This window comes from Lepidothrix coronata, unplaced genomic scaffold (assembly GCF_001604755.1).
Source record: "Lepidothrix coronata isolate B3197 unplaced genomic scaffold, Lepidothrix_coronata-1.0 Scaffold104, whole genome shotgun sequence".
Taxonomy (NCBI): domain Eukaryota; kingdom Metazoa; phylum Chordata; class Aves; order Passeriformes; family Pipridae; genus Lepidothrix; species Lepidothrix coronata.
The window spans coordinates 2,352,104-2,459,675 of NW_016690284.1; the positions used below are offsets into that span (position 1 = coordinate 2,352,104).

General features: G+C 41.8%; 2 protein-coding genes across 9 annotated transcripts in view; both read right to left on the reverse strand.

Annotated features, from left to right (window-relative positions):
* Positions 1–14,250: 14,250 nt before the first annotated feature.
* PLCXD3 (phosphatidylinositol specific phospholipase C X domain containing 3) lies at positions 14,251–90,593 on the reverse strand. 4 transcript variants are annotated; one of them, XM_017823596.1, is made up of 6 exons: positions 59,537–59,568; positions 57,354–57,444; positions 56,506–56,556; positions 48,277–48,397; positions 40,050–40,758; positions 15,192–15,371 (listed from the first exon to the last, which is right to left on the reverse strand). In XM_017823596.1, exons 4-6 carry the CDS (start codon positions 48,341–48,343, stop codon positions 15,215–15,217), a joined length of 933 nt encoding a protein of 310 aa, XP_017679085.1. In that variant the 5' UTR covers positions 48,344–48,397; positions 56,506–56,556; positions 57,354–57,444; positions 59,537–59,568; the 3' UTR covers positions 15,192–15,214. The 4 variants fall into 4 exon arrangements, with proteins under 4 accessions (XP_017679084.1, XP_017679085.1, XP_017679086.1 ...); XM_017823597.1 differs by lacking the exon at positions 57,354–57,444 and having other exon boundaries at positions 59,537–59,573; XM_017823598.1 differs by lacking the exons at positions 57,354–57,444; positions 59,537–59,568 and adding an exon at positions 59,370–59,528.
* A 13,754-nt stretch (positions 90,594–104,347) lies between these two features.
* Positions 104,348–107,572, reverse strand: part of LOC108501612 (probable splicing factor, arginine/serine-rich 7) — a 4,263-nt gene continuing 1,038 nt past the window's right edge. For 2 of the 5 annotated variants that reach the window (XM_017823699.1, XM_017823696.1), the window contains exon 2: positions 106,596–107,441. In XM_017823699.1, the coding sequence (XP_017679188.1) occupies positions 106,710–107,435 (726 nt within the window). In that variant the 5' untranslated portion in view covers positions 107,436–107,441 and the 3' untranslated portion in view covers positions 106,596–106,709. Of the gene's footprint in view, positions 105,764–105,988; positions 106,269–106,595; positions 107,442–107,572 lie in introns of those variants that run through there. The other 3 variants (XM_017823700.1, XM_017823697.1, XM_017823695.1) reach the window with 3 other exon arrangements.

A 107,572-nucleotide genomic window follows, 5' to 3' on the forward strand; every position in this document is an offset into this window, starting at 1 on the left:
TGTTCTCAAAGGAGACAGCTGCGTTATAGATGGCGTGTCTCCAGGCCTCCCGATTTGAGGCCAGAGTAGACCAGTGAAGGAGATCAATATGGCTGAGGCTGAGATGTTGTTTCAGGGAGTCCTTGTATCTTTTTCTTGGGGGCTTGTTTCTTTGGGGCTCCTCTCATGCGGCAGCCAGTGGCAAGTTCACCACAAAGCAAGATCTTAGGGAGGCGGTGATCCTTCATCCTGGAGACGTGTCCTGCCCAACGCAGCTGTGTTCTCATCAACATGGCCTCTATACTTGTGACTGCTGCTTGCTCTAGAACAGATGTATTGGTCACAAAATCTGACCAGTGGATGTTTAGGATTGTACGGAGGCAGCATTGATGGAAGCGTTCTAGGAGATGCAGGTGGTGGCGGTAGATGACCCATAATTCGGAACCATACAGGAGAGTAGACAGCACTATGGCTCTGTAAACACTGATCTTTGTGCTTTTCTTCAAGTGTTTATTACGCCATACTCTTTTGTGGAGTTTTCCAAAAGCACTATATGGCTTTGCTAACCTGTTGTCTATCTCTCCATCGATCTTACCATCTGAGGAGATGAGGCTCCCTAGGTAATTAAACTGCTGGACTGATTTGAGCTCTGATTGGCCAATGGTGATGTGGGGATGATGGGGGACTTCCTGAGGTGCAGGTTGATGGAGGACCTCTGTCTTCTTTAAGCTGACTTCCAGCCCAAAAAGCTCAGCAGCATCTGCAAAGCAGGATATTAAACACTGCAGGGCTGCTTCTGCGTGGGCAACAAGGGCGGCGTCATCAGCATAAAGCAGCTCCCGGACAAGATGGTGTAAGGTCTTGGTGTGGGCCTTCAGTTGCCTTAGATTGAATAGACTTCCATCAGTACGGTATTGAATGTAGACATCGTCCTGATCATCAAGGTCTGCCGCGGCTCTTTGGAGCATCATGCTGAAAAAGACTGTGAATAGGGTAGGAGTGAGAACACAGCCTTGTTTCACACCATTCTTAATTAGAAAGGGCTCAGAAAGTGCATTGCCATATCTGACTTGGCCGTGCTGATCCTCATGGATGAGATGATCATTTTAAGGAACTTATGGGGACAACCTAATCGTTCCAAAATCTGCCACAGACCTTTTCTGCTCACAGTATCAAAAGCCTTGGTGAGGTTGACAAAGGTTACATAAAGACGTTTGTTCTGTTCCTTACACTTCTCTTGCAGTTGCCTGAGAACAAATACCATGTCTGTGGTACTCCTGTTGGCTCTGAAACCACACTGACTTTCAGGTAGGATTCCTTCTGCAATAGCGGGTATTAGTCTGTTCAAGAGTATTCTTGCCAGGATTTTGCCAGCAATGGAGAGCAGAGTAATACCACAGTAGTTTGAGCAATCTGATCTAATTCCTTTCTTCTTATACAAGGTGATGATGACTGCATCACGAAGGTCTGATGGTAGTTCACCGAGTTCGCAACAGCGCACCACAAACTCGTGAAATTTGGTGTGGAGTGCAAGGCCCTCATGTTTCCAGACTTCGGGTGGAATTCCATCAACCCCAGCTGCCTTGCCAGTTTTCACCTGCTGTATGGCCTTGAGGGTTTCTTCTAAAGTGGGGGCAGTATCCAATTCATACTTTATTGGTTGTTGTGTGATGGACTGAATTGCTGAGTCTTGGACTACACAGTTGGTACTGAAAAGAGTCTGAAAGTGTTCAGACCATCGATTCAGAATGGAGGTTTTATCTGTTAGAAGCGTTTGACCATCAGCGCTGAGTTGAGGGCTTTGGACCTGGTATGTAGGCCCGTATGCTGTTTTCAAGGCCTCATAGAAACCTTTGTGATCACCTATATCCGCACATAATTGAGTTTTTTCAGCTAGATCGACCCACCACTTGTTCTGGATGTCATGGAGTTTCTGTTGGAGCTTGCTGCATCCGAGACGAAAGGCTGTTTTTCTTGCGTGACAGGATGGCAGTGCAAGGTGTGCTTGGTGGGCGGTTCTCTTCTTCCTCAACAAGTCCTGGATTTCTTGATTGTTTTCGTCAAACCAGTCCTTGTTCTTCTTGAGGGAGAACCCTAAGGATTCTTCGGAGGATTACAGGATGCTGGTTTTAATATGGTGCCAAATTGTTTCAGGAGAGGAATCTGCAGAGTCTGTGGAGTGGTTTTCAAGCCTAGTTTGAAGGTTTGCCTGGAATCTCTCTCTTACTGTGGCTGATTGGAGATTGTTAACTTGGAGTCTTCTCCTTGGGATATTGCCCCTTTTAGGTTTGAATTTGAGATTGAAATTGAGTTTACAGCACACGAGCCGATGGTCTGTTTGACATTCTGTGCTGGGCATCACGCAAGTGTGGTAGACATAGCGGACATCTCTCCGTCGCACCAAGACATAATCGATGAGGTGCCAATGCTTAGATCGGGGGTGCATCCAGGTTGTCTTCAGACTATCTTTCTGCTGAAAGATAGTATTAGTGACGGTGAGTTGTTGCTCTGCACAGAATTCTAGCAGAAGTCGACCATTATCATTGCAGTTTCCAACACCATGCTTGCCTAATACTCCTTTCCAGGCTTCAAAATTCTTACCTATTCTGGCATTGAAATCACCAAGGATGATGATCTTATCATCTGCAGGCACCATTTGGGTAAGGCAGCTCAGGTCAGTGTAAAATTTATCTTTTTCAGCAGGGGCAGCTTGGAGAGTTGGGGCATATATACTAAAGATGACAACATGTTGTTTGTTGTGGAGTGGAAGGCATAGGGAGATAATGCGGTCAGAGTGACCTGTTGGCAGATTTTCGAGTTTTGGAACAATGGAGTTTTTGATCATGAAGCCGACTCCTGAGAGATGTTTTTCTGTTCTGGGCTTACCTGACCAAAAGAGTGTGTAACCAGCACCATGTTCTCTGAGGCTTCCTTCCTCATGGAGACGGACTTCACTGAGAGCAGCTATATCGATGTTAAGATGAGCCAGTTCATGGGCAATTTGGGGCAGAACGACGCTCAGGACGTCCGCTATCTGCAGAATCGAGCATGGTTCTGATATTCCAACATGCTAGAGTTAATTTAGGTACACCTTTGGAGGCAGGTGCGTGCCTTTGTCTTTTGATCTTTGTGCAACCGCGTTGGAAGAAGATGCCCATTGGCCTGCGGTTGACCAACCGGGTGAAGGTGGAGATGAGCTTTGTTTAGGCCACCTTTTCTAGGCCCCTCTCCGAGTGGAGCAAGCAGTGCTGTCCTTGAAAAGGCTACTTGGTCGTTCAGGGTGCTGCCCCAAGAGACTGTCATCTCTGGTCAGTCTCAAATGACCGATATCCTGAACCGCCTGCATGCAGCGTTGGGTCTGTGGCTTCCAGTGCACCTTTCACCTGCCATTTTGACCCTCGCCCGTCGCTACAGGGATTTTTGCATGTGGGTAAAGCCTTCAAGCCTGCGCAATGGATTTTTTAGGTGAGATGCAGTATGTGCGGAACTGAACCCACCCTTTAATCCTGAGGTTCATCTGCCAGGGCTGAGCGAGCTTGGACGGTGGCAGTGAGGTCCTCAGGACGTAGGTTTAATTAGAATGACCTTCTCTTAGATGGATGGCCTTACAGGGCTAAGCGAGCTCCATCTGCCCAGGTTTGGGATTAGAGTTGTCCTTCTCCTAGGATGACTGCCAGAAGGCTAACGAGCTCATCCTGCCCACAGATGTACTGTATCTGGCCCTACGGTTTTGACCTGTCTGGCATGGGTGACCCTACTGAAGGCATGTACCATCGCTAGCATAGCTCGCAACCCCATAGGATTACACAGGCTACGTTCCTGTTAGAACAGTTTGGGCAAGTTTTACATTTTCTACTTATTATTATCACCTAATTATATACAGTCATAAGGAGATACCCAGGAACAACCCTTTGTCCTGCCCACCCTGCCGAACCTGGGCAGTAGCTGCAGGTGAGCCAAAACCAAACAGACAAACAAACCGACCAACCGTTCTGGCCCCTGTACACATCCAAGGCTGGGGTGCCTTTCAAGGTCCCAGCTTGGCAGGAACCCCCATGACTGTAAAGGAACCCCACTATTCACCCTGATCATATCCTTCCTCCACTGTGTTAGCACGTATCTTAAGGCGCATTGCTCACCTGTGACAATTCATACAGGAGTGGCCCGCTCTCCCTCCCGCCAATCAGAGGACCCCCATGGCCCACTCGATACCCCTCCCCTCTCTTCCACCACCCCCACTCCCCTGTACCCCTCCTCCCATCCCCTGTACCCCCCTCCCCCTTCCCCCCTGAACCTGGAACGGCAAACCTCAGTGTGCTCCGAAGCTGCTCTCTCCTCCTCCACGGGCGTGCAGCAATTGCTGGTGAGGCTCCCCCACTCTCTCTCTCACCTCTCCTGTTGCGGCTGCACCTGGGGCCTGATCTGCGCGCGCAGAGCATGCGTGGGGCCAGGGGGGGACTCCCAGCCAGCCCAGGACCCAATGGGCTTTTGAACTCCAAGGTAAAATATATTCTGGCTGTTTCATCCATGTGGTACCTGACGTATCTAACCTACATCCTAGCTCAGGCCCTCCAATTCTTCCTTGAAAACTATACAAGTTTCAGAAATGTGATGGCTACCCAGGGAATGGAAGTGGTTTGCTCAGTGGTTTTGCTAATGAGGATGATGCTTCCTCACCCATTGTGGTGGTTTGAAAAACCTTTTCTCTGAGGTAGTAATGAAGAATGGTTTGCCCCACTGATAATACTGGACCAATCAATAGTCCACGTGCGCCCTACGGAAATTACATGCCCACAGAAACGGAAGAGAAGGTGGTGAAGATAGTGTAGAAGGTAGGTAGCCATGATCTGAGCCACAAGGACGCAGGGGACCAGTGAGCCCCTCTGGGGGCCAAGGGGCCCTTCTGGGGCCCCCAGACCCCAGCTGAGGTCATGGGAGACCCGGTATAGGGTCAAAGCTGGACCGGGTCCCTTAATCAAGAGCTGGAAAAGTTTCCTTACTGTGAGCAGCAGCAGAAGACATTGAAAGTGGCAGCAGAGCAGTCCTGAACAGAGACAGCGATGGCTAAAAGCCAAAAGATAGCCAGTAGCAATGAGATAACGTGAAGCCAGCTGAAAGACACAGAGATGGCAACAAAACAGAGGTAAACTCAACAGAGCTGGTTTGGGGTAAGACTGTATTATTTTCCCAAAACCAGAGACTCTCTGAAGAGGAGGGGTGGACTTCCAAACCCTTAGGGAGTCCCGAAATGCAGCAGCAGCTAGAGAGAGAGAGAGAAAGGAGCTGAAAACCCGGAGTTTGTCGTGAGAGCTGAGCCAGGACGGAATGTGGAGGAGGTGGTCGTGCCCTCTGCTGCTGCTGTTGCTGTTTCTATCAAGCTGTTGAGCTGGGACAGAGCAAAAGAGCATTGGTGAGACTGAACTGAAAGCTGCTTTCAATGTTCTAACCGAAGAGGAGTGAAGATCTACAAGGAAATCCCCCAAAGGCTCAGGCTCGGGGTTGAAATTTCCGCAGAGTAAGAACAAAAATCCTGACTGCCATACATAAATCTGCTGCCTCAGGAAAATGAAGGACACTAACCAGTGCCACAAAAAACTGAAATGAAGGAACTGTGGCCTGAGAGGTGATAGACTTTTCTCTTTTCTTCTTGGACTTTTATTAAAGAAGAGGAGAAATTTAATTTAATGTAAATATATATATGTGGGTGTAAATAAACCTTTGTAAATATTTTCCCCTTCCCCCAATAACGAATGGTTGTGTTTTGTCTGAAAACTCTCCACATGGGGTGAAAAAGATATCAAGTCCATACCATCACTAAACGCTCTCACAGGGGCAAAGTGGGAGGGGGGGGCTTGAACTTAAAAATTAGATTCTTGGGCGTTTCAAACCACCACACCCATGCAAACTACAGAGGAACCAGAAAGAGAAGGTATCTGCATAGATGGAAAGGCTTAATGAGAAAGGACAGTGTGCATCATGTAAATCAAGCAGGAGTCTTTTAAAGCTCTCTTCCTTTTAGTTAGAATACTGTGAGGGAGCAATGGCTCTCCAGAAGCCCTGCAAATTCCTACCTGCCTGCAGATCATTGTTTTCTAGTCTTCAAGTTTTTCTATTTCTGTGGCTTCACCTGGCTCAGATATTCTTATTTGGAGGTACAGGTGCTCATGTATGTCTTTCAGACCATATTTTCAGGCTGGCCTGAATCTGTGTGACTGTGGTAGAGGCGAAAGATAGTCATATCTTCAAGTGTATCCTCCCCTCCCCCAACATACTCCCTCTCCCTTCCCAATATCTCTCATGTTCAACGTGTTTTGTCTAAGATAGAAACACCAGGGGGGTATTGCAGGAGGAACTGACTGGATGATTGCACAGTTAATTTATTCCAGAGATGGGGAAGTTGTTTGCATTGACGTTGGTGCACATTGGCCTGTAAAAGGCTATGAAATGCCGATGGAGACTGGAACAACTGGGTCTCCCAAGATTGCAGGAAGCTTCTGTGTGCATATCTTCCTGCTGACCTCCCCCTATCCCTTCCTGCCCCTTCCCGCCTGAACACTCAGTTTTGGATGCATGAGTAAATTCAGCCCCGTGTTTGGGTACCTTGCAGCTGATCAGCTCCTGCTGCAATTTGTGCCACCCCCGACATGCTCCATTTCACCAGCACTAGAGTTAAATTCTCCCCCTCTCCCAAGAGCTGCAGATTTTATTCCAGCTGCCCTCCTTTCTGGGCAGGTTTGCTAGCTATTACTGACTATATGACGATTTGGTATGACTTCCAACATTTTAAAGGAGAGATGGAAGCTTTGTTGATTGATACTGATCCAAACTAAAGATTACATTTACTGCTCAGTAACCACTTAGCAACGATGTAAATTCATGCTGTGTACAGAGCAGGTCACACGCTCCTGTTGGTAAGTACCTGTGGGGTAGGAAGAAGTGGGGAGGCATTTCAAGAGATGGCAAATTTAATTCATGGGTTTCTGCAGGGAGCCATTGAGACTCTTGCTCTTCTTTCGTGGCATCTTCTACAACCCTGGCAGCCTGTGCCTGGCTCCTTGGCTTCACCTGGGCCAAGTGAGAGGCCACAGAGTGTAGGAAGGCAGTGCACTTGGGCCAGATTTGCCATGATGCTGTAGGAGAGGTGAGCAAAAGAGGTCTGTCCTGGAAAACAACATTTACGGCCTCACTAGGAAGATAAAGCAATACAAACCTTAAACTTTGAGTTGTTGCCATTCAGAAAGGCTTTTAGTTTGTAACATACCACAGTTCACCTTGCTGGCCATGCTCCTGGGTGCAGAGCACTCTTGGTGGGTAGTTGCCTGTGTCGCCCTCTGAGGGAAGTCCCTGAACCCGCAGGAGACACCAGGGAGATGTTGGGAGGGACTCACTTACTCGCTGGCATGTCCTTGATCCAGACTTGGGGCAGCAGGCAGTCTCCACCTGCACCTGCAGGCAAGCAGGTTTTGTTTTGCTTCAGTGGTGGTCAGTGCTCACTGTGCCTACACTGGCTGCAGGCGGCAGTGCTGGGAGAGCCCAGGGGAACAACAGCACAGACTGGCACTTCAGAGGTACAATCCCTGTGTTCTGTCTCCTTCCTTCTCACAAGATCCCAGCAATGGCAGGAGTCAGCAGCCTGGGTTCGAGCAGGCTACACAGCTGGGTCCCTTGGTGCTTGAGGCAAATTGAGGCTGGAGAACCCCACTGGGGAAAGAGGCAGCCAAGAGCCTGCTGTGTCCTGGGCAGTGTGAACAGCACATTACGATCCTGTGGTATGGAAGGGTCCCACAGAAACCAAGGAGAAACGACACTCTCACTGCAATGCCCTCATGGGGCAGTTCATGCACACCCCTAACATAAGAGCACAGCCTAACATACGACTCCACCCCATAACCCAAAATTGTGCTTAAAAAGCCTCCTGCATATAAAGTCTTAAATGAAGCAATGAAAAAAAACAAGAATACAAAAAAACCCAAGAATACAGGTACCAGAGCTTTATTAGATGTTTCACTGTGTACAAAGAAACTGGATTTCATATTACTTTTTTTTAACTCTAAATACACATTCTTGTCATAAAAATTCACATTTGCTATAGAGAACTGTAGGCATTTTTTACACAACATTTATTAAAGTACCATTGAACAGATCCTAAAACGAGAAGGTGCAGCTCTGTGAACCTTTGTGGGCACAACACACAGGGAGCTCCATGTCCTCAGTGTTACTCAATCATCTTTCCCACCAAAACGGAGAAGAGTCATTCAAATGCATTAATGCTCATTGGGAATAATAAGGCTTCTGTACAGAGACCCTGAACAGTGTCAGGAGGCAGTGTGGCAATAACATCCTAATAATCATCACCCAGATGATCCTAAAGCTACTGCTGACTGAGGCAGTCAAAAACTTAACAACTGTCCTGGCAAGCCCAAATAACTTTTATTTTTCTTCTTAAAACTGTGGTTTTAACCACAGATTTTTATTTTCAGTAATAGTTATTACACATAACCTTAGGATTCTGCTTTAAGGTTCTCAGCTTCACAGCAAAACTAATCGCAGCTACTCAAGGAATCTCTCTCAGTCAAACTGACATTTTTAGGACCCAGGGCTGAGGGAAGAAGCTAGTACTTGCCATCTCACTGCAGAAAAAAACCCCATAAGTGTACCTCCATCTTAGGAGATATGCATTGGCCAAGCTGAGGCCCATCTAAGACGATGCATGTGCCCAACTTATAGTGTGGAGATAAATTATCCTGGGACATCAGATGAGGTCCACTGCCATCTTTTAGCCCCACACTTAGCATCTTATAAGAGCATGTGGACTGCTACAGGGTACTGAGGTTGACAAATTTCTAATATTCACAGCTGGCAGGTAGAGGGATGTGTATGCAGAAGTTCAGATAAGGAGCATGAGAAGAGGCAAAGGAGAGAAGTGGAAAGATGCTGCATTTTAACTAGACAAAGATAACAGAAGAGGGTCTGAAATCAGACTTCTGCTTTCCCTCAGTAACTGTTCACGTGGGTCTGACTGAAGCTGATTTCACATCAAATGTGCTGCTGTAGGGCAAGCACCCTTTGCCTACTCTGACCAGCCAGGCACAAGGTGGACCCTCTGTGTGTTTAGTTAGTACAACTTTCATAATTACCCTTGGCTTCATGCAGAGGCATCTTAGAAAGAAATCATGAAGCGACAGCTAGACCTGGTTGTGGGAATGGTAGAGGAGTCATACCTGTAGGCAATTCCTAAGTAGGTCCTGCCAGCCACAGGGAAATTATTATAGCTTGTTTTTTTTTAAAGCTGCCATGACTCCTGAAAGCTGAATGCTGTATATGGGCAGGCCAGGCTGATCAGGCTATCACACTTATAATTTTCACATAAGGATTTTTACAGTCCAACCTACACTGGAGCAGTGTTCAAAGCTCTTCCTGCAAATTTAAAGCTATGTTCCAACACAGGACATGAGCAGTATTGCATAGCATCCAGGCACTTCCTTAAAGCCAGGATATCCCCATCCTCCTGTCATGACTGTATTCCAGAAGATGAATTTTAGGCCACTCAATTACATGATTACAATTCCCACTGACTTCAGCAGGAGTTGTGTGTGCGCAGAAGTGATTTAATCTGTAACACACTGGAAACCATGTCTTTGCCACCTTGTACAATCAAGGTAGTTGATCAGGCAAACATCCTATTCTTAGTGTACAAATATGTAAGTGAGCTCCAAGTTACTTCAAGTTTAACTCCTTAGTGCCAAAAAGTGAGGGAGTCAGCTCTATGGACAACCCTTGGTAACATCTGAAACAGAACTGATAATTATGAGATTTAACAATATTATACTAATGCATTAAGGCAGGTTACATAACTGCCCTTTTCCTTTAGGATTAATTATTATTTCCTTGTACACTGTAGACAATTCATAATCCCATACACACATATACCTACGAAACAGCAGCACAGTAAAAACTAAATAGACCACTGAACTCCAACATACTTGTAATCAATACATTGCACATACTATACAGCATATTTTAAACCTCATCATTGGGTAAACATATACAATTCAGAACAACATTGACTGTATGTAACACAGAAGCTACCACTGAGATATGGCAAATACATTATACACTATTAGCTTTTACTTCACTGAAAAAGAGTTTAGAACTTTAAAATGGTGTTACCTGACCTCTTGAAATCACCAAATAGCCTAATCAGTTGCTAATAAGTAGTGCTTCATATACTAAATTCAGGATAGACAGCACTGGAACTGTGTTTTCAGGGCACTCTGCCTTTTTTATTTTGTGGAATGAACCTCCACAATTTTAAATTTCCTTTGCAACACAGCATATACTTACTACACACTGACTATCTGCTCCCTCTCATCTCAGGGTAAAGGCTTAATAGCTACTTTGAAGTTAGCAGAAATGGTCTAGATTTGTATCAGTAATGACTTAGCCTAGCATACAGGATCATTCCCTCTCATGCATGTATGCATATACATTTATATATACATACATGTGTACGTTTAAAAGAATGGTTTGTAGATTTGAAACCTACAAAACCAGTAAAGTATCCAACAGCCAAAAAAAATGCAAATAACCCACTAATTTTAAAACCAAGCTCCTGTGGTCTCATTCTGATTTACCCCTCACCAAACCAGGCAGGAACTGGACTCCAGGAATCACCTCCTGTTTGGTCCAGATTGCTGCAGGTTAGATCAGTACTGAACAAAGATGTCTCAGCATGTGTAAACTGAAAAATGGAGCCAGGTGGGTCTACACCAGCTGAGACACTCTGTGTGTGTAGCACAGTCGCCATTTTTCATGTGTGGCTGAAAAGAAAGGATCAAGTAATCACATAAAAATGTCAGAAAACAACAGTACTTGATGTATATATCATGACCATAGCAGGGGGAAAATGAGCATAGGAAGCAAAAAAATGTTCTGGCAGTCAACGACGTGACAGTTTGAGTAAATAGATGCTTATGCAGATGAATAGTATAGACAGGTCTTTCTCCTTGATGGGCTGATTACAGTCATCTCATTGCCCATGCAAGATTCCTCATAATACATATGAAGAAACCTTCCACATTAATAAGGTCAGAATAACACATCTGACCCAGCCCAGCAAGCACGTTTCTGGTTGAAATCAAAGAGAGCTTTAGCTGCATATGGGTGGCAAAACTGGGCTCTTGAGTGGTCCAGTTGTGCTGCATAGTACTTTCTGGCTTGTTCTTTTTTGGCAAGATCCCCAAACAATATCAACAGGGAGTGCATCTCTATCAGGACTTAGAGTTTTGGGCCCTCACAGATGAAATCTTCAGAAGAGCATGGATAGCATATCCCCAAATGCACTTTTTTCTTTTAGTAATTAAGGCAAGATTGTTTACCTGTTCCTACCATAAAGTGCTGTGCTTCTCCAATAGAAAGATCGACAGCTAAACAAAAACATACTTTTCTGACCAGAATTTAACATTTTGCTAGTATTTTCCCCCATTAATGGAGAAACTATATGATTTGTCTATTACTGGTTTTTTTCAGAGGATTTTTTTTTGCTTTGCTTTTTCTTTTTCATTTATTTCCAAATGACAATTAGAATAAAACTGACACTAAGCAAATATTTCATAACAACGCTAACAAACTCTAGATAGCTCTATACTTATTCATATATACAGGCACACACACATACACACTTTATTAAAATACAGCAGAGCATTTGCCTTGAGTACACCTCTTTGTAAGCGAAAAGCCTAGTGTAGCTGGTGTGTGATGCCCTGATTTGAGCAGGGGGTACCAGCAGGAACCTGGTGTTGATGCTCTCAGATGCAACAGAATTTCAACTAGAATCCAAAAAAAGAAACCTAATTTTTACTCCACCCAAAGATTCAGATCACTTTACTATGTTAGAAGGATAGATTAACTCTTTTGACTATATTTAAGCAGCTGAAGGCTCACAGGAAGAGTGTCAAAGCAACTAAATCCAGCTAAACGGAAAATTGAAAAAAGCATTTCACACCACACTGCCAATAAATAAGCAAAGATTTTCACATTTCTGTATAGGACACCCACACAGGTGTGGGTTCAAAAATATATTTTCATGTTTCATTTTATGCGTCTGTTACATAAATTTTACTAGGAGAGCTTGTGGAAACCCAAAACAAAGTGTATCAACCACCCCACATCTTGCTTAGTTGTGCGTGAAAGTCCTATCCCTTGTTCCAATGAAAAGATAAACTGGGACTCTTAGGTAAATTTTTGGGGCAGTCTGGATAAAGTTCAAATGCTGTAAAAAACCTAACTGGCTTCGATCACAGATTTCACTGAGGATGACTCTTACAGTCCTAACATACACAGAAGAAAACGCTATTGAAGGAGGCATCATGACTTTATAACAGCTATATGGTTTTTTTCAAACAAATTTATAATACTCCTGTCCGGAACCACCAATATCATTATGCAAGTGTGCACGGATGTCTTTGTGTCACATACATACATTTAAAGTGTCATTATACTACACACTTAACATTTTTCCTTACAGTACACACATACGTGCACACACATTTTTCCAAGGCATCCTCTCTGCATAAAATATCAGCAAGTGTCCTTTTTATTCCACTTCCTAAACTAAAACCAACAAAAATTCTATAACACCCCTGTAGCCCAACTGTTCAATAAGACCATTTTGGATTTTCTAAACTCTGATGGGAGATGGTAGCCATTATCATCTGACAGAAAATAGCAAAGGATTGTATCATGCCATTCTCCTCACTCAACCAAAAGTTCTAGTAATATCAATGTAAACTTGACCTTAGTTCTAGCCCATAAATCCCTGCAATATCTCAAAGAGCGTTTTCCTTGTAAGATGTAATAGCATCTGTTGTTTTGCACAAATGAAATGTTTTGCTTTCCAAAGTTGTGTACCTATGTATTGATGTGTGTGGGAGATATGACTGATTGCGTTTTATCCAGTTAGGTGTCATACAGTTGCAATGCTCTCAGTTTATAAATCACTAAGTTTTTAATATATTTTTTATATGTGTTTCATTAAAAGTAGGATGATCAGTGATTCTGTTGCTAGAACAGTGCCATTCAGTAGACTTTCAATCTTGCGTTATGCAGTATTATATCTGACAACTTAAAGACTATAAAGTACTGCTATTTGGTAGAATTGAACTACTACATTCTTTACCACAGAAGTTTTTCACTGATGAAACTGGCACTGATTTTTTGTAATCAGTGAAGTGTTCTGTTCATAGCTGCCTTAAAGAGAGGCTTAGACTGTACCTATCTTTTTTTAACTGCAGTTTCAGTCCTGCAGAAATGAGGTTTCCACTATGGGACAAAATACGGCACATCTTATAGGGCACACAACTTACCGATCTTATGATCAATCCATACTAAACACAGGACATTTTCCTATTAAATTCAGTGGATACTGGATCAAGCTGTTACATAATATTAATCCTGGGAAGAAGTGGTGCTCCAAGCTGGCTTAAGTGTGTTCCTGCTAGAACCAGGGAAAATATGCACCAGCAGGTGTCCCTCTGGGGTCTATATTATGACTAGTGTTATTCATTTATCTTCATTAATGATATAGATGAAGGGATTGAGTTGCACCCTCAGCAAGTCTGCAGATGACACCAAGCTGAGTGGTGTTGTTGACACACCTAAAGGACAGGACGTCATTCAGAGTGACCTGGACAAGCTCGAGAAGGGGCCCATGGGAACCTCATGAGGTTCAACAAGACCAAGTGCAAAGTGCTGTACCTGGGTCGGGGCAACACCCGGTATCAACACAGGCTGGGGCATGAGCAGATCAAGAGCAGTCCTGCTGAGAAGGACTTGGGGATGCTGATGGATGAGAGGCTGGATATGAACTGCCATGTGCACTCACAGCCCAGAAAGCCAAATGTGTCCTGGGCTGCATCCAAAGCAGTGTGGGCAGCAGGTCGGGAGAAGTGATTCTGCCCCTCTATTCTGCTCTGCTGAGACCCCACCTGGAGCACTGTATCCAGCTCTGGAGTCCCCAGCACAGGAGGAACATCGACCTGTTGGAGCAAGTCCAGAAGAGGCCACCAAGCTGATCAGAGGGATGGAGAATCTCTCCTATAATGAAAGGCTGAGAGAGGTGGGTTTGTTTAGCCTGGAGAAGAGAAGGATTAAGCGTGACCTAATGGCGGCCTTCCAGTACCTGAAGGGAGCCTACAAGAAAGATGGAGAGGGACTTTTTACAAGAGCATGTAGGGACAGGACAAGGGGGTTTCAAACTGACAGCAGGTTTAGATTAGATATTAGGAAAAAATTCTTTACTGTGAGGGTGATGAGGCACGGGAACGTGTCGCTGAGAGAAGCTGTGGATGCCCCATTTCTGAAGTGTTTAAAGCCATGCTGGAGGGTGCTCTGAGCCCTGGTCTAGTGAAAATTGTCCTGCTCATGGCAGGGGTGTTGGAACTAGATGATCTTTAAGGTCCATTCCAACTCAGGCCATTCTATGATTCTGTGATTACAGAGTTAGGCCAGTATCACATTATCTGCTGGCTTGACCTGAGGCAGAAACATTGGAAAACCCTATTTTAAGAATGAAAAGCAAGCAGGATTTAGTCTGTGCTCTGTGCAAGCTACACAGTACATCATGTTTACTGTCCACTTATTATGGTACATAACACACCATGTTTACTGTCCACTGATTATGGTATGTAACACATCATGTTTACTGTCCACTGATTATGTGTGTGTTAAAGCATGACCTTGGATTCACATCACAAAGGCATTTAAACCTGTAGCTCATTGATAAATACGATCGGTTAAACCACCTAAGAGATGAAATGTAGCAGCTTAAAATTTTCATGCCAGATATACTGCCCTCAGTCTCCCAGTGTAACGCTCACACCGCTGGGAATCCTGCTGTGAGCAGGAAGAGGACAATATACATCCCTTTGCAACAAGTTTCTTGGCACTGTTCATAACCACAGAAGACACATGAATCACATTTGGTACCTCATGGAGAACCTGTAAATGGCCTTCTTTCATCAAACACTGTAAACATGTTTAGTTTTGCTCTTCACATGAAACACAAATGTGATAAATGATCATAAATGATGAAAACATTTTCCTTATGCTTTCCACTAAAGCCCTAAACACCTCAGAGTGTTACAAGAAGATGAGTGTTTTACAATATAAGTCTTTTAGAATACAATCTTTTTTTTTTAATGCAAAATAATGCAACAACACATATATCACAGTACTATCAGGTAGTGTCATCTTCACCTTCACCCAGGGCGTAGTTGAGCTTTATGACTGTGCTGATAAAGTCACCAAGTTCTACAAAATCTGCAGTGATAATATTCACACCACTTTCTCCTGCCTTCTGAGTTCGGACCCACTCCATCATCGCAGGAAGCGCCCTAAGGAGAAAAGAGGAACAATAATTAGTCATAAATCAACGAGACAAATGCATTGAGGCAGGATTTACCAACAGTGACTCCCATCGATCTTACTTGGTTTCTAAGTTTTCTCTGCTACCATGTGAGAAAGGACTCAGGCTTTTTGAAAACTCTTTTTTTTTTTTTTTTTTGTAATTTTCATTCTCTGTGGAAATAATATGTTGATCATATTTCAACTTCTCAATAGAAAAGAATGGAAGGAAGATCATATAGGCTCAGAGTAATTACTGATTTTGCCCAGGGACAAGGGAATGGACCAGATACCTTTTTGTTATCATCTGGCCACATGACTCCATGAGAATTGTTTACAGAAAAAGAAATAACAGAGCACTCAAGCCATTTAAAGCATGTTTGACACATTGAAGGAAATGGTGAAAATAATATTTTGAGAGACACTGGAGCAACCATGACTTCTACAGTGTAAGTACAGCATATACCACAATACCTTTTCTTCCACAGTATTGACATCTCAGCCATGAATTATATTTAATCCTACCAATTCTTTTCTAAGATGTCATATTTTTATTATGTCAGATTATTTTATTATTATCCAGATCCCCAGGAATACTGGGATGCAAAAGATGCCTGCCTAACTGGGTTTGTGAATGTACAGAAATTTTTCTGATCTGTGAAAATACAAAATAACAATCACAAAAAATATCTATGGGAAAATAAAAGGCTCCTTAGGCCTGCTGAGGAAGTCAAACAGCAAAATCCAGTTTTCATAAGAAAGAAGTTAAGAGAATTCAAAAAAAACCAAGGTACAGATTTTTTCAGAGAAAGGGCATTTTTCAGAGAAAGGGTAATTGACCACTGGAGCAAAATCCCAATGACTGTGACAAACTCTGCAGCACTTTAAGTCCTTAAATCAAGCCTTGATATTGTTCCAAAATTATACTCTTGGTCAACCTCAAGCTGCTGAGTTAAATAAAAGAACCTAAGGTCTGGGCAGGGCTGCAGTGAGTTTAGATGAACATTGTGTTCTCCCTTTGCTCCAAGGTCTATAAGTATGTGATTGCCCCTCAGTCAGCATGTTGTGCAGCCTTTTTCACAGGGGCAAGGTACATGTAAAATTTTGGCCTGACAATAATTTAAATCAAGCTGAACATGCTGAACCTAAATCTGCTTTCAAAAGCTTTAGATCTAAAGAAAAGAGAACTATTGGCAGACACAGATTGTACTTGTCAGTGGCTACTAGAATCAGTTAGTGTTTAAAACAGAAAAAAACCCCAAGCAGTTATAATTATATGCCTCTGATTTTACAGGAGAAAGCACAACACTAACATTTTGCTTCATCAAGATGTACTTGAATCCACCATAAGATTCACATCTAAGGCCAGCAAAATATTTTATTTCAGTCATTGATTCAGTATGATTGAATGCACACCACCTCATAAAACTGAACTGAAGCACTCTGCTGTTTATGAACCCAGTCAGCACCTTTAGATTTAAGTCTATGCAATCCTGGGGAGCTGCACTCTGCGGAACTGTAACAGGCACAGGTTAGGTGTTAAATACCCAGCAATGCTGGGCTGCTTGAAAAGATCTGCAAGCAACAAGAACCAGGACAGATCTCAGCAGAAAAGCATAGACCACCAAGGCCATAAAAGGCGGCTCAGAGCATCTGTAAACTCCACTTCATCTTCACATGTGAGATGTACTGCTGAACTCTGGACAAAGACACAAGGTTGAACTTAAAAGATGGCAGTGTGTTGCCTTTGTATTTAATACCATCCTATTTAAGCCCAAAGAGTTTGGGGTTTAAAAGTGAACTGATTGATTGTAGGCAGGCACAGATTTTTCCTTCCTTCCCTCTGTATAAGTTGATGACCTTGATATTTTACACCCCCTTGAGGCAGAGTTAACTTCTTTTGGTGTCTTTCATTTGTTCTGGAGCTATTTCTGATGTAATTCTGCCTTCAAACCATAGAGTTTGCTGTCCATACACCTACCCATACTGATCAAAATACCGTTTTCCTTTTCCTAATGTATTCTTATTAAGCCAGCCTTCAACAAAGTCATGCCCCCTTTTGATTAGTGCCTTATCTTAAACTCAGTCTGCCCTGACATTTCTTCTGCAGTCAGGCTTGACAGTTGAATGGGTTATTTCTCTTTTATTGATATTTTACACAGGACACAGTTGCATGATCCCTTGCTCATATGCATATTGTTAGATAAAGTAATGGAAATCTTTCGTTCATGAGATTAGAGAGCATTTAAAGATAAGTCAGAAATGAATCACATTATCAAACAAAAAGCTTATTTGCACAGCAAAGCCAAATAACACAATCTTGTACAAAAAGACAACTGAAGAAAAGTTTTCACTGACCTGAAAGATTTGATCTAGGCTACGTGACTCTATTTATGATAGAAATTAATACAAAAACCCATACAGGTCATCTTTCTCCTATAGTGCCATCTTGAAAGTGGATTACACCAATCACTGTAAGAAACCACATTGTTCAGTTTCAGTACAAATATCTCACATGCTCACAATAATTATTAGAATAAGCCTGACTTAACATTCCTCAGGGTGGTAGCAGTAAAAACCTTGTTCACCCCTTACTTTTCATTTCCAAATTGTGCCTCAAACTAGTGATTGCTCTCACCGAGGGTTTTAGTCAGGTGAACAAACCACCTACGTGACTGTGCTCATAGAAACCCAGCATGTGCCATGGTCTTCATAGATGTTCTTGTGCTGCGCTCTGTCAGACACAGGGGAAGCTTCTAGAAACTTCTCACAGAAGCCACCCCTGCAGCACCCCCCGCTACCAAAACCTTGCCATGCAAACCCAATCCATCATGCAATGTTGATAAGAAATTATTTTACACATGAGCATATATGCCCAAGCCCCTGAGTCTGCCAACCCTGACAGCATTACTGCCTCTGTGTTAGGCAGATCCCAGCTCTCCTGCAGAGGATGTCCATGCTTTAGGATCTCACTGCAGCTCCGGCAACAATGTGGCACCAGTCTGGGTTCAGATCCAAGCTTGCAAGGACTGAGGAGAACCCAGCCATGTGAGCACAGACTACACTTTTAGATGCTCAAGGTTTGTAATCTCTGCTGTTACCCCAATAACTACAGAGGCATAGTCATACATTCAAAGTCCATTGTGTTAGTGTAATGATTTTTCCTAAAAAAACAGAGTCATGCTTGTAATAGTGACAGCAATGCCACCATTGAAGTTGCATGCAGGACAGGCTCTGGCTCCCCTGAGGACAACCTCAAGCCTTTCAGTCCTCCAGTGACTCAGCTGCTCTGCTGTAAATTATACAGAGGAAGCTGGATGAGTTGATCAGGAGTCCTGTTATGGGGTGTCAGCATCTTGAGTAAACACTCTGAAGGCCACAGAAGATGAACAGTCTTACCTTAACATGCTACAAACTAAGAGCCAGGCAGCAGGAAAAACTGACAGATGCAGAATACCTGCAGCCCTTTAAACTTACTGAGTCTGCTGCCTTCCACAGCTGGTCCAGTCCAGCCCTTATGCCCACAGTCCCAGTTCTCAAAAGGAATAATTTCTAATTCCTAAGGGTTTCAAAGCCATGTGTAACCCCGAGGCACAGGCACAGAAGAGAGCTGCTTGTCTTAGCCTAGAGCCAGGGTGGAGGTAGTAGGGGTGCTCCTTAGCAAGACCTGTCCCAGGAGAAAGAGAGGAGTCTTTTCCTCTCACCCTACTACCTGGGGCACTGTTTTCATCCTGCTGCAGCTCCACTGTCCTGGGTTCCAGTTGGCCAGATCTGACCCTGCCAGGCAGTGCAGCACTGCCCCACAAACCAGCATCTGAAATCAACTCCCTTTTCCACATCCCTGGCAGAAGTGGAGGAGCTAGTGGCACTAGTAGTGCAGGAAGGAGAAAGATACAGGACTGGTGGGCTTTAGCTGTGGCACGGGAGGATGAGAATGGCATGTTACCTGGGTTTGACAATAGATTGAGATCAGGAATCTTGGTGATAAATTTTCTGTCCTGAAGGAATATGTAGACTATCTCATTTTCTTGCACTGACTGGAAACCAGGAGGTACCAGACTGCTGTCCCTCCCTCCCTCCCAGAGTGATGGGAGGAAAGTGATGTGACTGATCTGATGTGGAAGAACCTCATAGAAAGGGTCTGGTCCAGCCTCAGCCACCACCACCACACCTCAGCATCAGCAGCCAGATCCATCCCACCACTCACGCTGCCCAGCAGATTTCTGGAGTGACCTTTGCACCTGCCAAAAAGACTGCATGAGAAGGGAAAGACTGGAGGAGATCTGCATAGTAGGGACCTACTGATGCTGAACAATGCAATGTCATGCAGAGGTACTTAATGTAGCTGTATTCCTTCTGAGACCAAAGCATTTATCTCTAGGTAGCACCTCAATAGGTCAGTCAGAGGTACTCATAATTTGGACATGACCTGGGTATCATGATGGCTTACATCATGATTGCAAACATACCTACATCATTTTCAGCCTTTTTTTTAAGGAGCTGTATACTTTCCCATATAGCACTGCTATAGCAATTTTCATTTACAACCCAGTAAAATCTAGGCTCAGCTTTGACACTTATTTTATTACTTCTATTTTCCTTGTTCTGCCTGCTTGCTCGCATAAGCAGAAATATGCACAGGTTTATTTTTAAATTTTTCTCCTCTTTCAGCAACAATTTTCTGATGCATTAAAGGAACTCAGCTGAGAAATGCTGACCTAAATCTAAACAAAATAGGCATAGACCTTTTCAAAACTACTGAATATTCAAGGCCTCTCTTTTCTTTAAATCTATCAAAGCTCTCAAGTGGACTTCAATGACATTGAATTTTGTTTAAAAAATAGTAATTAAACATTCAAGTAACTTCAAGCAGCGAAACTGTAAGCTCCATTAAAAGCTTTCAGAAAAAAAAAATTACCTAATTACTTGTATTAAAATCTGCTTTAAAAAAGCTGTTCATAGGTATTTTAGTTCAGAAAGAGGGTTGATCATTTGGGTTTTTTTATGTCTGAGTCATCAAAGGCTGACAATGTGACAGAAGACTAATGACAGCAGCACTCTAAGACAGGACCTCCCGTGGTGAAACAGCCATTCCTCTCTGCAGAGCTTTCAGGGAAAAGGAGGAGAAAAAGCAACTTTGCAAACACAAAACAAAAGAGCTGTTTGCTGTTTAGAGTTTGATCACTAAAAGCAGAGAACAGGTTTTCTTTGGGAGTGCAAGGAGTCACTAAGAGAAATTAGTCTCATTCACTAATGCTGACTAGCATTAAGTCCCCATTACCAATAACACCAGTGAGAACTGCAGCAGGTCCCTTTGATCAGGGCAAAGTGACATGTGGCATTTCTTCCCCCTCCAGCGAAGCACACACCCTCCCTCCCTGTAGCCTTTCTAGCAAGTTGGTGTTACTGTTCAACAAAAAACAGAACCCCTCTGCATGAGGACGTACTCACACAAGCCTGAATAGGAATCCCTATAGTCCTTAACTTTCCCCTGCTCCATCCAATTTTACCAACCTTTGCAAGAACACTGAATTCTGGAGCCGTAACTCAGCACATGCTGACTTTGGCTTTTCAAGGATGCTGAGATTCATCGCTCCAGTGGGAGCAGTGAATGTCTTGTGTGTCACTGAATCATAAAAATCACGAATGGAAAGAACTTTGAAAAGTCATTCAAGTTCATCCAGCCCACCTTGAGCAGGATCAGCTACATGAAGATGAGTGATACAAATCACTCCTGGAAAATGTTCAATTTAATCGGTACTTACAAACTTTCTCTATATTCAGAATATCCCTATATAAAAAACCTTATACACCCTCATTACCTCCAACTGGACTAACCACAAATGAATGCCACCAAAATGACAGCATTAAGGCATGCTGCTCAAGAGTGTTCACCATGTCCTCACTCTGCTCCTGCTAAAGATTTACTCTTCATCAGTAAATAAGTTTCCCTGTAGAGGATGAACCTTAGGTACCATTCCACACTATATAATTCTACCATAATTTTATCTGTGATAAAACTAGTTTAAAAGGTCCTCTTTTATATGCCAGCTGTTTATTTCTGCTCCCTGATCAAAATTTACAATTCTCTCAGTTGTGCTAATAGATCTGTAGAGGTAAAATAAAAATAGCACATGGAAATGGTCTGGATTAAGAGAAACACAACAAATATTTTTGCTCCCTCTCTGTCCCTAATTCACTGACAAGATTTGATTTATAACAGGTCAGGTCCTCCCAAATTGCTGAATTGAGACAAACAAGGAACAAACGAACTGAAGCACAGAGATTTACATGAGCTCCACACAAACAGGCTGGGAAGGAATTCCACAAATGCGCTTCCATACCCCTCAGATCCTCTCTAGGCAGCAGTAGCATTGTCATAAATTTGGCACTACCAAGGTCAGGATGAATAGAACTAGAAAATTTGGACAACACTGGGTAGGAATTTCTTTCCCTGGATCCTCAATGAACGTTCAGCTGACATGTTATAAGAACTACCTACATTAACCTCCAGCAACACTGAATTTATTCTTCTGAAAAAATTGTCTGCAATTCAGTCATCTCCAATTGCTGTATACAGTTTGGAAACACATCTAATCAGATGACACAAACAACTGTGCTGGGGTCAGATGAATCTTTTAATGTAACTGATCTTAGCAGCATACTCTTCAGAGTCACCAGGAGCCAGATGTCTTCTCTCCCTGATTGAGCTATTGTTGACTTTCTGGGTTTCATTTTTAAAGAGAGGCAGAAATAAGCTCAAAATGCTTAGTCCTACTCTCCCTTCAAAGAACATTTCAGCTAAATGTATTGAATCTACATGTCTATCCTTGTACAAAAATGAAATGGGATATTTAGTAGCAGCAAATGGTAGTTTCTGGAGGTGATTAATGTTCAATATTCTATTTTTCCCTGATTCCATGTTTTAAACTGTTTCACCTAGAGCATTAACTAACAGCATTAGGAATGCAGACAGCAGGAAAAGGATTCAGTGGATGCTGTAGTACAAAAGATCTCACTAAGGAGACAACTGTAGTATTTTGGTTATTTTGATTAATGTAGTAAGGAACTACACTGGCAATGCTAGAGATAAAAGCTTGAGCTGCTACCACACGTAAGTGTGGCATTTAGCTTTTACATCAAGACTGAATAAGGCCTTGTAAAACAAGACTTAGGCTAGTATGGAAAATGCATAATAGTCTATGGATTAACAGGAAAAATACTACCTACTGTGAGGATGCCTCTGTTCAAAGGCTGTTTTTATTCAGTAATCCAGCAGATCAAGTTAGACAAGCTCATCAACTGCTCCTCTGATCTGGAGTTGTGCAAAGTCTTTGACACAGTCATGACATCTTTGTCTCTAAACTGAGGCAACATTAAATTGGTGGATGGACCACTCAGTGGATAAGGAATTGGCTGAATGGTCACACTCTGAGAGCTGGGGTCAATGGCTCAATATCCAGGTGGAAAGCTGTGACAAGTGGCATTCCTCAGGGGTTGGTATTGGGACTGGCACTTTTTAACATCTTTGTTGGTGGCATGGACAGTGGAATCAAGTGCACCCTAAGCAAGTTTGCAGATGACACCAAGTTGTGTGGTGCAGTGGACATGCTGGAGGGAAGGGATGACATCCAGAGGGACTTGGACGGACTTGAGAGATGGGCCTGTGTGAACCTCACGAGGTTCAACAAGGCCAAATGCAAGGTCCTGCAATGGGTCAGGGCAACATCCCGTATCAACACATGCTGGGGGCTGATGGGATTGAAAGAAGCCTGGAGGAGAAGGACATGGGGATGCTGATGGATGAGAGGCTGGACATGAACTGTCAATGTGCACTCACAGCCCACTCACAGCCAAATGTGTCCTGGGCTGCATCCAAAGCAGTGTGGGCAGCAGGTTGAGGGAGGGGATTCTGCCCCTCTACTCACCTGGAGCTCTGCACCCAGGTTTGGGTTTCCAGCAGAGAAAGGATATGGACCTGTTGGAATGAGTTCAGAGGAGTCCATGAAGATGATAGCTGAAGCAGAAGGCTGTAACACCTCTCCTATGAAGACAGACTGAGGGACTTGGGATTGTTCAGCATGAAGAAGAAAAGGCTTTGGGGAGACCATATTGCACCTTCCAGTACCTAAAAGGGGCCTATAGGAAAGCTGAGGAGGGACTTTTTACAAAAGCATGTAGTGATAGAGCATAGAGGAATGGCTTTAAACTGAAAGAGGCAGGTTTTATTAGGAAGAAATTCTTTACTGTGAGGGTGGTGAGACACTGGAACAGGTTGCCCAGAGAAGCTGTGGATGCCCCATCCCTGGAAGTGTCCAAGGCCAGGATGGAGCTTTGAGCAACTTGCTCTACTGGAAAGTGTCCCTGCCCATGGCGGGGAGGCTGGAACGAGGTGACCTTTAAAAGGTCCCTTACAACCCAAACCATTCTATGATTCCACGTTAATTGGTTATGTCTTTGGAGATCACACAGTGGTGATCAGGGAGACCAGAGTGGATTTTTTTCAGATTAATAGTGTAGCTTGCAAAACTGTTTTCTTCCTGCCTTGAAATGAAACTGAATCTCACCAATACTGGAATTCTTTGCTATTGAATACGGAGACAACTAAAAGGTATGAAACTGCAGGCAGCTATTTGCCATAGTACCTTGTTCATTATATTCCAAAATACATTATTCAGACAGACAGATGTAGAATAATTCATATGGAAGGCAATGTTGAAAAATGCAAGGAAAATAACTATATTCAAATAAGAGAAAGTTGGAGTAAAAAGATATATCTTGCAGGAGTTTTATAATTTCTTATTGTTTAAAGGTTTACAATGAAGCAATCAACCTAACAAAGTTCAAGTGGTAAATTATGACAGAAATAATTACCTGTGGAAAAAAAAGCTACAGGAAAATAGCAGTTTTTCACTCTTGCTGCTATCTATACAGCAAGAAGCAAAGGATATAGTAAAGGCTTCAGATAACACATTCAAATAACAGAAATTGGCCATAATTACAGATGATGAATGATGTTGTGATTAAAACAAGTCAGAAAATTAGATGGTTGAGACAAAATTATATAGGAACATACAGTTTTTCAGTTAATTAAAAAAAATATTAAATGTCTAGATGATCTTCAATGTAGTCAATTAAACATTCTTTTCTCACTCTTTGGTGTCTTAAAGTTTAAAATTTTAAATTAGATGTCTTTTTTTAAAAAAAGCTATTTTGAAACTGTCAAAATACTTCAGTATTTCTAAAACATTAAGGTAGAAAATATCAACCTTAACCGTTGTCTTACGTATTTTCCTCAAATATAACTAGTCTTCAAATTTGACCCCATTTCACAAATTGAATCAACAGTGTTCACAATTCTGTTTTCCCAGCACATTTCTGTTTAGCATCAAAATTCCTCCCTGCTGTACCTCTCTCCATCTGAGGCACCACTTCTTCTGCTTCCTGCTGTCTATTCTTTTCTTCACCAAGCCTTCTTCTGCATAGCTGGTTTTACAATTTCCCTGGCAAGGTGTGTACCAAAGGGATACATAGGGTCAAGGGTCCTTATTGCACCACTGTCATGGCCACCCAGGGTTTTGGCACCCAGCACCCCAGGCTGGTGCCTAGACCATAGGCTAAAGGGGTCTAGGGATGTCACACACCTGCTAGCTTCTCCACAAAAACGGCTTCCTCTCACCACAGAGGAGGACTAGGCTGCTTATTATAATTTATACATTTTCTGGCTTCTAGCTCTGGCCTCCCACAGCTAAACCAGCTTTGTTAATCAGTTGGATCCCAGAGGCACTATCCTTCTAAATAGCATCCTGGGCATTGCTGTGAATCATTTACCAGGAGCAGCCTTCCCTGAGCTATTCCTCTTTCCTTCTACTTACTTTCCTCACAACCCAGAATTAAAAAGCCCAGAGCATTCACATGATAAACCCTTTACTATGCCAATGATAATTACCCCAAATACAGTACCCAGGAGATATTACAAAATAGTCACTGCTCTTTTACAGTGAGAAATGTTTGTTCTGGATACAGCTGGGGCCGAGAAGACCACTGGGTTATCTTCCTGTCAAGCTCATCCCAGGTCAGGAGAAACTGTCCCTCTAAGACAGACTTCTTTGACTCCTCAGTAACCATGAATGAATACTGCAAAAGCACCTGTTTCCTCATCCCCAGGTGGGGGTCCCCATCCCATGTGTCTCAAGACCAGAGAACTCCTGGGGCAAGCAGACCAGCAGGGAACAGAACACTGTGAGGTCCTGTCTTCCCATCTCCAGTCATAAGGCAAGTGCCACGGACAAACCTGAGCAGAGCTGCCTTTGGAAAGCCAGGTTAGCAGCCATGATGTTCTCCTGTAGAAGAGGGCCTGGGAGGAACCTGCTAATTAATGATCTCTGTTCCTCCTTCAAAAGCTGGCAGAGCTCATCTTAAAAGCAGTTAGCTTTCTCACTTCCACTTTTCCAACTGTAAGACTGCTGGAAAACTTCACCATAGGGAGCCCTCCTATCACTTCCAGCCTGAATTTATTTATTCAGTGTATACATCTTGCTCTTGTTGAGAACACCAGCCTTTAGCCTAAGCTGCTGTTCTCCCTCCCTGGTATTTATTCCCCTGTGATATTTACAGACAGTAGGCAATCACACAGCGTCTCGGGCTTCACTGTGCTAGGATTAACAAGACAAGTTCTCTCAATATCTTCAGCAATTCACATCCTGTTTATCCTAGTCAGTAGTCCCTCTCTGCATCTGTGCCAATTTTATCTACTCCCCAGAACATGGATGATCAGAACTGCACTGAACATCCAAGAAAGATATCCTACCCACACCTCAGATAGTAGTATCACCACCTTTCTGCACATGCTGGAAATGTCTAGGTGTGTATCAAGAGGATATCACCCTTTATTCCAGATTCTTCCTATTGAGGGCTCAGCTTTAGCCAACCAGGGGTGACACTCCAGCATCTGCCTTGCCTGCTATTCCCAACTGATGAGATCTCACCTTACCAGACTGTGCTCCCATCACTATGACCTTGCACGTTTTACCACTGAATGTCATCTTATCTCTAAGTACTGAGGTATCCAGGTCTTGCTGTATGTTTCCCCTCAGCTTTCCTTTGTTACAATGTAGCCTCTTCATGTTACCAGCAAACTCCACTAGCAGTTCCCTACAGCTGACTTCAAGTTCCTTCATGGAAAAACTAGACATGACCCAGCTCTTTGAGGACCCTTCAGCGAGTCCAACTTTTGGGTTTCCAAACTCCATTTCAGTTGATAACATCCTACTTAACACTTTATCAGCTGCATTATACATTATTCACCAGCTGCACCTGGCCATACCAGGTGTGACCTCGAGGGAGGTGATTCTGCCCCTCTGCCCTCATGAGAACCCACCTGTAGACCTGCATTCAGCTCTGGGGTCCTCAGCACAGGAAAGACATGGACCTGCTGGAGTGGGTCCAGAGCAGGATACAAAGATGATCAGAGAGGTGATGCACCTCTCCTACAAATACAGGATGAGAGAGCTGGAGTTGTTCAGCCTGGAGAAGAGAAGGCTTCAGGGAGACCTTATAGCAGCCTTCCAGTACTTAAAGGGGTTTATAAAAAAGAGGGAGGATAACTTTTTACATGGTCAGATAGTAATAGGACAAGGAGGAAGAGTTTTAAACTAAACAAGGAGAGATTTAGATTAGATTTAGGAAAAAAAATTTCACTGTGAGGGTGGTGATGCACTGGAAAAGGTTGCTCAGAGAAGCTGTGAATGCCCCATCCCTGGAAGTGTTGAAGGCCAGGTTCGATGGGGCTTTGAGCAACCTGGTCTAGCGGAAGGTATCCCTGGCCATGGTGGGAGGGTTGCAACGAGATGATTTAAAAGGTCTTTTCCAAACCAAGCCATTCTATGATTCTTTGATTACTGATATCCCAAAATTTTCCTGTGAAATTGCCATAGAACAGATTACAAAACCAAATGCATAATGACACTATCTACCTTTGGCAAAACCTCATCAACACTTATCCTGCTTTCCATTAACCTCTGTATCTTCAATTATCATTTTTTTCCGTCTAAACTCTTCACTCTTGTGAACAGTGGAGGCAGCTCAGACCATTCCCCTGCCATTTTTAGATTAGGTCATTAATTTTTGCTGCTCTCCACTCTAAACCACTGTTTTCAGAGGTCTGCTTTAACATGTGCAATGCTCATGCTAGTCTTCTAGCTTTTCTGCTATGGAGATTAGACAGATTACTCTGCTCTCTGCTTGAACATATTCACTTCTTACAGCTATTATGAAATATCTTCCCCAATGATACTGAGAGTGGCAAAAGAAGTCTCCAGATGGAATCCTGACAATTCAAACACTGCTTGGTAAACTAACTTCCAAACTCCCCAAACTGGACATGAAGATATGTGGGATTAATAACAGTTATTTTAACCAACTCACAAGGACCTATCACTAAGGTAGTAATGGTACAGTTCACTGTACAAAGGAATCCACTGGAGGAAATATAATCTGCTTCTTTCACTCTGGTAGATAGTTCTGGTGACCTCTAAGACATCCTTTTTAACATTCATTACTGGTAGATTCTCAAATCAAATACAAATAGTCATCTTTACTCTTAATTCAACCTTATTGCCAACAGTCTTGAGAAGTCTAGATGATACTATCAATGGCAGCATAACACGACTGACAGTGAAGTTCAGATCAGTTAAAAAGCTGAGTCAGACTCTTCCACATTGCATAGTCACAAATCACTACCTCGACTACAGCTGCCAACATGCTGTCTGTCTTGACTTCAAATAATTTTAAAATTTTAGAGAAGGCAGTTGGGCCATTTAACTTCTAGACAAAACAATGAGGTTGAACTTTCTCAGGGAAAAATTAAGAACAGATTCTGACTTATTTCTCCTGTAAAAAAAAAGTAGAAGACCCTGAAATATGCCACAGTATTACTTGGACAATAGTGTCTCCCTGAAGAACTCTGCCCTTCTACAGTGCTTATTACCACGCGCTCCAGGTTAATTAATACTGTTAATAATAATTCTACTTTTCTTGGCTGGTGGTATTCACCCTATAGATAGTAGATAAAACTGTAGGTTCTAATAGCCATAAGCAAAATTAAAATAGACTTTAGGAATGAGACAAAAAGTATACTATCTGGAGACTGTCACTTGATCAATATCAAGGGGCAGGCAAAGGTTGGATACTCCAGTGCTAGATATCTGTTGTGGTACTAAATAGATCTGAAACCAACATATCAAAACCAACAACTGCTGTTAAAACTCTAGCATTTAAAAATGTGGGGCCTCTGGTGGTCTAGTGGTTAAGGTGCAGGACTCTCACCGCTGCGACCCGGGTTCGATTCCCAGCCCCCCGGGCAGATGGAGCTCGTCAGCCCTGTAAGGCAATCCATCTAAGAGAAGGTCACTCTAAACAAACCTACGTCCTGGGGACCTCACTGCCACTGTCCAAGCGTGCTTGGCCCCGGCAGGTGAACCTCAGGATTAAAGGGTGGGCTCAGTTCAGCGCACACGCTGTGTCTTACCTAAAAAATCCACTGCGCAGGCTCGAAGGGTTAATGACCTTTCCCAAATCTTCGCTCGCGAAGACTGGCCATTATTATTATTATTATTATTTAAAAATGTGATTTTGTTTCAAATTAGAACGCAAACCCAAAATCTTGGCCTCTCCCATCAAAAAAAGTTCAAGACCTATTTCTGACTACAAAAATGAAAAGCTGTGAATATAGAAACAGCACTAAATATTGCAATTAACACTGTAACATAAATCTAATGACAAGACAGAATTAATAGAAGTGAAAATGGAAATGTTTTCACATAAAATATTTTGTTAAAATAGACTTCTCCCTGGGGAAAAACTCCAAAAGCAGCATTCCTGGAAAAAGAGTAGACTTTAAGACACCTGCAGTTTTCAATAAAAAGCTGCATTGATGGGAAAAAGAACAAATGGATTGAAACAATTTACATAAACATGCACTTGATGCCATATCTAACAAAACCAGTAACTGTAGACCAAACTCTTAACAAAGGAAATAAAGTATTAACCAATATACCACTGACGTGAGCTCAAATTAGCTTTAAAAACAAAAATGTTGTAGTGCTCTTACTGGTTCTGATTAGCACTAAATATAAGCACATATTTTGAGAAGTCTCATGTTTTCAGTAATACTGGTAAATTCTGGATTGATCTCATATTTTATTTAATGAGAACTCCACATCAATGAACCATGGCTGCTAACCATCAGGGAAAAGGTAGACTAAAAAATACACTATATAGCTTGTAAAAATTTAGTAGGGGACTGCAGAGGATGCATCAACAACACACTAAAATTCCCCTGGAGAAAAGCCAGGATAGACACTTTGTTGAGAAACACTATAATAAAGAGGTCATGGAATAACTGATTGGTTTGGGTTAAAATAGACCTTTAAAGGTTATCCAAGGGACACCACTTGTCACTGATGTCCATCAGGACTCTCAGCTGTTGACCACTACCCTCTGGATGTGACTATCCAGGCAATTCCTTATTCACCAAGCAGTCTTTCATCATCAAGGTCATATCTCCAATTTAGAGAGAAGGATGCTGTGCAGGACCATGTCAAAGGCTCTATAGCTCACACAGATGACATCCCCTGTCCACTGATGCATCACTGGTTTGGTCAGGCAGGACTTGCCCTTGTTGAAGCCGTGCTAACTGTCCCAAATCACCTCCCTGTTCTCCATGTACCTGAGCATAACTTTTATGAGGATCTGTTTCATTATCTTCCCAGGCACAGAGGTGAGGCTGACAGGTCAGTAGCTCCCAGGGTCTTCTTTTCTACCCTTCTTAAAAAAGGGTACAATGTTTCTCTTTTTACAGGCACCTGTGACTTCACCTGATTTCCATGACTTTTCAAATACGATAGAGAGCAGCCTGGCAACTCCATCAGCCAATTCCCTCAGGACTTCAGGATGCATCTTATCAAATCCTATGGACTTATATACTGTCAGTGTGACCCAATGCACTGGTATATTGTGCATCAACAGAGATGCTATTTAAGAGATGACATGGATTCACAAACATAAGTCTGGAGAAAATACAAACCACTTACAAAAATCACAACAAGCAGATGTGAGTCTGTCTTTCAGAAGAAATGTACCCTGAGAAGAGCTGTGCAGCTGGTACAGTGAATGCTGGCTGTTAGCAGAATAGGAAGGTTACTGAGAGGGAATTACAGAAACCAACCGTTGTTGTCAGTCCATCCAGTGCATTATTTCATAGAATCACAGAACATCCTGATTTGGAAGGGACCCATAAAATGGTTGAAGTCTAACGCCTGGCCCTGCACAGGACAACCCCAAGAATCACACCAAGTGCCTAAGAGCATTGTCCAAATATTTCTCAAAGTCTGGCAGGGTTGGTGCTGTGACCACTTCCCTGGGGAGCCTGTTCCAGCATCCAAACACCCTCTGGGTGAAGAATCTTCTCCTAATACCCAATCTAAACCTCCCCTGACACAGCTTCATGCCATTCTCTCAAGACCTGTCACTAGAAAGAAGAGATTAGCACCTTCCTCTCCTCTTCTCCTCGTGAGGAAGCTGCAGACAGTTTATCAGGTCTCCCCTCAGTTTCCTCTTCTCCAGGCTGGACAAGCCTAGTGACCTCAGACACTCCCCATATGGTATCTCCTCTAGATCCTTCAGCATCTTTGTAGCTATCCTTTGGATGCTTATGTTTCAGTTATAATGGCCAGTCTTCACGAGCGAAGATTTGGGAAGGGTCATTAACCCTTCGAGCCTGCGCAGTGGATTTTTTTAGGTGAGACACAGCGTGCGCTGAACTGAGCCCACCCTTTAATCCTGAGGTTCACCTGCCGGGGCCGAGCAAACTTGGACAGTGGCAGTGAGGGACTCAGGACATAGGTTTGTTTAGAGTGACCTTCTCTTAGATGGATTGCCTTACAGGGCTGACGAGCTCCATCTGCCCGGGGGGCTGGGAATCGAACCCGGGTCGCAGCGGTGAGAGTCCTGCACCCTAACCACTAGACCACCAGAGGCCCCTTGTTTCAGTTACTAGAGAACAAAGCAACGTCCTTCCTGAGCTGAAAAGTATTTTTCAAGCAACAGCCCCCCATCTGTCTTATAAGAAATAACTCAGAAGAAAAAAAAATTCCAGATGTTTATAATGGAGGATTAATGCCTCCAAAAATGTCCCTCAGACTGGAGAGCTCAGAGGAGAGAGGTTTCCATCAAAACAAAACCATTCAACTAGATTTATGTCTCTCCTGTTCTAGCATAGCCAAACAGTAACAGCAGTGAAATGCTATCCAATCGAGAGAGGGAGCCAGCAGCAAACACCACTAGGCATATCATTATCAGCCAAATGTTCTGCGCTGAGATTCGCAAAAGGCTCAGAAGAACTCACTGTGCCTAGTGTGAAAATAGGGCAAGAGCACACTCTCATTTCCAGTGCCACGGTGATGACCTTACCCCTCTCAGCTGAGCCCTGTCCTTTACCTTTGGCAGAAGGATGCTTAACAGATGGATCAGACTGGGCTCTCGTCACGCCACAAGCTCCTACTTTTCTCAGAAACAGTGCCAGTACCTTGGACAACACACAAATACCTTGATGACATTCCAGCAATGAGCTTTAGGACCACCTGCCTAGCACCTGACAATAGCGTGAAACAGGGTCCCTGGTATGGAACATTTTTTCCTAAATCTTTACCATTTTTAAAGGCTGATGGTAATACTCTAGTTTCAGATTTATATTTTCACCTTAACTGCCCAAACCCTTACCATCACCTCACATGCAGCTGAAGTGGAAACGAAACTTGCTGGGCTGACTGATTGCAGTAGCTTAGAGAAGCAAGCAAAACAAAGTAAAAAGAGCATGTGTGGGAGGAGTGAGATGGAGAAAGGTGGCTAAGGAAAGGATGTGACAACAGTAGTCCTTGCACAGAGGCAGATCCTCTTCTTGATGCAGGGAGGGCGGCATGACCCCCACACAGCTGACAGCTCACTTGAGACAGCCCCTCAGTATGGGAAAGACATTGAGATGCTGGAATGAGCCCAGAGAAGGGCAATAGAGCTGGGGAAGGGTCTACAGATTAAGTCATATAAGAAGCAGCTGAAGGAGCTGGGGTTGTTTCACCTCCAGAAAAAGAGGTTCGGGGCGTCCTCATTGCCCTCTACAACGTTGTACAGGTTTTAACAAGGTGGAGGTTGACCTTCTTTCCCAGGACATGAGGAAATGGTGTCAAGCTGCATCAAGGGAAGTTTGGATTGGAGATCAGGAAGAATTTCTTCACTGAAACTGTGGTTAGGCATTGGAACAAGCTGCCCATGGAGGAGGTGGAAACACCATCCCTGGAAATGTTCAAGAAACTACTGGATGTGACACTTAGTGCTACAGTTTAGTTGGCATGACAGTGTTCAGTCAAAGGTTGGATTCAAGGATCTTGAAGATCTCTTCCAACATTAGTGATTTTTTGATTCTAAATCCAAATAGGAAGGGAATAAAGATCCATGGCTGTCCCTCTTTGCTGTCCAGCAGCAAAATTAAGGTGTCCATTACCCAAGATCTGATATCATACTTGATTTACTACACAACAGTGCATGCTGGAAGAACTGAGAGTTCCAGAATGCTGTTTGAAAGATAAAATTAGGCAGGTTTCAATACCCCACCATGAAACAAATGATGGCAAGGTTCATCTTTTTTGCTATAGCTTAGAAAACAAAAATGTTCAATGGGAAAGTGCCTACATCTCACCACAGCTCCTTTTCCACTCTAACCACTTACTCTCGTTCATATCTTAATACTCTTTTATGATATAATACATTCTGGATGACAGTTGCTTAGTTACAAAAACCCTCAGATCAACAGCTACAGTATTAAAATATTGCCAAAGGTCAAATCCCACTGTATGATCATTCAACATCTTAAAGACATGTCTTTTATTATTTTTCTTAGTGTCTGAAATAAATACTAAAAAACATTTTAATATAACAAGCTGTGCTCTGTTGAAGCAACTGTACAGCCAGGGTCAATACATGCAATTATATCATTATAATTATAGACAAACTATTATTATTATCTTTGACTACATCAATTTTATATCTTAGCCCTTCCCCTACTCCCCCCCCCCAAAAAAAAAAATCAATTCTGGAGGAAATTAGAATTATGAAACATTTGGCTAGAAGTAAAATTGTAAAGAAAAGATCAGTAAAAGAAGGTTAAATATTTCCAGGCTTTATATTGCATGAAACCTGCATCTTTCACAACAGTAGTGGCTCCTTAAGAAAGAATTGCATCGTATCCCACAGACATTACTGTTTTAACAGAAGAAAAGCATGAGTATTTTTACAGCTTATGCAAGTTCTGCATCATATAGAAGGTGGTACATCCCCAAGATATTCGGCCTGACTGCTTTCCCTATTTTCAAATCCTTTTCCATCCCCCTCTTCCAGTATCTCTTTTTCACCAATGTGGCACCAGGGCGTCAGAATTCCTGCTTCTTCTGCATGCTTTACCCCAACAGAACTCTGGCTGTAGCCTGCATGCCCAACTGCTCATTCAGTCCACAGAGGCTACTTGTTTGTAAGCATTTAATGAAATTAATTGCAGGCTTGGTGTACCTTCTGACAATGGATCTAAGGGGGTTCTGTAGCTAAGGTTTCCTTAACACCCTTTCCTATCTTACACCTTTCCTACCATCCAAATGGAGGTAGACAGAAGTCAGGGATAGACAGCTGACTTCTCATGAGACAGTGCAGATACATTCTCCCTAGATTGCATTTGAAAGCTGTCTAAGGCTTTAGAGGAGGCTGAGAATTGCTCAAGTCTGTCAGGAATGATACAGCATGTTCAAACATATAGCAAACATGTTAGTTAGTCCAGAACTGTCCAGTTCTCTGCTTAAAATTCGACAAGGATGTGTCTACAGATCTACTTATTCATATAGTCCTGAAGGCAATGGTTTGCAGCTTGCAGGTGCTAACACAACAGAGAGACATGGATGTCCCAATACCTACTGAGTTTGTATTTGTTTGAGTTTGTATTACATATCATTGTATTACAGAAAATTATTACCAGCTTGAAAATCACCTTGTGAATACATCTGGAAGAGCTTGTTTGTGTAAATCTGTGTTCATTTTGTACCTTATAAATGAAGAGCAGAAGGATCAATCCATCAAGGAATCAATCCCTTCACAATGAGGTAAAAGTAGGTACATAGACCCAGGCCCAACATCAGCAAATGCATTTTCCCTGGGGTCAGCAATTGTTAGCATCTATTAGCTGTTGAGTTTCCTTAGTGATCTGAGTAATGCAGAAAGATCAAAGAAAACCCAACTGACTTAGTGAGACAGTTGCAATTTCACTACAGCAGCCATAGAGACTGAAGCATGAAATCTTTGAGACAAGTAGATGTTAGTGACAGCTTACAGCAGTGGGGCTGAGTGAATGAATGAACATTTCCTGTTTGTGATGGAAAACACTTGCTGCTTTCTGTACATGAAGGGTCACACTGTGCTCAGAGTGTGGTGACAGGATCACATAAAATATATTTACAAGTAGTCACACAGCATATACTGTAACACAGTATATATAACTCACACAGCAAGCAGGTGTTTCGGTGCCTAACATGATAAAGCTCACAAGCAGACAAAATAGAGGGAAAGACTGTGAGACACCCCCACCCACCACAAAAAAACACCAAGACAACTACCCCAAACAAACACCCAAAAAACAAGACACTGATAATGCTGGTGGTTAGAGCTGGTGATCACCATGACAGTCTCCTTTCTGGACAAAATCCCACAGGATACTAGTAGGTATGTAGATAAATGCTTTAATGAAGTTATTAAAAATCCTCTGCTCCTGTTATTTTGTGGCAATTTAATACTATTCCAGGTTCATGACCAAAGCCTTCAGACACAACCACCCAGCCCTTCCTATGGGAATGCTGTATTAAAATTCTCATGCAGACAGATGCTCTGACGAAATGTCACTACACATACACAGTCAACTTGGGATTTTACTGTGCAGGCCTGTTGACATGGTAGATAGATTCTTCAAATGAAACCAAGGTCTCCCTGTGCTGTTCTATGTGCAAACACAGAGACTGCTTCTTGTGTGGAAAGACTGGAAAAGTAATTAAGGATAGTTTGAGGAAGAATACAAATACTAAAGATTTGTCTGGATTGGCCAGAGTACTTTTGAATTCCCTACCAACATACCAGAATGCCATTTTGTGCCTTCTAGGGTTGGGAGGCGGGGGGGAAGAGACAAAAAAAGACAACCACCTCCAAAGGCAAGCATGGTCCAGTCAAGCAAGTATGTTATACCACACACATTACTGAGGGACAGAGCCCCTGATCGCCTGTCGGCAGTTAAAGAGCTGACTCATCAGCTTGTCGAGTTCTGAAATCCAAACCAGCTCACTGGAGCCTGCTGCTCTTGCTCTCCTGCAGTCCATCACAGAGACAGATATCAAGGTTACGATCAAGAAGGATACACAGACAGTTAGGAAAATACAGCTGTCACAATCACCTTTCTGTTGTTTTGCTCTTTCACATAAAATAGTTTGAGTATGGCATCAGTCAGTACCAAGGATCAAAGTATGATCAATTCCCACTCTTCCTGCCATGCAGAAACTCAAAAATTCAGCTGACCGAGATATGGCACCATCAGTAACCGACTCAAAAAAATCCCACTTCTTGCAACTTCAGGGATCATTTTTCATACAATATCCACCTATTTCTAGCTAAATCTGACTCTGCTTAGTTCATGACTGTACCAAGAGATGCCTTTTCTCCTGACAGCTTCTGTGGCCTACTTACCACCCCTGCTGTTAATAGTGTGGATTGGATGCTTTGCCTCCACTTCCAAAGGTTCATTCTTATGTGCAGGATTTTTTTTTTTTTTAATTTGGTTTGGTTGATAAGGAGGAAGCTTTAGCATGGTAGGCAAGGATTTAGTCATATGTGAGCCACAGGGAACATTATCCTTAGAGATTAATTTGGAAATTAAGTGACAATTGGCAGGGGATGCGTTTTATTTTCTATTTTTTTGAAAGCTTTAAAAGTACCAAAGTTTTTTTGAATCGTCTGAAGGAGATCTAGTCTTCTTCTATACTACTAAACCTCAGAGACAACAAAGAGAATATCATGCTTGTCTCAAGTGTCAGAGATAAAATTAGTAATTTCACTGCAAATCAGAAAACAAACTAGATTATTAGGAAGAACAGCTCTACACTAATCAAAAGGGTGTCTCAAAACCACCTTTTAGATGTACTAAAGGCAGCTGCCTCACTGTGAATTTAATTCAATGAACACACAGAACATAATTTATTCGGCACATACTGTTTGCTAATCAAAGAGTATTTCTTGGCATCTAAACTGTGTGAGTGACAGAATGTTAAACCTGAAAACATACTGATAGTCCTCAAAGTTTTTCATCAAATCCAAGAAACATAATGTGCATACATGCAAGCAATTCTTCTCATTCAAGTAATGAAGATGAAATCTGTGTTATTAAGTTTTGTTACACTGAACTGTGGTCCTAGGGAGACCTTACAAGAAATGGCTTTTTCCTCTCATATTTGTGCAGGACAGAAGGCTTCATGACTTTATAATTTCTCCTTCTTTCTAATTACTGTACCACAGAACACTACCTGTGATGACGACAAAGCCTGTGAGCAAACCTTATCAGCAGAAAACAGTCTTGGTATATTTTCACTCAATTCAGACTTAGAAGCATGAAATTGGTTTTTTGGTTGATTTTTTTTTTTTTTAATCAAGGTTACTGTGGGCCTCCCATCTTGCATATCTGTGGTGTGGGGAACAGGTTAAGGAATAACTTCTCTTTTCCTTCTGAAATGTATTGCCTTGAGAGACTGCTCTACTGCAGTGTGAATGTGTGGACCTCCACCACCACAGGCAGTCATGATGAAAAGCCATTAAACCAACCATGTTGGCTACAGAGGAATATTTCACTATGCTCTTTCACAACATAAGCTAAAAAACAGCAGAAAGGAGCATGGATTGCTGCTCAGTGTCTGCTCACAGTTTTTCTAGTCTGACAGATGTTGTGACTGAGGAAAACCAGGTTCTCCCTCTAAGATAGCCATTGCTCTTCAAATCATAAATAATCTCAGGACTAATAAACAACTGCAGAGATCAAAACCTGGTATGTTTTATTGAATTTGAAAGGATCTGAATTTTGCTCTATTATCCATATATAAAAGGCTTCTGTACAGACGGAGGAAAAAACAGAAGAAATTACTACAAGTTTTATTTGAAAATGCCAAAGAAATATTTCTCAAATGTAATGCCTAGTTTAGGAAAAAAAACCAAAAAACAAACAAAACCCCACACCAGGATTATTTGAAAAATTCAACCTTTTTCCACATTTGCATTCAGATCTTTTAAAATTTAATGTGCGGGAAAAACCCCATCTAAGTACGGTCACAAAAGTGCTGCCAAACGCAATCTTAACATAAAGCTCTTCACCAGCATTTCTTAATAAGGAGAAAACAGTATAATATGTATAAGTCTATTTAGTAACTGGTAAAAAGAGTCCATATGTTATCTACCTAGACACGGTGATGAGATTTGACCTGTATATTTATTCTGAAAAGGACAGAATAATCTTATTAAAACTAATTAAGAGATGGTTCAAAGTAGCAAACACAGCACAGCTGGACCATATATCTTGGCTCTTTTCATACGGATTACATACTTTTAAGTTACCAAAACTTTAAGGTAGTGAGGTTGAAGAGGACTGTGCAAGTTCTACTAATTACATTTCATCTTCTAATTGCTCGCCTATTTAACAGGATCATCATAAAATGAGGAGCAGTTCTGAATATACTTGATGTTTACTTTTAGAGCAGTTAACTCAACATACAAGCTCAGTTTTTCTCTACATTATCACACATTCCAACCCTGGAGATAATTTTAAAGGTCCATTTTTTTTTATAGTGGCTATAAGAGTTATGCAAAGAAAGAATCAAGTACCCATGAAGCAGATGTGATTACATATTTGAGGCTCATGTGAAAAATCTTAGTTGAAATTTGGAAAAACAGTATTTCCAGGTTTTTCAGCCCAATTATTTACTGACATTTCAGGTTAGTCACAATCTCAAAATTTCCTGTGGAGAAAGACATACTATCAGTTCAAAGGCTCAGGACATTCAGAGCTAAGTCATATTCAGCATCTTTTTGAAGCCTTTATTTTTCCAAGCAGCTTCAAGACAGTACATTATGAGCTAGAGAAGAAGAAAATGGATTTTAATGGCTATTTTATTGATGCAGCAAGCTTTAAGAACAACCTGTTAGTTTCCTGATTGTGCTACTTCATGGTCAAAACAACAAACAAAAAGATGTTTATTGGTAAAACTCATCAACAAAGTAGTATATCAGCATAGAGAAGTGCTCTTCAGACTCGGCAGAAAGGGAGATTCTCCAGTCCAATGGAGCCTATAAAACATAGATGAAGGATATACCAACAGCTGCAAGTGCAGTCACACAAGAACTTCTGAATCGCATTCCACTGCTCATAAAACCTTCTTTGTCAATGTTTTACCATTTCACGTAAAATTTTTGCCTAATTTTTTAAGTAAACAGTTGCTTGGAAAGCTCCCATAAAAATGGCTCAGCATTTCGCAAAGATAAGGCATGTTTTCTTTGCAGGCGCTGCGTCATTCATCTCATAGAATGGGATAGTATTTGCAACAGACCTTCCTGGCACAAGCACATTTGTGCAGAGAGCAGAATACTAACAGGCCAGTGACCCCCACTGTAAATTTTTTTTTACACTCTGCAGCTCTTTATTTTTAAGGAGAAAAAACCCCAAAACCAACAGCTTTCACGTGTTGGCATTAAATTCCAGGTTTCCTACCAAGTTGTCAAGAACATAGTGCGCATATATGCCTTTAAGCTGAAAATTGGCCATGATTTAATAAAGTTAGAAAGGTATAAATAATGCAGGTCTTTCACAGGCAGCTTTTTTTGTAATTTAACAACTAATAGCCTTTCAAAAAAGTATTCCATGTACAGAACCTATACAATGGTCTGCAGTCTCTTCCCTGTACGATAAATGAGAGACTGTCAGGAGTCGAATTCACTCTAATGTTGTCCTGCTAGCTTCGATATGATGTGTGATTGTATGGAGACAGAGAAACTACGCAGCTTTAAGGTGTGTAAATGTAGTTAAGGATGCTAAGTCTGCAGCATCAGGCTTTGCTGATGAGCCAGGATGAACAAATTATTTATCCAATAACTGATGCATAAATAAAACCTCAAATTATCTAGATCATGTAGATAGATTTGTCCACATTCAGTAGGGAAATCCCAGGTAAGATAGTCATGGTGAGAAATCAAATCTGAAAAACAGAACAAATTAGCAAAACCTGTGTTCACAAAAAAAAAAGAGAAAGTAAAAATTAAGCCAATCCCATAATATCTCACTAGGCTTTAAGCGGCAGATTTTCTTTCAGGACATAAAAGCTTGTCCTTGAATGTGTTTCTCTTTAAGATTTTAGAATTGTGCCCAAGTTCTGATTAGCCCACAGTACCATGGGAGAAATGCCTCTACTGGGGTTTCTTTAAAAGGAATTAGAAAAACAGCACTACCAACACACACACTTGGCACAGTCAGCACACCTTACCAGCCATAAACTTACCTTTCTGTGATTGTTTCTCTGAGACCACTAGCAACCCCTTTCACCACTGTACTAGCCTTTGGTGTCAGCACTACTTGAGATATAAAAAAGGAGCCCTTCTTTCTTCTTTCAGTGATTGATGCCTGGAGGAACTGAATCAGTTTTTCTGGATCCGTTGTGTTTGCCCAAGGAGCTGGCATCATCTGGCCTGGCCAAAGAAATGCTACCTCGACAGCCACTGGACTGTGGTAGAACACCAGCACTTGGTGTTCCTTCTCCCACAGGTACTGGAGGGTGACTTCATGGGCAAATATAGCAGGACACATTTTGTTTCCATACGTATCTTTGAGCATCTGGACAAGCTTTTCATGATGGTACTTCTGCATCCCATAGAAGTGATTGAAGTCCAAGAAGACCACTTCTTTTGGGTGCTCAGTGAGAAATGCATTGATCTCCTCCAGACCCTCCTTGACTTTGGCACTGAATAAACCATGAGCGAAGTAGAGCTCATTGTCTGGGTCTCTGGGCTTGGTGGAAATTCTAAGATCAAAATACCGTATACCTGCCCCCAGCTGGCTGGTGAAGTTCATGGTCTGTGTAGCCAACCACTTCCTCATCAGCTTCTTAGCCACAGTCCCAAAAACTGACACAAAATTCTGGACTGTTTCCGGCTGTTCAGGCCCAACTGGAGAGGCTTCATCGATGTAGAAGCTAAAAGAGTCATGAGACCCTAAAAACACAACAGAGGAAAAGTATCAGCATTGTATTTGTAGATTAAAAGTAATTAGTGATTTTTTTCCTTAATAAACATAATTTTCTGACCTGTACCACACTCATCAACCACCTCTCCTGCCCTTTCCCTCAGTAACAGTACATTTGTCTGGCAGCATTTCCCCACCAGCACTTTGCAGGAACTTGAAAGAAAGGTAATGCCTGTTTCACTGCTTGTCTGATGCTTGGTCACTCCCTTCCAGCTCTTACTTATGCCTTTAAGCTCAATGAAGCCAGTAGGTTCTCAACATTGAAGCAGTTCTGGTAGCAAAGATAGTCATATAATAAATCCCTCGAGCCAACAGGGAGAGTCTGGCCCTGCACACTGAATCATGCACTGTCTAATTTGCAGAATCAAAGGAAACAAAACAAACCAATATCATTCCACACACACCTTTATAGCCAGCTAAAATAGGAGTTGAAAAAATGCCAAGGACACGTAATCTTTCTGACCTTTATTTCAAGTCTTGTCTGCTCATCCACAAGGTTACTGAATCCTGTTTTCCTTCTTAAATTTACCTCTAAAATTCTTTCCTTTACTTTGCTAAATAAGTACAATAGATAGAAACAAGGACAGTACTGCATTCCACTGATAAAATTCAGAAACTCCACTGCATGCTCTTGACAAGAATGGAGTATACTTCTTAACATGTCTATGTACAGGAGTTATTATTTTCTACAATATAGTTGAATACAAATAGGTATGGCACTTTGCTATGCAAAATTCTCTGCCTTAAGGTATGTCCATTTAAAAAAAAAAAAACACACCAAAACCCAAAACAACCAAAAAACCCCAACTAAACCATCAAAAACCTAGAAGCCCCAAAAACAAACAAACAAAACCTCCCAAAACAAAACAAAAAAAACAACCAACCAACCAAACAAACAAACAAAAAAAACCCCCAACCAACCAATCAAAAAAAAAAAGCAGTAGTTAATTTTGTTCAGCATTTAGACATCCACATGAAAGCAGGTGATAAATCTAAGGACATCTGTGAGTGATCTGCATGATCATTCCCCTGCAAGGGGCTTCATCTTGCTTTATGGAGAGATAAGCTGACCAGAGGAGATGTTTATCACCTTTGTCTACCCTCAGCCTGCTGAATACCTGGTGGTAAGACCTGGCAGTTTCCACAAAAACACTGTCCATCTGCTGGCACAGCCACACTCTCACTATTCCAGCCAAAGAAGATGTTTCTGGTCAGATTCATGGCAGCAAGCAGATTTGCTCCTCTGCCTCAGACACACTGCTTGCAAACCTCCTTCAAGGTCAGCAGGACTTGAAATGGACTGCAGCACTAGGCCCTCAGACATCCAAATCCTACATCAAAATGAGTTCAGAGCACAAGTCTTGCCTGTCACCAATGCTTTTGTAGGTGCTTTTCAAAATTACTTTCCAAAGCATGCATGCTGTAGCAAATAAGTATCATATTAATGAAATCCTGCCAGTCAGTCATTTCTGAGAGCGATGCTATTTCACTTGAACTGGAATAAACCCTATAAACCGAGGCAACAGCTATAACATTTTCTCCTTTAGCAGTAATTGGAGTCACAACAAATCACCTTAGACTCTGGCTTGGATTTGGCTTTGTTTAATCTGAGAAATGTCTTTAAATTTTGTATACCTCTGCTTTTCATGGTTGTCTCTTTGAACTGCATTTTCCTTTAAATATTAGATAAATTTTCCATTTTGATGAAGCTTTCTGCTGCTAAGTGTTGAAGTGATAACATATTTCTTGCAGAACCTGATTAGATCATGCAGTATCTGGTTACACACTGATATCCTCAGGGACTAGATCTGCATACAGAATTCTAATGGTAAAACAAATGATTAGAGCAGTGACTTGTGTATCAACAGTATTACAGGCAAAATCAATGAGATACATTAAATGTTCTGCTCAATGTAATCTGCACTAATGCAGAAATCAAAGTAAATCCAGTCTTGTTTAAAACAAGGCATAGCTACTGATATTAGCAAGGGATGGATTTGGCAAACCCTCTCTTTGTCCATTGAAGTCCCTTTTATTTTTGTAGGGTTTTATGTCAGAATAAGTACATGTGTAAACATGATCAACTGATTAGAGCAGCAGGCTCAAAATGGTATTAAGATTAATTGAACCACTCGTACTTTATTTTCTGATGTACAGACACTAGCAACCTGAAGTTGCAGAAGAAGGAGTAGATAAACTTGACCAGCACTGCCAGTATACACATATTGGCTTAAACTACTACTTAAAACTACTTAAGTCAGGAGAGGTAGTGCAATTATTACAGTAGAAAACTAAGATGAAAAACTTGTCAGCAGGTAGCTACTGGTAATGCAAGACACTAAGAAGAAAGTGGGCTTGGGGAAACACCACAGTTAGAAACACCTGGACATTACAAGCAGGGTAGTTTAGAAAAATATATTTTCTTAATTAAGGTCTTCGTGCACACACTTGAGCCTAAAAACAGGTATTTCTATGTGGAAGGTATAGAGAAAAGTGCACAGTGCAGTGAGAATCTCCATGTTTCGTAACCCAAACAAGGAAGCCCCACAGCATAATACAAAAAGGAAACAAGGCTTGACTTAACTTGGTTGACACTGAATGAAGCAAATGTCAGCTGTTCAGGAGTATGTAAAGATTCCTCTTGACTGAAAAATACAGATGTTTTGTCTTTCCACATGTATGAGTAATTTGAACAGGTCATTTAAATATTTATTTCTACCATGCACTCACCTTTTGCCTTAATCCTACTATGCAGTACTAGACAGCTTACTCATGTAGTTCACAGAAATTCAAAATCCTTACACAGAGCAAATTAGAGTATGATTTTTTCCACATGCCCAAAATCATTTTGTTCCTGGTAATGAGAGAATGCTGTACAGACATACACATTGTTTTTAGCAACCATGCTTCCTTGAAAACCTTGCTTTTGTGCATGGGGACATTCCCATCCTACTTTTACACTGGGCAGTCATCTTGAATGTTCTCTGTATCACCAAATCTCAGCTTCCATGAAGAGAGGATGCAAACTACATTTAGGAACATTAATGCAATGATGCCTGCAATCTCTGGAAGGTAGCAGTGCTTGCACATCACCTATCTTCATTATAGTCGGTCTACTACCACAGAGACTTAACAGATTGAGCAAAAGATGGGAAATTACTCATCCCAAGTCATGCAGGGAGCAAAAGGTAATATTCCTCTTCTGTGCAAACATATTTTCTCACCAGTTTACTTAGTGTCTAGTACTTTCTTAAAATATTGCACGCTGTTTTCCCACTGTTTCAACAGCCCAACATATCACTGACCCAGGAAGCCAAGGCTGGAGGTTTGCAAGGGTTTGCATATGTGTGTGTGTGCACATGGTACAGAGTGCCCAGTCAAGAAGAAAAAGCTGACAAAGTCTTTAAACAATTGAAAGAATCTCCAGTATTAGATGTCTTCATGCAGAAACTTTGAGGCATCTGCTGGAAGATCAGAACAGCAGAGCACAGGCAATCTGGAGAGAATCAAAGACTTTTTTATTGCAGGTACTCTAACTAGCAAAGGCACACTGCTCAATCTTGTATCAATTAAGGAAGGAATGGCTAAGGACATAAGGCTGATGATAGCCTTAGATTGAGTGACTGTGAGGTGTAGTAAGACTTTAAAATACTCAGGAAAGCAATGAAGGCAAAAAGCGCAATAAAGATCCTGCATTTCAGAGCAGCACTCTTGGCTTGTTCAGGAAATTGGTAAGTGGTAGCCTGTAAAAGCTAAATTACCTTAAATGGCAAGAGACTCAGGAGAAAGGGCTGAACTTGAAAGGCAACCTCTCTAAAGCATGTGTACAGAGTGTGAGGAAACAGGGAGGTAACGCAGGAGGCAAGTTTGGCTGAATGGGTAACTCTGGAGTGACCTCAAACCTTGGAAAGCCATTGCAGAAAGTGTAAACAGGGACAGGGTGCCTGGGAGAAACAGAGGAGGATGGTAGGGAGGGAGTTACAAAGGGCACAGTTCGCAAGGGAAACCTGCAAGGGATGGGAAAGGCAAGAGATTGCTCCTGCAGATCCGTAAGCAGCAAAAGGAAGAAAGGAGAATGCTGTTCCAGTACAAAACAGGGCAAGAGACCTCCTGAAAGGTGGGATGCCATTCAGAGGACCTGGAGAAGCTCGAGGACTGGGCCCATGGGAACATCATGAGGTTTAACAAGGTCAAGTGCAAGGTGCTGCACCTGGGTCAGGGCAACACCTGGTATCAACACAAGCTGGGGGATGAGCAGATCAAGAGCAGTCCTGGAGAGCAGGACTTGGGGGTGCTGGTGGATGAGAGGCTGGACACAAACTGGCAATGTGCGTTCATAGCCCAGAAAGCCAAGTATGTCCTGGGCTGCATCCAATGCAGCATGGCCAGCAAGTTGAGGGAGATGATTCTGCCCCTCTGCTCTGCTCCCATCTGGAGCTCTGCATCCAGCTCTGGTGCCCCCAGCACAGAAGGGAAGTCGACTTGTTGGAGCCAGTGCAAAGGAGGGCCATGAAGATGATCAGAGGGCTCAAGAACCTTTCCTCTGAGAACAGGTTGAGAAAGCTGAGGTTGCTAAGCTTTGAGAAGGGAAGGCTGGTCAACACCAGCCTTCTAGTACCTAAAGGGTACACATAAATAAGAAGGAGAGCAACTTCTCGCATGGACAGTCACAGGACAAGGAAGAACAGTTTTAAACTCAAAGAGGAGAGATTTAGATTAGATGTCAGGAAGAAATTATTTACTATAAGGGTGGTGAGGCACTGGAACAGGTTGCCTAAGGAAGTTGTGGATGCTCCATCCCTAAAGTGTTCAAGGAAAGGTTGGATGGGGCTTTGTAATCTGATCCAGTTGAAGATATCCCTGCCTATGGTAGGGGGGTTGGAACTAGATGATCTTCAAGATCCCTTCCAATCCAAACCATTCTATTATTCTATAAGTAATCATCAAGAGACACTTAAAAAGTCCACACCAGCGGTGATTCAAAAAACAGAAGTGGTCAGTTTCAACCACTGAGACATTAAATTTAAATAAACTTAGATGTGGCCAAACACTATCTAGATATTCAAGAGTAAATGAAGCAGTATCCCTTACATTGCTAGAAAATAGCTGCTAGTACTTTTATTAGGGAGAACTGTCTCCTATTTTCTTTGCTGAATTCCTGTAATAGGACAATCGGGAATATTTAACCCACTACAGCTCAGTTATGGACACATTTACAGCTTCCCTGGAGGGCTAAACCCCACATTTAAAAAATAATTGGACTCAGTGCTGCAAGAAGTCCCTTAGGGAGAATGCACTGTAGTTCAGAATCATTTCTTCAGTCTCTTGGAGGTTTACACAGAGGCATGGCAGAACTATTCTTTTTGGTGGCTAAGCTTAAATATATCATTCACAAAGCCAGCAAGTGTAGCTGAACTTTGCTGTGGCTTGCCCTTGCTTCCTTGTACATCCCTTGTAAAAACAGCCTGGTAAATAGCACCTAAAATTTAATGGCACTGACCAATATGCTCCCAACAGCAGCAATCACACCCTGAAGATTCACAGGTATCAGAAAAACCACAAGAGATAGAAGCAAAGTTTCACAATTTTTAGCCTGTTTTACTCTCTTGCCCTTTTCCCACAGATCTCAAGCTCCTCTTGTCTCTGTGCTGGGAGTTATCCAACAGCTGTTGGAAGTGGAGTCTTTTACTGCTGCTTTGGATGTCACTAAAAGCTTTACCTTCTGTTTTCATTCTGTATTTAGGAGATGTCATCCCTTGGTGACTGTTGCTGAAATGTCACACGCAATGCCACCAAACTTCTCATCCTTATCACTGAAGGCTCTATAGTGACTGATAGCAGACCACAACATGTGTCTTGGATAGCCAGGACAAAGTCCATGACCTCCCATACACAGGAGAACAATGCAGATGTTCTTGCAATCTCATTTGGTTTGTTCTCACTGTCTTTTTTGGCCTTAAAAATCAATCAAACAAGGGAAAAGTCCTGTGAATCTTCAGCTAGTCATACTGCCATTTCAAGGAACAGCAAAACCTACTCATGAACAATAGAATCAGTGCACCTCAATATTACATTTAACCTTCTTTTTAAGATGTCTGAGCATTGTTGCCTTCCTCAAAGCAACAGAAAATCTTGAGAAGTCAAGGGGTGCTGGCAAGAGCAATGTAATTCAGACTTCACAATCCAGTTCCCTCTAGCACGCAAACTGCTTGGGTGATACAAGCTTTGTTTGACAAAAACATTATCCAGGAGAGTAAAGCCAAAACAACTAGGAAAAAAAAAAAAAAGGAGATTTTAAATTGCCCAGTGTCACCATAGGAAACTGCCTCACTTTCCAGTTGCTCTTAAAGTGTTCATGGCTGGTTGTGAGCCCCTAAGCCCAAGTGAAGGTCACAGGGCTTAGTCACCTATACACACTCAGCAGTCTATGGTCTAAAGGCATGGGAAGAGAGGTAGACACTATCTCAGGTAATGCAGAATTCCAGATAATGAACAAGTCCTGAGAACAGGAATACTTGCATGACCTTACAAAACCAACATATATATACATGTATACATTATATACCTACTGATACACTCAAAAAACCAAAAATTCTACTCTTCTACTTGTATCTCATTCTGCCTTGAAGACCTTGGTTACAATGTAGGAAAAGAAAAGGGAAGGAAACGGAAATTCTACTCTTCTACTTGTATCTCATTCTGCCTTGAAGACCTTGGTTACAATGTAGGAAAAGAAAAGGGAAGGAAACGTCTGCTTCCTTTCTGTACCATTACTTCCCAGAACCAACAGCCTCAGCTTCCATCCCCACCCTCCTCCTGCAGGAGATAAAGTTGCATTTTCTCTCCACCACCAGGTGAGTTCTGGACTAGTCATCCCAACTGCACACAACTGTAACTCAGACCTTGGTCCTGTGCCTGGGAACACAGCACCAGGAGTCTGCCCTGTGCTGCCTTGTTGGGACTGTTATTGCAGGCAAAGTTGCATGTCGAAGGTACAATCTCAGAAACCAGACAAGTGCACAGTAACTACCATGCAAACATTCTAACATGATTTGCTTGCAAGGGCAAACAGAACTCCTTTGTATCACAAACCACTTGAAAGTTACATCTTGTCAACCTCTGCCAGGGTTTCTAATGATATTTCTACCATGGATGGAACTCTGCATTTACCCGGCAAAACATCTCAGCTGAAGCCTCTTAATCCACAACAAATTTCTCAACACAACTACAACAGACTTACCAGTTACTGGATCGATGGACACAGCCTAGAGCTGTGCATGGCAAAGTACAAAACACACAAAACCCAACACAAAGCAACCGCTCTTTGACTAATGTAATACAGAACAAAGACTTTATCCTTCAGATATTCACAGAATAGCTGAGTTCAGAAGAGACCTCGAGATCATCCAGTCCAACCCTCCCTTCTCCTGAGTGAAAGAAAAAAAATGTATGCATATAACAAACCATTGAAGACTAATCAAAAACACCTGTCTGAATCAGCTTCTTAGGTAGGAAGAAAGAAGAACTGGTAGTCCATCCGTCTGGAGATGGCATTCCATATCTAGTGACCAACTTTCAGACTGGAATGACTCCATGTTTTTGTCCTCCCTATAAACACATAAAATTTTCATGCAACAAGAAAGGATTTTAAGCAATTACTTACTCTTGCTCTTCTTACATCTCCTTATCACCATTTTGTTTTGTACTTTTGAACATGGCTATAATTGCCTCCAAGGGGAGCCCACAACCATTGACGTTGCCAGTAACTTCCATGACCATGACAAACCGCTCTTAGGCCAAAGCTGTTACCATTTAAGTTGCTCTTCAAAAAAACAGCTTGTGGAATATGGCAGTGCCTGCATCGGGAAGTGTTTCCGATCACTGTATTGAGCCAAGACCAGTGCCTCCCCTAAGCACTGCTTCTTTTCCATAAAGAACTCACGTCTAAAAAATCAAATGGCTTGGAAGGTGGGGAAGCATCCACTTAGTATTAAGGCCCAAGGTAGCTGGTAATTATCACAGTATGACAGGCAAGCTTGGCTATAAATCTGATCAGGTTACTCATTATTCAATTCCTACTAATACGTTTGTTGTATAGAAAAGTACCCACATGCAGCCTCTTACAGTTCCCTCCTGCAAACACAAAGACCAGCTCCTGTTCCTTTCAAAAGATTACACAGTTAATTCCACATTTCAAATTCTCAATACTTCTGTTGAAAAGTAAAGAAATAAGAAAAACCAAGCTATAATTATATTTCTAGCTTTCCAAACAGTGCAAGCACATTCACAACTATGGCCATCACAAAGTCAATTTTTCTAAAGAAACTGGTCTTTAAAACAGAAGTTTAGCACATGCTGCCATCCTGAGAGCATGTTTCCCTTCTTACTTGATAACTTCCTTACTGTCCTGTAATTGTTTGTGTAGCATGAGGTGAAGTTGATTTTTTTGAGAGGCTGCTAAGTGTAGATAAGCCTCCCACCTCTCCCAGTTAAACCACCTCCAGACAGATTTCCTTGCAGACTTCACGCAGGCAGCACTCAGAAGGCAGCATGGTGCAGCAGCATGTGGATGGCAGGGGCCTTCCAAGAGCCACAGATTACTGTATTCTAAAAGTTCACCATTAAGTGAATTACTAGTTAACCAAATGTAGGTTCTAAAGAAGACAGACTTTATACAGATAAATGTGAGACTGACACCACTGGAAAAGTGCGGCAAGGTGAGGACACAGTGCAGGGCGGAGCAGGCTCATTCTCATGATTGCTCAGCTCAGCAGAATCCTTGCCCAGCACTGCAGTGGGGCAGGCTTGGGGCAGCAGCACTGCTCACTATCTCATCCCATCCCCACCAGCCCCAGAGCCACATCCTGCTGCTCACCAAGCCCAAGCCAGGACATCAGAACTCCTGCGGACATGCAAAGACAAACAGCATGGGGAACATTTCTGCATTATAGATGTAAAAGTCGAAATGATCATGCTGAGGACTGAATCAGTTGGAGTGCCTTCTCCACTATTTTTTTCCAAATGTGATCTAAACCTCTCATCTGCACACAGAAGAAAAGTTGAAGGAGGAAGGCACCAATACTGCTTGTGCATATACCACATGCAAAAAACCTCCCTGTTGAACATTTGTGCACTGCACTGGAAATTTTAAAAGGTGCAAAAGCCCTAAAATTTTTAAAACCTGGCCACAGTAAGCCACTAGAACAGTTATTTTTATTTGTTCAGTCAAGTGAAACTCTAAACATGATTTCACAATGGTTTGCAAGCAAACACAGCAGTTCTATATGAGAAGAAGGTTCCCTTCACCTGTCAGACTAAAACTCAACAGAATTCATGGAAGGATTTCAACTCAAACTTACAAAACTTAGTAAATCATCTCTTAATTTTTGACACAGCAAGAGTAACTACCGATTTAAAACAAAATCTTTACATCAGGATCGACCAAGCACCTAAAACATACCGTTTAAGATCATCAGAATTTATAATTTCAACAGCAGAATGGACACATCACTACAGCCTGTATGACTCAGATCAAGTGTTATAGCACACAGACTACCATGGCCTTCTTGTTTATACATTTGGCTGCATTTTTGAGGATTGAATAGAATATTCCATATCACATAAAACCTTGTTTTGAATGGACAACTATAATTTGAAGCCAAAATTAATCACTTGGAAAATTCATGGGGGCAGAGCTGTAGCTATGGTCAATTACCCAAACTCCACAAATGACAATTCTTTCAAGTTTTTGCTTTTTTTGTGAACACTGAAAAAAAATGTACTATTCTATCTTTTCTTTTTGCTCTGCAAGGTCATTGTTGCATGTTCAGATGCATGAGAGCTCTCTATCAGATCTCATATTTTAGTTAAATACTAGTCTCAGAAGTACCGTAATAGCTAGCTTTTCTTCTTAATTTAGGGACTAGCAGACAAGAATGTGAAGCAAGGAAAGAGTGAGGAAAAAATAGCAAGAGGTATATCTGAATCTAAAGCATAAAATTAATGTGCCAAGAATAGTTTGGGGTGTATTTTGTTCCAGCACCAGCTCAGTCTGGTTGAGTATGTCATCAGCATCCAAGTCATATCTCCTGGGGCAATCAGTAGCACTAGAATTGTGCGCCAATAGCTTTGGGACTACTGAGAGAGAGGCTGTGATGATCCCAGGCAGCTCTGCTGAGCACAAGAAATGGCATCTCCCCACAGTGAGCACCTTCTGACCATAATTCATAACCCTAGTGACAGGACCCATTGACAGGACAGCACCCGAGAAGGCTTCTAAAAAAGAGAGCATTCATATCTCTTCCTCTCCATGCACGCATAGAGCACAAGTAATTCAATGCTCACACTCTAAAATAGCATCAAATAAGAAAACCTGTGCTTCTTGAGCTTTTACTTTATTTACTGTCATGGAAAACATCCTTTAATGGTAACTAGAGAACTTTCCCCTAAAATAATTGCTTCTGATTACACTGATATCTCTCTTGCCACTTATTGTATCTTTTTGGAAACACAGAATTTTTTTGAAATCTGATTTTGCCTTTCCCTCATCTCTTGCCTATCCCTTCTTCTTTGATCTACACTTTTTTTCTCTGGCATATACAGTATATCCTTTTCCTAATTCATGACTGCATTGACACGTCTATTAGCCTCAGTATAATTCTTATTTCATTGTGCTCTCTCTTCTATTTAAAAAACAGTAATAATTAAAAAAAACAACCAAACAGAAACCCAACCCTCAACCCAAAAAACAGCACAGTATTTTCTACTAAATCTAAGCATCACTACTGAGCAGTTCTAGCGATCTTTTAGCTGACAGAAATTACTTGCACAGCATATGTAGTTTCTGCATTTTTACATATAATTTAAAGTCCAATAAAAGGAAAACCAAGAGGTCTATCTGGATAAAATGAAACTGCATTGCAAAGTCAGTGGAAGAATGATCCCTTAAATTAGGCTTCTTATTACTTTTAAGATCTCTACAAGAAAGCCACTGCCATTTGAGATGGATCACCACAAGAAATTTAAAAGGCAAGATTTTTCAATTGTTCAAGTACCAAACTCCACTGCAAGAACATCTGCAATGCAGAGAATAAGGACTCTGCCTGCACTGTAATGAGTGCACTGGCAGTCAGTTTACCAGCACTCTAGAATGGGATGTCCCAGGGATAATACTGATAGAGTCTTCTATAAGCATACAAGAAATCCAGGCTAGCTTCCTTTTCATTTTCGGAGTTTGAAAAGCTGAGGCAAATCTGAGCAGTTTACCTGATTCTTGGGGTAAAAAGCTGGAAGAGCAGATGGGAGAAATATTACACCCTTTTATGACTCAGTTTGCAAAGGCTTTCACATAGAAACTCTCTTAAAATATAACTGTTATTAAGTTGTCCATATAGACTTAGCTGACTGACCACACCAAGCCTGAGAGGTAACAAAAGGAAGTAAAATACTGCAAAGGAAGGGGAGGAAGGGGGAAGTATTTCAGGTGTTCTATATTTTGACCATTCCCTTTACTGTGCATCTTTTCTTGGTTGCCTCAAACCTTTACATTATACATTGTTCTACTTTTGTGAATTGCCTGGCAGATTTGACAAAGAACTGTAAACAAAGTAACTCCCTTAGCCACTCTGCTGAATGCAAGACATGTCTCCCGAGACCAGGTGCTCTAAAAGCAGTCTCTCTCATGCAAGGAAAGTCTCCTCCACTATAAGCAAAGACATTGTAAAGTGTGACTTCATGTGCACTAGAGGAAAATAGTGAAGCAATTTCCCCCAGACCCTGAGATGCAAATCGAAAACACTGTCACCTGTGCCAAAGCATTTTTTCCCTGCCAAAGTCCAGAAAAACATGTCTAAGCAGCTGAAGCCTGAACTTGAGGAATTCACGAACTATGCATGTATTTCAGCCCCTTCTTGCACCATGCTTTGCTAGTCAGGTTCTCATGGAAGATCTCCAGTCACATATAGCCACTGTAAACTATCCTTTCTAGGACATATACAGAAGATAAAAATGTGACTTGCTGCACGCTGAATGAAGAAAAGTGACTACAGCACCTGTAAAACCTTGGATCAATGCCAGAAAAATAACCTATTGCTGTAAGGTGGTACCAGGACTGGAAGACAATGAGCCAAGAGGCTTTATAGGTGCAAACAGTGGAGAAATGCACCCTGTTGGAAAAGGAGAACCCAGAGAACATATTTAAATAAAATTATTTATTTGGTCACTGCTAAATGGAAATATACACAAAAGTGAGCTGTGTTTTTACTGCTTGACTGTGAGGTGTGGATAGGCAGATCATCTCCCTGCAACCAAACAGGAGATTTAAAAATAAATCCTATCCAAGCTCAGCGTGGTTCAGATAAGCACTGTCAGACGAGCTACACTGCAATGAGACAGTGTCCCCCTTCTGCGAGAGGCTACACTCAGCAGAATTTTAAGAGCCCTTCAGACAGAGGTATGGGATAATCTGCTCCCCCCTCTGTCTCTCAGGTTCACAATGTGACTTCTGAATAAAGTTAAGGCCTAAAATATGAGGTTTAATAATACCACTTCCAAAGTTTCCCACTTTTAATTGTAACTCTGAATAATCTTCCTAGCTACAAATATGTCTAATTTCATTTTTGGCACAAACCCCAAGATATATCACAAAAGAACAGAAAATAAAACACTGCAAAACAGTAGAGGTATCAATCTCAATCAACAGGCAGGAAATGGGACACACCTGGATGCTATCTAGTTTGTAGATCAAATAAAAACAAACAAAACAAACCACCACACTGTAATACAGGTAAGCATTACAAGTGCCACTGTTGAAAGAGTCTTAGGTAGGATTGCAAAATGTATGTATCTTCCGCATCACCTGGTGCACATCCTGTCTGGCCCAGGAACATAAAGATACTATTAATTTCATTTTGCAAAAAGAATGAAGTCAAGTAAAGAGAGACAGAACAGACAGAACTCAAACTCTCAATACCTGTCTTCTACCCTCACTGAAGAGGCAATTTAAAGGCTCACATGATCAATCAACCTACAGTTCCATCAAACACCTTGTAACACCTACTAATCTGATTTCAATCCAGTTCTTCTTGCATTCTTTGCTGCTAACATTATCCTTGCTTTATTCAACACAGAAGTCAAACAAGCCACTAGACAATACAGAGGACTACAAGAAATTAATTAAAGCAGTTATAAAGTAGTGTTTATGCTATTCCATTTCCTAAGTTTTCAGCCTACGGTCCACACCAGATTCCCAGCTGGCATTTATCAGTACAGTTCTAATGACCCATTAGGCCAATTTAGACTGCTGCAGATCTGGCTGTTAGTGTTTACCATTTAGCATTAAGAAGTCAATGAAAAAGCACAGGTGGTACTATCGATTAACTGAAAGAACAGACAGATGATCTGTACTTTGCCCAGACTCAGGATACATCTAATTTACACTGGATATGCTTGTGTCTTTAAAAGCAATTATTAGTTTAGCTGTTTTGTACTAATGCTATATAAATACAACATTTCATGGTATTTTCCTAACATGTAATTGGATACTGTCATCATCCTCTGATTTCAATTGTTTTCATCCTCCCTATTCAAAAGTTAACTTCAAGTTAAGCACGAGCACAAGTCCTATGAGGAGAGGCTGAAGGAGCTGGAGTTGTTCAGCCTGGAGAAGAGGGGGCTCAGGGGAGACCTCATCACTCTCTACAACTGCCTGAAAGGAGGTTGTAGCCAGGTGGGGGTTGGTCTCTTCTCCCAGGCAGCTATCAGTAAGACAAGAGGGCATGGTCTTAAGCTCTGTCAGGGAAGGTTTAGGTTGCATATTAGGAAGAAATCTTTTACAGAAAGAGTAATCAGACATTGGAATGGGCTGCCCAGGGAGGTGGCGGATTCACCGTCCCCAGAGGTTTTTAAGATGAGACTGAATGTGGCACTTGGTGCCATGGTCTAGTAACCACAGTGGTGTTGGATCAAGGGTTGGACTTGATGATCTCAAAGGTCTTTACCAACTCAGCTGATCCTATGATTCTGCGATTCAATGCAAAACTTACAAATTAGTAAATGTATTTTAAGGACCTTTCAAATCACCCAAATATGGAATGTTTTCAGTCTTGAATGTGCCCCCCAAAAAGCCATGTTTTCTCTTTAACATCATGGCAATGACTGCAGTCCACCTAGACTGACAGTGTTTTGGCTTCAGTGTGACACTTCCACATCTTAGAAGTCTAAATACTGTTATCTGCAGTAGTTCCATAGCTGGTGATATTGGTAAAGCTGACGATAATAGTATAGCTGACATTTCCAGTGCCATGATGATGCCAGTACAGATTCTTCTGTGCTTCCGTTGAATGCTCTAAAAAATTAACATGTCACCCTTTTCTTCTGGATTGAAATTACCCTTATTATTCAGTCGGAAATACCACAGATCAAACTGACTTAACACCCCCTTCCTCTCCACTCCCTAGGTCTATGCCACCCCGAATATTTTCAAGACACTTGCAAGAACTTGCTCAAGAGGGTCCATTTCCGACCCAGATGTGAGAGGATGTGAATGGCTTGTGTGAAGGAGATCCTTTGTTTTAAATCATCAAGTAATTCTTTAATAAAATGGCACTAGCAGACAGCATCTCTGTTCAACAGACCCACTGCATTGCCAAACACAATGGCAGCTGTTCAACACTGCTGCTACTGCTGGTTTTCAAGGAGACTGTCAAAGCTGCACCATTATTTTTTTTTATTGGTTTTACTTTTTTTCCTCTTTGCCTTTCCTCCAGTAATAGACATATATATAATTTCAGTAATTTGGCAAATTTTGAGTAACTGAGGTATTTGGAAAAATAAAATCCTGCCTACTATTTTTAGGAGCAGCCGTACTGGGAAAAAGCCCCTTTCAGTTACCTAAAAGAGGACTGAGTTGGCAAGAGACCAAGATCTTCACATTTAACTTTGTTTAAAAAGCTTATCGACAACCTTAACTTCTCTGTAGGATACAGAACTCCCCTACTGCTGGGACATCACTAAAGCTTTGGAGCATGTGAAGACAAAGTTCCCAGGACTCTCCATCCCTCCAACACACAGCTGTGATCCAGAGTGCAGTGGGGAAGACAAATTCAGCACGTAGCTTTGGTGGAAATCTCCTCATTGCTCAACAGTCATTTCTACAATGCTGAGGTATTAATACACCCTCTCCCATTAAAATTCTCCTAGTAAGAAGTGCCACATAGGAACTAGGTATTGCTGGATTTTTAGCTGGGGCACTGCTTGGTGCAAACACACGCTCAGTCAAAGACTTAACCATGTTCTTGCTAATGCCTATCACGGACCACAGGAATGTCCCTCTTGCCCACAACAGCCACCTTGCTGCACTGCTGCCCCTCACCCCACAAACCTGCACACCATGGGCAGCCAGGCACCCCTTGGCACTGCTGCCGGTTCATCCAGCCAGAAACAGCCATGACAGCAGCTGCAGAGCCTGTACTCCACCCTCGGAGCTCAGAGGCACATGGTGCTCCAGATGGTGTTGTGAGGACACTGCCCTCCCTTCCGCCCTGGTAGCATTGTCAGCAATCACACAGATCCCACACACAACAGAGGAGGGCTTTCTGCAGAAGTTCAGCTTTGTGCTGTGCTCATGACTGTAAACCACTCACCCTTGCACACAGTTAAAACGTTCAATATTTTAAAAAGAAATTATCAAAGTAATTGCATGGAAAATTATTCCTCACCTATGAAAAACACCTAGGCTGTAATCTTCTGTTCTTAACAACATTACTGACCTATAAACAAAGAATAAAATACCTCTTATCAGAGGGCACGTTTTTAAATTTAAATATACTCACCAAAATTAAACTTTGCAGGAAGCTCCAAAATCTTTCCTGCAACCGGTAATCAGCCATTTTTTACATTATGTTACTGACATACCTTAATTAGCTCTAATTCACAAATTATAATCACTGTCTAGAAAAATTGTGATGCATTTGTTCTGAAGCAGTTGTGCATCTTTATGAACATACAGTTCATAAATCTTACAGAATTCATTAATGCAAAAGGAAAGATACTTTTTCCTATAATGAATTATGACATACCTGTTTTCCACTTCAAGCACTCTGGTTTCCTAAAAGTCACTTGCAAACTACTAGGTAAAAGTATTAAAATATCTGTTCATTGATTACAATGAAGAAAAAAGAAAAAAAAATCATTCCTTTGCTATAGAGACTAGTATTTTTTTTCAAAGACATTTCAACAGGACATAGAAACTAATCTTCAGCTCTTTTGAAAAACCCTTTGAATGTATCCTTCTATCTTTCTGTTTCCAAAGACCTTTCAAACCTTGACTTGTGGGAGTCTGTCTATTATTGTGAGTCAATGACAGCTGGAATCTTCCAAGTGAGACAGACAGTTTTAAGACTGGTGGTGCTTAACTAAAACATGCAGTACTACTGCTATTGAAGAAGCACAATTTTAAAACGGAAATTAAAGATTTCTACCCTTTATAATAGTGACATAGCTGTTAGTGTTACTGAAGTTCAGATCTCATTATTATATAGTTCTTCAACATCCACAGTTGACTTACAAGCATTGTTCCAGGAAGGCTTATTGGAGCTCAGTTATCAAGTGCAGAGTTTATGAATTTGCTGAATCTTCTAGGTGAACTGTAATCTTCCCTAAGTAGTAATAACAAAACCCAAACTTTGTGCAGGTAAGTGAAAGCCAAAGGAATAATCAGCACAAAACCTTGAGAAGAAAAGCTTCTGAACTGCAAGTTACTTTGCCTGAGAAGAGACTGGCAATACAATGCCTTCTTTATTTGCTGAAGTGCACTTGAAGCACAGGAATTTTTCGCTCCAGGTACTTAGCTATCCAAAAAAGCAGAAGATATGTTCCACCTTTTGCCTCATTTTACTTGCATACCCATCTGTGAAGAGGTACAAATCCACATGAAACACTAATTGTTTCCCTCTTCCACAAGTCAGCATCCTTTGAAGAACTCCAGAAAAAAGATGGTCCAATTATTTGCACACAAAGAGCCAGATTTCATAGTACTGATTGGTTTTCACCAGTGAAACAAGAGCAGAGGCACAAAAGGACACTACACTCTGGACAGTCAATGATACATTCAAGGATGATGAGGCAAGTGTGAATGCAGGTGCCAGGAGGCATGGGTTTGCATATGATGCCACACATCAACAGCCCATAAGGAGGATTACGATCCGTGCTGAATTCCACCCTTGTCTGCTGTGTACTCCATTAGTGCCTTCACACAAGCACATCACCCAAAAAACTCCCTAATCCCATGTAGCAAGAGCAGCTGCAGTGGAGGCAGAATCTGGCCCCCAGTGTGGGAGGAAATTGAATAGGGAGCAGAACAGCAGTCCCACTCTCATGCCACCATTTAACAGTTTTGCTGGTATGTGACCTTTTGTTTGCCATCAAATCATCTCCCTAGCAGTCAAATCATATGTTTGTCTATTCATCAGATCCCCTGAACATTCAAACCACATATACAAAGGCTGTTTGGATTCTTCCTGCCTCTATTGTGGCAGGTCAATAACTAAGACAGGGAGCTCCCAGCTGGGTATGAGCAGCACAGAAACACTGCACAACCAGAAGGGAAAGAGATCTTGGCAGAGCACACTTATATAGGGAGAAAATTAGAGTCTGGAAACTCAACGACAAGTCATCCCTTTTCTTCTGAGTGTCATAAAAAAAAAGATGTTCAAAATAATTACTACAATAGCGATGTTTAAATGTTAATTTGTACAGTACTCTGCAGAGCTTACAGTTCTGATTGACGTTTTGGCTGGAAAAGGAACCTTACTTAGCAATCTCTGTTTGCTGAATTAAAGAACTAATAGAGGTAGTTTGATAAAAATGATGTCACCCTGTTTGAAACCAAGCCAAAAGAAAGATATGCTTTCATGATTTTGCCCCTGCAACCGTATGGTGATATTTAGACCTACAGATTTTCAGGATGGATTTGAATCCTCACCATTAAAAATCAGAAACTGGGAAATCATGACAAAATTCTAGCACTAAAAACTGCCTCCATCTGAACAGGTTCTGTTTGCAGGAGCAGCAATTCATTGGGTATTTAATTTTATGACACAGAAGAACATTCACTTAGCTTGTCCACGTTTAACACACCATCTACTTCACCCAGTTGAAACCACTTAAAATTAAGTCTCATCTAAACTAGCACTGGTCATCTAAATTCCTTCTGAGATGACAAAGAGGGACATCTGGAGTGTATTTATCCTGTTCACATATATGTGACTATTATAAGTTAGGATGCTTCATTAGTGAAGGTGATCCTTTTTCTCCACTCTTTAAATGAGAAAAAACAGCTCAGTCAGATAAAATTAGGTGAGATGAATTCCAGCATATATATCTCTACTGTTAATGAATGCATCTTTAAAGGAAGGGAAATATTATCCCTGTGTCATTAATGGGCAACTTTGAGTCTCAAGAGTCTGGAATTTGTACTTTGAAAGAATTTACAGTCCATCTACACTTAATTCAGAAGTTTAAAGTCTAAAACTGTAACCCTGAAAACCCCTCTGTGGAAGATAGGTAAGGAACAGAGTCTTACTTCTTTTCTGTCTCACTGAGGTACAATTACAGTAGCTACATTTGTATGGGATAGCTTGAAGAAGCCCTCAACAAGGAACACATCTGCCTTGCTCAAGATAGGAATCAGAGAAACTTCTACACAGACATAACACAGGGATGTTTTTGTTATTGCTGAGCAGTGCTTACATGCTGGTGAGGAGAGTGGGGGTGCATGGGAAACTGGGAGGAGACAGAGTCAGGACAGATGACCCCAACTGACCAAAGGGACATTCCATACTACATGAGATCATAATCAATATATAAGGTAAGGGAGAAGAAGGAGAAAGGGGGAGGGATGTTTGGACTGACGGCGTTTGTCTTCCCAAATAACCATTATGTGTGATGGAGAGCTGCTTTCCTGGAGTTGGCTGAACACCTGCGTCCCAATAGAAAGTGGTGAATGAATTCCTTGTGTCATTTTGTTTGTGTGTGTGGCTTTTTTCTTCCCTATTAATCTGTTTTTACCTCATCCAATGAGTTTTCCAGCTTTTACTCTTCTGATTCTCTCCACAACCCCACTGGCAGAGGAGTGAGTGAGCAGCGGCATGGAGCTTAGTGACTGCCTGATTGGAAAAAAAACTCATTCTCAAACAGTGTTCTCCCCCATAGTAATACAAAAGAAAAGCACAGGAGAAAAGGTGATGGTGCTTTGTGGGAAGTGCTGACTCAGGTTCAAGAGTAGGGGTCATTAATACAAGGATGCAGCAAAAATCAGCCCTGCACAGCTACCAGGACTAACCTGTTGGGCTGAGGCAAGCTGGGTTCTAAAATCAGGTCTGAGCACCCTGTGTTTGACGTTGTGGGCAGGGAGGTGTGGACAAGGACAAAATGAGGGAGAGCCTACAAGACCAGAGTTGCTGCTACGGGTCCTGCAAAAACACCCGCGGGAAATGCACCCTTCCTCTGCATGTTTGCTGTGTGTGAGTGTGTAGGGAGGAACATATGTGGCCTTACACAGCCCAGAGAGAACCACCACAAACCCCATCTGAGTGCTCTCTGTAAGTTACATCCTTGGGGAGAAACAGCGTAACACTTTCTGTCAGACAAACTAAAATTACACAAGCTGTCTTGGTATTTCTGACACCACGACAGGAGAACAGTGCCCGGATTTTGATGTGCTGAGGGAAAGCAGTTTTTGGAACATGCTTAGTACAATCCAGGTTGGAATCCACTTGATATCCAGACAGTTACACTTTCAAGTTTCACAGACTGAGCTACTCAGAGTGCATATATTCCTAGATGGCACTAGTATTAGTGTCAGGTTGTATTTTTGTACTTAGCTTGAAGTCTGCTGCTTCCATTTCAGGCCTGGAAAAAGGTTTTCTATATCTAAAAGTTTATCCAATTTTTTCCAATTATAGCCGCTGGTCGTCAAAAATTATTACCTTTTCTATGTGCCTGGGACTATCATAGTCATACGGAAACTGCTGCAATAAGGGAAGATACTGAATTTGGTGTCTGAATGGAGATTGCCCAAAATGAAGAAAAATGAAGCCACATTACCATTTAGTTCTCAAATTTACACATCATACCCAGAAGACCTATACCCTCAACCTCTAAATATTATTCATTTTTAACTACTATATACAACTAGGTAGAGAATTTAAAACACTGAGAAGTCATCTGTTTCACTCAGCTAACTCAACTCCATAGGAAATAACTGAAACAAGAAAAATGTTTCAAAACACTTAAAAAAACATCAATGCAACAGAACCAACAGCAAACCCTAAAATGCTGACAAAATAATTTGGTAATAGACAAAAGAAGAAAAAAAAAATCTTATTAATATGATGAAAACACCCACTGTCAGCAACAAAGTAATCCTGGAACTCTATAAATGCATTGAGAAAAATAACAATAATGTTAGATTGAACACCTTTGGACACAAATTTGGAGTTAAGTCATTAAAAAGATTTCTTGAAAGGAAGGATGCTAATAAAAACCCAAACCTCTTAAACTTTTAATATTTTTTTGTGAACCATAAGTTTCTTCGTTAAGCTAATCCCATTAATGCTTGATCAACAGACTCAATGCCAGCCCTTAACAATATAGGTAACACCACTTGGCAGTCTGTGGCAGTAGTTTGCCTTTTTCTCTGCCAAGTAAATAACTACTAAACTCCAGACTGCTCTGATATCAAAGGCTCTATTGTTCAGATGGGAAAGAAATCCCAGAGGATGTGTGAACTGTCTTAGTACAGAGGTGGCACTTGCTGGAAGGCAGAGCCCCTCTCCCTCAATGACCTCCACCAGCCATCCCTGCTCACATGCACAACTTTTCCTTTTGACATGATATTGGCATCTGAGGGGAGACACACAGCTTAACAGGCAGCTCATGGTCCAACAGAAAAAAAAAACATTTATAAATAAAAAGCATTACAGATAGGCAGGCAAATGTGCTGATATTTTGTCTATGTGCATCTTTCCACCTGCACAGCATCCAAAATTAACATTTTCTTAATTTACTTGAAGAAACGCACAGAAGGTTGGCTCAATCTTGTGATTTCTATGGGTTACATTACCTGACTTGAATGCCAAACACAGTTTGATATTTCCAAATATAAACCTTGCATGTATTTTCCTGAAGTCTCTCAGCAAAGGGCTGGACAAAATTTGATTGTCCTTGTTCCCAAAACTGATTATGCTCAGTGGCATATCCCCTCCTATACTCTCCCTCCCCATTCCTCTCCACTCTCTCAGCCTTCTGTTAGTAGCAAAGAAACAGGAGAACATTGTACCTAACAGCAGGCACATTTCAACTAAAGCCTGTAATTGCATTTCCCCATAAATCTATCAGTTATTTTCTAATAATTATTTATTTATGCATTTGTAGCCAAACAGACAATAGCTTATATCACAAAGGGTGCACAAAACTGAAAGATAACTACACAGTTTCGTAACCTGACTGTATTCCTACTGCAAAATGTGGTTTTAGCTTTGCAGAAAACATAATGCAAAGGTACAACAGTGAATTGAAAGGTCAATCTGACCTTCACTTTGACAGGTTTTAGACATTAAAGGTTAACACACACAAAAGATGTTAGCTCCGTCTCAAAGACCCTTTTCCAAGCACTCTTTTGTGTACAGAAACAATGTTTCTGTATAGAATCACAGAATCATTTAGGTTGGAAAAGACCTTGAAGATCATCAAGTCCAGCAACCTACATTGTTGGACTCCGAGTCCACCGAAGAGTGGCATGAGTACTAGCAAGACTTAAAATGACATTTTAAATGGCTTTAGATAAATTAACGCAAGCCTCTCAGAGGACACCTACACTGATACGCGCAGTTCAGACTGCAAGACTGCTGTACGACATGGTGTCCACGCACTGTGCTCCTCTCCACCCACCCTGGGAGGGGCTGGCAGACCCGTGAGGGCTGGCATTTCACAGCCATCCACAGCGTGATGCTCCCAGGTGCCTCCCGATCCCGGCATGCTCCCACTGTGTGACAGAAATGGTTTCATTAGTGATACATCACAACATCATTTTCTTGACTAAGGTTCATCTTCTTTTCATTATTGATGCAGTAATTAGCTAATGAGGAGGAACTGCAATTGCTAAAAGACTAAGTTGTAACACAAGAACTCAATTGGCATGAACTAGATTTCAAAACCTGAGTGGAGTCATATCATCTGAATGGGAGACTTTGCAGCTCTGTCACACTGAAATTTCTGCATTTGCGTTTCATACTACAGAGTTGCTACACTTTTCTCTCCATCTCTCCTCCCCTGAAATATACACCTCTAAAGAGAATGAGGGGGTCAATTTTCAAAGACAGGTGGAAATTTAATTACATCAAAACTGGGAAATTGTGAATAGAGTATTTTGATCTAGGTAGTATTTGTGAGCCACAACACTGAGAAGGACATATTGTATACTCAAAAAGACCCCATGTCTGTTCTAAAATAAAAGCAGCACTATTTAATTACTTCACCGATTTCTCCTCTGGCAAAAGCATCAGCTAAGTAAATAAAATATTTTAGTGTAGATCTGTAATGCCTTATGGCTTTGGCTTTGGCCAGGTTGATAAATAAAACTAGCAAAAACCTCAAAACCTGGGAGGCAAACAGATATCTCATTAAAGTGCAGCACATTAACTTGCCATCAGCTTTGCTGCATGCTGTGCCGTGAATAAATTAAATGTGAATTCAGAAGAATTCTGACTGTCTGTGTCTGACAAGCTTTATTACCATGCATATACCAGCAATCATCTCCCCAGTTTTGCAGGGAAAAAAAAAACACATCAAGGAGGCAAGAGCAAAAGAATCCAAGTTTATCTTTTCTGGCAGTGGAGTGGCTAAACTTCTAATGCCAAAGAGGGCCTGACATAAATGCTTCAATGCCAAACACACAATTGGAACTGATATTCTGGACAACCACCAGTGAAGTAGGTATTTTGGTGACCTACCCAGCTTCTCCTCGTGGCCATACCTACTGAGTGTCTATTGCTTATACAAATGCAGCCTGTGCTCACTTCAACAGAAATGCAACCTGAGCACGACTCTGATGGGTTTTGGCTCAGTCAGGCACAATGGAGGTCACTGAATAATATATTTTTCCTGAGGCAAAAGGAAACATTTCCCTATCTTCTGAAGTTCTTTGCCCCTATTTCTTCTAGTGTTACTAAGCTCCTTTATCCTGGAGCATGAAGAGGCTCCGATATGTTAGTTGTATTTCATCCATTTCAATGAAACAATGCTTGACTATGAAAAGCAGGGATTAACATTTCTTTTCCATTGTTTTTTGTTAAGTTCTATCTCATAAATAAAAATCAGCATTTTTGACCATCATCATATATTTCAAAATACAGACATAATAGAAATGTATGCATTTTAATCAGGCAAAACCATCAGAAAACGAAACATAAATGAGGACAGAAGTGAGACAATCATCACACTATCTGACTGAGGTCTCCCAAGACATAAACACACATGCAACTACTCAGGACGGCAGGCCAGTGATCCAGCACAAAGAAGGAATGTGTAACTACATACTCACGAGTTTTGCATCTGCTTTTACATAATATCATTGTCCAGATCTGCTCAATAATTTATTGGAATTTATTAATTTATTAATATATGTAATTTATTAATATATGATCTGTGGAATAAGCTTATGAAGACCTTATGGCTGGTTTAGCTCAATGGATGAAGCATTATGTGATGACCACCAAAGAGCAGAGTTTGGGACATTGGCATAACTACAAATAGTAGCACACCATAAGAAAGACCTTGAGGTGCTGGAGCACATCCAGAGAAGGGCAACAAAGCTGGCAAAGAGTCTGGAGCATAAGTCTCGTGAGGAGTGGTTGAGTTAGTGGGGTGTTGTAGCCCAGATAAGAGGAGGCTCAGGGGAGACTTTATCCCAAAAGGAGTTGCAGCCAGATGGGGGTTGGTCTCTTCCTCCAAGTAACAAATGATAGGACAAGAGGAAATGGCCTCAAGTTGTGCCAGGAGAAGTTGAGATTGGGTACTAAGAAAAATTTCTTCACTGAAAAGTTTGGAACAGGCTGCCCAGAGAAGAAGTGGAGTCACCATCCTTGGAGGTATTTAAAGACGTGTAGATGTGGTGTTTAGGGACATTGCTTAGTGGTGGACCTGCTAATTAGGTCAGTGGCTGTACTTGACGATCACAGAGGTCTTTTCCAACTTAAACGATTCCATTGTTTTCTTCTATTAAACAAAGCACCTGCAAAGTAAAACCCTGTAGCTCCATGCTTTATTTAATGTGCAGACACATTAAACCACATAATGTCAGAAAGCCTCTTGCACAGAAGCACATTGGATTCCCATTAGTAAAGATTGATGGAGAATTAAAAATTAACGTTTTATTCATCAATATTTCAATGCCCTATTAGGTTCCATTTGATAGAGAACGCCCTTAGCATGTGTCCAATCACAGCAAAGCTGGGGAGGATGACAAGCATTTAACTGAAGAAATGGGAAGGGCACAGAATTTGTCTAAAGCCTCCAAAGCCAGGGGCTGTTTCACTGCTAAAAGCTATTTTGCTTCAGATGACACTATTTAGTCTACAGATAAGATTCATGCATTGCAGAGAAGGTTGTCTCTGAAGCTGGTCAGAAGTCCTGGAGGAGCTCACCCTACACTGCTGAGCACGCACAGATGGCACTTTGCCAAAGCCACGCTTTAGCTACTAAGAAGGCTTGAAGGCACAGAGTCAGCACTTGACCTGTCGACCTAAATTCTAGATTTTCATCACCTAAGATAAAGTATCAACACCAAGTTATTCACAGGGGACACGTCTCTGACACAGAGTTACTGAGCTTAAGAATACTCTTGCAAACATGCAAGTTCAAATCATGGGGCTGCTAGAAGTGCCTGGTACCCACTTGCAAGAGGAAGATGGGTTGCAGCTTTCACACACAGAACTGCCACCCCACAGCACAACACAATCCCCATATCAAGTTTTCTTCCCCCCAGCACATTTTTCCAGCCAAATCAGACAGATCATGCACAAGTGCTGGGAGGGGAAGAAAGGAAAGAAAGGAAAGAACTGTAATTTATCTTTTAAATGGGAGTTGTCCAGTCACTACAGGATCTGGTAATTTAAATTAACTTCTCTGGGGTACTTTCATTTACAAGTGGTAAAGAGGTAATGATATGAACTATCTAGTAAATAATTTGCCTTGACAATTACACTCTTTTTCTTTGCCAAACAGAACAGAAATCACTACTAAGACACAAATTACATATGTTCTCTGATAGTTCCCATATGGGTTCTTATGAGAGCAAGACAGGTATCACTGCTCAGCTGCTTCTGCTCTACCTAGTATAGGGTGCCCATGTGTTCAACATTGCCACACACACAGAGAACAGAGGAATAGAGAACTGGAGAACACAGTGGAAATGTTTACTCTGAAAAAGGACTGTTGAGCTTTTCAGAGTTTCCTACAAAGATATAAAAACTTTCTTAACAAGTTTTCCTTTTTTAGATTCTTTATTTGTCCCTTGATTTGCCCCATATACTTTGTGCAGTTTGCAAAATGAAGTTTAATTTCATCCCTTCAGAACTTTCAACAGGGAATCATCACCTGAAGCAAAAAACACAGAAAAATGTAGGTATACATATGCAAACACACACATGCACATACATATTAAGAGCCAATGCAATGATTAACACATGTCCAAATTATTGTATCTACTGACCAAGTGATTAATTTATCATCATGTGAAACCTTTGTAATTTGAAGGGGAAATCTGCTTTCCTGTAGAGGAAAGGTTTTGTCTTGTCTTCAAAAAGATAGACTTCAAAATAATCGGGATTCATCCCAGGATAGTTTTTCAGTTCTTGAGATCTCTGCTCTCACTCCGTCATCAAAAAAAGCCCAGTAGCCAGTCCAATGCAAGTGCAATTCATTACCCTTTTTGGTTTTGAGTTGTTTTTCTTTTGCTGTTTGTTTGTTTGTTTTGTCATTTTTTTGTGGTTTTGTTTCTTGTTTTGCTGTTTATTGGTGGGGTTTCTCTTTAGAATTAGGTATTTTACTAATAGTACCCCTGCACAGAACTTAAGTGTGCTAAGCCATGGGCAGTGCCTGCCCCGGACATCTTACAGTCTACAAGCACAAGAGATGGACAGAGAAAAGAGTGCAAAGGAAGAGAAAGAAAACTACTGGTAGTAGCCATGACTGGAGAGAAATTACATTTTTCAAATCCCTGTTCATGTTAATGCTGGTTTTGCATATCTGCTCCCAGTACAGGAAGAGCAACCCTCAGCTTTCCTACATGGAAGGATGGTCTAACAAGGACCTGACTTGAAGTAAGACCATGCTCATCTCTGGCAAGTGTTTGCTCATGAGATGTCCCTCCTTATTGCAGGAGGTTTGGATGAGACCACCTTTCACGGTCCCTTCCAAATCAAACTTCCGTGACTCAACAATTCCACGTAACTGTACAAATTCAACAAAGATTTAAAATAACACATCTCATAACTACCCTTTCTAGCACACGAGCCCTGTGCCCATGTGCAGCATAGAGCAAGCTCAGGCTCTGTGATCTTCAAGCCCTTTGAGTATGCACAGAGGGGAGAGGGTCAGGTTGGACCACCTGTCTCTATCAGTCCATTTTTAACAATGTGTTTCAAAGAGCTAACGTCCCTAACTCAAGAAAGAAACCCCAGTCACTAAAGCATCTCTCTGTAGTAAAAGTGAATGAGCAGTCTTGAAGACCACATATGAGTGATACTACTTTCACTCAGACTCAAGGAGACCAGTAGCTACAAACCTCTGTGTTCAGCTGGTTACGGTATTTGATGAAGAGAAGGTTAATCTTTCAGGTACTTTTAATAACCATCTCTCAAATCAGTGGCACAGCTGGTGTCCAACACAGGACTAAGGACACTGAATATTGCCAGCTAAAATATACTAATTAGGTAGTGATAAACTCTGAGCAGAAAGGTCATACTGCATTTTAACTTCTTTACCCCGAAGACCTGTACATAGGATAATTAGTTTTAGGAGATCACTATAGATGAAAGCCTAGCTCAAGAGCTGGAAAAAATAGGAATTAATTAATTGTATTTACACACACACACATATATATATATAAAAATATAAATATATATATATACAAAATTAAAACAATTCTTCATACATACATAAATATTTATATATATAATTAAAAAGTGTGCTGGACTTCTTTGAATGGGAGCCTAAAGAGTTACTCTGCAACACCATTAAAAGGTTGAGATGGATCCTTGCAATAATTTTTTACATCCTAATCCCACTCACTGTCCTTTCCAGGAATTCAAGAGCATGTGGTGAAATCAGCAGGACACCCAGAAGACAGACAGTAGTCTGCCCTGCGTTAGGGAATGGGGAAACATCCCATACATAGTCACTTTCAAAATGCCTGGAAAACAAAAAACTTCTGACTTCTCAAGAACATGCTTTCATGAATTCCAAGCGCATTTGAAAATCCACATTTAAACTTATACTAGTTCTCATGAAAGTAAAATCATGTATGCATGTTACCTGAGTAAAAAAATAAAATCTCAGACTGTCAGGTAAGCACTTGTTAAATATGTTAAATACCACAGAAAAATATTTGCATTCTGTTCATCTCCACCCAACATTAAGCACCTGGAAGCATGAAAAATACAGATATTCATTTCTTCTGAGTCTAGTGCCAGTGTTATAAACAAGGAAGTAAAAATGTCTTCATTACCTTTACTCTTTTGCTGATCACTTAGCAAAACAGTTCACTGTCTTTAAGTAGTTTATAAGTTTTCATCCATTATGTTATAGCTCAGCTGTTCACAGTCCTTACACGCATTCCAAGCATAGATTTTCACTTTTCATATTATGTAACTTGGTCCACAGTTTGCTTTGAAACAGTGAATTGGGCTGGGACTAATAGTACTGTCTGAATGTTGCAGACTATTTATCAGTCAGACTATTTACTCTGCTGTGAGTAGTGGTGAGTAAACTCCCTAAATTGTTTTCCCACACATAACTGCTTCTTGTAAGAAAGTTTATGCAAGTGTTTGAGGAAGTTTACTAGGTCATTGCATTCAAGAAGGACCTTCTGGAATTTTAATTTACTATACCCCAAATGTTTTTAAGCTACTGAACCAGAATGACAGCCACACTGCACCCTATTTACAGTCTGACTTCTCCTGTTCTGACCATATGAGTAAGCTTTTACAATTTGAGCTTCTATAAAACATCCTGTGAACAAAGTTCTACCTAAGCACCTCTGATGCTGGAAGGATTATACTTTAGACAGAAAGACTGAATAAAAGTTACTGCTGAAACAATGTGGTTTTCATTGCTACGCCCTGTTCTGTCTAATCCAACTACTCCACTACAGTCTATGTTCATACATTCATTCTAAACTGTCCACACTTGAGACCTTATTCTGCCATAGCAAAAATAAACAGCCAAAGAAAAACCCTTACCAAACATTGCTTTTTCTTCCAAAAAAGGATGAAAAGAAAATACCTAATTCCAATGCTACAAAATAAGTTTGATTTTTAAAAGATTAAAGATGAAAAATTTCACAACTAATGTCAAAAGAAAGAGTATAGAAAGGAAAAATTCTATAAGTCAATGGGATTGCACATCAAATAAGTAAGTCTAATGACTATGAAGGAAGAAATAAATTGAGGGAAAAAATCTAGTTCTAAGAAACTGTTGAAGCCATGATTAAATGCCCCTGATTAACTGTGCCACAACTACCGCTCCTTGTTCAATCTGGAGAGCAATGTTGTGCCAGCCCACATATTAGCTGCATAATGTCTAAGTAAGTATTTTCAGATATCACTGCCTGCTTCTGGCTCCTAAAACCCAAACTTCTGCTCCTAAAAGCCTAAAAATTAGTCAGTGTTTCAGGGCACGTAAAAGTAAAGCAGTCATTTAGTCATCCAGGTGAAATTCTTCCTGAAGCAGGCAGTAAAATCGGCATTGCAGTGAAATATACTTTCATAGCCTTGTCAGGAGGTTCTGCCTCTTGAAAAATTTCTTAAAATTTTATTTATTAAATAAAAAGAAGTGATAATGGTTTGGTTTCTGACAGAGATTTCAGAAGCCTCTGCAAACTGGTGATATTACCATACTTTCCAGGTCATGCAGGTAATATAAAAAGGCTTATTTTTGTTAAAAGACATGTCCATTTCATAAAATATTTCCTATTACTTAAGTCAGCAAGAGATAAGATTATTTTTTATGTTTGTTCACCTATCAATTCATGCTTACACATTGTATTGTTCAAGAATGTCTGAAAGGTAGTATCTTAGAGGAAAGTAATTTTATATGGTTGGTTTACAGAACAGAAAAAACCAAAGGAATTAACAGACAATATCTACAGATTCACACCAAAATGATACTAGAACTCTATATAGGCTGTTCAACAAACTCAGCCTTAAACAGCCAGTTCCATGAGAGAAGTGGATTTAAAACACTGGAAGCAGAAAGGTACTTAGTTCTTGAGTATGTCCAGCTTATCTTGGCTCTTTGCCAAGAGTTTCCATCCCACAAGTCCTATTTCTGATCTAAGTCCACACTCAGCAAAACCTAAAATATGTAACATAAGGAGTCTAAAAAAAAATTTTTTAAATAATAATAAAAATCTATATTCCATATGTCACAGAAAGAGAAGCTTTCAAAAAGAAATCCATTGATTTTTTACAATAGTTTTAAAATAGAAGCTTGCTATGTGTTGTTTCAGAGAAGCACTGTATTCTGTACAGAGGCATTCAGCTTCCTGCAAACAAATCCTTTACAAGAAATGTCCTGTTGATAAAATGACCCAGACAAAAGTCAGAAGACTCTCAAAATCTGGAAAAACTCACAGAATAAGAACCAACTTTTACGCTTTTAGATGCTTTCTGAACAGAACTAGATGGACGTTTTTCAAGGTGCTGAAAGAGCACACACCTGTCCATCCAGCATCACCAAAAGACTTAGAAGAAGTATTTCAGTGAAAACGAAAGCAAAGTTAGTAGCTGGAAACTGCAAGAGTATATAAAACAACTAGCAGATCTGCTTGCCCTTGTTCTTGTTCTTCCCTATGACTCTGTATATGGTCACTTCTGGAGAACAGGATTATGGGGAGATGGCAGTACTGCTACTTATACATCACTTTAAACATAACATTTTAGTTTTAAATAAATGCTTGAAACATATTTTGCCATTACTGAAATAATATATTTAAATTGGCTCATGACTGAAGTAAAATTTTTTATTTTTGAGTCAGGAAATGCCTACTTTTCCATCCCAAAGGGGTATTCCTTTTTTGTTGTCTTTCATCAACTTCTAATGAAGAAGAGCATGTTACTTTCCAAGTTCTTTTCCTCATAATAAGGCATTTGCTGGAAAATAGAGAACAAGAGTAAGGGAATTTCAGACCAAGGTTTCTTTACAGACCTCTAAGGCCACAACAGGTAATGGTTATTGATGGTGGACTGTTGTATAGCATGGAAGAAATCGTTTTAGGCCATGTAATAATTCCATTTAATAGACTCTGCAGCAACTCTGAAACCTTGTACTAAGATGGAGTGTTTTTTCTGGAGAGAACACTCACTTCTAACAGATTTCACTTCTCAATCTATCAGTTGTTCTAGCAGTCTCATTGGTAAAAACATGCAGTTTAATTTCAGGCTGAATATATATGGAGTAAAAATGACATTTATATTTCACTTCTTGACTATCTCCAGAGTATGCTGTGATAGTTATGTTCTTACCAGAGAGCCATTCTGAAAAATCATTGCTCATATTCTTTAATCAGACTCAGAAACATTTTCATACCCTGTAGGAAGAGACAGTTCCATCAAAAATATGACTCTCACAGGGTCTCTAACACTAACCTTCTTCACGGTCTTGATGTAGCAAATGGTCTCCTCAGGATTCCATAATTTCTAGTATCAGAATAAAGTGTGTCATTAAAAGCTTTAAAAGGACAGCTCACGGAACAACTTATGGAACATCATCTTCAATTGACACCCAAGGACACTGAGACTGAAATTAACAGGCAGAGTAAAGATTTCAGCTTCTTCTCCAGCCATCACCAGCTTCCTCTTCCTCACTTTTGCTGGGGTAAGTAATTGCTCATCATTTGCTCTTGGTGCCTTGAAATCCTACTTTGACATACTAAACAGCAATACCCTCTTCCTAGGCAATCAGAGAGCTGCGATTATGGAGCACAGCACAGTCAAAACACACTTTTGTAAGAATGATACTGCCACATACCTGAACCTCGAACAGTCTTTGAAAGGCATAATGCCTTTAAGAGGGTAAAAAAGAGGATTGTATTAGGGATGGAAGAGCTGTTCAAGTGTAATGAACAGAGTAGCAAATACTGTGGTGATTGTGGCTTGGTTCTTTCTTTCCTTTGCAGATACAGGAACAGCTCAGAAAGTCATCATCACTCTCTAAAGGAGAAGCTCATTATTTGGTATCGTGTGGACTCCCTGACAGGCACAGCATTTTAACACACACATTCAGAAACTGTGCAAATTGGAAGTAATAGAAATTCTTTTTAAGTGTGTATTTTTACTAAATATGTTTCAGAGAGGGAGACACTAGTCTTTTTTTCCACACAACCAAACCTTTTGTTTGTCTTCATCTTACAGAAATATTTCTGCAACACAAGACATGACTAGCACCCCAGAACCACATATGGAGAAGCCAAATTTTCTGTCTGGATTTTGCAGAGGTTAAGGATGAAATGCTGCCAGAGAAGCAAGGACATTTAGGCAGTACCCAAAAATAATGGTTCAGTCTGCCTAGCTCGAGTCTGAGGGGAAGTGAGCTGCAAGGCAGCACAGCTGTTAGGGAACTGCCCTGTAAAGTATCTGGTCAGGTGTCTCCAACAGCCCAGAGACAGCCAACCTCAAAGTATCACTGTATCTTGAAAAGTAATATTGCATTTTATTGTTAATATATTTACTCACATCTTCCCTGCTTTATGTTTTTTCTAGGATAGAACATGCTTTGATTCCAGCAAATAATTAAAGCATGAATTTACTTCTCACCTGAGTTACACAAATGACTAATTAAGGCTCAATGTTGTTTTCATCCTCCAGTTTAGAAGAGGTTTCCTAAAGTGTAAACAATCCTACCAGTGGGTTTATTCATATAAAAAAACCTCACTAATAAGAGAAATAAGAGCCAAAATTTGCTCCTTGATAAGTAAGGATTTCTGCATAATTATCAGGCTGTAATTCAATTGGCTTAGGCTTTGCCACACACACACCTAGACGCAGGCCACAGGTCACACCTCTTGGCTCTTTACCAGACAGAGCTACTCACCACAAAACTTCACTGAAAAGGAGCATTGCATTTTGGCAGTTTAAGATGCCCCCTGCAGAGAAGAGCTCAGGGAGCAAGTCAGGCCATGTAAAAATTATTCACTCTTTCAGCACTTGCCCAGGCTTTTCAAGTGGCATTGGAAAACTAACCTTACCAAGGCACTAGCATCATGAATACTCATAGAGCAACAGTTTTAGTAACTCAGCCACAGTTTTAATTAGCAGCAAACCCATTTCCACTACCTCTCCAAATTTGTCCCTGATGAAGAAATATAAACACATCTTAATTGCTACTCTCTAAACTACTTCTTCTAAATACTTTCTTCCAGAACGTAATCTCAATTAAAGAGAAATCAATGAGGCATGGATGAGCATTTTTCATTTCTTAAGAAGTTTCTGGAAGTGTTTTGTGGAGAGTTCCCTCATGAGTAAACCATCACAGACATGCTGCCAACCTGCAGCAGGCAGGTGCAGCAGCTGCAGCCTGTGCAGATGATGACCAGGGCTCCTGGAATCCATCTGACTTTATTCACACACAGAATAACCTCCCCAAGTGGCTCAACAGTTAAAGACACTGGAAAAGAAGGGAGATTTGAAGACAGCTACAGGTGATGGTGAAGATGTGTCAAGCCGTAACTTCAAGACCTCAACAGCCTTATCCCTCAGCAGCCCCCAAGTTTTTTACACATGAACTATTGTGATTTATAGCTCATTACTGACAATGAGGCTGGTTGAAAAAGACCACATTTCAGTTTAGGTTTCCTGAAGAAGAGTAAAGGATGGGAAGAGAGGGATGCTTAGGTTGAACAGGATAGCCACTGGGTATCGTGATAACTCTGTTTATCAACACCCTTCTAGCTACCAATGCAAAGCACAGCACTGTGAAGGCTACCATGAGGAAATGATCTCCAGCTCAGCCAGACTCAATATAGCACTCTTTCCAATCCATGTTTAAAGGAGCTCAAAGGCTTATACCTCACTTTTCTTTAAATCACATTAAAAGTTTGTCCATCATTCATACATTTTCCTCATGTCATTTCTTGCTGAGCTCAGCTCATTTTCCATGTGCTCCACTAATCCTCACACTGACACACTATCTCAAGGGCCTTTATCACTGATCCCCCAGGGATCAGTGTTGGGCCCAGTTCTGTTTAATATCTTTACTGATGATTTAGATGAGGGGATTGAGTCCATCATCAGCAAATTTGCAGATAACACCAAGCTGGGGGGGAGTGTCGATCAGCTGGAAGGCAGGAGGGTTCTGCAGAGGGACCTGGACAGGCTGGAGAGTTGGGCTGATTCCAACGGGATGAGGTTCAACAAGGCCAAGTGCTGGGTCCTGCACTTTGGCCACGATAACCCCCTGCAGTGCTACAGGCTGGGGACAGAGTGGCTGAAGAGCAGCCAGGCAGAAAGGGACCTGGGAGTTTGGATTGATAGGAAGCTGAACATGAGCCAGCAGTGTGCCCAGGGGGCCAAGAAGGCCAATGGCATCCTGGCCTGGATCAGGAACAGTGTGGCCAACAGGTCCAGGGAAGCGATTCTTCCCCTGTACTCAGAGCTGGTGAGGCCACACTTCGAGTGCTGTGTCCAGTTCTGGGCCCCTCAGTTCAGGAAGGACATTGAGGTGCTGGAGCAGACCCAGAGGAGGGCAATGAGGCTTGTGAAGAGACTCAATCACAAGTCCTATGAGGAGAGGCTGAGGGGGGCCTGTTCAGCCTGGAGAAGAGGAGGCTCAGGGGAGACCTCATCACTCTCTCCAACTACCTGAAAGGAGGTTGTAGCCAGGTGGGGGTTGGTCTCTTTTCCCAGGCAACTATCAGCGAGACAAGAGGGCATGGTCTTAAGCTGTGCCAGGGGAGGTCTGGGTTAGATATTAGAAAGAATTGCTTTACAGAAAGGGTGATCAGACATTGGAATGCGCTGCCCAGGGAAGTAGTGGATTCTCCGTCCCTGGAGATTTTTAAAAAGAGACTGGATGTGGCACTTAGTGCCATGGTCTAGTAACCGCAGCGGTAGTGGATCAAGGGTTGGACTTGATGATCTTGGAGGTCCCTTCCAACCCAGCTGATTCTATGATTCTATGATTTCCAGCTTTCATTTCCATCCGTATTTCCAATAACTACGAATATCATATGTCATTTACAGCCACACCAGACTACCATCTCTATGTTAAACATGATGTTTCTGAGTATGTGGCTAACCCATGCAGTGGTGATTTCCTCCCACATCTCTCACCTGTGAAAATTCCAGCCACTGCCACCCTCCAAGTCTCTTCCTGAACTTAACATGTTTTAAATCACACTTCTGGAAAAATAATTGCCTTTCAGTTTATTTTTATCAAAATGAAGTTCATTTCTCTGTGATGCAATACAGACTTACTGTTCTTCTCATGTGTTTCTTTCAATTGGTATTACTCACATATTGCACTAATGAGCTTGTTCTCATCTAGGTTATTAATGAAAAAACATTTGAAGAAACAGGACCCAAGCACTGCAGCAATGAAAAGCACCCTGTCCACAACCAAGTTTTACCTGTTCAGTGCTGTCTTCACCTGCAAGTTCAGATTGATTGGATGTAAACACTGCTACCAAGATTTATTGTGGTCTTTTAACAAGTATCATACACAATGGGAATAACAGTAAAGAAGTTTTAATCTGTTGTTTTGCCAAAGTCATTAATCAGCCCCATCCTCCACCGCCAAAGAAATTCCTTGAAGCTTATTTTTCTACAGTCATCATGAATTCACTGTCAAGAAGAGCAGCAAGAAGGGTGTAACAGCAGGCACAGGCGTACTGGCAAACATGATTTTAGGGCTTCAGCAATTACATATCCTGATTTAAATTTGGCAGCTATAAAAAAAAATTCTGTCAACAGTTTTCACTTTAAATATACTAGCTTGGCACTCAGGAAATATTTCAATACTGCAAAATTGCTTGATCTCACCACCAAATTGTCAGAATACAGCCCCACTCGACTGAGAGCTTGCAGAAACCTTTTTCCTGTATGGTTTATCACTCCTTTTACTTAAACTTCACAGCAAATTCTGTCACAACATTTTTTAAAGGAAGGCCTGGGCTGCAATGGTATACAGACAGTTCTCTCCTAACAAGGGTTCTGAGAACAAAATTTACTAGATAGGAGTATCACAGCCATACATATCTTTGGAACATACGTGAGAACAGCAGAAGTAAAGCAGTCTTTTCAGAGCCCACAAATAGACTTAGCAGCTGGTGGAATGCCTGGGTATATCCCGTTATTTAGCAGTAAAATGTGGGGTTTGTTACTGTAAACTTCAGTTATTTTCCCCAACAGCAACATAATTAATGTGTCCCCTGTGCCCCCTCTTTCTGAGCACACATTTTCCTTCACTTTTGATGAAGTTCTGGAAGCAAAATCAGCCAGCAAAAGACTCCTGGGCTATGCTCTAGATGCTTTCTGAAGCAACGGTTTGCAAAGAGATGGAACTAAATCTAGCAGTGCTCAGCCCCTAATGTCCAGACAGGGATTTTGGGTGGTAACCTAAATGGCTTGCTCACATCCCTCCAGCCTTCAGTGTATTTATTCACCTTTCAACATTATTATCTCTTGCGGGATTTTGGGTGCATGGATGAAAATGCTGATGCCTTCATATTTTCAGGCAATGCTTAGGAGGGAGGCTTCCAAGTGCTCACACCTCAGCCCTCTCCCCACCAGAAGACATTAAATACTACAGAAATACACAACTTGCTCAATAATCTTCACATGAAGAAACAATCTCACATTCTGGTTCTTTGCACGGGCACAGGACACAGATAAAACCAGGTGTGGTTCACAAGCTGAAAGGGGAAGAAGTGCAGCTGGATGGTACCAGAGAACATCCAGCATAATGTCAAGGTGGTGTTTGCATGTAACTCCAATGGACAGCATGTGTGACACTTAATGTAGCTCGGAATGTGTTGCTAGCTAGCCTGCCCTTCCCCTGCAGAGCTTGCAAACCTCCCATTTAGCTGGAGCTGCTGTAACACTGTATTTGCTTTTCAAATGAGGCCAGAAACCTCATCTTCTCCAGTTTACCCTCTAATGTATAGAGATCTGCCAAACCACTTACAGTCTGGTCTCACCTCTGACTGGTCCTGCTTTTCAGAGAGCACCTCAGAGATGGGAACTGTGATGCAGTGCTCCGTGTGCCATCACATTTGATGACTAATGAACATGTGTTGCTTTCCTGTGAGAGATGTTTCCTTTCCTTGTTGGTATGACATAGTGCAAACCACACAAGTCTCATGTACAAAACATAAAAATCTAATGTGTCAGCTGCCATGAGCAGCTTTGGATACCTTCTTTGTCCTCTATGCTTAGGAAATTTAAGATCTACAAAACTCAAGTTCATTTTGTATTCCTGCCTCACATGCCCTATTTGAATCAAGTAATTTAGTTTTCTGGTCAATAAAACACGGAACTTTTCTGTCATAATACAGAAAATGAATCCTTTACAATTTGCATTTAGTGTGGAGGTTATGCAGATGGTTAAACGATGCACACACTTTCCATGCTCTGACCATTTCTTCCAGAGCAGCTTTACGTATACGTCTTTGGCTCTAAGTCCACTTCACAGAACCCAACATCTCCCTCTGGAAGCATCAGGAAAAGCCAGAAGTCAGAAGCCCTGTACTAGACCAGTCACATCACCAATTGTTAGTGTCTTCACATGATGACACTGTGAGAGCTGTGTCTGCTGCACACTTTGGATGGCCTAATGTAAAAGTCACCCAGTCTGGTCAGTTGCACTGTGATGTCTCAAGGATCTCAAGCTCTGTTGCTCTTCTCAGTGTCCAGTCCAGGCACCAAAAACTCCATAAATCCTTATCTTCCATTCAATACAGAAATCCATGCAGTGTTTCTCTTCCATTCTCCCAGCATTGTTTAAACTACCTGTTTTCCAACTATCACACGTTTAGCAGTACGATAAGAAAATCCATCCAAGATCAGAGACTAAAGCAAGAGGATTTGTCTTATTGTAAGAAGCTGTTCACAAGAGATATGATGAGCCTAGGTGTTCCAGGGTTTCAAAAAACTGAGCAATACTGCTCTTATGGAACAACCATATGCAGTGTCAAATACACCACAAACATTTTAAAGCCTTTTCTTGAAGAGTATCTTCTGTTTCAATGTCTGTCTCAATTCCATAGTAATTCCAGAAAAAGATCACTACATCTGACCTGGGAGACAAACCCCAGAAATTTCAACCTTTACTTGTCCCAAGAGTTCTCCAGACTTCAATTATATTAACATCTTAAAAGACAGTTTAATAAGAATTTGAAAATAAGCCAGCTTGTTTTTGAAATATATAGGTCTAAACATTAAAAGATATTATTATAAATAAATGTTAATTCATCATATTTTCCACACTAAAAAGGAGCAAGTCTGTGTAAGGCCCACTAGCTCAAATATCATTATAATATAGATCAAACCCAAAATATTACTTGGTGGTATTTTAGTAGGGCACAGTCTCAAAATATTCAATTAGACTATATGCTATTTCTTCCTCTTCTCTACGTAACGCCCTGATCTAGCACTATTAGTCATCACAGTGTTGATGATGTCAACAGACATCATCTGTCAGTTGACTGTGAAATGCCATAGGTAAAATCCCAAAATCTGATTTTCACTTTCTGTTCTACAATTTATATTTAGGTCATAAGGAAAGACAAGAGAACTTTTTGATAGAATGGAATTGTAAAGCTTGTGATTTTTTCACTTTGAAGATAGGCTATTTTTTCTTTCATGTAGCTATGTAACAATGGTTCACTTAAAGATTTCAAGCAACATAAGCTGGTACTCTTCTTTCTAACAAATGTGTTGCATTGTGTATTTTAGAGGGCCATATTTAAGCTCATCATCTAATCAGCATTGCTTTCTTCAGCTGCACAGAGCAATTTATTCATCAAGTGCTAACCGAGGCAGACTTAGTTACAGTCTTCATAGTGCACAAAGTAAAAAAAAATTAGTGTAACTGCTCAGATTTAGTGACACTTCACACAGATCTGCATTTACACATAGTGTAAGGCAGTAGAAAACCAGAGCCAGACTAATGTCAAAATTTCTCGTGTCAGTGAGTGAATCCTGTTATCCAATAAACTGCTGAAAACCAAACAAAAGAAAGAACCCACACAAGCCATGAACTGCGTTGAACTTACAAGTTCACTTTAAATATAATATTTCCCTTCTTTCTTCCTGAATCTTTCCTGGATTGCCTGTAAGCTGGTGCAAATTTTTAGAGCACATTACTTTGTCTTAGATAATGACTTGTAAGCACTGTTTTAATCTAGTAGAAACAGGACTGTTAGCCTATTCCCACCTACTTTCAAATGTGATTTCCACGTAGAATAATACTACTTCTCCCCGCCATGGCCCGGGTTCGATTCCCGGTCAGAGAACTCCTCCAGGCAGATGGAGCTCGTCAGCCCTGTAAGGCCATCCATCTAAGAGAAGGTCACTCTAAACAAACCTACGTCCTGAGGACCTCACTGCCACTGTCCAAGCTTGCTCGGCCCCGGCAGATGAACCTCAGGATTAAAGGGTGGGCTCAGTTCAGCGCACGCTGGGTCTCACCTAAAAAATCCACTGCGCAGGCTCGAAGGGTTAATGACCTTTCCCAAATCTTCGCTCGCGAAGACTGGCCATGATGATGATGACTACTTCTCCACATCAGTACTGGCTTTACATATTCTATAAGTATTTCTGGCCTGTATCCCACACTTAAGACACAGTTCAAGTAACCCCTGATGGGAATTGTGATGTAAAAAGGGATTGCATTTTGCTTTTTGGATTCTGTGGTCCAGGAACAGCATGCTCTTAGACAATGGCAATTTCAAAATGAAAAGGCATTATCTCCCACTTGAGTTGGAGAAGCTGCTTTCAAGGAATTAAGTTTGTTTATCAGCGCTTATGAATACCTCTTGAAATATGAAAACAATTATTAAAACCTTAAAATGACAACACCATCATCTTCCTTCTCCCTGATAAAATTCAAGCTAATTCACAGCCTAGGATAGGTGGTTTAAAGATTAAGAAATCTTATCTCTCTTAGGACATGGGAAAGCAATGCCAAAGAAAGATAAAATCCAGTTCTGAAAATTACACCGGTGGCTTAGTGACTTACTTGAGAAACAGGCTGAGCTTAAAGAAGCCACCACAAATGTTAGTCCCCCCAGGGTAGGGAGCACAATGCATGTGATTCAGAAAGATATGTTTCCTCTAGTGCAGACAAATGTAGATATATATGGATTGTAAATAGCCAGAATTTACAGAGGATGTCCAGACATACCCCCACACCTCTGCAGTGGTGGTGTTCAGGTTGCATCTGCTGCCCCCAGCGTAGGTTCTGTTGCTCTAACCAGTATCCAATCAGTGTCAAAACCCCAAGTAGCTCCAGAAGCAGGGACACAAATTTGTCCCAGTCATGTTCTCCCATCATGTCTATGTCACAACCCCTCTTGTGCCCTCTCCCCTCAGCAGTACAAGCTCTGTATTCTCCAGCAGCCATGGGGAACTGGCAAAGTCCCTACTCCAGCCTCCTTTACACACTAAGGGGCATAGTCTGTAAGATCTTAAAAGCTCTCCCTTGAAGCCTGCTGGCAAAACAGGCCATCAGGTTATACAACATAACTTGGATGCAACTTTTTGGGTCAGAAAGTCCACAGGGCAGAAGAGTAAAGGGATACATGTAGGGGGAGTATCCCTGTATTCTCACCTTGTCCTTAAGCCTTTTCTGTACACGAACCAGAGATGAGCCAGAGCCAGGGCACTGAACTAACTGCACCTTTGATCTCCTTCAGCCCAGCACTTCTCACCCTGGCCATAGATTTCCACTTTTGCGACAACCAAACAGTGTAAGCCTGGCTCAGTTTAATCCTCCCCGTGTTTACTTGTCCAAACACGAATAGGGCTCTCCTGCAAAACTGAAGGCGCTTTCCAACAGCAGAGGTTGGTTTTGTAAAGGATGCAGCCGCACAGGAAACTGTAAGAATTCTGTGGTGGACAGAGTACATTAACATGGAGCTTAACATGGAGCTAGGAACTGAAATCCTAAAATGGACCAGACCAATTACACCTTCCAGTGACTTATTCTGAGCTCTGCAGAGCAGGAGGATATGACAAGGCCAAATACATAATGGCCCAAAAGCCAATCATCTCTCTGCAGTACCACCTCTGCATCATCCCAAGCTCTAAAGGAAATCAATGCTGGTTTTACTGGTTCACACTCATAGTTTCCAGTCAGAAGAGTCTGAAGCATTTTCAGCCAGTGCATTAAAACTGATCTTAGAAATCCCAGTTTTCTCCATACTCCACACTGTGATTTCTAACGGCATTCCCGCCTCTTGCACACTAGAAGCAACAGCATTCATTTGTACATATGCTGTTCTTGTCCTTCACAGTATCCCTTGGCTTGTTTCCCCTATAATACAGCTACATCCAAAAATTACTGAAGCTGGCTTGTTTTCTCCTTATGTATTGTCAACTCATAAAATGTTCCCCAAAACACTCAGTAGGCGCCTGCACTAAATAACACTTGTCTAACGGCACAAGTCCAGCTCCCTCTCACAGGAAGAGCCTGTGCTACCAGATAAGCCTTGAAGCATGTCTAGACATGTACTCCCCATTCCCATGCTGGACAGCAGTTTTTTGAGGCTCTCTCCTACTTGAAAGCATAACAGCTGTTAACTTCATACCAGAAGCAGAGTAAGCCAGAACTCCAACTGAGCAATGCTTTGCAGATTACAGTTCATCAAAACTGAGGTACTTCTGAGCCACTGCAGAAGCTGCACTTCAATCCTGGAAATGGTATATAGGCTAGTATAGACAACTATACTAGCCAGAGGAGAATTTGAAGCACTAAAAAAAAAAAGAACCTCAAACAACAAACCAACACACAAACATGGCCCAAACAAACAATTCCAGGCTTGAGTTCACATACTTAGATGATCTAAGTAGTCCTGAATTCAAACGTGTAGTTTGTTGACCAAAAAAAATACGCCACTGACCTCAGTGGTGTATTCTCACATGCAGTAAGCACAGTTAATTCCAGCTGCACCTGCTGAGAAGAGGTTCTGGGGATCCAGTGAAGCAACACCCTAAAAGTGCTTTTTTAGTGCAGTGAGGATGCAGAAGAATGCAGACAAACATAGCACCTGCTATTCAATGTCCAAGTTAGATATTTGTCTCTAGAGAACTTCCAACAAATACCCTCCTCCCACTTTTTGTGGCAGAGGGTAACTGGGGAATTTCTGTTCAAAACCAGCTTCATCCAACCTCTGCTAATCTCAGTGTACTAACTAATTATCCACTTCTAATGCGGTGCCATGCAGAATGCCAACACAGTCCTCACTGCTTCCCAGCAATGGAAAAAGCAACTGCCAGGTGTCTTCCACAGTAGCTTCAAAGTGACCTCCTGATCTGCCCATCATAGACATATGAGCCACTTCTGAGGTGTAGACACTTCAGGTCTGAGGGAAACAATCCAAAATTCTCACATTTTTGGATCACATGATAGGAACATGCATTTTCACACACGAGATACAAGGGATACCACCTACCCAGCTTGTATGACTTACGAGGTAGTATTTGTGAACGTGATCTATACAATTAGAACAGTCTTGTAAAATTTGACAGTTTCACCAGAAGGAAAGACTAATACCAAAACAGGAAATGTGTTGGGATTCCTGTAGTAGCGACTAGAATCAGTACATGCTCAAACTTCTCTGCTGACAAACCAACTTTTGGGTAGCATTCACACGGTTGGAAAGCAGCACTCCACCAAAAGTTGTTGTGAGCTTTGCAGTGTAAAACAAATGCTCCTTCTCCCAAAGCACAGCCTAGGGATCACTGAAATGTTCCACAATCCAAGGAGCAGACTTCCTAACCCAGCTCCCCTCCTGAGAGAAAGGCCAGCCTCACATCAGCGGTCTTGAGATTACCCAGCCCAGCCTACAAAGAAGAAAACATGGCAGAGACTTCTAACAGCCTTCATAAGACCATTCAGCAGTGTCAGTTAATGAAAATGCATCAAACTTTTCCATTTCTCTTTTACCCTTCAATGGCAGGCATCTGAATGAAACATCAGAAGACAATTCCAGTCACACGCTGGTTCAGAAGATGTACAAACACACCATTTGGTTTTGGCGTGAACACCCAGACTAGTTTGAAGCATGTATTTTTGAAGTACATATTTTGATGGTTAAAGTTCTAATAACAGGATCTAGGAAAACCAACAAGCCAATAAACTTTGAGGCTCTAAGACATCAGTTTGATTGCATAACTCATCTATTCTACCTTTTTCTACTCTTAGTTAAATCCCAGTTTATCAACCTTTCATAATTATAAAACAAAGTTGTGTGGCTGTCAAAGTATAAACACATACCAAAGGTTTTACAGGTTTAAAAAAAAAAGTCTTCTATTAAAATACAAATATGTTGTGGATGACAGCATGACAAGAAGGTAAAGCATAAAGTATAATCTTCAACTCACTGGGTTTTGTTTTGTTATAAAAAAAAAGGCTACAGAATTTACTTAAAGCCTGCATTAGTTCAGTGCCCTTTATCCTGGCTTTTTAAAATTACAAGCAAAATTTATAATCCAGTAAACTTCATAGATAGGTTTTCCCCTTCATAGCAGCAGCACATGTCATATATCTCCAATCATCTGAAACATCCGAAGTGACATGCACAGAGGGGAGCAAATCCTGCAACCACAACAAAGCAAATCCATTTTTCCTTCCCATCCTTTCTCTTTTTCTAGCTATTCTGCAATAGTTTATTTCACCGTTGAAACACTAAGTATTTAAGCATGAGATATGTGAGCTAACCAGATTAAAGAGATTAAATGAAGCAAAGATTAACTTTATTTAATGTGAAGAGAGATGGTTTAAAAGTTGGTTAAAAAAAGCATCTGAAAACAGCTTTAGCAATTTGTTTAAAAATTAGACCACGGTGAAAATGGTTAGATGGTTTTAAAATAGAAATCTATACTTTCTAACAAGAAATAATATATTTTAGCCTTTCTGTACTGATACTATACAGCTGTTCAAAACAATGGAAAAAATCAAACCAAGGTTTGCTACAGTAGGTCAAATAAAACATTCAGCTTTGTAAAAGTTTAGATTAAAACCCAAACCACCAGATTTTGAACCACCTTTCTTTCAAATTATATAGTTTGCAGTGTCCCATAGGCTATACTGTAGGGATTGCACAAGGAGATCTGTTCACAAAAGCACCCATAATTTGTACCTACTTTGAAGAAAAGACAAGATGAGCATGAAAGCTATTCCCCCTGGAACTGGCTGCTCTTTGAAGAGCAGAACTGTTAAACACCTATCTGTCTACTATATTTGAATACTATTTGTAAGTTATACATAATTAATTTCTAAATAAGTTGCTAAAATTTTAATTATTATCTCTATGCAGAGCAGTAGAAGAGATTGCATAGTCCTCCTAGGGGTCTTAAAGTTACAATCTTCATAACTTTGTCTACTTTGTACCTGCATTTTTAACTACTTGCACTGTTGAGTGTGTCTGAGGATCTTCAAATCCAAGTATATTTTGTATGAAAGACAGTTCAAGTTGCACTACAGTAAGAACTGCAGAAAGTTACCAAACATAAAACACATACCACCAAACACGAAGTTAAAAACTGTCAGAAGGTAAGGGCAGTCTGGATTTACAGAACAGCCAAGAAATTTTCAGACAAGAGATAAAACAGCAGTTCAGTGAATTGAAAAGACAGAAATAATTCCAGATGGCAACAAAGCTGTTCCCTCTGTTGCACCTGCCATGGTGGCAGGATGCGAGGCAGGTCAGAGGAGGCCATTCTGCTGGAACTGAGCCGCAGGAGACAGAGTGGACAGGGACTGCTGGATTAATAAACAGCTCCTGTGGGGAAACCAAGCAAAGGCAGCTTCGAATTACCTCTGGTCGCAGATGGGCAAGTAAGCGAAGGGCTTGAACTGTTTGATTTTGTGGCAGTGTGAGGAACCAAACAGCTTCATTTTGTGTGTGCTAGAAACATGTTGCAGCAGGAGAAATTAACAGCGAATGCTGCAGGAAACTGTATCACACAGAAATATTTCTGAAAGGGTTGGAAATGACACACTGGCGTGTGCAGGGCCAGTGAGAGGCCATTTTGGGAGAAAACTGATTGATGTAAAAAGAACAACATGAACAAGGAGGAAAAGAGAGATCCTAAAAGAAGTTACGAAGGTCAGATATAAGGATCTTTGCTCATCTTCTGATCAGAAAATAAAGCATAAAGTACTTATTTCTGATAGAAGAACACCAAAAAACTAGTACAGCACGCACTGGAAAAAGAAACAGCTCTTCCAGATACTTATATGCATGTCAAAAGCTTAGGGGTGACTTGCATGATGGGCTTATTTATAAATTTACCTGCATCATCAGTCCACAGTTCTAGACAGAGCTCATTTTGTACAGAATCAGACCCTGGCACACGAAGCAGAGGTACTCTGTTAATCGCAGTGGACACACAAGGGTGAAACAGGTCCCAAGTGCTTCTCAAAGACAATCACTCTTCACTTTTAATCCAAATCCAAATCATCGGATGTTGAAGCTCAAAATTAAATAGCTTCCTAATAACATTTAAACAGTGAAAATGTTGTGTGCCTACGTAACCAACAAAGAAGAACTTCTAGCCTTTTCATAGATGAAAGAACTTCCCCACGGGGCTGAGAAGTGTCTGTCCAAGAACCAAAGTAATCACTTGAAAATTTGCAAGCTATTACAAGTATTCAAAACAGAGCTGTTATGTTAACTCGGCAGTGCTGTTATTCACAAAAATGGCTAAAATATTCCAGCTACACTAACACATATGCTTTTCCCAAGCCTCCCCATACCATCTTCCATCTTCTAATACACCTTTGACACTGACATACATGCTTTATTTTCATAAAATAACTCCCTATGAGGTCTTGTTTTCTTTTCAAAGCATGACAGTGGAAAATACAAAATTCAAGTCACAGAGGTTTCTTCTAAAGATGGCTAATGGTAAAAAATTCCACCTGGTAACAGTTTCTTATTTAAGAGGAGCCAAGTTAGCTCTGCTGTGTCTAGCAGTCGCTTTCCAGCTGATGTGCAGAGAACTTTATATGTCAAAATACAAATAAACAAAAAAAAAATTAATCTGAAAACAAGAGATGCCAATCAGATCCTGTGCATTCCTTTTAAGGAACTACATTAGCACCTTGGCACATTTAGCAGCCAAGCTAGTGTCACTGTGAAAATAAATGGCACTGAGAATTGTGCATCCTTGAGCAATAAGAGAACATGCTGAGGTCAGAAGTTTCATCTGCTCAAAGAAAGCAGGGACTTCTCCTAGGAAACAAAAGCCTGAAGAACAACCGTCAAAGTTATGCACTCAAGGGATATTCTGGGTGTTAAATTAATTCAGAAGACTTTACCTACACTTTATGAAGGACAGACATGTCTCTAGCACAGACTGCTCATACGACACATCTTAGGCTAGCACCAATTTTGGTGGAGGGACTAGTTACCTGAGGAGGTAAATACTCTTTTCCATGACAAATTATTATTATGGACTTCTCAGAGGCTTGGAATATTAGCACCGGTGAAAAAGGCAACATGTATCACACAGATTATTTGTACAAAACCTCAGACTGATATAAAATTAGATACATTTACAGACTGTCAATAAGAAAGTTTATCGATCAGTAAGTGGATCAGTTCATGAGGAAATGCTGCCTACTCACGTCTATTTACTGCACTGCACATAACTCATATGCTCAATCCAGATAAGAAGAGCATATTGACAAAGCAGAGCAAAAAGGCTCTCCATACCTCACCTTTGTGCCCACCTCAATCTGGGGGCACAAAGATTTAAGTTCTATAAGCGTGCCTTACCTACAAAAACCTGTTTCTTATCCTGATCAAAGAGGCACAGGCACTGAAAAAGCTACATTCTGCCAACTACTGAATGACATCCTCTCCCCAAACACCAAAATCCTCCATCTTTTTCTTAGCCAAAGTGTTGCAAGTTTAGCCAGGTAGATTCTTTACCACAAGAGGCAGTTTACAAACACTAGAAGACATACCCCTTGGCCTAAAGTCCCAGGAATATACTCTTTCAATATTCTAATTGTCATAGCAATAGAAGATTAAGCATGTGTGGCATTTCCTGGAAACTAAGGGACTATTTTATTTCCAAATAATGTATACTATTATTTCCTACTAGTAGTATCACTTGAGGAAAATCTACCACTTGCAGTGTAGGAGAACACAGACACAGGCAGCACAATGAAAGCAGAAGACCTCATGCTATAATGCATCATCCTCATACTTGGAAGAAACTCAAATAGAAAAGTTTCTGATGGACAAGGCTGGCACACATTATATTACAGACCTCGGCCTCATCTACAGGGTTCTTGGAGTTAGGAAAACAAAAGTACCTGGCTTGAACTCTGAAGAAAGAAATTAGTAAAAGAACTCACTGAAATAATACCAGAATCCAGCACTGACTATGAAAGCATAATTGGTGCTAAATAATATAAATTTGTGCCTGCATAAGCCTGACAACTGACCAATAAAAAAGTGTGATCAATGTTTTTAAACATACTATGAACGGAACATTCCTTCAAAATATTGTTTACATACAGTTATGACAGAATACTGTGGGTTTTGTGCCTCTCTTTACAACAGTTAAAATAATACAAGCATGTCTGTGCAAAGACAACACAGTATATCATCTCAGTTCCAAGGACGACTACTAAACAATGAAAAATGTAGTGGTGATTTCTAATAAAACAACGTTTCTCCCTTGATACAGTGGAACACCCTCTGTACTGGAAAATTCATTCTAGCATTTTCAAGATAATTGTTTTCTTCAACATTTGCACTGGACCGACTTTTGGACTCTGGCTCCATAACTGAATTTCCTCCAGCTGAATTAAGGTCAAGAACAGTATTCATACTGTGCAAGGGAAGTTTAAATCCTGCTGGGGGAAAAAAAAAAAAAGGCAATGTAAATAAAATGCTATTCACATGATATGGCAGTACTTGTATGAATACCTTAGTACTTACACATTATTTTCCAAAACAGTTAAAAATTCATGAGTTAAAACTATGACAATATGACATATGAGAGTTTGCATTTTACACATTCCTTGCATTAACTACTTGGACACTAGTTATATGTTAATAGTTATTATGCACACATATCATTAATGTTCAGCTGTGGACATGTGGGAGAAAACTTTCAAATATTAGGAATGTCTGAAAAGTTATTTCTTCTTAAAGGATGAAATCAATCCCATGTTAGCCTTTGTACTTAATATTGTACATTTCCACATTGTATATTAAATATAATAATAAATCTAAATGTTAGAAGATAATATTTAAACTGCATTGATACCTATAGTCTGTGTGCCAGGCCCCCCAGTTGACAAATTCATAAGAAGCATATTGCCACCCTCCCCATACGACTCTATTTGCCAAAGCTGGCATTTAAAAACGGAGACGGGCATATAAGAGGTTTGTGTCAATTTACACTAACAGAAGGACAAATTTCAAAGGTCTTAACACTATGCTGCTCAAGTCATATAAGTTTTGCTGCTAATTTCACAAAAAGTAACCCTATATTCATGGCTGTTACGTGAACAAAATCCTTCTCCCAATGTAAGGGATCAGTCTCTGCACTTAACAGCCTACAGAACTTGCCCACTGCTTAATGCTGTATTGGGATTAACTGGCCGCTGCAGGTTTGTTTTGTTCTGTTTGTTTGTTTTAATTTAAACATGTTAACAAGGTATTATTGTATTATTATTGCCAAGCTCTGAGAAAGGTCCACTCTCAAAAACTGTGGACAGTTTTCACAATGAGGCTGTGAGAATGTAACAGAGAGATCTTGGTGAGATAGATGCACCAATAACCATGCCCCATAATGCTTCCTTCGGTCAAGGAAGCCACTTAATGGTGATGCACATCAAAGGCAATTTTTTGTATCTAGAAGCAAGGAAGTTTGATCACGATGCCCTCAAACCAGGAAATGTCTCCAAAATATTTAACCTGAGAAGCCACCATGAATCAGAAACAGACTCATTTCTTATCATAGCCAGTATTCAGTAAGAGCATTCTGCAGTTTGCGGGTTAATGAAAAGTTATTAACCAAAAGATTTTTACAGCTCCAACATAAGCTGATGTATCAGTTGAGGACGCTGGATTCCCATGCCTAAGAGGACATAATTTTATACAGGATATATTCGGTCAACAGCAAAAAAACAATGTAGCAAGTAAAGTGCTAGACACAGCTTGTCTAAACTATAAGAAACTACGACATATACTTTTAGAAGGGCACACCTGTGTTTAAATGAAACTACAGAAAACATCTTCTAGCAAATAGTAGCTGCAAATACATTGTCTTAATGTCTTTAACATCATAAAAATTCCCGTAACATGAGTGGCTAACACACAAAAACTTGCAAGAAGTGAACATTTCTCATGAGAAGCTTAAAAGGTATTAAAGCTTCTGCATCTCTCTAACGTCATTCCCGTTAGACACCTCAGAGAGGACGAGCTGTTGGTAAAGAGGTCTAGCAAAACGAGGTGCTCCCGCAAACCAGAGATCATCTGAATCAATTACTGGCTTGCATTCTAAGATGCATTTTGCCTAAGTCTACAGCTATAGTTAACCAAAAAAAAAAAAAAAAAAGCTGAGAGAGCAGGAAAGAAAGAGTTCATAGCCTGAGCACCACCACCTGCCATTTCTCGTCTTATTTGAATTTGTGTTGAGATCGAACGTTTCCTCACGGCGACAAGGCACGAAGCCGCGCAGTGCCGCAGCCTGCCTCCCCTCCCGGCAGCCGCAGCCCTGCGCCCGGCCGCGCTCCGACCCACCGAGACGCGTAAGTTTACGAGGAAACGGGAGGTATGTGGCATTTCGGAGCTACGCGAGGTCTGCTAATCGGGCTGTTAACGCCGGTCTGGCGGTGCAGGAACAGGCTCCCTTCCCACTCTGGCTCCAGGTACAGCTCCCGCCGCCTCCCAGCCGGGCACAGCGCGGCGCCGCCGGAGCTGCGTCCCGCGGGAGCCTCTCCCCGCACCTGCCCCGCACGGCAAGGGACAGCCACGGAGCACCGCGGTAAGGGACAGCCACGGAGCACCGCGGTAAGGGACAGCCACGGAGCCCCACGGCAGCACGGCAGGGGCGCGCCGCCTGCCCAGCGGTGTGCGCGGAGCAGTGAACCGCGCCGAGCGCGTCGCTCTCCCGGCCGTGGGAAGGGCAGCCGGGAGCACCTACCGGGAATGGCCAGGTTGGTGAGCGGGGTGCTGTGGAGGCTGCCGGGCAGCGCTGCCATCCAGTCGGCGAAGAGCAGCTCGTTCTTCCCTTGCGATGAAGCCATGCTGCTGCTGCTGCCGCCACCACCGCTCGTTCCAACTCGCGCGGCTCCGGTCCCGGCCCCACTCCCGCTGAGCCCGGGCCCCGCCCGCCCGGCGCCGCCTCCCCCCGCCCCGCCGAGCCCCCGCCGCCTCCCCGCGGCGCGGCCGCAGCGCCCTGCGGGCCGGCACCGCCGGGGCGCGGTGGGCGAACCCGCCCCCGGTACCACGGAGGGAGCGGTGTCACGGCCCAGCCCCGGCGGGTCCGCAGCGGGCATCCGCCGGTCCGCAGCGCTCCGGCCCCGTCGCGCCCGCCCCGGGCCGGGCGGCGGCAGCAGAGCCCGACCGGGCGTCGGGGCCCGGGATGGCGTTCGGGGCCCCGGCGGTGCCGCCTTGCATGGCCCTGGAACTCTGCGGCATATCCCTGACCTCGGCCGTGGGTCGGCTGAGTGCCCCGTGGGGGGACCCGGCACCCTGCACAGCCTCGGCTCCCTGTGCTGCGAACGTCTGCTTTTGCAGCAGGTTACTCACATGAAAAAAAAAAAAAACCAACAGTACACCTTAGTTGAACACTCCCGGGAGATCTAATTTTTTTTGCAATAATTTTTTATTTTCTTTTTGAGGATGATTCAAAGTACTATCTTCTATTCTCATTTCTTTGGAGAAGCGTTTTAATGTTGGCATAACAAAGCAGATCTGGCTGCCTCCAGATCCATGAATGAATGAACCTGGCAAAGCTCTGTGAGCCATTTTGAACTGCTACAAGAAGCCTGGTCTTTTTTACTTCAATGTGTCTGAAAACTTCCGTTTTTCATCAGAGGTGTTGACACGTGTGTAGAAGTTCATATGGTAGATTGTGGGAAACCAAACAGGTGTTCAGGCTGTAGGTGTCGGCAATAGATCTGTCAAAACCAGTACCTGGACAGAACCATGACTGAGACAGGTTCAGTGTATCAGTTCACCTTGACATGAACAATTCCTAGGAGGGTCAGCTCTGGTCCTGTATCCTCTGGTCCTTATGTTCTCACTTAATGGCTTCTATAACAACTAGCTTTGGAAATAAAATTTCAGGGAACAACTAATAATAATTCACCTTTCTCTTTCTGTCTAAGTTTCCAGAGCAAGTATAATGAGAAACTCTTCCTTCAACTACAAAATAAAGGAACAATTTCTTGGAAAGTGAGTGACTACTTATGAGGTATTTAAATAAAGGAAATTTTGCTGACTCACTTTTTGCAACAGAAATAGCTCTTAATGTGGGGTTTGCTTGGGAAATGTGATCAGATGGTTGACCTTGGGGGAGATGCTGAATCTGATTTGAACAATACATGAAAAACGGGAAGGAGAAAACAAACAGCCACCAAGGCCATTAAAGTTTTTCGAGTATTGCATCCTGCCTATTAAGATGCTAATCTGCTCCTTCCAAAATCACTGGTATTAGCAAGCATGATAAAAAAAAGACAAACCCACACTTTGGACAGAGGACATAAATCCCACTAATGACTTAAAGGTGGAAGATATTACTTTACATCATCTTCAAAGAACAGGAAGAAATTATAGTTAAAAAAATTAAGATTTCTAAGGAGCATTTCAGTAAGGAGTGATGAATGTTTTTATCAACATTGAATCAAATCAGTTTAAGGGGCAAGGTTACGCTTGAATTGCACTGGTTACCTGGAAAACTGCTGCTGAATTTTTATCCTATCCAAAACATGTTCTACTTTTTCTGAGAAAAAACTGAAGTATTCATCTTTTTGAAAGGTTAAACGTTGTTATTACTGTTGTTGATCTCTTCTGGTCTCTGAAGCTTTGGGTGTAGCTCAGAGCAACATAAAACAAACACCTGCAAACCTATGTAATTTTAAAAGGTATTAATATGTATAATAATGCCTAAAACTACTTCTCAGTAATGCTTTCTACTCTACTGGAGAACTGTTTATATCCCTCTGTGCTGAGTAGAAACTTGTTGGCATTTCCCTCTGCAAGTAATTAGAGCTTTTGTTTTGTTTTTTTTTTTTTTTGATGCCCAAAGTAAGATTCTTCATAGTCTGGATTTTCAAACCATGAATCCTCTGCTTTGTGAAATACAGTCCATTCTAACATGTCTCACACAAACTGTGTTTGAAAAGGTTTGCTTCTGTTTCTAATGCAATGTAACTGCTAAAATAGCAGGCTTAAAATCTGTCATTGAGTCTCTATGAACTTGGGGAAACACAGGCTTGAATAGTTTGGAGAGAAACGGGATAGGAAAGGAAGCTTTTATGGCCCAGGAAGTCAGAAACATTTATACAGCAACCTAAGAAACATTGACTTGGAAGCTTTGACTTTAAAGAAAAAAGTAGTTTTTGGAGCCTTTCAGTGGTTTGAGACTTCAGAATTTCTCTGTGTATCTGCTTGGGAAGAGTTTAATTAAAAAAAACCTAAAATATTCTTTTATCATGATTGAAGGGCTGCATACTGTGGTTAAGCTTGAACCTGTCATTTTACTAATTTTAACTGATTTATGAAAAATGGCAACCTCTAAATCAAAATCAGAGTATCCATACAAACTTTTGTTCTTATTTAAAGAAATTAAAACCCACATTTTTGGTCAAATTACTGAAATCCTTACACATAACAAGTCTGAACTGTGAAAGAAAGTAGGTCCCAGGAATCAAATACTTTAAAAGCTTAGGAGGTACTAGGTACAATGAAAATGAAAGGCAGTGCCAAGGTACAGAAAAATACCATCTTTGCTCTTTTATTCACAGCTACGCTGAGCTCACTGAAGATGCCATGAAGTGAAGGAAAATTGAAATTGTGCTGCCTGTTCATCATGTATTGTGTTCTCTCCAGTCTGCAGCTATAACAGTATGGATGAATAGAGGCACCTCTGCTTCCATGGAACAGCAAAACAGAGTAATTTAGCCAGTAGAAATGTCACTTCAGCACTCAAAATTAATTACACTGTTAAAAAAGACTTTCCATTGTTTTTATTCCCCTAAAAAACCCAGCATTTTAATGGTAAACATTCACTGTTACACTTTCTCATTTTAACAGTCAGATACTTTGCCTTTCCATAAGTCCTTGGCATCTATTTTAATCATGTGAATAACAAAGGAGTAGCAGGATCTTTTTCTGTAAATTACATAAAATACATTCAACTCTGAAAGGTAAAAGAAAAAATGACTTAATGTCATTTACAGACTTAATTACTTTCTGTAATTTTCCTTCTATATCTGATTTATTTACTCTAAATCTATTGTTACTGAATTCAAAATGAGGTTTTGAACAGAAGAATTACTGTTATTTAAGTATTTTAACTTTTACAGTGGATTCTGCTCCTGAGGTTTGGTTTCTTCCTCCTTCTTACAGCCCATTTCTATTAATAGAAGTTTTTCAGAACAAATCCTGGCTGCCATCCCGTGTTTGCAGCTCCCATGACTTTAAATGACTCCATCAGTAACGCTGGGGGTCTAAAGCCATTCCAGTTGTTTGCAGCTGAGTTCCCAATTATATTTTTGTTAGTTGAGAATGCAGTGGATCTGCAGTATTCTCAATTTTGTTACTTTTCATGGCTAACAGTTATGAAAAGTAATTTTTATTTATATGACAAGCACATAAAACCTCAAAGACTCAAAGTAAGTAGACTGATTGAATGAGATAATTTTTTAAATGACCATGTGGGTGAATAGAAGTGGTGACAAGTATTTCGTTGTCATTTCGTACCTCATCTGGCTACTTTGACAAGCTCACTTTGCATTCATTAAGCAATTTCTGTTTAGCAGTATTCGTCCTGTCAAAACAGCTTACAAAATTTCTCAGTAGTGAGAAAAAAAGCCTTGTAGAAACAGGGAAATAGTATTTTCTCGTTTTATGGGAAAGAATAAGTCTGTTTCAGTTTTACAAGCAAAAGAAAATTTAGTTTATTCTGTACTCTGATTTGTTATTCTCTACTAAGAAAATCTAAGCATCCTTCCTGGTGCCAATAATGAATCTGAGAAGAAACAATATTTGTTCTGAGCAGCTGACAAATGTAAGGATGATGTTAGTGTTATCCCCACTCTCTTGAGGTAAATTGCAGAGGCTGTGAACATGATGGGTTAATATAAAGATCCAAGGCATGTTTTTACTTGCATACTTTATAAAGAAAGCAGAGACATTACAAAAATATATAAAGAATAAAATAATTAGAGTGTATGACAAGACAGTTTGTTATAGTTAACCAAATTCTGGAAACTTGAAATAAAGAGGATAAAAGAGAAATCATTGTATTTGTATCCAGTCCTCAGGTGGAAATCAATTTCACCCTAGCTACTCCTTTCTAAAGAGTACTTTTCAGGTTTCTGGAAAAAGGTTTTGTCTTTTTCTTTTCTAACTTTGTCATGCAGAGTCCTACTGTGTCTCACCTAATATGTTTGCTTAAAGGCACATCAGTGGCTACTTTTTTACCTGGCTGAAACCAAACAAGTTTGGTTTTGTTGGCATTACTGCAAAGACTCACTGAGAGCAGCGATAGCAGAACATGAAAAATCCTATTTTCTTATAGCCAGTGCTGTAAGATCACAGCAAAGTATGCAAATTTGGTACAGGGAGAGAGAGATTGGCTTTTATTTCTAAACCAACCTGACAATGTTTAAAAGTTTTCTATAGAAGCTCATGAACATTTTGTCATTAACAAGTTTCTCTGTAACTTGAAGGACCCATGTTCAGCTTGGTTAAGAACTTGCAGAGAAAGCTTGATTCAAGCATTTGAATTTGACCTCATTCTCAAGGTAGAAAACCATTGTTTTTTTTAAAAAAAAAAAGAGCTAAATGAGTTTAGTGGTGAAGTTAGCCCAGGCAAAGCAGAAGGACGCTCTACAAGGATTATGAAGTGCTGATCATAATCCTTGTAGCCTCCCAATGTACTGTTGACACGGTCACAAAAGACTTTATCAATATGAAAGTATCTACCTTTGTTAAAAAAAAAAGACTTGAAAGCCTCAAACCAACCTTTTCCCAGCAGTATCAAAAAAAAATGAGAAGTTTTGGCAGAAAACACAGCCCTTTGTCTGAACAGAAAATTTTGACCAGTCTAACTAAAATCTTCTTTAAAAAGTAATAGCAGATAAGACATTTCAGAAGGTTGTATGGGTGCTGAGTTAAAACCTTTGGGGTTGTAACTAGCACAGACAAATTAGGAATGTTCAAGGCAGGGTAAAAACTGTTAAAAAAGCTGTTTAAAAAAAGTGTTAAAAATGCAAGAGAGAACCAAGCAAAATAAAAAAGCTATTTTCATAGACTATACATTATGTTATCACATTTTTGTAAGAAAAGACAAGGTCATACACAGAAAAAACAGTGAAAGGAGCAGGAATGAAATGGATGAGATAATCAGAAGTGGACAGTGCTTGCAGGATTTTACAGGAGACCACCAGAAACGTATGTGTAAGCCATTTAGGATGCAGTTCAGACCTGCCATGCACTGTATTTAGAAACTGAGGGAGAAAAGGAAAATAATATTGAAGTACTTTTTAATTTGTCACAGTAGGGAAATTAACTGCTATAAAAAAGAAACTCTCAGATTTTACCTGATTTTACTGTTTCTTTACCATCAAGATATTTAGAATGACATTTTGCAATTGATCTTGGCTGCGACTGAGCAGCACATACACACTATGTAGTTCCCACTTCTTTGCTGTATGATCGGTCAAACATCAGTCAAACCATTCATGTCCTGTTATTTAAAAGAGGCTAAAAGAAATGGGAACTGCATTAAATGAGAAAATAGTGAAAGCAAATGAATGTATAATGACTGCGTAAGCCATGAATATTAGGCAGTAATTAAGTATTTTTATTTCTGTGCCTGTTGGAGAATAGTTCAAAATCAGTGAAAATAATGAAAAAATAGTATCAGTTGGTTAATAGCTAATGCATCTACCATGCTATATATACTAAGTCACTGGAGATGAAAAGTCTTTTTTATTTTTAAATAGAAAAGATGATGGATGACACAGAGACTTCCAAACAGGAGCTGCAGAGTGTTAACAGCGGTCAGTTCTACTCTTGGCAACTGGAGTCATGTTTCATGAAAGATGCATGCCTGCATCCTGGATGAGGCTTTCCAAACATGCTCTTGCTGTTTGCATGGTAATGAAGCATTCCCAAAAGGTGTTCAAAATAGTCAGCAGGACTAAAGAGATTTTAGCACAAGGCTCAAATCAGTATGCCAGCCACATTTCACAGGCTGCAGTCAGTGCCAGCTGCAGGGATGAGAGGTCATGTTCCTTTTCAATTACACCCCCTTCATGATAGGTGTGAGCAGTGCAGTGTTTCTAGTTTGGCATTTGCAGGTTGGATAGTACAGGTGCAGGGGTGTCTCGACCCCAAAGAAAAATGTGGTACATCTGGCTTCTCTAGGGGAAGAGGTAGGAAGAGGGTGGCAGGGACACTAAAGAAAGAAATGACAAGCATGTATGAGAAGTCAGTGGCAGCATTGTCCCACTCCACTTCGTGATGTGAAGGAATGCTACGTGGTCATTACTCAAAGGTAACATCCTGTGCAAAAACATAAAACTTCTTACTTGAAACCGGGGATTTTTATTCTTCTAGCTGAAGAAAATAAGGTAAGAAAGAACAAATTATGTAACAAGAGAAGGGAAAAAGTGAGCAGTAACAAAGAAAGGAAAAGAATCCCCCAAAGGATGGAGAAATTTGATATCCAAAGGTGGGGGTATCACCAAGAGTTTAGAGACCAAGTTCTGGGGTTTATCTCTGCCCCTGGATGTCCATCCTCTGGGGCAATGAGATGAAGGAGATGGTCTTGTTTTTCCTTCAGAAAGCGTCTCTTCCAATGCCATTTAACTCTGGTTCCTCTGGACTCATCTCCACGTCTCTGTGCTTTCAATTGCTTCCTCACCCTTGGCCTTCATCAAATTAAATTATGCACAAGAGGTCATCTGTTGTAATTTTTAAGGGCAGAAGGGTTTCTCACCAAAAGTGGAGTCTAAATTCCAAGTCTCACTTGCAAATCCAGAGTATGACTAAAACAAAGCCCCAGTGTGTCCCACAACGGTGCTGGGCAGCTCCTTTTCTTTACCCATCAACTGAACTCAGCATACCATCACTTTGCCTTAAAACATGTCTGATCTTTTAGTTGTTCCGGGTTTTTTTCAGGTACTCAGGTTTTTTCTAGATTTTTTCAGATACTCAGGTTTTTTCTACAATTCTTTTTGGGCAATAAGCAATCCGTTAAAGAAATAAATGTTCTCTCTCCTTTCAACAAACCAGCTGCTTTCAGTGTGTGTTGTTGCAAGGGCTGGACGGGTCAGAGCATGACTGTGCTATAATGTGCAGTGTCTGCTCTTCTTCATGTTGGCTCCAGGCCCTGTGAAGTCAGTGGGGGCTCAACCAGACAAGACAATGAAAAGTGAAAGACTTCTGCAGGAATCTGCACACAGACATACAGACTTCAATAATATATTCTTTCTCATGGGGGTGAAACAACAGATTTCCATTTTCTACTGTTGTGAAAAACAGAAACTTAATTCAGCCATCGTGCATGCTGTTTTCTTTCACCTAGGGGGAGTTCCAAGGTCTTTTCCTTGTGGTAATTAACAGCTTTGCAACCCCACAGTGCCTGCAAAGGCACTGTGAAACAAAGGCAGCTCAGAGAGACTTGGAGAAGAGGAATAACTGGAGAGGAAAGCCCCATGTTCAGTTTCATCTCTCTCTGGACAAAAGAAATGACCTTTCTGAGCAGAGCACAGTGGCAGAACATAACAAAGTATTCATTATTACACTTAATTAATGTAATTTTAAGTGCTGGGTTCAATTTGAAGACAGGATTCTTCATGAGTTGAAGTGTGATACAGTTCTGTGTAAATCAATAGATTTTTACAAGCGTACATATGTAAGAATGTCAAAATCATACAATTCATATTTATGAATAGAAGAAAATGTACATGGATTCTAGGCATAAGTATTTTGCTTGAAATCACTGTGTGGAAATGATTCAGCAGCAGCTAAATTGTAAAGGTAGAATGCTAAAGTCTCCTCGCTGTTATGTTAAGCTTATGCCATCTGAGAAATAGGAGCACTGATGTGCTATTCCACAAGCCATATGAAGTGAAAGAGACAGCAAAACTCTGTCCCATTTTTAGAATTCAGTTTTTGGAAGAATTTTCCACTGCTGAAAGGGAAGTAGCAGTGGGAGGTTTGTGAATGGTCTAAATGATAAACAACTTGAATCACACACAGGCTGAGGAGTCACAGTGGTTAAAATCCTCACCCCTTTGAAGCTGACAGGAGATTCGGCAGCCAAACGCAAGAGAGCCAGCCTCCACAAGCGCTGGTTTGGCCTTCCCTGCAACATTGCAAGAGCTTTGCAAATCGTTCTGTTGGCAAAACAAGGTGAGTGTTGTGGAAGGAGAAGGAAAAACAGGAGCTATTTGTTCCATTGCAAATGACAGTCAGAAATGCTTACTGGTCTCCTGCATCATTATTCTTCCCTGGAACCAAACTTTGGATCTCAGGTGGAAAATTTTCTTGACGTGTGGAGACAGATATATTTAATCCATGAAACTAAAGGCAAACTTTGAAACCAAAGTGCCTCCAGGAAGAGCAAAGCCAAGAAGAGCTTTGAGAAATATGGTTCATGCACCCACACTTGCAGTCGGAAGTCAGGCTGAGACATGGTTCACCACTCACGCTAGAGGGATTTCAACACTGAGAGAATAATACCTACTAGTCACCACCACAACTCTCTTTTCCAACATTTCTTACTAGAAGATATTCTAGAATTTCTCCTTATTGGGAGAAGCTGTTTGATCAACTTCTAGTAAATTAGAGAAGTTCAGCTGAAATTGGTTTGAAGTGCCACCTTCTTTTTGCTGCACAAAGAGAAGCCCTAGGACAATGAAGAAGGGTAATTAAGAAAAATATGAGAGCAAAGGATTTCAGAAGTTGTGTGTGTGCCAGCAGTGGATAAATGGTTTGCTGATTGAGGTATAATAAAAAAAATCGACACAAAAGTATATTGGTATAATCTGAATGTCCTTTTACTGTGCACCCAGTACTTGAAAAAAGGAAGTATTGCTAGATACAGAAGGAACTTCTGGCATTTCATGTACACACATTAAAAAATATTTGAAAACATTAGTATGAAAAGGCAATGAATCTCTCTGCTAAAGCTGTCTGTGTCTGTGAGAGATAAGAGGTCAGGAGGAAGGAGAAAGAACAGTAATTTCTTTTAAATTATTCTTCTAATCCATTTACTTACAGCACAGCACCTATAAAACACCTTGCAACGGCTGAGCAGACGCTCTGGCAGAATGACATACCCTCACTGCTTCCTCACTTTTTCATTTTCTTGCAATATACTTTCTTTACTAAAGTAGTGAATTCTTCTGCTCAGGTGTTGTTCACAGTGCCATGCTAATAAGGACCTCTACTCATCAATGCAATAGAAATTAATAACATTAAGGAATTATTAGCATAGTAGTATTCATATGGTTAAACATGCATGGGAAATCCTTGGTGGGCTTTTGCTTTGGAATTTCTACAGCTCATCACAGTGTTCCCACAGTCACAAAGTCCCTTGTGGTAGAAAAAGCTGCAGGACCCACCACTTTCACTGGCCATCACCAGGACCAGCCATTCCATGCCACCAGCCTTGTCCTACATCAGAGGAGAGGAATTATTGGGAAAGATTTGTATTTTTTACAGTTTTGTTCTGCCTAAAGGAAGATATTCTAGTCAAGTCTATTAGGCTCAGCTTTGTTTCCTGAATTTTGAAAGCAAAACTTCTCAGGAGGATAAACAATGGGTATTTAAGCTAGAGTCTTAAAAGGGAATAAATGTTGCTTGTGTTATGTCTCATAAAGCTTGAGAAGTGTAAGATGCATCTCAAAAGTTAAGAGGAAGACTTAGGGACAGTCAGTGAGGCTCACAGCAACAGTAGGGACAGCAGAGGTGGCTACAGTAAATTCTGGGGGCTGAGTATGAGACCAAACTGGGCAGGGGGTTCCTGGACTCAGGGACAACCAAGCAAGGGTCTAGAGGACAAGTCATACTAGGAACAGCTGAGGTCACTTGTTCAGCCTGGAGAAGCCCTCACAGCTGTCTGCAGCTTCCTGGTGAGGGTCAGTGGAGTGGCAGGCACTGATCTCTTGTCTCCAGTGACCAGGGACGGGACTCAAGGGAACAGCATGAATCTGAGTCAGGGGAGGTTTACGCTGGATAGTAGGAAAAGGTTCTTCACCCAGAGGGTAGTTGGGCACTGGAACAGGCTCCCCAGGTAAGTGGCCACAGCACCAAGCCTGAGAGAGTTCAAGAAGCGTTTGGACAGCGCTCTCAGGCACATGGTGTGACTCTTGGGGTGTCCTGCGCAGGGCCAGGAGACGGACTTAATAGTCTTTGTGGGTCCCTTCCAGCTCAGGAGAGTCTGTGATTCTGTGATTCTGTGATTCTGTGATTCAGTGAAGAGCTGAGTGTCCCGCAGGAACCGACAGCTCTGGCAGGCGGGACTGATGTGCCCGGGGCGTTGCCAGGGGCAACCGCGGCAGATTCCGGTGACGCCGGAATCTTCCGTCGGCGAGGCGAGCGGCGACAGCGATGGCGGTACGGTCAGGTCTGGGGGCTGAGCTGTAGAACGAGCTGGGGGTTCCCCGAGTCAGAGACACCCGGGCGGGAACTGAGAAACTCGCCAGGAACACGCGCTGTCGGGGCGAGTGCGATCCCAGGGGGAAGCGCGGGAAGTGCTAAGTGGCTCCAGGAGCGCGCGGGCGTATAATCAGGATATAACCAGGATGCGGGGCGGCAGGGAGGGACACTGAATCCTCACCGGGGAGGAACCAGGAGAGGCATGCTTCTGTAACAAAAATGGTGTAACAAAAATGGCAGAGATCCCTGCCTGCAGGGAACCCCAGAATCTGGAAGCCCCCCGAAGGCAGATGTGGGTGTCACGCGTGCAGGTGTGCCCAGACGGATAAGCGTTCGGAGCAGGTTGCTGTGTTGTATTAGGAGCTAACCAAGCAAAGTTCTGTGTGGGAATCTGAGTGGGAGATTCATTGTTTTGTGTACTCACAGGCAGAGCGACAGGCCTGCCTTAAGTCCTTGGAAGTGGAAAGTAAGTTACTGTTCAAGCCTGAGCTGGCAGGCCTGACCGACTCACAAGGCAGGTGAGACTGGACTCTCGCCTGTGCTTGGAGCAGAAGGACAAGTGACTCCCTTGCTACCCATGTGCCCCTACATAACAGATATGATGCTCTGGGAGTGGAAGGAGAGGACTCTGCAACAAGTAGTCAAGACCAAGAAAAGGGCAGTGCTACAAAGTAGGAACAATCAACCACCCATGTTAGAACAAGTGCCGCCAAAAAAAGCACAAAGGGTGTTAGTTGTTGAAGACTTCTCCCTGAGGGGCACAGAACCAGCTATTTGCCATCTGGTTCACCTCTCTAGAGACATTTGCTGCCTACCAGGGGCTCACATCCATGATATCACAAAGAGGCTACCAAGCCTTCTAAAAACAGAGGACTAACATCCACTACTACTATTTTGTGTAAGGTCAAATTAGGCTGCAACAAGGCGATTGAGAAATATCAAAGGGGACTTCATGTCTCTTGGAAAGAAGTTGAAAGGGTCAGGAACACAAGTAATATTGTCCTCTGCCTTTCCAGCTGGAGACTGGGACCCAGCATGAAGGAGAAAATGGATAAGATGAATGACTGCCTGCATGGCTGCTGCTATGCTGAGGGTTTTGGGTTCTGTGATGTGGGATGCACCTTCAAGAGCCTCGGCATGTTGACATCAGGTGGGGTGCACCTGACCAAGTGGGTTAAGAGTGTTCTGGGACTGACAGAACTTATTAGCTGGATTTGATAGGGGAAAGGGGTGTTCTGAACGTCAGAGAAAACAGGAACCAACACCTTAGGAAGCACCGTAAGTCATCCCAAAGGAATCAGAGAGGCCTTCTACCATAAGGTGAAGAAGTTGACAGCCCAGCTGAAGTGCCTCTACACCAATGCATGCAACATGGGTAACAAGCAATTAGTTGAAAACCATGATGCAGTTAGAAAACTATGACCTAATTGCTATCATGGAAGCATGGTGGGACAACTGGAACACTGCAGCTGAGTGTTGCACTCTGTATCAAAGAAAGGGTGAGAGCCTGAAGTGAAAATCAAGGACAGGACGAACAAAGGACACCTGGAGGTGGAGGTAACTATAGGCTGCCTGATCAGGGAGCCTGTTGACGAGGCCACCTTGGTTCGGCTACAGGACACAGCTTGCTCACAAGCTCCCATCCTGATGAGGGATTTCAACCACCTGGGCATCCGCTGGGAAAGCAATGCAGCTGGTTATAAGCAATCCAGGACACTCCTGGATAGCTTCCTGGTCTAGGTGTGGGGCAGACCAACTGAGGAGAAGCATTACTGGGCCCGGGGCTTGGTGCTCATTGATGTAGATGAGCTCATCAGAGGAGTTAAGCCTGGAGGCAGCCCAGGCTGTAATGACCATGCCTTGGTGAAGTTTGTAATCTCCAGGAGCATAGGCCTAGCAAGGAAAAAAATCAGAATCCTGAAGGTTGGAAGAGCAAATTTAAATATGTTTAAGGACTGGGTGAATTAGATCCCTTGGGAAACTGTCCTTAACGACAGAGGGACTGACCAAATCTGGCAAGTCTTAAAGGCCACTTTTATTAGAGCACAAGAACTTTCCCTCACAATGTGTAGGACATACACAAGGCAGGCCAGAAGCGAGCATGGCTGAGCAAAGGTCTGCTCCTCAAACTGAGAAGAAAGAAGGAAATGCACAGCCGGTGGAAGCAGGGACAGGTGACCTGGGGAGTGTACTGGGATATAGTTCAGACATGTAGGGACAGGGTAAAGGAAGCCAAGGCACAGATGGAACTAGACGTGGCCAGCGATGCAAAGAATAACAAGAAGAGATTCTGTAAGGACCTAGATCAGAAGACAAAGGCCAAGAAGATAAAGGACCCATATAAATGAGAAAGGAGAACTGTTAACAATAGATATGGAGAAGGCTGAGGTACTCAATGAGTTCTTCACCTCAGTTGTCACTGGCTGGGAGTCAGGCTTCCCACATCTCTCAAGTTCCTGAAACCTTTAGGTGGGAGTCAGAGGAGTGAAGTCCCTCCCACTCTAAAGAAAGGGCAGGTTCTGGACCCCTTGATGAAACTGAACGACTGCAAGTCTATGGGGCCTAACAACATGCATTCCAGGGTCCTGAGGCAACTGAGCTCTGTCGTTGCCAAACTGTTCTCCATCGTATGTCAAAAGTCATGGCAGTGAGGCAGCGTCCTTGGTGATTAGAAAAAGGGAAACATCGCTTCTATTTTTAAAAAGGGAAGCAGGGAAGACTTGGGGAATTACAGACCAGTTAACCTGACCTCTGTGCCTGGGTAGATAATGTTGCAGATCCTCATGCAAGCAATGCTAAATCACATACAAGACAAGGATGTGATCCAAGATAGACAGCATGGCTTTACAAAGGCAGATCAGTCTGGATGATGGAGTGACTGCAGCAGTCAATAATTCACAACCAATGCAATTTGATGTGTTTCAGTGCTGTGAGTGAGCAAGTGAGCAGCTTGGTCTTGATCAGAATTCCTAATCCTTAATGCTCTGTGGCAGTCCTAGTCATGGACTGACACAAGGAGTATACAGGTAGAGGATGACTGTAGTTCAATACAAAAATTGAGTAGTTTGTCTTGGTCCAGTAATTTTTCAAATCGCCTCTATCATTTGAGAAAGCTCCTCTTTGCACCAGTCTTACTTGAAAGTAATAGTGTTCTTGGTCCACCATTGTTTTTAAATGTCTTTGGATGAGGTCTGAAGAGTCTGAAGCATGTACTCCCATTGCGGGCATTTAAAGGTGAGGCTGTTTACAGAGCATACCATGCGAACAAATTTCTCTCTAAAGGCTTTGGGGACTGTTTTTAAAGTCTGTAAGGAGAAAGAAGAAGAAAATAGGCTTCTCAGAGGCTTGCTACCAGTGTTAGTTTTGGATTGGCATCATAGGCAGTCTCTGTGATTCAGCAGAGTGATTGTAAACCATCTTCAGTTATCACTGCCACCTTGTGAGAAGAGTGGTAAGATGAGAAGTTATTCTGGGGGATATTTGGAGTAAAGTGTGAAAAAATGGATGATGTGGAGGGACAAGATGTTATCTAATATAATAACCCACTTGTGTTGTTGGTACCAGGGCAGAAAGGATTTTTCTCCTTTCATCTTCAGTTATCATAGTGTGGAAATGCAATATAGGGAGAAAAGGCACATCGATACAAAATGTTAAGTACAAGCTTTTATAAATGAGTGTAACATAGAACAGGATGAGAAAAGCAACACTAAAGCATGACCTTCAGCAGCCTTGAAGGGTCTTTTTAGATTTTCAGGTGCATTTTCGGATGCTTGGCCCCAAGCTTGGTTGGATTTGAATTTATTTTTGAAATTACTAGTAGAAGTTTTGGTGTGAAGCGTTCTAATTCATGGCACTAATAGCAGGGCAAACAGTAGTACCGTTCTTGGTAGGGTGTTCTACCTGCCCCTGTGACCATCAGGACTGTGGGATGTCCGCCGGGATCGGCTCCTTGTTGCCTGGGGCTCCCGCGAGGAAACCTGGTGTCTCTGTTGATGCCGGTCACTCCTCCTCAAGCGGACTGGGGCATCCTGTTCAGGCCTTTCAGCGTGGTCCTCATCACTAGAGGTGTCAGTAGACGTGTCTTCAGCCCAACTCTGCTGCTGGCTCCTGCTGCTCGAGGAGTCATAGTCCTGGGCGTGCTGACCCCTGCTGTGGCTCCTGTGGTGCCGCCTCGGGGACCTGCTTCGTTCCCTCTCTCGGGTCCTGGCACGGCCAGTGCCACGCTCCCTGCTGGAAGAGCCGCGCTGCTGGCGGCCTGTGAAGCGATTCCGCCTCCTTCCTGCAGAGCCGCGACGAGCTCTCTGTGCTCGATTAGGCCTGTCAAACCTAATGTAGTACACCTCGTAATTGTTGTCTGCCACCTTGCGGAAGAGGTACTGGAAAGGCTCCTGGCAATTTGGGCAGACAGGTCTGATGCAAGACCATTGTAGTATGCAAGAAAAGCAGAAAGTATGTCTGCACCAGCTCACAGAGACTTGGTCCTTAATGATGTCCAGGCAGATTGGGCACTCAGAACCACGTGGAGGCACAGCCTGGGGCACCTGGTTGGTGCTGGCAGCAGGGGAAGAGGGGCCATCTCCTGGTGAGACCTCCTCTGCCATCTGGCTCTGCAAACCAAAGAGACACAAAGCTCCTGACCTGCCCTGGAGACACAATCCAGAGATGCAGTCTGCAGAAAGCAGCCAAGCTGCCCCAGTCGAGCGCTAAACAGCTCCCGCTCGGCCTTGGGGCTGTGCTTAGGGTGCTACAAGTACCAAGGACTATCCTGAGACAGATGAGTGACACCAGAGGTGTCTTTGCATGTGACAGCTCGGGGCAGGGCGGTGACTGACCTCTCTGACATGTGCAAGCAGGAATTGGGAAGGTGGGGATGAGGTTCCTGGCCTCTCAGCAACAGCATCTGGAGCCTGGGCATGCGGCAGGTCCATACCAGTACCCAGGCCCTGCCACTGTCACCACCCTGCAAATCCTCTCTATGCTCTCAGGAGGCAGCCAACGGGATGGGGTTCCATGCTCTCCTCAACTGCAGATGTCTGTTCCCACAGGAGGAGGGTGGGCACTCTGATCCTTCAGGGCTTCCCCACGCCACAAAACAGATTGTCACACATGTCACGATGACTGTGGTGACATCACAGTGCTTTCAGGGACTACCCATAGAACACAGAAGCCCTGGCCTCAGGGAACAAAAGCTTCCCAGATAGCTTATTTCACTAGACTGACTCCCTGTCAAACAGAATTCCCTTGCTGTATTTTTCATATAAAGTCACAGACCTCACTGTTTATGCCCAGCTCTATGTTCTGTTTTAGAAATAAACCATCTCAAGGCATTTCTTCTAGCTTATAGCTTCTAGCTTGTTATCCTCACAACCTTGGGCAGCCTTGCATAGGTCTCTGGATTTTTGGATGCATTTTTAAATGATCCTACGCCTCAAGCTTGACAGTTGTATTTGACTTTATTTTTGAGTTGGAAGTAGGAGCAGTTTTGGTGTGAAGCTTTCTAATTCATGGCACTAGTAGCAGGATATACAGCATTACCCTTCTTGGTTGGGTGTGCTACCTGTCCCTGCGCCTGTCAGGACTGCGGGACCTCCTCTGGGATCGGCTCCTTGCCACCCGTGATTCCCGGGAGGAACCCCCTCGTTCTCGCTGGCGGCGCTCGCTCCTCTCTGAGCGGACTGGGGCATCCTGTTCAGGCCTTTCAGCGTGGTCCTCATCACTAGAGGTGTCAGTAGACGTGTCTTCAGCCCAACTCTGCTGCTGGCTCCTGCTGCTCGAGGAGTCATAGTCCTGGGCGTGCTGACCCCTGCTGTGGCTCCTGTGGTGCCGCCTCGGGGACCTGCTTCGTTCCCTCTCTCGGGTCCTGGCACGGCCAGTGCCACGCTCCCTGCTGGAAGAGCCGCGCTGCTGGCGGCCTGTGAAGCGATTCCGCCTCCTTCCTGCAGAGCCGCGACGAGCTCTCTGTGCTCGATTAGGCCTGACAAAGCTGATGTAGTGCCCTATGGAGTACACCTCATAATTATTGTCTCCCACCTTGCGGAGGAGGTATTGGAAGGGCTCCCTGCAGATCGGGCACACAGCTGTGTTGCGGGACCATTGCAGTATGCAAGGAAAGCAAAAAGAGTGGCTGCACCAGCTCACAGAGACTTGGTCCTTAATGGTGTCCATGCAGATCGGGCACATTAGGTTCTCTGTGTCACGTGGAGGCACAGCCTGGGGCACCTGGTTGGTGCTGGCAGCAGGGGAAGAGGGGCCATCTCCTGGTGAGACCTCCTCTGCCATCTGGCTCTGCAAACCAAAGAGACACAAAGCTCCTGACCTGCCCTGGAGACACAATCCAGAGATGCAGTCTGCAGAAAGCAGCCAAGCTGCCCCAGTCGAGCGCTAAACAGCTCCCGCTCGGCCTTGGGGCTGTGCTT

What these genes read in the sequence shown, in the direction of transcription:
- PLCXD3 (XM_017823595.1), bottom strand. Translation starts at nt 90,559, where the DNA reads ATGGCTTCATCGCAAGGGAAGAACGAGCTGCTCTTCGCCGACTGGATG. An exon ending in CACCAACCTGGCCATTCCCG is followed by an intron (nt 40,759 to 90,456) that starts GTAGGTGCTCCC and finishes TTGTGTTTTTAG; the next exon opens with GGTCTCATGACTCTTTTAGC. An exon ending in AGAGAAACAATCACAGAAAG is followed by an intron (nt 15,372 to 40,049) that starts GTAAGTTTATGG and finishes TTTTCTCCTTAG; the next exon opens with GGCGCTTCCTGCGATGATGG.